At 44.0% G+C, this 105,365-nt stretch overlaps 2 protein-coding genes across 2 annotated transcripts; one reads left to right on the top strand and one right to left on the bottom strand.

Moving 5' to 3' along the window:
- The first annotated feature begins 14,112 nt into the window (after positions 1 to 14,112).
- LRGUK (leucine rich repeats and guanylate kinase domain containing) lies at positions 14,113 to 67,160 on the top strand. Its single transcript, XM_074869314.1, has 21 exons — positions 14,113 to 14,388; positions 15,511 to 15,618; positions 16,271 to 16,352; positions 17,417 to 17,517; positions 18,287 to 18,368; positions 21,618 to 21,742; positions 25,154 to 25,297; positions 28,148 to 28,228; positions 29,739 to 29,825; positions 31,836 to 31,942; positions 36,149 to 36,268; positions 39,016 to 39,112; positions 40,249 to 40,362; positions 46,169 to 46,370; positions 47,407 to 47,520; positions 50,948 to 51,105; positions 53,881 to 53,969; positions 60,292 to 60,426; positions 62,586 to 62,615; positions 65,781 to 65,950; positions 66,358 to 67,160. The coding sequence occupies exons 1-21, from the start codon at positions 14,179 to 14,181 to the stop codon at positions 66,507 to 66,509; spliced, it is 2,508 nt and encodes an 835-aa protein (XP_074725415.1). The 5' UTR covers positions 14,113 to 14,178; the 3' UTR covers positions 66,510 to 67,160.
- An 8,473-nt stretch (positions 67,161 to 75,633) lies between these two features.
- Positions 75,634 to 93,368, bottom strand: SLC35B4 (solute carrier family 35 member B4). The gene is made up of 10 exons (XM_074869673.1): positions 93,169 to 93,368; positions 88,186 to 88,299; positions 87,038 to 87,140; positions 85,855 to 85,904; positions 84,399 to 84,480; positions 82,939 to 82,999; positions 82,076 to 82,185; positions 81,799 to 81,874; positions 79,873 to 79,948; positions 75,634 to 78,989 (listed from the first exon to the last, which is right to left on the bottom strand). The coding sequence occupies exons 1-10, from the start codon at positions 93,243 to 93,245 to the stop codon at positions 78,743 to 78,745; spliced, it is 996 nt and encodes a 331-aa protein (XP_074725774.1). The 5' UTR covers positions 93,246 to 93,368; the 3' UTR covers positions 75,634 to 78,742.
- Positions 93,369 to 105,365: the final 11,997 nt, after the last annotated feature.

The following is a 105,365-nucleotide window of genomic DNA, read 5'->3' as shown; positions in this document are numbered from 1 at the left end:
TCAGTCGTCTCCAGAGCCTCACAAGAGAAGTTAATATTCTCTCTGGGTATTAGAGTGGTCACAGCAAGGGCACAAAGAGAGTGAGGGTTGCCAGAGGGCACAGAGAAGGGCATGAGCAGCATGCGGCATGTAGGAACCCAGACTCTGAGCACCTTATTTCAGCCGCTCATTGACATACACTGCCCAAACTTGTCACAAACTGTTCGTAAACAATAAACTGTTGGTAAAGAGGATGTCTGAAACAACTCGAGTGGGATGTCCTGTGGGGGAGAAGCGCAGCGAGCTCTGTGGAGGTGGGACGTTGGGCCATTTCTCTCCCCATCCCTCCTGTTGTTGCCCAGAGACAGAACTTGCCTCACTGTGTGGGTACAAGCCAGAGAAAATGAGAACCTTCTGGAACAACCCATTGCACATGCGTAAGAAAGACTATATAAAGGCAATGCCCCACGTGTGTCTTTGTCGACCCACCAGAGCTGGCTGCTCTGCGACAATGCAGGATCCAAGGGTGGTGATTGCCCTTTTCCCATCCCCTCCTCATCTCTTTTCTCTTTCCTCTTTTTGCTCTCTCTTTCTTACATACATTCATGTATTTAAGTTTTGTACTAATTGAATTGCAATTGGTTGATCATTGATGGGTTATTAGGAAAATAGTCTCATCTCCAAAGTGCCTTTATTCATTCCCTGGACAGTTATCCGTTGATTGTTGCCAAATTGTCTCCATTCACTCACTAAAGTGATCAGTTAATAGAGTCACCAGCACAATTTTTCCTCTGAGTCACCGTGGTGACTCGGCCCACCCTGCGGCTCTGCTGGCTCTTCCACCGGCACACGGGCTCTCAGGGAATTCAAAAGATTCACCCCCCTCATAACCCACCACGTGGAACGAGACAAAGCTTTCTTGCTGCATCAGAAGAAAATCCTGCCAGAAAGATCCAGCCTTAACAAATCTCTACTGAATATCTTTCCCAGAAACATAGCTTTTTAGAGTGTTTTCTTGCCAACAGGTGTTTCAGAAGTAGAACATACACAATGAAGATTATGATTTTGAAGCACAGAAGTCTCCAGAGAGCTCATGTTTAGGCAAGGCACCTAGTTTTGTGTGTGCATGTGTCGGTTTTAGATCACCCACTTTCCCTGCTGCTTTCCAAGAGAGAGCATTAAATAATCAGCAGGCCCAGGCTCTGCACAGTGCAGTTCAGCTTTGCTAAACCACCTCCCAGTGAGTTTCCCGCTGCATGTGTGTTTCTAGAGAGCAATAATGGCGTGGCAGCAACCCACTTGCTACAAAGCACCAGGACAATATGAGCAATGAGGGGGCTATTTTGGCACCAAGCCTGCCTGGAAAAAAGAGAGTCTCCTTGCAAGGGGTCTGGCTTGTGTGTTGGTGTTTGTTGCAAATCCTCTCAGTAATAGGGAATCAAGTGGGTGGGGGAGAGATCTTTAGGGAACATTTTTTGTTCATTAAGCTGTTATTGCGGTTAGAGTCAAGCTGTTATGTTTAATAGTAAATAACTATTCAGACAACACGCTGGCTTATCCTCTCACAATGTCCACACACACACTGTAAGCACCCATCTGGAGCCACAGTTGGGAGGCCACCCCCAAGGGTGGTTGGAAGAAGAAGGTGGTACTGATGCACCAGCGGCTTCTAAGTAGGTGTTTGGACAGTCCCTCGAGAGCACATGGGCTCACCCAGGCCTCTGTGTAATCCTGTACTCTTCATATAGCAGCCACCACCCTCTTGGGTGTGCTCCGAGTCACACAGTTCCTTACTGATGCTCATATGTGCTCGTGGTCTTGTGCAGATTTGGCAGGCTCTGGCTGTCCTGAATTTAGCAGTTCTTACAGATTCCACAGAAGCACAAGTCTCCTGAGAGTACCAGCCCTTGGGAAACTTTCTGACACTACCTGGCCAGCATTTAGTTTTCCTTTCTTCTGCGTGTTGTTGTCTGGTAACTGTTTCTCCATCCCAACCTGCACAACCCGGTCACACAGACGGAGCATTTATAACACACACACAGTGGAAGATGGTTTCCCAAAGGGAACAAACCACATGAGGGTGTTGCAAACTGTGCAAAGACCCAGGAACCCCCTTTATCTTAGATCTGAGCTATGTCAAGCACAACTTACCCCACTTCTGCCCTGAAGGACAGACCCAATCATCAGTCTGGTACCTTCTTACAAGACAACAGATAACTTCTCCAGTTCTGTTCTCTGCACCAGTTCTTGCCTACATCAGTTTTGAAGTCCTGACATGACCCTGCAGGACACAAAAGTTTATGAACAAGGGCTAGAGATTTTGTTTTGTAATGCAACATGAAATGCTGTCAGCTCCGCCAGCACTTGGAGAGTAATCGCTATACGGATGTGGCCCTTCGGTGCTTAAAGAGACAAGGAAATACTTCTCCAGCCCGCAAAACGAAATATTTTCATGGGGCCTGTAAAAGTTCATGAGGGTTTCACAATTTTCTCTTTACAGCCTCATAATCTTTACTGGGTTTTAATTATCACACTACTTTGAAGCCTGCGCCAGACACAATAGCAGAAGTGGAAGGTAAAGCAAATTCCTCTGGTTCCTTTCACAGTCGCGTATCAGTCACCAGCTCGTCCTCTCCTGAGTGCCTCCTCCCTCGACATCCTCTTGATTAAGGTTGATATAAACCTGTCTGTCAGATACACATACAAATATATTTATGTACCCACACGTGCATAGATAGACAGATAGATAACCACCACCACCCCCCCGCCATGGTGTGGATCCCCTCAACCTCATAATCTGCCACACATGTGATAATCACAGCCATTCAGAGACAGCGCTGGCTGGAAAGGTTTGCTGAGAAGTCGTTCCACTGAGACACTCTTTTTGCCTTTTATTGGCTGCATTTTTGTTTTATTAGCATGAGTCATAATTGCAAATTCCTCTTTGAATGTGGTAGATAGCAATAAAGGGGAGGGCACTCAGACAGGGAGCAGGGGAGAGTTGCCAAGAGGAAATTAGCATTGCAGTAATGTTGATTCTATTGCTCTTAGACAAGTGGGGAGCTTTTTTTGGAGGGGAAAGTCATTTTACTGAGCTGAGAGATGGCGAAGTCACGCAAATGGCCACTTGGACACTGATCCTTAGTCCTGGGAATTAATTCCCATAGTGGAACACACTGTGACACACAAGCCCTGTCCATCACTGCAGACCTTGGCCACAAAGCTGACTGTGCTCCTCTCATTTCAGGAATTTATTACCCAAGGATTCATCCTACCGTGCTTTAAATACCCAGTGACCCACATCAATTATATCACAGTCACAACTTGAGCCTCGGGCAAGGCTGGATGCCCACCGCTGTGTATGCGCATCGCAGGGGATGCTCTGCCCTGAAGAGTTTGCACTCCAAAGAGGCGTGATGGATGATAAACTCAAAAGGAAGCTGAGATGCAAGGAAGTCAAATGTTGCTCTCCAGGCCATGGTCCCTGGTGTACTAGCCCTGCTCTCTCATTACTGGGCAAAGGCCATCTTGTCAATCCGAGCCGGAGCTGCCTGTGCCCTGCAGTTCACGTTTTAGCTTTTGGCATCAAACAGGGAGCGTGCTCAGAAATGAGGCGTTTTATTTTATTTTCTGTTCCTTCCTTTGCTGATTGGATCTAACAACTGAGCCAGGAAAAAAAAAAATTATGTAGCTGCGGCCAGCATATAATCATTAAATTTGCTTTCGGATGACCTGTGTGAAATTCATCAGGAGAGATTTATTGGGAAGTTCATTGCATCGGTGTTCATTATTTACTCTGTTAGGCTTAGGCACAGTGGCAATCAGTGGAGAAAATTGGACTGTTAGGGCCTTGGACTTCAGTGTTTGTAATTTCCTCTACCGAGTTGCAGCATGAAATATATTTGGCACAGACAAATCACTCCCTCCGCTGCTACAGCTCAGTGTGCTCATCCGGTGGCACCCAGCCATCATTGTGGCTCTGACAACTGGAGAGGTGAAAGCGGGTCTGGGGAAAAGAAAAGAGGAATAGAAAGCAGCCTGAATCCCGACCCTGGTGCTGAGCGTTTCCAAAGGCCTGCAGTGACTTAAATGAATATCACGGTTATTTTTCATGCCTCTGCCACGCAGCTGAGGCAAAGCTACTGCTCTCGCTGGTGAAGTGCCCCCTCCATCGCTGGACTCTGACAAGCACAAGTAGGCCAGGCCTGAGCTGAGCAGTACAGGGACTAAAATCCAGGGGATCCACAAGAGACTGATGGAGAACTGGTGACATTTATATTATCCAGATGGAGTTTTCCTGGTCATCAAGGGGAAGATGCAAGAGGAACGAAATACCTCTCCACAGGTCTCTCCTTCCCTCGGTAGCTGTACTGTTTGCTGGCCCTGTTAAAGACACCTTGCAATGACAAGCAGCAGCACACGACACTGCAGTGGTTTCGTGATTCTGAGTATCGCCACCTCCATCAGCTCTGTAATAACCAGACACCAGCTCTCTCGTGGTATCTACAGTGTTTCTCCAGCAGGACTGGCTGTCAGAGTCTGTCCCCCCCATGCTCAGAAACACTCTTCAAGGCATCTCTGATCCTCCACGGTGTCTTGTTTGTCCCCTGGCTGGCGGTGCATCGCAAGGGGCCAGAAGAGAGCAGAGTTTCTGGGATTTGAGGGGTTGGGTGCAGACAGGCTGTTGGACTGAAGTAAGGAAGATCTCATCTCCTGGTTGGGACTGACGTTAGTAGAGGGGGTCTGCTGCCATCTTGCCCTCGTGGGCTAACAAGAGAGAGAAAAGAGAGCCAGGCCTCCCCAAGCCCTTCTGACTCGTCATCCAAGACTTTTAAGACTATTCCTTTGCTCATGCAGGCTGCTGGCAGCTGTCCCCACATGGGGACTTCTCCAAATTCAGAATCATCAAGGTTGGAAAAGACCTTGAAGGTCATCTAGTCCAAAATTCAAGGCAGCCAGCTCTGATGTGACACACTCTCACTTACACGGGGGACAGGGAGGGTATTCCCGAGTGGAAAAGCTCAGGGAGGTGCAGCAAGAAACACATGAGGATCAAGGGGAAATGAGTAAATCCAAGCCACTGGCTGCAGGGAACTGATTTAAGGAGCTTGGCTGTGCTCCCAGCAGGCTGAAGAGCAGTAACGCAGCAGTAGGAATCAGCTGAAGGGAAGGTGTCAAATAGACTCACGCCTCTGCCCCATCACCATGAAAACTAAGACCTGCAAAGCCAGGTTAGGCATGATTTGAGCAGCACACAAGCTGCCTGTTTTACACTTTGCTTCTCTTCCCGCTCAGGAGCACCAAGGCAGCATTTCAGGTTTGCCCTTCCTCCCTACATCCAGCTGGGTCCTTTTTATTGCTCGGTGCCTCTTGGTGAATCACCGAGTGAATTTCCATGGGGCTTTTGCAAGCGCAAAGAGCTATCAGAGTGCGAGGGCTGCCTATAAATCTGCTTTGCATGTGGCATGTATTTGAGAGCTGATTGTTTTTATAATTGAATAGTAAATCAATGTATTTAAGGCCAGCGTTTGCCGTTAACACTTCTGAGTATGAAATGCTCTCTCTGTCAATAGTGGGAAGGTTTTATTAGGATAATAACTGCTGAATTAGAGCTTCAGTTCTGGTTTTCTTGAGGTTTTGTTAATGCTCAGTTCAGTGTTTGCTGTTCCAGAGCCAGGAGAATTTGGGGAACATTTCACACCACAGCCAAGCACCATTCAAAATGCGACATGAGATTGAATGTCTGGGGAAACATCTCTCACCTTCGGTACCACATCAACCCCTTTGGAAATGAGGGAACAGCAGATTAATGAGTTTTCTTTCATTAGCACAGCTGGAGTCACTTCTCACCTACCTGAACTACTCCATCCCCTTTCTTTGAGCTTTCAGCTTGAGGAGCTGAGTGCGGTGAGAGCTCTTTGAGACACATTTTGGGGGCTGAATCTGTTTCAAACCACTGATCTCCACTGGGCCAGGCTGGCTGTGATGTGGGTTGCTCTTTCAATTGCCCTGCTGGCTACCAGACAGCCATTCTCCTTTCCTTGATCCAGCGTTGGCCTAGAAGATTTCTCTCTCCTTGGTGCATCCAGAAATCCCCCTTCTGACATGAAGAGCAGGAATGTATCAGGTGAGGCTGTGAATAACTGAGTCTGTGTACTATGCTGTTGCTCATTAATCACTCCAATGAGAAGCCCAGGCGTTTAGGGGAACTGTAGAAGTCCCTCATCTGCATGATTAGCTCTTTCCCAGCTGGTTACAGAAGGACACTCTTTGAACAGCTCCTGTGTTTTTAATGATTCCTTACACGAGTAGTTACCCCAAAAACCTCTGAGCAACGAGAGATGACCCCTTGTGCCATCCTCCCCACTCCCAGTAGTGGATCAAGAGAGTCCGTGTTACCAAATGCAGAGAGGTTGGATGGGAGGACACCAAGACATCCATGAGCACACAGCCACCGACTCCCACGGAGGGGTCACCCCTGCTGTGTGGAGGACATGGAGGAGGGGAAGGTTGAGTAAGAGTGGTCTGGGCACAGAGATGACAACACGGGACTCTCGGCACTGGTGAGGCCGCACCTGGATTACTGTGTTCAGTTTTGGGCCCCTCACTCCAAAAAGGCCATTGAATGACTCGAGCGTGTCCAGAGAAGGGCAACGGAGCTGGTGCAGGGTCTGGAGCACAGGTCTGATGGGGAGCGGCTGAGGGAACTGGGGGGGTTTAGTCTGGAGAAGAGGAGGCTGAGGGGAGACCTCCTGGCCCTCTGCAACTCCCTGAAAGGAGGGTGCAGAGAGGGGGGATGAGTCTCTTGAGCCAAGGAACCAGCGGCAGGCCAAGAGGGAATGGCCTCAAGCTGGGCCAGGGCAGGGTCAGACTGGCTCTTAGGAAGGATTTCTTTGCAGAAGGGGTTGTTGGGCGCTGGAATGGGCTGCCCAGGGCAGGGGGGGAGTCCCCATCCCTGGAGGGCTTGAAGAGTCGGGTTGACCCAGTGCTGAGGGATCTGGTGGAGTTGGGAATGGTCAGGGTGAGGTTAATGGTTGGACTGGAGGATCTTCAAGGGCTTTTCCAACTGAGATGATTCTGCGATTCTGTGATTCTGTGACTGGAGGGGACGCTTTAGAGGTGGTTGGTCAAATATGGAGACGTGGGACCTGAAAGATCTTCTGCAGTAATACGGGCAGATGCTCCCTCCGCTCCATAGAGCCAGTGGCCACACGGCAGTCAGTACAATGGCCCATTGTGGCCAGAGTGGCTACTCGGGTGAGTAAGGGCTCCCGCTGCTAGGACAGAAGTTGCCACGTTGTGATGTGAAGCCTCCCACCCTGCATGTTCAGAGATGGCTTTTGGGCGTCCATGAAATCACACTGTTCTGGCTTTTCTGTCACATTCTTCCCCCAAGCCATCCCTGCCATCAGAATGGTTCCTTGTGCAGCCGTGCTGCAAATTTGCCTCCCCAAATTTTGACTGAGTGATGCCGTGAGTCAGTTGCAAACAGATGCAGAGGAGCACAGGAGGCTGGTACAAAGGTCTCCAAAACAGGGCAGGCACCAAAAGAATCAGACAGCTTGTAGATAAGCTGCGTGAAGACACAAGCACAGCCCTTTCCCTGGAGGCTGAGACCACCATGTGCTCCAGCACCCACCACCACCCCCTCGTTGCCACGATGAGATGAAGAGCGTGGTCTGGCATGTGCTTGCCCCGCAGTGGTGAAGGCTGCCTGTGCAGCGCACGGGCTCTGGTTGGCTCTAACACCTGCTGCAATGTTAATAAAGAGCAGCTCGTGGGTGGTGTTTGAAGATTATTTACACATACATAATTACTGCTAAACCCCCCACGCCGTTCACCTGACAATTTCAAAGGCACCGGCGCAAAACCAAACCCCACAGTGTTGTGCAGCGTCCCTCAGATTTGGCCTTTCTCCATGAGGGGAGAGGGCAGCTGCCAGTGAATGGCTTCTCCGACGTTCCTGGCCAGCCCTGCTTTCCAGGAGTGGTCAGAGGAGCACAGGAATGAAGCAAACCAGGGGAGCAGGGTAACATTTTGGGAGTGGGAACAGCAAACCCTGCCAGGAAATTGTACCCACCTGAAGTGCTAAGGCTTGGACAACAGGCCCAAGCCAGGGTTGACCTATAGATGAATCCTGTATAGTTTATAACTGATAACCATTGTGCTAGTAGGTATTGTGCTGGGTTATAACAAACCAGCCATGCTGCTGTAAGAAGTGCTAAAGTGTTGAAGTATTGAGGCCTGCACAACAGGCCCCGAGCTGAAGCTGCTAACTTAGCATGTGATCATTAACGAAGTATGTATGCTCACCAGTGAAAGATGCAGCTTAGAATTTAATCAGTAGTGAGGATGAAATTCTAAGAGAATGTATCCAACTCTCCTTGCTCAGCCTTGTTCAAGGCTGAGAACCCAAGTATTTGGCCTTGTTAGAAACCCCCTTCGTTCTCCCCCTGAGCTCTGGCCAGGCTTTGGGTGGAATCCAACAGGAAAATGAAACCAGATATTTTCCGCTCAAAACAAAGGTGCCGGTTATTCTGGGTGGCTGATTTTTGGTATATTAAGGCCGGACCCGCTCGCAGCGACTCTGGCTGCCTCAGCTACGGGTGGACACACCGCGTGGGACCTCCCACTCCCCAGGAAAGGCTCAACAAATCCTCGCTGTAACCGGGGCTGCCCAGCGCCTGCGGGGCTGGGTGATGGGAACGGGTGCAAGTGGGGATGGATCTTCCTTAATCACTGTTCTCTCTCTCATGTAGTAATGATGTGATGCATTACCCTGTATTTTCCTATTTAAGTGCACTATTCCGCCTTTTCTTACTGCGTGTTTTCTGTATTACTCTGTTACAACATTTAGTTATCCCCAGTAAAATACACCTACTCTTTTCACTCTGGTGTCCGAGTTTAACTGGTATCCTTAATCAGCAAAACACCAGCCAGGACCATGGAGAAGCTGGAGCTAAAAAGTGATGGCAGCCACTGGGGACACAGAGGGATGAAGACAAGGAGGAGGGAAGTGAACAGATCGTTGACAAGGCATAAAAACCAACATGGCTCCCCGAGGAAGATGGGTGTCAGCCCTTTGGGATGCCCTTGCTTAGCTTTCAGTGTGCAATTTGCACTATGTGATTTCTGTAGCAAAAAGCTTAATTTTCATCCTTTACGCTAGGGAAGGAGGACATCTCCTCGGTAATCCCCTGGCTGGATGTGCTGTGCTGGACCAGGGATGTGGCACTGGAAGGAGGAGTTCTGGGGTGACATTTCCCACCACCCCAACTATTTTCTGTGTCCACCAAAATTACCATTACCACCTGGGCATTTTGTTTCCCCAAGACTGCTGCTTTTTTTAATGGCCCCATTCAAGAACAATCTGTCTCCAGCCCAAAATACATAAGGCTGATTTCACTCCAGTTGCCATCCCTCGTGGAGAGGGGTCTTAAAGGAGCCGTTTCATCTCGGAGCACATGAGCAGGCAGCCGGTCCCTGCACTGCCAAGCCAAACAGATGGGGTGGGGGGAGACAGGGAGGGAGGACAAGTGTGTTTCTGAGATTTTTAATAATCCCTTCTCCTGTCTGAATCATCACAAATCCCAGTGGAAGGGCGGGCATTTTCCAGATGGTAGGAAATAAACTCTGGGACACTTCCACGCTGAGAACTCATTAGCCCTGCTGGCTCTGCTCCAAGCTTGATGGCAGTCCATGTAAACTGTATTTGGATGTGCCCTTTTTCTATCATCTGTTCCCATGAAATCTCCAGCCCCATCTTACGCAGACAAGCTGCCCAGCTAGCTATTAATTTGATTACGTGTGGCCTTTGCTTCTCGGAGAGCTTGGAGCTCGGGTAAGTATCTTCCTGTAAAAACTACTGCATGCTAATCCGAGCATCTCAGCTGCCTTCACGCCACCCATCTGCTCGCCACTCATTTGATGCTAACCTGCCCGTGTGGAGCCTGGGGAATAGGGAGGTATTTGGCTGGCTGCCAGGTTGCAAAGGCAGAGCACTGGACCAAAAAAAACCCGTGTCTATGTACATGTATGCAAAGGGATTTAAGCCCCACCACAGCTAAATATTACTACTGTGCTTTGCAGGAGCTGCAGGGTATTCTCTGTCCTACTGCACACCCCCTGCACCCCACAAACCAGGGAGGGTTCTGCCAGGCAGTATCTGCACTTTGCTGGGTGGCTGTCACTATCACCCACCACAGATGACAGAGTCTCCAGAGCGATTGTGAGGCTCCAAGTCACCCCCTTCTGCCCCAAATCTCCAAGAGCCGCTGGGTGAGTGACAGGAAAGCCCCATGAGCAGTATCAGGTGCTGGCAGGGCTCTGCTGCTGTAGGTGTTTCTGGCTGCAGTAGCAACCTGGCTCGGTGGGAAGGGTGCTCCTTGTGTGGTTGTAAGATGTCAGACTCAGCCAAACTTGTCATCCAGAATAAAAGGTTTCTGCAGGTTTTGTTTCCTCTCTAAAACTTCATAGCTTTTCCATAGCACAAAGCTTGCCCAGATTGCAGCTAGCTCGAAGCCCTTTAAGTCCTTTGAACAAGCCCCGTCTAAAGATAGATTTTTCCGCAACAAAGTTGGGTGAAAAGTGTCCCACCTCCCATGCGGGTGACCCAATTGCCCTCTGTTTTAAAACATGGGAGGCACAGTAAGAAAACCCCCACGGCAGTTGAAAGAGTCAGCAGGACTGTCCCGTTTCATTGCAGCCATGTTTGACACAGTGGAAGCTGTTTCAAGGAGGCTCGGTGAAGCAGCCGGTGCTGCAGAAGAGAGAATCACAGAATCATCTCGGTTGGAAAAGACCTTGAAGCTCCTCCAGCCCAACCATGAACCTCACCCTGACCGTTCCCAACTCCACCAGATCCCTCAGCGCTGGGTCAACCCGACTCTTCAACCCCTCCAGGGATGGGGACTCCCCCCCTGCCCTGGGCAGCCCATTCCAACGCCCAACAACCCCTTCTGCAAAGAAATCCTTCCTAAGAGCCAGTCTGACCCTGCCCTGGTGCAGCTTGAGGCCATTCCCTCTTGGCCTGCCGCTGGTTCCTTGGCTCAAGAGACTCATCCCCCCTCTCTGCACCCTCCTTTCAGGGAGTTGCAGAGGGTGATGAGGTCTCCCCTCAGCCTCCTCTTCTCCAGACTAAACCCCCCCAGTTCCCTCAGCCACTCCCCATCAGACCTGTGCTCCAGACCCTGCACCAGCTCCGTTGCCCTTCTCTGGACACGCTCGAGTCATTCAATGGCCTTTTTGGAGTGAGGGGCCCAAAACTGAACACAGTAATCCAGGTGCGGCCTCACCAGTGCCAAGCACAGGGGTAAGATCCCTTCCCTGTCCCTGCTGGCCACGCTATTGCTGATACAAGCCAGGATGCCATTGGCCTTCTTGGCCACCTGGGCACACTGCTGGCTCCTGTTCAGCCGGCTGGCAATCACCCCCCCAGGTCCCTCTCTGACTGGCAGCTCTCCAGCCACTCCTCCCCAAGCCTGTAGCACTGCTGGGGGTTGTTGTGGCCCAAGGGCAGAACCCGGCATTTGGCCTTCGTGAAACTCCTCCAGTTGGCCTGAGCCCATCGCTCCAGCCTGTCCAGATCTCTCTGCAGAGCCTCCCTACCCTCGAGCCGATTAAAACTCCCACCCAACTTGGTGAAAGACTGACCGGTCAGGTGGGGTTCAGCCCTCCTGGGCCATTTGCAGCCCAATGTGTGAGTCAACGCTGCAGGTGTGTGGTGGGGACAGGCAGCAGTGGTTTCACCCGTCGTGCGTTATGGCTTTGGGCTGCCAGGAGGGCACGTGGGGGGCTGACAGTCACCTCCTGTGCTCACAGGGAGTCCCAGCACAGGAGGGAAGCAGGTGCTGATAATCTTGCAGTTGGGGAGTGCAGGGCTCACATCAAAAAGTTACTTTCCCTGTTTGCAGAAGGTGATATCTGCAGCTGCAGACTATAAAACAGTTTTGAGAAGGAGCATATCCTAGATATTATGAAAGCTTGAAACAGCTACAGCAGCCCTCTGTCCTCGAGCAGCTCCTGCCTGGCTTTCCAGCTCTGGTGATTCAGAAATTGTTCTCCTAGGTCACAAATCCAAAAGCCTCCTAAAACATATTCCCAGATAGGATTCCTCCTTCCCATTCAGGATTTTCCATCCCTTCCTGAGCTGTCCAGCCCTTGCCTTTGCCGCCCTTACCTGAACACAGTCCTAGACATGCATCATCCAGAGCAGAGCCTTGGCAGGGCAGCCTCTGTGCCCAGAGGGCTGTGGGAGGAGGCACGGGGTGCTTAGTGGAAAAGGAGTAAATCCCATTAAGGGTTTTAACATTTATGGCCAGCGAGATAATGAAGGAAGGTAATTTGGGCTAGCTTTATTGCAGTTATCATAATGTTTCCCTGAAGCACAGAGATAAAAGTCAGTGGATAATGTCCATAAGGAGTTTTTAGATCTTCCTCTTTTATTTTTTTTAAGCAATAGCCATTGCAGTCAAAGACGGGTGTCATTTTACAAAGACAGAGAAGGCAATTATGTGATGTTGAAACCCAGAATTATCAGACTCTCAAGGCTCACCTGGCTGTCGTGACCCATGTTGGAGACCCACTGCAATAACCAGGAATCCCCATCCCCAAAATTAAATTGTTTTACCATGTGGAGCAGTGTTCTCACCATCTTTATCTCACAGGGACCTGTATTTGGAGACGTCCTGGCACATCTTTTCTTCCTCCCCTCCTTTATTTTCTGGCTTTACTTTCTCATTTTGTCCTGTTCTGCAATATAAGAAGAAAAGTGGATGATGTACTGGGAATGGGAGAGGCCTAAAATGAGAGAAAACAAATAACTTTCTTCTTTTTTTTTCCTCTGCAGTAATGAACTTGTGGAACTCGCTGCCACAGGGCACGACTGGAGACAAGAGGTTACTGTCCACAACTCAACAAATCACTAAACATGCTCACACAAAACTCCAGTATCTTTAGTATCTTTACATAAGTTTTGTATTGAGTGGATTGGTATCTGTAAGACATATTTTGTGGCTCAAAACTTATTGTTGCCCACGATTGGGGATTTTTATTTCTTCCCCTGAAACACGGTATGATGAGCTTTCTAGTTCCTCAAACAGGAATGCTAACAGATCAGTCATTTTAACACAGTGAAGCAGTGCTTTGCAGGGCTAAACAAAACCATCATCCCAGAGAGTTCACAGCAGCAGCACCCTCTCCAGCAGCCATCACCCATGGGCGCACTGCGTGCCGGGATGGATCCGCACACCCCACAAGTCCAACCATGGAAGCAGTCAGGCTTTTGTGATGATAAAAAAAGCAGGACAAGAAGCAAGGATATTTCAAAAGCTGTCATTTTACTTTCCTTTGATGTGACAGCCTGATCCCTTATTATTTCCCAAATGTTTTCAGCAAAATTATATAGATTTTTCCACCAGTTTTGAAACTGTATTTTTTTTCTTAAGGAAACTCATTACTTCACCATTTCAAACAGCCCCAGACCCTCACCCCAGCAGATGGCTGAGACTCCCAGTATAAATGATCGATGTCACCCATCCTTGCAGACAAAAAATAGGATAACCTAGACTGGCCTGACTAAAACAGCTGACTGGGAGTCAGGACTGCAAACTCTCTGTGTAGCCTTTATTCTTGGTATGGTGCCGCTGAGGAAAGCTGCCATCTTGCACATTGCCCTGGGGCTTTGTGGCTGGATAACGGTGCCACAAAGATGATTTTTCTGACAGTATTGAGTTTGCATCCTGATCTGGTACACACAAATGGAGGCGAACACACTCTTCCCCCTTGTTGTGGAAAAGTAGGGGGGGGGATGAGAAAAGGAAAGGGGCTGTGTGAGGGAGGGTGTGCTGCCTTCAGCCGCAGAAGCATCTCTGCGAGCCGGATGGCACCGCCCACGGGCCTGCGAGGCGGACTACAACTCCCGATATGCTCTGCGGCCTGGCGGCCCCGGCGGGAGAGCCCGGCGTGGAGAACTACAACTCCCATCCTGCAGCGCTCCACCGACGATTTCCTATTGGCTGGCTGGCGGGATGGCGCGAATCCCCTTTCCCCGTAAGGGGGGGTGTTGCTTCTCCCGTCTCCACAGCAACAGGAGGGCAAACAAGATGGCGGCGGCCTGTTCTGGGGTGTGACCGGGTGACGGTCAAGTGCGAAGCACCGGTAGCGCAGCTCCCTCCGCCTCTTCGCTTCTTATTACAGCTCATGGAGCGGGGTGAGGAGAAGCGGAGAGAGGGTGGCCTCGATGAGCTGCTTCCCCCTTCTCATGGACCTCCGCAGCACCGCTCCCAGGGGATCCCCGGGGAGCTGCCCCAGGACAGGCCCAGCCTGCGGCAGCCACAGCTCAGCCTGTCTCACCAAGAGGACGAGCAGGAGGCCGGTGACAAAGAGGAAGAGGAGTCACAGCGCACAGAGGTTCAGCTCAGTGCCCCCCAGCTATTTGGGGAGGGGTGTGCTCCTGAGGGAAGAGCCCTTTCTCCCCTCATCAGTGTAATTGTGGGGAAAATAACGGGGAGTCGATGAGGGCACCAGTAGTGATTTCTCATTTCTCCAAAGAGGGGAAGGGCTGGTTTGGTCTGTTTCCTCTCATCCCTTATTTCTGCCTTTTTTTAGGGTCCCTCCATCCCTGTGGTGTCCAGGATAGTTTTGGATTTTCCCTTTCTCCTTGCTATATAAAGACTAAGCATTAACTGGTGTATGGATTGCCAAATTAAACTCGTTTCCTGTTTATATGCCCAGCCCTGAGACTCAATACGCCCCTGGACCCAAGTGAATTTGTTCTGCCTGCTCTGCTGGGCTCTAAAGTGTCCGCTGTCACAGCATTACCACTTCATATTTTTACCTAGTGGAAATGCATCTGTAGTCTCCATTGCTATAACATGTAGGTGCTATAATTTAGATGCTTACCATTTGAAACATTATTTATCTTGGTCCCTAGATTGGGAATTGTGTGCCTTCTCCAAGCTCTTAGGAATTTCACAAGCCATTGGCTTATTTTCTCATTAAACCTACGCAGTGGTTCATTAGTGCCATCTGTCAAGTACCCTCTTTGGCAAAGATTGTTCTCTGAAGAGTAGGGCTAGCTGCTCATGCTGAACAAATTTAAAGGGCCTCCAATAATGTGCATATTGGGGTGCAGCACTGGGGTTATGTTAGTGCTGATTTGCTGAGATATCCATAATCAATATGAGCTCAACATCTCTGGAAACAGGTCCTGTTTAGAGCTGTGCATTGAAACCAAAAGGTAAAAAAAAATCCCAACAAAAGCTGTTGAACCTTTTTTAAATGTATAGAGCTAGTGTGTGATATGTTTCTATTTATCTGTTTTGAGGGCTGTATTTGTCATTTTTCCTAATGTTTAGTGCATTAGTAGAGGGACTGAGCACTGAAAGCAGCGTTTGATTGAGGACTTTTATTAAACTCTGTTCCCGGTTGCATCCCAAGCAGGCCCCAAATTCTACCGAGTGTGGAATTTCATTTCATATATCTCCTCTTAATCCATTCCTCCCCCTGCCCTCCCTTTCTGGTATTTTATAGGGTCAGTTTGATGGAGTGTTGGATGAAGACACTGTGGCTGAGGGACTCCACAAGCTGGGACGCTCAGCCCCTGGTATTGAATACGTTTATCTCAATCTGTCACTTTCAGTAAGTATAAGCAGAGAACATCAATGTAAAGTGCTTCTCTGCTCAAAGGTTTCCTGTTTTTAACAGCAAATAGTTGGTCTAGTAAAAAAATTTCAAGACACAGATTTTTGTCTCTACCTGTCAATGCCATTTCATGTACATGGGACTTTTGACAAGACACAGCACAGCTCCTGCTGGCAACTGCCATATCGGTATTGTTTTGTTCACTTAGTAGCAACAGCAGTAAGATTTTTCCTTACCCAATCTTTGAGTGTGAAAATGTGTCTTCCTGCTTCAGTCAGCTGAAGAGAAAAAATAGAGAAACATGCTAAACACCTGAGAATGCTGTGTTCATTCGGAAAGTTAAAGTGGTTGTGTCTTTTTAAAGATTACTTGCTGCCACTCCCTTTTCTATGCAGCCTTGTTTTCCTGGCATTTTTCCTAGCTACAGCTATCTCTCCTGGTTGTGTTTTAAAGTCTTTTGACATTTTCTCCATTCATGGCTGGTCTGCAGGTCTAACATCACTCTTGGTGTATGTCATCCTGTTCTGACACATCCAGCTGGAGGGACCTTGGGGCACCTTTTCAATGTCTGCTGCTGCTGTGTAGCTCTTGGGAGAGCGGCTGAGGTTATACAGATAGTTATTAAAGTCTCTTTGCTTTATTTTTCCAGGGTCGTGAGTTAAGTGACATTAACATTCTCTCCAGATACATTCACCTACAGAAGCTGGAACTTTCATATAATAAAATTAATGGTATGTAGTAAATACACTAGTAAATTCTTGGGTTGTGAAATCATTTAAGATGAGAAATGCACTGTACCATGTAGCTTTAGTATCACAAAGCCTGGTCTACATTTTAATGTGTAACTACTCCAGCTCTATAGAACGAGGTGATGGCTAGATCTTCTTGAGAATGATGTATGGACCATTTAGACAGCTGCACCAGCATATGTTTATCAGTGGAAACATGGAGATTATTGTCCAGTTTATTATCCAAAGATAAAATGCAAGCAAGCATGTCAATATAAGATTAAGGTTAAGATTTTACGTGTGCAGATGTCATAATATTTAAAGTTATGCCTCGTACAGTTTTCCCAGCCTTGGGCTTTCCTTTGTCAGGGTTTCCCATTGGCGACAAAATGTGAAAAATTGTATCCTGGATTTAGAAAGGTAACAACAAATGGAGACTGAGATAAAGTCCATCATCTTCTACTCCTTCCCTCTCCCTCGTATGCCCCAACTCATTTTTTAATTTCACATCAAAAGGAATAAGCTGTGGTGGCAGTCTGTTGCATTATTTCTTTCAAGTTCATTTCACTTGAGGTGCTGGAGTCCTATAATAGCAGCACTTTTGTGAGGCAGCACTTCTCCGTGCTCGTTTTACTGATAGTTTGTCTGTGAAGGCTAGGTCTGCACAGAGCAGAGACTTTTCCATAGCAACTAGTCATTTAGTCTTCAGTAAAGGCCTAAATACTTTTCTCCACTAATTAATTAGTTAGGACAGAGGTAGTCTCTCTGTCATCCTAGAGGTAGCTAGAATATAAAACCATATCCTGACTTGCAGACAAATCAGTTTGCATAATGGAAATTTAATGTAGAACTTAAATATTTATCCTTTGTGGTTTAGAAACCATCTTTTTTTCTAGTAGAAGGTGTTAATATATCTGATTTCTGGATTTTAAACATTGCTTTCTGAATGTGTAACTGCAAATTGATTTTTGATTGCTATTGGACATAATTATCCCATTCTGACATGATGATCTCTGCATTTACCTTTGCATTCACGTACAGGATTTGACATTTTGTTTTGTTACTAGATCTTTCTTGTATCAGTCACATGCCTTACTTACTAGAACTGAATGCTTCCAACAATGAACTGACTACGTATTTTGTTTTTAAACCACCTAAAAATCTCAAGGTAAGTTGCAAAAAATACGTTTTATAGGTTTAAATTCAAAACCATTTTCTAAATTTAATTTAGACATTGTATTTGGACACGTGCAAAAGCAAATTTTTATGCTGCCTTTATTCTTCTTTCTTACCTCATTTGACATTTTAATAGCATTTCCAAATGTTTGGGTATTTTATACTGCATGTTTCAGTCTTTTTTCTTTCACACTCTGAACCCTTGCATGCCATGGGAAGGTGTACCGTACAGCTGACTGTTCTAGCCAGATGTAAAAATAGCCAGAATTTTTTCCTTGCTTGTCAAATTCATCAGACCTTTAGTGGGATCAGTTCCTGCCTTTCAAATTGACTGGTGCCAATCCTCATTGTGAAACACATACTCAACGTGCAGCTGTGTGCTAGTCTTCCCTTCGCCGTTGTTTTCTTGTAGCCCACTTTGGGTTATAAAAAGCAGGAGGTTGTTTTGAAATACAAACTTCATGTATTTCTCTGTTTTCTCTGTTAGTTCTTTTTTTTTTTTTTTAGTATGTATGCATAATTACAGGACCATTAATGAGAATGTTGTGGGAAGAAAGTATAGTTTTGGAAGTTCCCAAAATGTGAAATTTATGTGTCATAAAAAACAGTCTTTGTGTTTATGTCCCAGTATCAATATTAATGATCATCTTATTTCTTCCACAGCCTTGATCGCAAGTTTAGTGTAACAGCTGTTTAGTTTCACAAGACAGCTGTAAGTGCTGAAGGAATAAAACTAAATTTCTGTCTCCTTTTTTCTTTAGGAAGTAGATTTTTCACACAATCAAATACCTAAAATGCAGGATTTGTCAGCATACCAGTCACTTACTAAACTCTTGCTGGATTGTATCCTTTATGGAAACTTGAATGGGAGAAAAGTTGCTTGTTTCTTTCTGAACAGCTGTTGCTTCATACAGATACCTGTTTTCTTTGTATTTTTCCTTCATGCCCGTTTTGTCTTTAGAAACAAGATTAAACACTGATTCTGGTGGTGAAACTGCTCTTAATTTACTTAAGCATGCATAGTGTTAGAAGTGTTTGTGCATACATGTCAGGTATTAGCCTGCTAGAGGAACGCAAAAAACCTCCACTTTGCATCATGTAAAACTGAAAAAGTGCCATGTCATACTGTCTTTGCATGGCAGAGGTAATAAATAATCTCAGTATTTTTATATAGAAAAGGTTAATAGGAAATCAGCTTGGAATACTAAGCACCCTTAAATGAAAAAGGTGCAAGTTGTTTAATCTTAGACGTGGCTAATTACACAGGGACTGTAAGGCTCTGTGGAGGGCAAGGCCGTTTAATGACAGTGAAGAGAATCTTTAAGTGAGAGAAAACTTCCTGGAGTATGCTGAGGGAAGAACACCGAGCGGAGGTGTTCTGCTACCCACCTTCCACACTCTCACTGGTACCATTTGTGGGATTAGAAACACTGTTCTGGCAGAAATCAGATAAACATGAACCTGCAGATTAAGTTTCTTCATTGCTTACTTTTCCAAGGCTGTCCGTAGTACTCTCAGTGTCCCTAAAGATTCTCCTGTGCTTTTTTGAAAGCTCTTCTGGAGTTTCATGTTGACATGCTGCCTGACTTACAATTGCTTCCCGAGGGCTCATGAACCTTTCCTCTTTGGTCCATAAATTGCATCTTGATTTTCTGCTCTCTGAAAAGGAGAAGACAGCAGGCTGTTGCAGTTTTTTCTCTGTCCCTTGTCCTCGAAGTAGCCCATTACCAAACGATATTAATACAATGCCTTTCATGTAGGAGCAGATAAAGCATTTGCAGGGCACCCAGGTTACATTATTCACATGTTTTACAAGGTGTACAGGTGACATGATTCTTGTCAGAAAATGGCATTGAGGCACTCTGCCTTTGCAATTCTAATTTTCTATCGCAGAGCAAAAACCATATGGCAAAATGAAAAGGAAAAGAGATCAGAGATTTGTACTGTGGATCTGAATCACTATTTTTTCATTTGGTTTCAATACGGCAGCGTGCTGTCTTCAATTTCTTTATTTGTCAATGAAGGTGCCACTGAAATGAGGAGAAAAATTGTTTCATGCACACAGTTGCTACAGGACCCTCTGAAATACAGAAAAATTAGCGCAGAATTTAGAAGTGCAGAATTTAGAATAGGAAAGTGGCACTGTTCCTAACCCATGTCAAGCACTCCTCGCTGAAGACATGGCAGACAAAACAAGCTGTTCTTTGTAATCATAAATGAAAATACTATATTAAATATCATGCAGTAGCAGAAACGTGTGCCATTCACTTCTTGTTGACAGTAACTAATCATTTTTTACCATATTTAAGTGAATTATGATGCAGATGGTAAGGTCATTGTAACTTTTTTTCTGACAGGTGCACACACAAGCGTACCTGACAGGTTTATAAATGAGTTTTCAAGGAGGAAACTGCCCAAACCAGAAAGGGAGACAGCTTGGGCAATAACATCTGACAAAAGACTAAAATTGATTGTATTAATTTTTAGTGCTGAGCAATTTTCTACCTCATATTGATACTTATGGCTTAAATATTTTTTTCCTCCCCCAAACTTTTTCTCCTCAGTTGAAAGAGAAGCAGTCCCATTTTGTATGCAAATCAATTAATATCTGTCCAGTATCAGTGCCTGTGAAGGATTTTGGTTTCTTTTCTAAAATGACAGAGACAGCCTACTGTGAGGTCCTATGAAAAGATAAATCTGTGCTTACTATCTCATTTCTCCTCCTCTCCTTCCCCATCTAGGCCTGTCAGTGTAGAACTTGGGTAGCGTACAGTTAAGTCCCTGTGTAGGAGTGCAGTTAGGACAAAACAGAGTTTAGTCACAGCTATTAAAGAGTGTTCTGTTGTCCCTGGCTAAGCTTACAGTTTGGTTACGATATTATTCAGACTGAGAGAAAAAATCCTGATAATTTGTCCACTGCCTGGTAAGACTAGAAATGTGAATGAAAATTTGCCTGCCCTGCTTTGCAGGCAGAGTTTATTCTCTCAAGTCAATTAAAAATGTTTTCTTCTGTGATTGTCTAAAGGCATTTCTCTGTCCTCTGCATGTTCTGCTATTTTTTTTTTTTCCGGTTATATTTCTTGAGCTTTTATGTAACTAGTTCCAGCTTGGACACTTACGAGTGCAATTCCATGCCTCGATCAGTTAGCTGATTTTGGTACAGTGGAGAGATACAGAGTCGGGTGCCTCTGCAGGTCATCCCATTGTAAAAGCAATCTGTGAAGGCTTGTTGTCAAAGGAAATGTGCTTTGTTTAAGGAATCTGGGTAGTTATGTTAATGCTGAAGTTTGCTGAGAGGAATCCTAACTACTTCTACTGCTGCTTTTGATTTTAGTGTTAATTTAAGATACGCTTTCCCCTAGCAGGACAGGTGGCCAGTATAGAACAGGTGTAATTTAGAGTGAAATAGCCCCGTATAGTACTGTTGTCTGTTATGACTTGAATAATTTAAGTATGATGCTTGGAGGTTAAGGTCAGTTTGGAGCCATGTTGGGTTAAGTACTTCATAAACATAAAAAGATCACACACTCCTCCAATGAATCAGGAATGTGCCTGAATTCTACAGCTGACCTAACGTGGGTGGTGCTCAGCTAGAATCAGAGACATAAATAACCCCTATGTTTTAGCCTGCATGTGTGCATCTGATAAGAAGGCCAGAGATTTACAGCATCGTTTTGCAAGATGGTGGCAGACGTAGTTTCTTCACCACACTCCTGTTCCTTCATTTTCACTACTTTCTTGGTTTGCCATCAACCTGGTTATGCCAGCTTGAAGGACTGCACTATACACCAGGTCACAGAAACAATTTTGGAGTTAAAAACTCCACAAAAAAGGAGGGGAGGATATTTCTAGCTGGGTAAGTGTCGCTTGTCCTGCTTCCCTGCAAAAAGTTGTGTCAGTCAAACAAGGAGGCAGTAAGTTCCAGAATAGGGATGGGTGTGAGCAGCTGGGATTTAAAACTCCTTAGCATGAAACATTTGATGTCCAGCTCCCCATAGCATAAAATTCAGCTCCATTGACTAATTTAACTGCTAATTGTTGCTAAGGTTTTCTGTTCAGTTATTTTCCTTAAACGCAAACACTTCTGTATAGTTAATAACATAGAGGAGATAAGAGGACTGGAGAAGTGTCACAGTCTGACTCATCTTAGTTTGTCACACAACAGACTCAGTGCAATCAGTGGCCTTGAGGACTTACCTATCAGGATACTCAATCTGGTAAGGAAGAAGTAATTCTAGTGGTTTTCCTGTCTGCCTTTTATCTATATATTAATGCTTTAATAAATGTGAAGGTAGTTACATAACAAATTTTCTGAGATCTTTGTAATACTGGACACATTTTTTTTCTATTAATACAGGATCATAGAATGATATAGGTTAGAAGGGAGCTGGGAAGATCATCTGATCCATCTCCATCTTCAGTGGAGATTGCTCAGGGCCTTGTCCAGCTGGGTTTTGAATTTCTCCAAGGATATTTTGCTTTTGCTCTGGGTAGGTTTTGTTGTTGCTTATGTGACATGTAAGAAGTTACTGTGCAAGTCCCACAGTACAAACAATGATTTATTTTATTTTTTCTTTAAAGCACATTTCCTCATGAAGTTGTGTTCATGACAGCAGTGAGCTAGGACAGGAGAGGAAGAAGTGAGGACTGAGCAGCCTCCATTTGTTTTAGAAAACGAGTCAAGTTGAGAATGCAAATCTGATATATTATTAAAGGATCTTTGTTTCATTTTTTAAGGGTCTTGTCATGAGATTGGAAGCTTTGTATTGCCAGCTTTGCATCAAGATATCTAGGGTATATTTGTTTAAATACAACGTTTCTAGGTTATATTTCTAGATGCTTTAGTGGGATTTATCTGGCTCCAGATTTCTGCGGTGTAGACAAGTGCGCCTGAGCTAGTTATTTTCTGGTGCCTCGAAGTCAGTGGAGAGAAATGGACACTTGAAAAACTTCATTATTCTGATCCAGCTGCTGATATCTGCATTAATACAAGATACATCAGGCCTTGGAAGTGCCTGTTTCTCTCTGTTGGTTATGAAAACAGCCAGCGATAACTAACCCAGATACCGACCTCTGTCAATGCCTACACTTGTTTGCATGCGTCTGGCTCTTTTACAGGCCTTGGGAAGGCATTTATTTCAGTGTTCCTCCGGTCCATGTTTGTAAAATGTCCTTAATAATATCAACACTTTCTTCTAAATCATTTTGAGATTCTTAATAGGAAGAGCCATCAATATAGAGGTTGCACAGAAACACAAGCAAAAACTATTTTTAATGTTGTTCAATTGCTATAAAATACAACAGTCTATTTTTTAATAAGTTTTACTTTGTAATAAGTTTAAAAATATTTAATGGGATTTTAAAAATGAGTACCAAAAAAGCTATACATAGAAATATGCTCATATTTGCCACATTAGTTTTAAGCACCTACATAAATATTTTAGGCAAAGTGAATGAAACCCTTATCAAGAATAGAAATATTCTTTTCCAATCCTTTTAAAATTTTAAAGATTTCTCTTCAGTTCTGTAGTAACTGATATAGAAAAGAGTAACTAAGGTCTGTACCCATCAGGGCCTGATTGGCCCTTGTACTTATTACTGCTTTGATATTCAGGAAAGGTATTCACATTTAAAAGTGGACAGTAGTATGTTTTGAATACTATATTCCAATGGTGTTCAGTAACGTATTTTTAATATACTTCAGGTATATAATGCCTTCAGTAGCTTTCAGTTATGTCCTTAGTAGCAATAAAACTGAATTTTGTCTCATTTTTAGTGGATAAGATTAACTCAGATTGGCAAAATCGTGTCTAAAAGTTCTGAAATGAACTGTAGGAGTATGACGATCTAAGCTGACAGGAAGAGCTTTCCTCTAAATACTTTCTTCAGGGAGAAATACAGCCGCTCAGCCATTGTATGCACTAATTTCCTCATCTGTTAAAAGGTCTAATAATAATTCTGTTAGTAATGGTTATCTGCTCTATAAAATGTTTTGGAGGTTGTGTTAACAGCTAAGCCTTATTAATATGAACATGTTCTTCAGTTTTGGTTCTTACATGCTGATATGATTATTTATATAACTGCTTGTCTTTTTTAATTAGCAAAGTAGATAGTCATGTGGAAATTATGTAAATAGGCAGATTTTAGCATAGCGTTTTCTTTTACCAATTAGAATAAAATGCAGTTCTTTTTTCGTGGGAGCATTCATCCCCTCTCTTCCCATTGATTCATCTTTCTTTTCCATTTTCCCTTGAGCTTTTTAGGTTGAAAGAGTAGTAAGGTCTGAAGTTTGGAAGAGAGGGCTTCAAAAACTGTAAATACTGCCTAGCTATACCAAAAAGCCTTTATTCTGCTTATGTTTGCAAAAAAATAAGAAGTGAAGCTCTAATGAACTGGACTCTTAGGAATTTTATGCTTTGCAAAAAAGGATCTCTACACAAATCCCTTTAGTTCACAGAATTTTATGTGCACCTCTTGCATAGCACTTTGCAACTAGAGCTCTGAGCTGTACCCTATTAAACAGAGGTCTAACGAAGAACAGGAAGAGAAGAGGGAGCCTCCATGCTATTAATAACCTAATTAAACATTTAAAAGTCAGGAAAAATGTCAAGGACAGACAACTGGATTAACATTAGAGTCAGCAAGCTTATTTATTTCAATAGTTCCTAAATATTTATTAATAGAATATGAGGCTTCTAAGCTTTCAGCACAAGGTGATGCTGATGGGAAAATATAACTTGCAAGGTTATACAGAAAGAATCATGTGGAGAGGCCATCTGGGTACGTGTGGCCACTGGGACAAAGATGAGTACAGAACCTAGCATGTTGTACCTATTTGGAGTTCGTAGCAGAAACGAGTGTGTGATTTGTGAGGCCCTGAGAAATGAAGCCATCTGGTGTCCACTGATAAATCTAGGTCTTCTATCTTGTCCCTTGTTTGGAAGGAATATAAAATAATGATAGCTGGTTATGAGTTCTCAAAAGCTTGGGTCATTTCTTGTGTTAGAGTCTAGATGAACTTACAGTAAGGTGGGTTTTGGTGGTTTGGGGTTTTTTTAACATTTCTGTGCATTCTGTCACTGACAGCAAATAAAGTCTGCCTTCACTTAGTATGCATTAAGATGATCTTGTGTATCCTAGAGATATTTTTATAGGCTGCCCATAGTCCAGAGAAGACAGTTCTACCTTAATATTTTCATTATTTATTCTGTAATCATAAGTGTAAATATAACCATGATTACAGAGGGAAATTATATGTATTTATGTATATATATTCTGTAATTTTATGTGCATATCTATTTCCTAAATTTTGAGTTGGATAGTAACAAGAGTATCCTTTAGCCAGTACCAGCTTTAAAAGGATGTCAGAGCTCTTTTTATTGCTGTTGTCTCTCGCTGCTCTTCAAGGTGAGTTGAAAATAAGTTACTCAGAAGATAGTTGGTTCTTTTTTCCTTGAGCAGTATGGAAAGCTGTAATTTGTCATCTCAAGATGAAGATGGGCTAATGCATAAAAGGCCTATTTGTAATAGGATTCTCAGTAATGAAGTGAACGCTGTTCTTCCTCAGGAATATTGTTTTCCATCTGTAGAACTTTATCAACAGTTTCTATGCTTTCATTTCTTCTTAGAGCTCTAACCAGATTGAGAAAGTAACTGGGTTGAACAGCTTGAAAACTCTACAGAAGCTGGACCTATCTAGCAATAAAATAACTCGTCTAGAAGGCTTGGAGGGACACGATCTACTAGAGATGATTGACCTAGAGGATAACCAGGTAGCATACTTCATATTGATCTCAGTTTTTTCTAAGAATGCTTAATTATAATTTTTTTTTCTAAAATTCAATCCCGTTCAGCTTAATCAAAACATCTCACAACACTGCAAGAAATGAATATTAGAAAAGATGACATTTTTTCCTTTGGTATTTCACTCTAGTGCTGTTTTACATTTTGACTGATGGTGTACTCAGGCCTTATTTAATATCTCTAGGTGGATTTATCTTTATGTAGGTATCACTTCTGTAGTATTTAGTGCTCACATACATATAGAACTAACAGTGCTCCCTTGAGTGGATAAGATAGGGATGAGTATGCAGCTTTTTCAGCTTGACTGTTCTTGAGGATCTTTACTTACATCACAGCTTTTCTACTCCCAGGCCTCAGGAGGGTTTGCTAATATCTCTCTAGCCCAATTTTATGACCATGGATTCTTCTGAGCTCTCAGCTGGAAACTTCCTGTAAGGCAGAACTGCATGTGCTCTATTATAAAGTGGCTTTTGTTATGCAGCAGAATTTTCACTGGAAGTACAATGATACAATCCAACTCATTTGTATTTGAATTTTGAAACCCAAGCCATATATACATAATGCTTTTGCTATTGATCTTCTAGGGTCCTTAACTGAAAAGACCATCAATTTATGAATCATTTTGACATCAAAGACAGATTTGCATGTGAAAAAAAAAAATCTGAGAAAATAAGAAATAAAATTATAAACTAGGAATTGAACATTTTCCATCATTTTTCCCCACCTGCAAGATACATTTACAGGATTTAATTCAAGACGCTATGAATTCTTTTTCTCACACTGTGTTCAGGTTGACATTTAAAGGTACATCAATTGCACAAGACAGGAAACTAATAGTATGGTTGCTATTAGCATTAATAGCACCACTTCCATTGCCTTATATAGTTTCCACTGTTCTTTACGGCATGCAAAAGCTATTAATTTTACCTCATCAAAAGTTGTCTATTTTAATGATGTTATTGAAACTGTTTAATGAGTCACCATTTTTTGAACATTTTCTTCTGAAGAATAATTTAAAGAGAATTTTAATTAATTAACACAGAAAAACCTGAGTTACTTCAGCTCACTGCCACCCAGAATGATCTTAAATGCTTGATTTTTCAAAAATGGGCACAATAGGTTTATCTGCAAACCGTGTCTCTCATGTACATCTGCAGTGATTTTCAAATATTGACGGCTGACATTCTATGATTTATTTAGGAAGTCACAGAATCACTGAATCATTCAGGTTGGAAAAGACCCTTGGGATCATTGAGTCCAACCATCAGCTCTACTCTACAAAGTTCTCCCCTATACCACCTCCCTGGGCAGCCTATTCCACTCATGCCCAGTCTGAACCTCCCCTGTTGCAGTTTAAAGCCGTTCCCTCTTGTTCTGTCACTAATTCCCTGTGAGAAGAGACCAGCACCAACCTCTCTACAACGTCCTTTCAGGAAGCTGTAGAGAGTGATGAGGTCTCCCCTCAGCCTTCTCTTCTTCAAACTAAACAGTCCCAGCTCCTTCAATCTCTCCTCACAGGATTTATTCTCCAGGCCCTTCCCCAGCTTCGTTGCCCTCCTCTGCCCTCGCTCCAGCCCCTCGAGATCTCTCTCGTATTGAGGTGCCCAAAACTGGACACAACACTCCAGGTGTGGCCTCACCAGTGCAGAGCACAGGGGGACTATCACCTCCCTGCTTCTGCTGGTCATGCTATTTCTAAAACAAGCCAGGATGCTGTTGGCTTTCTTGGCCACCTGAGCACACTGCTGGCTCATGTTCAGCTGCTTGTCAATTAGAACCCCCAGATCCTTTTCTTCCAGACAGCTCCAGCCACACCTCCCAAATGTCCACCCAAATGACATTTAATTTGGTCAAAACTGTTCCGCAGTGGGGCTTCTTGTTATCTCAAAATGAATATTGGACAGGCTATGGTTGAGGTTTGTGTTTTTAGACACTTTACATAAGCTGAGTATAAGTTAGGGATAGAATCTGAAATCTTCTAGGTTCAGTCTTTCAGCAGTGGAGGAAAACCAGGTAACTTTACATAGGAATTCATCCCAGCGTACCATGGATCGGGTGAGCTCTGGAACTGACTCTTTCCACCCATTATAAAGTGAGGTTAGCTTGGGCTAACTTAACAGATGGCTAAAATCAGGCGGCATGAATTCTATTTGACCCATTTTGTTTTATTTGAGAGCCTTACAACTGTTCACTCAAGGTCTAGCTCGAGTGCCTCTACCGTGACTTTGCTTTGGATACACAAACTTTGCTTAATCCCAGATAACTTCCAGTGCTTATGTGATGTGCCTGAGTGCCACCAACCTAGGTTTCCCTTGTGGATAGATGAGACCTTAGGTGGAATGCATCACCCTCTGGACACAGACAGCCAAGGACAGCTATGCTGATGCTTTTCAGTCAAGTGCTGCAAGTTAGGTAGGATGAACTTGAGCTCCAGTGAAAAGAAACTCTTCTTAGAAGGATTTTTTTTTTTTTGCTAGTCAACTGAAGTGCAAATATAACTGCAGAATTGCCTCACTTAAGCGCATCCACCACATAAAAGCTAAATGTGTTAGGGCTTGACATTTGAAAGAACTGGAAAAACGCAGGTGGTTTGAAATTGCTGTCTGTATTATACTGCTTCTCCAGCTAACATCCAAGTTGTCTGCTTTTTGTGACTAGAAGTGCCTTATTGAATGCAGTTAACATGTATACCTATTTTGTGAGTATAATTTTTTTTTATGTCCAGATTTTAAGAGCAGTGATTAAAATACATTTTTTCCCCCATAGTTCTCATGGATTCTGTTGCTGCTGATTTGTGCTCTGTTTCTGTCACTAATTAGATCGCTGAGCTGCGTGAACTTGAATGTATTGAAGATCTACCTCTCCTCAGAGTTTTAAATCTTTTAAAAAATCCTGTACAGGTAAGAAAGAACTAAAGAGGAAGCCAAAGATAAGAACCTGGAACTGCTGTTTAGGATCACACCAGAATCCATTTAGCCTCAGCTTCTATCTCCAAGAGTGGCTGGGTCATTTCAGGGAAAAGTACAGGAAATAGGGAGTGATGGTTTCCCTGGCATCGTTACCCACCTTCATCTGGGAACTTTGAACCAAAGCTGTGTGTGAATCATGATGTTTAATCATGAGGTTGAGCAACTTGGTCTAGCGGAAGGTGTCCCTGTCCATGGAAGAGGGACTGGATCTAGATGATCTTTAAGGTCCCTTCCAACTCAAACCATTCTGTGATTCTATATCCACGTAGTAAATCCATGAATTTTATTAATTCCATTTGCAAATCCATTTATACATTTGTACCCACAGTACGCCAAGATTTTTGTTTGCTTTGAAAGTCTGTATTTGGTTGTTGCTAGGAAAAGCTCAAAGGAATTCAGTAGTAACCCTCTTAAAATCATGTGTCTCTGGAATCTGTGTCTTCTTTAGTTCTCATTTATGGCTCCCATAATATTCCTCAACTAATGAATTAAACATCCATTTTATCAACAACAATGACATTTGCAAAATATCAGAAATTCTGACTTTGACTCTGCATTTGTAATTTGTCCTGAGTGATCAAAGATGATTCTATCCCAACTCTTGTGATTTCCAAATTCTGCGTGAATTTTGTAGTGATTTCCAATGTCATAATGAAGAAAAATGTTAAAGGTTTAACTTCTTCTTGTAATTGCCAGTTTTGTATTGTCTTTCATGAGAATGGTCGGTTGTGGCGCACAATGAAATTAGCATGAAAAAATACCCAAAATAGGCTGCCCCTGGTCCTCTGTAATCTGAAAGTCTTTTTCTGTTTAGATGTTCTTTCTCCAAGCAAAGTATGATCCTATTCCTTTCAATTACTATTTTAATAACTTATACATGCAACAATCATCTTAAGACAGCTGTGTGCTGTTTTAACAAGACCTTACTGTTTTTTAGAACTAAGAAGCTTCATGAACTTGTCAGTGTCAGCTTTCTAATTTGATTTTTAATTGTTCTTTTTTATTGTCTCAGTCTTGAAGGCCTATATGATGACAAATTTATAATGCAAATTATAATTAATTAAATTATAATTAATTATAATGCAAAAGTTGCTATAGTACTACTACGGTTACAAGTATTAATCATAGTTTGTTACATAATCCCAGTGTAGATAATGCTTTTAGTTCTCCAGCAGCCTTTCTTGGTGTTCTAGTGGGTGTGGTGGGGATTTTTAAATTCCCATCTTGACCGATGTAGTTGCAGACTTTTGAACAATGAATAGCTTTTGCTGCAGAAGCTAAGTTTATGGTGGGAGGTCAATTTGTACAGTGTATTGACATCCTTCAGGGTAAAAAGCTTTTTATGCTGCAATGTATTAAGGCCAATTTAATTTCAACTGATTGAAATGAAATATTAGATCGATGAAGCAGTTTATGTCAAAGAGGAAACTTTGTCCTTCAGGAGCAAACAGATTATTGGCTCTTCGTGATTTTCATGTTGCTCCAACTAACAGAACTGGATCTCAAGAAGGTTTCAGTGGAAGAAAAGGTATGTAAGCATCATATCATTCTGGAATTTTTCTAAATAAAATACAAAAGACTGTGCATGCAAATGTAGCTATGTAGTCATTTGGGTGTAACAGATCTCCCATGGTTCATCCCCCAAGATAGGCTACAAATTGAGAGACTTTTGCTTTTAAATCCAGATATATATCTACAGAATTTCTGGAGCAGTTGTGGTATATAAAAATGCAAAGCTTACCTAAAAGCTTTGTTCAGTGAAGAAATTTACTTAGCAGCCATTGTTACTCAGCTAGTGAACCTAAACAGGCGACTACATTCCTGAAATACTCTGAAGTGATAACCACTATGTTACCTCTAAAATACCATTGCTGGGTTTTTTTAGTGTCATGTACAGCAAAGTGAACTCTGAAAGTTATAATGATGCTTACTTCCCATTCTACTCCATACAGCTTTCACTGCAAAATCTTCTCCCCCAAAAAAACTACTCAGACTGCTTCCAGTAACTTTCTGTTGTAATAGAAACCTTTCCCTCTTGTGCGGCTTTTACTGTAATTTGGTTGTGGCGTGTAGTATTTGGGCCCAAGTCATGCTAAAACTGTTAGGATTAACAGCTGCCAATTGGGGTTGGATTTCAGGGAATTACCCTTTAAAAATGATTCTTACAAGAAATTCATCACTCCTAACTTTAGCTGCATAAATATTAGGGTTCTTGTTTAATGTCAGGTGCTTTCTATCATGAACACAGAGAAGGCATGATACCAGGGTGTAATTTACCCCGCTTACCCAAAATGTTGATCTTACTCTTTGTCTTATGTGGCAATCTGTTTTCCTTCCAATAACATTTTGAATATATTAAAGAAATTTTTCCTTCTCTACAGACTGTAAAAATAAGCCTGAATGACTGGTTTAGACTAGCACTTCTGGATGATTAAAGTTATTTATTTCAGAAAATCCTCTCCTCAGGTTATTTGAGAACTCTAGCCTCATACACTCTCTTATCAAACTGAATTTGGAGGCAGCAGCTCTTCTGTCTCACTAACACACAAAATGGATGTACAGAAATGTTGTAGTTTAGATCAGAAGTGTAGTTTTGAAGTGAAACTCCCAGTTGCCCAACTTGCCATGCTTGATTCTCATCGCAGAATAGTCTTGCAACACAAGAACTAGACTTCTTCTGGATTAACCTCAACTAGATGATGTGCACCAGGATGCACCTGATGTCCTGCTAGCCACTAATTCAGACCAAAGGATCAAACTAGAGTGAAATGAGCATCTAAAATAGTGTGGAAACTGGGTCCATATTTTGCTTTAAAGAGCCACTGCTATTGCACCACACTACTTGCTAATATAGGCATGGCTGTCATCGGAGCTTACGGCAGCATTTTGCAGCAGTGTCAGCTTGTTGATATTTGATAGTTTACACGAAATGACTATTCAGTAGTTCTTAACCTGTTTCTGAGTGGGTAGCATTAATAATACCAAAAAATATACAACTCATTAGCAGTCAGCACCCTCAACAGAGATTTCAGCAGAATGGATGGAGGGAATCCTTGGAGTTTGAGTGCTCCTCCCCCCAGGAAAGACGAAATGCATTGTCAGGAGAAAATTGCAGTGTGCTTACTTTGTTAATGCCCATTCTGTTCCTCTTCTGACGAATAAATGGATGGCTTCAGTCCCTAAGGATTTTAGTTCGGTATCTTCCACCAGCTCTGAGAGGATGCAAATTAATGGATAATTAAAACCTAAGCAAAATTACTTTGCATCTTATGTGGCATCCTGTTTTCTTTCCAGAAAAAAGGTTGAATATATTAAAGATGGTGAGCTACCTCTGGCTGCCTTCCATCCATCTATCAAATTGTGCTTAAATCTCCTGAAAAGATTTATGTGGCCGAGTGCTCACAGACAAGCCAAATACAAAGACTGACCCTCATAAATATGAAGCCATCATTATCCATAGTGATCTGCAAAGCATATTGCAGCTGGAAACAATTACATCACTGCTCTTCTTTCTTATGCCCCTAAACTGTGGAAACAGGTTGGTGCTGTGAATAAATACGATCCCCCTCCAGAAGTTGTTGCTGCTAAGGACCATATGACTCACATTATGTATAGCATGCTGCAGCCCCAGAGAATCTTTGACAGGTAAGCTTACCTCCACTTCACGTCTGCTCCTGAGGGTGGCACTCGAGTAAAGCAGAATATGTTGTCATATTTAGAGGGACATTTTTCTGTCCCTCTCCCACCTCTAAATTAAACTAGCAAAGAGGAGAAGTTCTGTAGTACTCTGTTAGCAGTCTGGAAATCAGGCAAATCTTATTTGGTTGAAATTGATTATGAAATGAAGTCAGTCAGTCACCTCTAAAGTCTGAGACAGATTGTCCACAGCTCCATTTCTTTTAAACAATCTGCTGAAACAGATGGCCATTTGCACCATAAATGAAAGATGCAAAATTTCTATCAATACCCAAAGGCAATTTAAAAATCTCTAGAGGGAGAAGGGAGCTGTAAAACATATCTTCTTCCTATTCTGCTTGTTCCTTCTCTTTACACTATTGGCATCCCATTGTGAGCAAAATGGCTTTATTTTGTGGCTTTGGGGCACATTTTATATTCATAAGGTGAAATTTTCTAGTTTGTACTTAGGGAAGCCCAACTACTTCTGCCTTTGGGAGGAGATGATGCTGACTGCCACTTAAAGCACAGAAGGGAGAGGCAAATCAACGTTCTTTTTCCAACGTTGCTGTTGCCGTGCCAGGTGACTTCTCTCAGTCTCATTTCTCATCTAGAAGATGGAAATCACCACACTTTGCTGCTGCTGTGTTGTGATATTTGCTTGATGAATGCTTGGAAAATGCTTTGATATACTCTGATGGAAGATACTATAAAATGTATCTGGTTTCTTTTCATATTGGCTACAGTGGGCACTGAGATCAACTTTTGTGCCCCACACCCTGTTTTAGCACCATTTTGGACATCTTAATTCATAATGAGTAACCTGACTTAAGATCCAACTCAGAAATTTCTATTTTTAGAATATCTTTATTGCGCATGTTGTGTTTTCTGGGGTTGTCAATGAAAGACAGGAACCATCCCAGTGGTGATGATAGCTCTGAGTATTCTTAACAGCCTTTAAAAAAAACCCAAACTGTTTTTCAGGGTTGGAGATTTGTTAAAACAAAACCAAAAAAAAGCACAATAGTTTTACCTAAAGGCATGGATTTCTTCCAATGCAGACATAGACTCTGTTTAAATATTTGTTTACTGGATTGTGTATGTGTATCTTCATTGCTGGAAAGAAACAATTCTGTCTTCTGTCAGAGGTATTGCATACACAAACATATGAACATGCAGACCAGCATTTATGGAACTGACCGAAATTGTTAATGATGCTTTGAATGTTTGCCCATGCTCAGCTGGAAAGCACACAACACAGTCATTAATGAAATCTTCCTAATGATGCGTTACAGTCTTCTACACTATAAAATGCATATTGGAACCAGATTGGTATAGTTCATTTGCATCTATATTTTTAGAAGAAATTATAATTAATTCTCTTTTAGTAATATCTCTATTAAAAATAAAACCAGAAAACAAAGCAAAAAGTTACACTGCTGCATACTCCGCAGTCAGAAAACATTAGCATTAAGTTTCTTATGCCATTCCCTCTCTCTGTGTGCCTTGTGATTCTATCTTTAATTACATGGTGACACACCGCTGAACAATATTATGTGTGTTTTTTCCCTACTATAAATGCATGTGACGTTTAAAAAGGTAGCTTGATCATAGCTATAACTGCTACATGGGGAGCAGAAATTTAATAAGAGAGGGCTCTTCAGTCTATTGGGCAAGTACATGATGAGATTTGGTATCTGGCTATGGAGGATAAATTCATTCAGAGAAGAAATAGAGCATGATTATTTTTAACAATGAAGGTAATTAACCATTGGAACAATCTACCAAGGGTACCAAGAATTCTCCACAACTGGAACGTTTTTAATTAAAATATGCTGTAACGGAACCTCAGGTATCGTTCTTGTTTCAAGCCTTAACTCAGGGAAATCCTGTTGCCAGTGAGATGAGGGGAGTCTGAGTAGATGATCCCAGTAGTCCCTTCTGGCCTTGAAATCTATTAATCTTGCACAGCAGTGTATTACTGTGCTCGCCAAAGACAAAGAGAGTTGAAAGATGAACATTAAATGAGCCAAGAACTCTACAAGACACTGATTTTCCTACAACTTGTAAGCAAAACTTTGAGTTTATCTTTTGAGAGCCAGTAAGTGGTGATGTAATGAAAGCTAGTTGTCCACGTTCTTCTGATGAAATAACAAATCCAAGGAATTTCAGGATATGAGGAATTTGAGAAATGGAAATTTATTTAAGGGAATTTGAATTCCAAGCATAATCATGTCAAGTAATGATATATTGTATTGTTACTGGATATAACACTTTCTTGTAAAAGCAAAGATTACAGAGGAATTCTGCAATTTGCAAGCATGTAACAGGTTCTGTGCATGGAGAAGGAATTTATTAAAACTATGTTAAAGATAAGGGTTCTGTCTTCACAGGCCTGCCTTGACATCTTTATTCACAAAGGGCATGGCCTTGAGCAAGAATAAGAACCTTTCTGCTATGTCGTGATAAATTGTGAATCTCTAGTCACTAAGCACGTTTCCTGGAACTCCCATCTTCAAAACAGTTCATTTATAATAATGCACTTGCAGTAACTACAACTGTCACTAATACCTCCTGGGATCATGTTGGCTTAAACTGGTCTTTCCTTACCACAAATGTCTGCAAAGGGAAAGACAGTCTGAACAGCTCAAATAATCAAGAGAGGAGGAAGGTTTTTTCATGAATTGAACAGGATGTCACAACCTAACAGATTCAAATAAGGGTTTTTAAAATGTATTTTTACTTTCTCCAGTATTTTTAATGTATTGTGCTAATAAGCTTATTGTGCTAGTGTTGTGTAATGTTTTGTAAATGTCACCAGTCAGCACAGTAAGTAAAAAATCCTTAAATCTCCCAAAGGTTTTGCTACTATCTTGCTTTAAAATAGTCTAGTGGATGGAACGCTGAACCAGGATCTGGGTTCATTTCACAGTTTAGTAACAGCACATATGTACAGAGTTGAGCCAGCCTCTTAATTTATTAGATGTACCTGCTATTTCTTCTGGGAGGATAGTACTCCACAGGAGAATTAGGAGACTGAATTACATTATTATCTTAGTGCTTCTGAAGCATCAAGTCCCATTATATACATATTGTGTGGTAGATAATAGACCTGGTTTGCTGAACCTAAAATAGGAGTAAAGCTATTACTTAGAAATCTTTTTCCTCCATGCTTGTGTTGAATTGTTATTACTTCTTATAGAGTTAGTTACTTGTAAGAGAAGAGGTAAAAGAAATATACTCTGTTTTCAGGTATTTGTGTTTACCTGTTTTAAAACACATTAAATGGAAGCTAGATGCACATAGGTAGTTTTCTTCCACTTTTAAATTCAAATTTAAAGCTATTTATTAGTGAAAAATAAGTGGGTTTCAGATTATTTCAACCATTTCTGACATACCATCAAGTGGCATAATCTTAAAATCCAGCTGAGACTTAAAAATGAGGGTCCGAAGTTGCGTTCCATTTTTAGCTGTCTAAATAAATTGCTGGACACTCAAAAGTGCAGAAATACTATTCATTCCACTTCAGCTGGAAGTGGAAATTTGAGGATCTAACCATCTGCTCAGCATGGAGAAAATGGAGGGCTTTGTATTTTTGCAGCACTTCGGGTTCTTTTATTGTAGTGTTATTTGTGTTCAGTGGAGTTTAAGGTTCTTAGTGTTTTTCATTGTGTTGAATTGAAGAGTTCTTTACAAATTGTCACCTTCATCTGGCAAGGCCATGGAAGTCAGCAAGATTGCATGCAGGAGTGTGTAAAGGTTTGTAGGATTGAGTCCAGGTTCATGCTAGGCTTGTTATCCTGATCATTAAAATATTATCATCTCTGCAATAGACTCGGAAAACTCTTAAACAAATCCCAGCAACACTGTAACTGCAGAGGGAGCCTTAGAAAAGGCTATAAATCAGAAAAGATTATAGTAGACATAACATTATTCCTTTTGCAAAAGAGACCCAGGGGTCTTTAATGCAGTATTTTGTGCTATTTTTATGTTTAGAGCATAGCAAACTGAGCACACACTTCTGATTTTTGTCTACACTGTGAACAATGTGAATAGTGTGATAGATAGATGAGATTAGTTGAAGTGATGATAAAGTCTCTGCAGAAGCTTTATACAAAGTTGCTGAAGACTTCATCTGTAGGTAATATAATGGCTCCTTGTTTTCCTTTCTTGTAGCACTTTACCTAGTCTTGATGCTCCCTACCCCATGCTGGTATTAGTTGGCCCGCTAGCCTGTGGTAAGAGAGAGCTTATGCATAAGATCTGCAGACAGTTCAACAATTACTTCAGATATGGGTAAGTTTGCTCCATAAATTTAAAAGAACACGAAGCGATCAAAGCTAGAATTGCTGCTGGTTTGTTTTTTGTTGCTGTTTTTTTTTTTTTTAAAGAAGTTAAAGTTAAAGACAACCAATAAGTGTTCATTGCTATGCATTTTATCTCTTCCCAGGGCTTGATTGCCTGAAGTCATCAAATACTTCCTTAAAAGAAAAGCTATTTAAATTATCATGTTCTTTTCAAAGGTGAACAGCAAACAAACAAAGAAAAATCTGTCATTTAGTGCTCCTTTTATTGATCTGTTCTGTCTATGCTCACTAATGCCCCTCAACCTAAGCATCTGTTTAGATATGTATGCATTTCTCTTAATTTTTATAATGTACCTGCATATAAACACATTAGCATGCATGTGCAGACTGCATCCAGAAGCTAGGGAAGGAAGCAAGTGCCATTGCTGGACTTGTTTATTATCCTGTGAGTAGTGTTATCAAAGCAAATGGCACCTTTCAGACCTCACCACCTGCTGGGAGGACTAATTCTCCCTAGCTGAAAGGCCTGAATTATGATCCTTACTGCCTTGGGCTCCCTGTGTATTTAGTGGAGAGAAACTATCTCTTTCCAAGGGAGATTCAGCCTTTGTGAATCACTTCCCTGAGGTACCTACCTATTTTCAGAGCACAGTAGATAGGAAGCCTGGCTAAGTTAGATCACCACTACCTGTTGCCTAAAATGAGGTGGTACAAGCTGTTTCACCCATTCCATCCTTCGCAGCACCTCACTTTCACAGGTCCTATAGCACACGCTATTTGCCACTGCTCTGTATTCCTCTATTTTCTCAGAGTTTTTATTACACAAATTTATCTGTCCATTTTTAACCAGACTTGGGCCGTAGTTTCACATGTAAAGCATTTGCCACAATAGGACCTGGGTCTGTATTTGTGCCTTTTTAGGTACTGAAGTGGTAAGTTGTAAGAAAGGGACCGTGGGCACATGCATACAGGAGAATCATTCCTCAGAGGTCTTAGCACCACAGGACCATGCTCTGCATGTCAGTGTGATGTCTGGTAGTAGCCACCTTCTCTAACGTAATACACCATGGTGAAGGAGCCTACATGTATTGCTGTCTGCTCTGTACTCAGATTATAGCCACTTGCTGGATTAGATTAAACTGGCAGGTTGAAAGGACATTTTAAGAAAAGATATGTGAAGGTTATGTGACTGGAAAAATTCCTTTTTGCCTTTCTTTAAAGCAACCACTATATTTTGAAAGACTAGATTGGAAATGACAAACTAATTGAACGCCAGTTGAAATTTTCTAAGCAGTATGTGGTTTTTTTTAAGAGCATTGTTTTTATACTGTGTATTTTATTTCCTAAAAGTTTTATGCATGAGGGAAAAAAAAAGGGGGGGGAGAGAGACAGAATCTTAACAGAGCAGAAAATTGCAACCATAAAGCAAAGTTGTATTTTAATTATTCAGTGGAGATTCAAGCAATTTTATGGCTTACACTTTTAAATTTCAAACATTCCACTCATTAAAAATGTATTTCATGCAAGATACCCTGGCAGTTTGAATGTAAACATGGCCTTGCAATTAAAAAGGGTTGTAATGTTTAAAAGTGTTTCAAAAAATAAAGTGAAATTGGACCCTCAAACCATCTGGCTAGTGCTCAGGAATGACCTTTAAAGCTGGATGCGTTCATAATATCTTAAAGAAAATCAGACCTTTGAAGTGAAATTTTACAGACTCCATGTGTAGCACACTGTTCTCATTTGCCACAGCTTGGTGATAAAAAAAAGTGGCACCCTCTAATGCTGTGATAGTTAAGATCCATCAAGCTCCACGTTATAGACTAAACTTCTTAATGGTTTATAACTCAGCTGCCTTGAGTAAATGAACAGAAACGGCCTGGTAGGTGCTATACCAGTAGGTGGTATATGTTTTGCCATATTTTCCAGGACAATGCAGCAGAAGTCAAAGAGTTAAAATGATGTCGGTGTGAATCGATGCCAAAGCTCCACATTACACTTTTGTTCCTGTTATCCTACGGTGTAAAAATTAAAAACAAAACCAGGGCAGAAATAGGTAGCACAATATAATTTCCTAAGGTAGAACATGAGCCCCTGCATACTTTAGTCTAAAATTGCTACATGCATTGATTTAGCTGGGGTTTTTTGGTTTTGTTTGGGTTGGCTTTTTTAGTGTTTCACCCTGGTAGTAAGCTCACGTATCTGAGGTTTATCCTGTTCTTATGTGGTGTCAGGCAATTACTTTTCCTGCCTTGTATCCCACTTATCTCCCTAGTTTCAGGATTGTTTCTCCCCTTACTATTAGGGGTCTATTTAAAGATTGGTCTTTATATCTCTTTCTTAACCTCACAGTTCAGCCTAACTCCTAGTCTCCTCTTCCATATTTAGGATTCTAACTTTATATCATCCACAAGCTGACATAACTGGGAAAAAAATGGTTTCATCATTTCTCTATTACAGGGTGCTGTGACAGCTTCAGTTCAGGCTATCCTGGGTCGGGGGGGATTTATAGCCAAAATGTAATGTTACATTTAAACTTTTTTTTTGTATTTATGGGTTAATCTTTCAAATATGTGGCATTAGTGGTATGATTTGCACCTCTTTATATTTCTCATATTTCTTATCTTCTTAAAAATAAAATGATTTGTATTATTCTCCCTTTCCCCCCCTCCTATTCTGTAGCTGCTTCTATGATTGAAAACAGGTTATTTCTTTATTATATCATATATCTTCCAGTCCCTGTCACACTACCAGGGCAGCTTACTTTGGTGAAGAAAACAGACTTGATTACTATTTCATTTCTCAAGAAGCATTTGACAAAATGGTGAACACAGTAAGTACCCGACTAGTATCCTAGTAAGCCTATTTCCTACATCCAGAGTGAACTCAACTTTTCTGTCCAGGTCTGACTTTTTTTTTTTTTTACATTAAGTTTGTGTCTGTGTGCACATGCTTATTCACCCACAGTTATGTGACTTAAGTTCACAGACACAAACCACAAATTCGTTGTATATTTATGCTGTCTTTTCATCTGTATGAATGTATAGAAACCATTAGTGGTCAGTAGGAATCTTTAAACAGTAATATAATGTAGAAATAAACTTATTTCTGGATGCAGATATCTAGTGTGTGTGCAGGAAAGAAAAACTCTTGAAATAGCTGTCATCTTTTTTTTATCTTTTTTTTTTTCCTTTTTTCAAAAGCTTCCAGCAACCCTGCAGGGAATGCAGTCTTTTAAAGTTTAGCAAATTCACCCTAAAGGCACTGTGTTTCTCTCCGAAGACAGTGTGCCTCCAGCTACTCTTTCTGATGCCTTTTGCTGCCTGCAATAAAACTTTGGCTTGAAAACCCACAACAGAGCTCATTATTTGAACATATACAAATGGGAGAGCCAACACAGTCTTAAGCAACTGATCTGGTCCTTAATGATAACTCTTAGTTATCAAGTAGTCTAATTTTAAAAGAATATAATCTGTTTACATCTCTCTAGACATCCTACTGGGAACCAAAAGTTTCAGTTGTCAGGTTTTAACTTTGAAATTTCTTGGCCAATTATACATTCTCCTTGCAGATTTGTTTCTGTCCTCTCTTTTCTTTGGCATCTTCTATTTTACATGGCACGGCCATATGGTTTGATGTAATGTCAAAAGAAGGATGCCCCTAGCTTTAGATCTTGCTTTCTTTACAGTGTGAATGAATAACCAGTGAAAGCTGTAATCTGTCAGCAGCTTGTTTTCAAGATGCTGGTGTTTTATTGTCCATGAACAATGTACAAGCCTGTACCCTGCAGGACTGACTAGTGCTCTCTGCAAATTTTGTGCTCCCATTGGACTCATTATCACTGATGATTTAGGGAGAAACTTTGTAGGGAGAGAAAACAACAAAGTCCAGAGTGATTATGCTTCTTTAAGGAAGTTGTTTCCCTTAAAATATTTCCTTTGTCATTATACTTGCTGTTTTGAATTTCAGGGGAAGTTCATAGCAACCTATAAATACAGTGGCTATTACTATGGACTTGGAAGAAACACTGTAGAATCAATTGCCAGAGAGGGTCTTGCAACCTGTGTTCACTTTGAAATAGAGGTAAGGATTACTTATTGCCTAACCATTTTTGAATGAATCATTCTGTGAGAACTGTCCTGGGGACGAATTCCTGCAGTTTGGCTAAGGTTTGTTTCAGCTGCCTAGACATAGCCACTTAGTGACACAAGAGACATCCTACAACCTTCTGCCCCACCTACAGCTGCTGCTGGTCCATTTGAACCAGTTGTGTGGGCTGCATTACAGTCACTGGAGACACAGTTTGGTCAGATGAACTGCATTTTTAACTCCACTGCTTGTATCAAGTAGCTCTCCACTGTCCATATGTAAACCACGCCACTCCCTTTATAGGCAACCAGATTTAGTCAGATGAATCCTTCTCCTGGCTTCTTAACATTTCCAGGCCTATTTTCAGTCTTCAGCAGGCTCATCTCCCCATCACATCACCAGTACTTTCCATTATAGTACCCTCAGCTTTTCAACCATGTGCTTTCCACCCATCTACAGCTTATAGTGGGACTGGTCTAGAGCTGCACACCTACCGATCACCCCTAAAATCATGCCATGTTTCTCCTCTGCTGATGAAGCAATGGACAATGCATGCAGGCCTGAGGCAATATTTTGGGCAGAACTATTAAAAGATGCAATCTCTTTGAGGAATTACTTTACCCTCTCTGAGATTTGTCAGGTGCACAAGCACAGATGGCAGAATCTCAGAAGTCATGCTGCGTTAGGAAAGTAGGTCACAAACAAAGAGTCAAAACCTATCTATTGGAATCCCAAAAGAGTAGCTTTTAAGATAATTTTCTAATTATGTACTCCTCATTATCTTAGATCAAGATTTACTAGCTAGGGGTTGAGGTGACAAAAAGAAAAGGCGTGCTACATCTCCTCCCAAATTCTTTCTACAAAATAAGCTCCATCTATATGAGCTTCCAAAATGAGAGACTCTACAGAGTGCCTGGAATGTGATACTGAGTGTTGCTGGGTTTCACTGTGTTTGTAGGGCTCAGCTCTACCTCTGGGGGATTACTACAAGTTAACAGAAACTACTACATTCCATGATAGATGGGGAAAAAAAATAAAGATAAAAAAGAAATATAGGAGACTGCAGTGCTAATATAGGATCCTAAGTTGTAGATCCAGAGTTAGGGGAATGACTAGGGAGACTGGAGCAAAAATTGATACTAAATTTAATTAATTTTAGAATTATTATTTTGTTTGTGAGGCTGATGATTGAAAAACTAGTTTTCTGTTAAGAACCTTAGTGTTCATAAGAAGTTTTAGTCCTCTTTGGCCCAAATAAATCTGTACGCATTTACTGGCTTGCATATAAATGTACAAATAACAGAGTAACAGCATGTCGGTGCTAAAAAATAAGTAGCTCCTTGCTCAAATGGTCAACAATTTAATGCTGCAATCCTGCTCTTAAGTGCTTGTTACTTGGCTGATATTAAACAGCAAATTAATAACTTAATCTCTGCGTAGTTCTGTTTCCTCTTTTTCCTCAGTCTTGTAAGAACTGTGAATCACCCTCAGTCTCCCCTGATTGCAATAGGCATTCAGTGTGTTTGTTGTCTTGCCAGACAGACCCTAAATTTACAAGGGAAGAAAAATAGGATAAGATTAAATATAATGGAAAGGGGTACCTTTTAAAGCTGTCAATTCTTCAAAAAAGTAGATGTGTTATCAAATAATTTAGGAGAAATAATGTCATGTTTATTCATAAGGAGGTTAACCCAGCAACGTAGGCAGTGACCATAACTTTTACTGGGTATTACCGAAGCTACTGTCACGGACAGACAGCAAAGAAACTCCTTTGTCACTGAAGTTGCAAGATCACATAGTAATTATGCATGGTCTTGTATCACTATAGGCTCTGCAAGCAGATGAGAAACAATAACGGTGAGTTATGTATCTGAATAGAAGTTATCGAAGTCCATTATCTTCTGCGAGGCTCATAACAAAAGTGATTTAGCACTATTAAAAGAAATTTTAATTATGGTCTGTGGGCTGAGACTAAAAATTTAGAGCTGTTCATTCCCTTTAATCGAGAGTATATCTTTCACTGATAAAGGAGACTGACACAAATTTTAAAAGTTAAATCTTGCCGAGTCTGCACTTCCAGTTAGTGAAGTCGCTGCGATTCTGACACACGGTTATGTGTTGGAGTAAGCACTTCTGCAGTGCTTTCCACTTGGTAGTGTAGCCACCAACACCTGCAGAGCAACGGAAGGAGCTGCACATTCCGTCCGAGAGTGGAGTGCCGGAGTGGCTAATGTGTGTCATTATGCTTCCAGAAATATAATACACCTTGTCTCCTGCCAAAGACCACTCCCTATTGCGCTTGTTGCTGGTTATCCAGTTGTTCAGGCTGGGGAGTCAAAGGGAGTGGGATATAATATTAGTCACATCTTTTCTGTAACCCCATGCTATTAACTGAAAAAATTGAGGTGGTTTAGTCATGTTAAATAAATGGATGTCTTAAACTCAGGTAGTCCTTTGATCTTTCTTGACCTCATATGCAAATTCAGGAAACTCAAATGTTACTCCTTTTTTTATTTTCCAAATATCTCTTTGGTTTCAAGCTGTCAACTCCTGTATTCTCCCATTCTTTATTTTAAGGTCACTTTCCTTATATGCAAAGACACTCATCATAGTGAGCGTCATATTTGAGATCCACTCAACCATGTTGTCTCTCTGCAACAAATTTATTGGGCATACCAGAAGCCTTCTGTATTCCTTTTTTCATCCTCCCTGCTCATCCCAGACTATTGATGGGCTGCCTTCCTATTCCTACGTAGTTCTGGAACAAACGAATCCCTAGTTATGTCATTTCTTGATCAGAGACCTATTCACGGTGCAACTTCAGATGAGGAAGGTCTTACTAGGCTGGAATGTGGGTCTGCTTTCTGCTGGTTTTCCAATCTCTGAATAATTAGCTAGTTATAATTTACTATAATTAGCTAGAATAATTTACTAGCTGAAAGTAGGTGGTCAAATAGCCAGATGCAAAGATTTCTGTGCCCCAAATTCTTCCCTTTAGTTTTCACCAAAATGAAAAGGATTTTCCCCAGAATCACTCCCTGAAATTTTTAGAATGGGTCAAAGTACTGTTCCATACTTAGAATGCTGCAACCAAGAAAAAAAAAAATCCAATGAGCCTTCAGCCTACTATTGGTTTTTGCATGATTTTGCTTGTGTTTTAGATGCTTGTATATATATATATATATATATATGATTATATATAAAAGTAAAGCCAAGAATTTATTGTTAGTGTGATGGAATTTTTAACTGTCTAATTTAAGAATCATCATTAGCCTACATCTAATTATTACAGAAAAAGAATAATAATGCATTTAGAGTACTTATATACTGAAAAAGTCCCAATAACAACAACAATAATAATAGTAATAATACTACAACAATTAAAATTGTAATACATGTTTCTTGGTTTCTATCTGTTTTGCTGGTGTTATGCTTACCCTTTCACTGCTCCTTTCAGGTCTAAGGTCAGTGGTTTCCCTCTGGTGTTGTCATTGGAAGGGCAGGATGTTACAGCAAGTTATCAACATCTGAGCCCTTTGCTGGGAGGATATTCATGTTGATAGTTTCTTCTTTCTCCTTCCAGGATACTCTTGGGGTCATTTGTATATGTTTACTAACACATGTTTACACCTTTCTCTTTCTTTGTTAGTCTGCAGCTCCAGGTTACATATGAATTCATAGAATCATAGAATAATTTAGGTTGGAAAAGACCTTTAAGATCATCAAGTCCAATCATAAACCTCACATTGCCAAGTCCACCACTAACCCATGTCCTGAGGTGCCACATCTACCCGTCTTTTAAATACCTCCAGGGATGTGACTCCACCACTTCCCTGGGCAGCTTGTTCCAATGTTTGACAACCCTTTTGGAGAAGAAATTGCTCCTAATATCCTATCTAAACCTCCCCTGGTGCAACTTTTACTCTTGTGCTATTGCTTGTTAATTGGGAGAAGAGCCTGACCCCCACCTGGCTACAACCTCCTTTCAGGTACTTGTAGAGGGCGATGAGGTGACCCCTGAGCCTCCTTTTCTCCAGGCTAAACCACCCCAGTTCCCTCAACCTCACTTAATAAGACTTGTGCTCTCGACCTTTCACCAGCTCCATTGCTCTTTTCTGGACATGCTCCAGCACCTCAATGTCTTTCTTGTACTGAGGAGCCCAAAATTTAACCTGGTATTTGAGGTGTGGCCTCACCAGTGCCAAGTACAGGGGGATGATCACTGCCCTAGTCCTGCTGGCCACGCTATTTCTGATACAAGAATTCATTATATATGGTGCCCTTTAGGTGTGTTACACACTATTTCTTCTTGTTGCCTCTAAAACCAGTTTGTCCAGCTCCAGGCCTTCATTTTTTAACTGACCATTATTGAGATGTTTATAGTTGTGAGGTGTCCAATGTCAAGACTGTGACCCATCTCTTACCATCCCATGCCTGCAGTCCTCTACATTGTGTCCTGTGTTTCCACTTCCTGAGGTCTTTGCTATCATGCCAGGCCTGTATTTATCTACACTGTGTTATTCCGTTGAGTCATAAACATCATAAACATCTCATTCTACCTGGAACAACTGCTAGCTACTGCTATCCCTATAAAACTGGTTGTACCACACAAAGATAAGCAAAAATAAAACAATTAGATGTAGACACCTGGTCAACAAGAGAAATTGCTGTCACAGCTGAACCAAGTAAAACAAAGTTGCAGCTAAGTCAAGAAAAGTTCAGAGCAAGCAGGACAAGCCTCAGTCCTCAGGTCTGGAAAACTTAATACAAACCTTATGGCAATGGCAGTACCATATTGCAGGACTACGTGGTTGCAATATTCTGGTTTATATGTAGACAGAGTAGGAGGGAGAGACAAAAGGTTCTTCAAAGTATGGGTTGGTGCAAAGGAGAGCTATCAGAAATTCAGGATTGGTACCATTACCTGCATCATTTAATAAGACTTTGTCTTTAAGTCTTTGCATGCAGATGGGTCTCCTTTTTCAGATCTAGCCAAAATGATTATGTGTTTGCAGCCCTCAGCTGTCAACAAGTGCCAGCCAGAGCCATTGTCCTTACAGCAGAGTTGATGCAAGGCACGTGGAAAGATTTCCTAGTCTGCTGTACTATTCAAGATAGTTTATTGCTGATAAAAATGGTTCAAGTTAAGATGTCTGACTACAGTGTAACAGATGGACAATATGCACATTGCATCTCTGCTGTGGAGCTGTGGTTATACCCAGTTTTGGGAGGGGATAACATTGCAAGCTGCTCCAGCAAAATAAATATGCTTGTATCTTGATGAAGGTGCACACTTTCACTTAAAAAAATATACCAGCTGAGGAGAAAATTCTCAGTTTGTTCATAGTGGAAAGCTAAGGGCCAAGGTGGTGATGCAGGTGAGTTCTGTGTGTCAGTACAATAGTGTGAGTCAGTGATACACACATTGAGAATAACTAGGTCCTGATGGAATAGAAAGGATGGGAAAGAAGGAAAAGCCATTAGCTGGTGGGTATAAGAAGTATGATGCTTTAAATCACTGTGGAATTTGACTAAAAGGATTCTTTCAAAAGTGTGTTTAGAATAAAGCTATACTGTTCTTGTAACGCTTTTCACATGTTGCTTTAGGGCACTTCACCTTGAACTTGCCTGTTATGTAAAGTCGGATGCTAGATCTTGAGACCTGTAGATTGGACACGTTTCCAGTATCGCTTTCACAGTAATTTGTGATAAATACAGAGTTGTCCTAAACTCAGCTACAAGTTCAATAGGCACTCAGTTTCAGGAACAAAACATTGTGTTTCTCTGCTTCATTTTAAAGGGTATGCATAGCTTGAAAAATACCTACTTTAAACCCAGATATATCCTGTTAGTACCAACGAACAAAGAAAAATACGAGGGCCATCTAAGGAGGAAAGGATTATTCAGCAGGCCAGAGATTGAAGAGGCAGTCTCCAGAGTGGACATGTACATCAAAATAAATCAGGATATTCCAGGATACTTTGATGCAGTAGTCAACACAGGTAAGTTAATCTCTTTCATACTATAAATCTGACTTCTAATGTCACACCAATAGATGGACTGAAACTGCCATGCAAACAAAGCCATGTTATTAAACTAAGGATGACAAATGGTTTAATGTTCAGCCTAACAGTTTAAACTATTTTAATTGATTTTCCCAGTTAATTCTTGTCCCAGGAATCCAAAAGCTCTGGAGATCTGTCAGGACTGAATGACTCTGCTATGTCTAAGTTGTGCTTTAAGCCCATCTAGAAAGCAAACCAACTATTAAACTCAGCAGCACACTTGTGAAGTGTTGTCTCCTGTGAGAGTATTAAACTGATCTGTGCTAATTGTCTGTTGGTTTCTGGGCAGAGTTCAGAGGTGCTTTTGATCTAACAGACCTAATTATCTCTGGGCAGGATAGGCTTTTCTCAAGTGTTGAAATGACAGCTGATGTGCAGTCTGGCAACATCTCCCTGTAAAGAAGAGGCTGCTGCAAAGCTTTTCCTTGTAGGACTCTTCTGCTTAGTAACTTGCTCAAGAGCCCCAGCCTGAAACAAGGAATGTGAGGGTGGTAGCAATTTCATTAAAACAAGTGTTTGCTTCTTGATATTTAGGAATTGAGGAGGTGGTAGAGAAGAATCCTTTTCTAGTTTGTTCTGTGCCTGCCCTTTTTTGGAGGTGATTTTTGTGGTTCACCACAGTGACGGTTGAATATATCGTGGTGGTATGAAATACTGTATTTGTAGTTATTGTCAAGGGCATACGAAGCTTGAAATTTAAATATAGCATTAAAGAAATAAAACACACTAAACCAAATTGCAGAAGGAGAATATTTAGGTGAGTACAGAAACTGAGATGAATTCCAGATTACTTTCTCGAATGTGTTATTTACAAAGATGAAGATTTTTCTCCCAAAGAGATGAGCTGGATGAGTTAAGAATGCATTTCTGTGTCAAACTTCTGTGATTTGTAACTTCATACTGATGAAAGCTTCGTTTTTTCATTATGTATCCTTCCCCCCCCCATGAAATGCATATCCATCCCTTTCTGCAGATGACTTGGATGAGGCATTCACAGAGCTGAGTTCCCTCGTAAAGGCATACCTGGGTTTGGAGCCACCTGCAGTTTTTGATAGCATTCAGGTCTTGAGGAGCAGAGCAGGAGCAGGTACTGTGTCTGGGCACATGCTACTACTGGTTTTATCAGTAGAGTATTTCTACTTATTTGTTAGAATAATTGAAATCTGTGAATGATGCAACCTGTGAGACTCCTTGTATCTGAAAACTCTGCGTGCTTCTTTAATGGGTCTCCTGGGCTGGTTCCTTCCTGGGATCGGAATTTTTAATGGAGATCTTTCCAGGTACTTTACATCACTGTGTGCCCTGAGGCAATAATATGCAGAAAGTGAATTGCCTGACTGTTCTGAGGATGCTTTTGGGCTGAGGATCTCCCATTCATCCCAGAGGAATCACAAGCAAGATACGCGTCCGTGGCCGAGAGCTTTGTGCCTATCAAACTGTTGAGCAACAAGAAAATGGCATGGCACTGAGCCCTTACTTCACCCTCTTCCCCAGGATAGCCAGCAGCATGAAGAGGTATATGAAAACCAGAATAGTAAGAGGAGGGAAGGCAACTTATAAATTCACTCCAAGTGCTTTTGGGGCTACCCACTGCAGGGTAAACCCAACTTATTGGTAGTGTGTTTAAGAGAAGCCTTTTAGCACCTGAATGACTGAGGCTGGACCCTCATGATCACTTCCAGCTAATCCAAGTGCGTGCTGCTGCAAAAAGTGGTCATGCCCAATTTATCTCTCCTGCCTATGCATTTCTACTTTCCCCCTTATTCTCATTTCTCTGTGCAGTCATGTGTAATCTGGATCAGGGAATGGTTCCATCCAAAAACTAACCTAGAAAAAAAAAAAACAAACAGCTTTCAGACAGATTGATTCCTTGATCAAACTCATCATGCAGCTGTAGAATTGGCTCAAGGAGGGAAGGGTGCGGGAGAAGAGCTTCATGGCTGCCCATGGAGGAAGAAGGGAGGTCTACTCTTGACAGAGGCAGTATAACTAAGATTAGCTTAACATATTGGAGAACCTGTAACCCTTGAATTTATTCTAGACAGAGCAGGTTACCAGCTGGGATGAAAGCAGAATATGATCTCAAAAATACTGGAGAAAAAGAAATAAGAAACAGACATTATGGTAGTTATATGTTGCACAGCACAGACTAACAAAAAACTCATTTATGTGAACTCTTCCTTCTAACTCCAAGAGCCTCCGTGGTTTATGGCTGTCTTGGTTAGATGCATTACAACAGGAGGGTTAATGAGTTTCCTAAGTTACACAGAGCCAATATTCATGACCTTGTGTGTGGCTCAGAAGGCTGCAAATAAAAGTCGCTGAAGGGAGAGCAAAAATATCTGAAAATGTTAATGAAGAATAGTGTAAAATTCATCAGTTCATCATTTCAAGTAATTTTGTATCCTGAAAGGATTAATAAATACTGATTTCCCAGTGGACAAGAAAAAAGCTTCTACACGCATTGTGGCATCTCAGTGCTACAGCAGTGAGGACCTTTCTGAAGAATCTTGTTTAATCTTAAACTATGTAGATTTTATTTTCATTTGCAGAGCTTCCATGTTTGTTTGAAGCGAGAAAGAAGACTTCCTTGCCTTTTTTACTATTATATTGTTGCTTATTTGTCTTAAAACCACTGAAGACATTTTGACCTGAGAGGCAACAAAATCCATCAAACCCTAACTAGATTATCAGGAAAGAAGAAAAGGGGAGAGGATTAAAGATAAAAGATTTTTATATAATCATGGTATTTGTGAAGATATATACGTATGTATCTGAAGTTCCTTTAAAGGACTTTGTTTGTATTCCTCAGCAGTTCTGAGTTCTTTCAGTGAGCGGCTTGTCACTAGTTACAGAAAACTTCATTAATAGTACTAGATTTTGGTAATTCTGCTGTCCATAAAGTAACTTTTAAATTTACTGTGCACCATTAAATTCATTTAGAGCTTCATTTATAGGTGTTTAAATAAATTTAACTATCCTATTTCTAGAGATCATCTCTTCTTATGGACTGTGTGAAATAATTTATTTTAAAAAACTTGCCCCAAGGTTGTCTTTAATATGGACATTTTTAGTAAGATAGTAGCAGGGGGAAGATTGGTTGTGTGAGATTATGATAGGTTGTTAATTCTTTTTTTAATGAACTGCTGTGCAAGATCTTTTGCTCATATATAGAGTAAAAATACTCGGAGAAAATAGATAAGTTCTTCTTTTAAAAAACTTTTTATAGCAGAAGTACAATACATTTCAGAGCTGATAACACTTTGTACTTGCATTAGCAGCTTTCATCCACAGAACTCAGTATTTTACAGCTATTAATTATATCTCACAGCAGTCCTGTGGAGTATGTGTTAGTATTTGTATTTTACAAATGAGGAAAGGGACATTTATGTCAAAGACTTATAATTTGTGATGGTGGGCACCAGAAATCCTACTGAAGTTTTGGCAGTGTGAAGCTCTGCACCTCTGAAGGTTAGGCTCTACTACTTAGTGTTGAAGTGAGTAGTTTACTGTGCCAGAAACAGAACCCACCAATCTCAAGTCTCATCTCCTCTGTTCTTAACATCAGATCCTCTGGCAGCTACAAACCAGCAGTATATAAAGGCTGTGCTGAAAGTCATCTGATGACTGTTGAAACTTTTTTATAAAGGCATATACTAATGCCTTTATAACATGTATATCCATATTTAGTATATGAATATGCATATGGATGAGATGTCTCTGCCTTTCATCCACCTCCTTTGTATGTGACTTCTTAGGCTGTGAGCTCTCGTGCTTTGATATAGCACACAATGCAATTAAACCTTTCTTATGATGGGATTTCTGCAGACTCATGTACCAATTTTTATAAGAATTTTTCTGTACCTTAATTTAATATTTAGTTACCATTTTATAGACAGGATAAATCCCAGCTTACAGATTTTTTTCAAATTTGATTTTTAGGGTTTTTTAAAAAGTGAGTTAGTTGTGTCTTCAGTTTTCTGACTCATGTCCATGTGTGATTCCTTGCAATACAGCAGTGGTGCAAGTCTTCGGATTTCTGTTCACAGAAATTCAGATAAATAACAGAAGGAAAGGTGCCCCATCACACTCTAAGAGCTCTGAGAAGGTTAAAGCTTCTAAGTAGGTAGACTGTAATTAGTTTAGCAGTCATAACAGTGGTGCAATATCAGAACATCCATAACAAAATGAGCTCATTTACACAGAGTTAAGCACCTCTTCCTAGTCCATTAATGTAGGGGTGGGTTTTTTTTTTTTATTTTTCATAACTTTCATTTGCCTAACTATTCAGGGGGGATAAATTTGTTATATCTGTGAAGTACTTGGAAGGTTTACAAGCTTTTGGGGAACTGCGTAGCTTATGTCCTTTACAACTCCCACAGTTATCTTTTGTGAATCCAGAATTGTGCCAAAAGCCAAAAGATGGTTGTTGCAAATGACTAGTTTCTTTCTGCTTGCTGTAAGCAAAGTGGTGTTCAGAGTATTTTTGTTGAGAAGTGTCTTTTCTGTACTAGGTTCCAGAACACAGCTCTTACAAGAGCAAAGATTGTCACCTGGTGGAGTAATTACTGGAACTACTCGGTCTTCATCTGTCAATGAGTTCTGGGACTCTTCTGCTAAAAACTATCCAGGAAGCTTCTCGGACAAAGTTGCTGCACAACTGGGCTCTGTGGTAAGCAGCATCTACTCTAACCTTAGACAGAAATGATAAGTTGTATGCCAAAAATACATGTTAGTCAGACCTTTCTTCCTCCAAAGAAAATTAACACCTGTTCTCTGGCCATCTTTCAAGAATATTTACTAGTTCTCCAGAGTTAAAAGCAGATTGATGAGAATGAGACAAGTAAACTCAGATGAGAGGACAAGCTGTCATTTCTGCTCAATTTTACACCAGAATAAATCTGTTGATCCTAATTGATTTCATCCATTTGTGTAATGGTGTAAGGAAGCTGAATCTCATCTCTCAGTTCTACAACAAGATATGAAACTAGCCTATTCAGTGGAAATAGATAGCTGCAATTAATAGGACAATGAAGATTACTTATGAACGCCATCCTGTGGTGGTAGAAAAAGCTCATTCAGCCGAGCCTTTCAGAGTGTATGCTAGTGATAACTGCCAGAGATCAAATTTAAGCACATTTTTCACCTGCTTTTACTTTTTCAATCAACAGATTCAACAATGTGCTTGGATTTCAAATAACCTCTTGCAACTTCAGCTTCATCTCTCTTTCTTTTTTTACTTCTCCTTAATAGTCCTTACCCTAAAGGCATTCATTCTCCTTGCAGGCAGTGGGGGAGTTGGGGCTATGAAGCAGATGTGTCTAATTCTCTTTTTATACGACAATGACAGGAGAAAGAGAAAAAGAAAAATGAAAGCTTTAAACTTTGTTCCATTCCAGGGTTATGATGTCATTATGATGAATGATGGCTTGGCAGGCATGACTTGCTGTACAATTTTGCCACTATCGCTGTATTTATAACTACCTCTGATGTTTAGAATTACTGCTGCAGATGGAGAAAAGTAACAGACCCCCCTGCCCCCGTTTCCCAGGCTTTAAAAAATGCTCTCTTAGGTGTGGAAAAAGGTAGATTTGTAAAATGGCTGGCATAAATAGGGAACCTCCCATCTTTCAGTTTTCTGAAATGAATTACCTTTTTACAAGCCATGCAGAATACAAAAAGTCACAAGTGTTGTTCGATTACATGTTTCTTTCATCCAAAGGTTTGTTAGTCTAATGTGAGAGAGAAGCCAGAATATTTCTTACCTTGGTGGCACCCTGTCATCGCTCCTACCCCAGTAATTTATTTTTCTCTTTTTTTATTTCATCCTTTTTATTTTTACTTTGAAAGTTTACATTTTGTCAAGTCAGGGAGAAGTGGTTTCTGATGAAGGAGACTATAATTTACCTTGAGTTTAACTAACTTAGTGGCCACAAGGCTCTCTTTCTTAATAGTCTCCTTGTTCAGTGCTGGTAATACCTTTTCGTTATTTACTGCACTAAGTTTCCAATATATTTTTTACATTCAGGAGAAGCTTTACAGCATCAGCTGAAGTGTCAACATTGTAAAACGTTCAAGGTGAAACACAGGTGCCTCTTAGACCATATTTAATGAGAAGAATATAAATATGTCCGTGGCCTTAAAGTAAAATTTTGTCTAAACTGTTACATTTGGGACTGCAAATGGTTTTTGTGCTTTTGGCATCCAAATAATGGGTTGTCACTGCAGTAACCACATTCCACTCCCATCATGTAGAACTGGAAAATATGGAAAATAAAAAACATGAAGAAATTGATGTGAATTATCCACAAGCAAAATAAGAAGCGGGGTCTGCTGCTCAGGGGAAGACAGTAGATCTGATTCCTTGCAGCCTTATCCCTTGTGAGCATGCCAACCCTGCACTAATTTTGTATGGCTTTAATTAACTGTACAAGGTATGAACAGAAAGGTATCTATACCAGTAATCCACACAGAAAAAAAGGCCATGATTATATCTTTACCAAAAGACAGTAAAACAAAACACAAGCTCAGCCAGCTTCTAAGAGGAGCCTTACTTAGCATAAATAGTCAATGAATTCACAATAATCATAATGCCAGCATTCAGCAGATTTAACTATATTCTCTTTCATCGCTCATACCATGTCAAAACACCTCTGTTACAGACATGTGATTTAGCTATTAAATTGATAACTATCAATGGCTAACAGTTGATAACAAAGCAGGATTTAGTAACTTTGTGATTTACTTTTTTTTTTTTTAAGCACACTGTAGTGCTGCGTTTGTCTGACCTGAGAAATTACATTGTCCTACAGCACATGTTAATTAACACGCCCTTAAAACTCAGGACCACATTTTCCAGTCCACTGAGATCATAATGTGTTCATTCTACAAAGTCATTTTAACTAACTGAAATTTGCAAAAGGTAATTCTTTCTTTAAGAGGGGAATATTAGTTGATATAGAGTTGGTAAGGCAGGTTTTCTGCATTGCTGGAGCAAGGAGACAGTGGATTTAAGATGTAGCAGAGGCAAATTCTCTATATTCAGCCCCTTGCTGGTGAAAAGAAACTTAAGACAACAGCACAGCTAGAATTATCCCTGCTCTAACATATTTGGGAGGTCGGGATCCATCAAAAGTGGTTCCTTGCAGATATTCCTTCCTGCTACATCCTGGCATATTTGACTACTATGAAGAAATGGAGCTTCACTGGAGATGAAGGTCTTCATTTTTCAAAGCCAGTAAGATTTCAGACTAAAATTTGGTTTGTGCAGATCGGTGAATCAAATTTAGCACCTTGTTATAAGTTATCATACAGCTCTGCTATTTTCCCAGAATACAGAAATGCATACCCTCTAGAGGTTTAGCAAAAGAGAGGAATATCACAGCCAATTAAGTTACCATATATACTTTTAAGTTGCTGCATAAAGTTGGTCATATTTCTTTATCAGGAAGAAGCTTCTCTCCAAAGGCGTCGTTCTGCAGTGCGCCAGGCTCTGTCGGGGAAGGCACCTAGTGCATATGTCCAGCTTTTTCAAAGGTAATACAGAGTGGTTTCAGCCAAGTCCTTTGCAATAAAGTGAAAAATGCCTGTTTAACATTTCTTCTCCAGTGCCTTTAAGATGAATGATTAGAAACTGTCAGTGATTGCAAATCTCATAGACAACTCTCCTTTCTGTTACTTTTAAATCTAGCCCTACAAATATATCACACACCGCCTGTCTTTTGACTTGGGAGTGCAGCAGTCCTGAAATGTATACCGAAAATGTATGAGGCAGAGCCATCCACAAGTAACTTGTCTAAAACTATGAAATTATTATATGTGTCTTCTCTGAGAGAGCAGAAAAGGATCATTTTTCTGGCAGCTCACAGTCTCCGACGTGTTTTTAACTAGTAATTAGTGTTGGAAAGTCACAGCCGTGCTCAGTGCAAGGTTGTTTGCTGCAGTACCTCTTCTGTGGTATCTCTGTTTAAAGTAGAATTTCTGAAAGCTGATTCAACTTCCTAATTTTATTTTTTAAATTATTTTTTTAGAAAATGGATCCTATCTCGTCTGACTCTCTCCCTTCTTCCTCATGGTCACAGCCCTGCAAAAATGGTGTTAAAAGTCTATGAATCTCAATGTACCTTCTTTGATTGATCTTTTGTGGCACTCCTGCCTTCCCCTGGTATAAGTATTCCTAATCTGAATTCTTCTTTTCTTGCTTTTCCTACCTGCCATGAAAAGGCTCACAGTGTTGACAAAGGATCACACAGGCCTCTAAATCAGCAATCATCAGAAGGAATAGAAAAGTTCACACCTTTCAGCTCATCTCAGGCCTGTACAAATGCAGTCACCAATTGTACATACCAGATGTGTTGATGAAAATCATTCCAATGACAAGATCTGGAGATTGACTGCTTAAGAAAAAAAAAGAAGAAAAAAAAAAACACCAACCCTAGTGCATTAAACTGTCTCTAGAAACCAATGGCAGAAGCTTACTGGCAGAGATGCATAATTATGATGCATCTTCCAAATCTTTATTTAGAGAAAAAGGGGTTTTTTTTAAGTAGCTGATAGATTCATTTTAAATCATGCTGAAATGAGAAGAAAAATGGAAATCAGTGTTTTCTTTTGCTAAATGTTTTGGGTTTGATTTAGTGTTGCAGTGTAAACTGTTCATCTGAGCCTGCCATAGTTTGTTGCTCTTGCTCCCTTTATTCCACGATACTCCTTTGCTGGAAGCTGATTTTAGAGTTAAGTACCAGACTGCTTTGGCAGAGCTGTCAGCCACGTGAGAGAAAATCCTGTCACCCCCAGTCAGCATTTGCAGTTACCAGGCTTCAAGGGATAGAACGCGCTCAGCAGAGTTGGAGACAAGAGTAGACAACACTCCATTCCACTCAAGAGGTTAAGTCAAGAGGTGCCATAAATATGAATGCCATAAAATGGGTGAAATTCTGAGAGAGAATCTGAATCCTGGAATGTAGCAATTAGGTAGCAGAGAACCCGGTAGGTCATGTAGTCCAGTCCAGCAGCAAATTTATGGTGGTTCTGTTGAGCATCTTTGTTTACACAGAATTGAATCAAGTCTTAAATACCCATAAGAGAGGGGCTTTCACCTTGGAAAAGCACACCTAGGGTTTGATGGATCTTTCTTTCAGTATATAAACATGGACCTGGGTCATGAGGAGCTTAAAAGGTTGTTGCATGTCATCTCAGCTGTGGTAACCATCTTTGTGCACGCTCCTAGCCCATAGGAAATGTAAGGTGATGTGGATCTTCGTAGCTTTTATCAAGAGCCAAGCAAGGAATTTGTACACAGATTGTGCGGCTCAGCTGACACATGGTAATTCATTATTTCATTATTCGTAGCAATATTAGCAGCAGCGTCCAAATAATTTTGAGGTAGTTAGACTATTATCTTGTTTTATGCCTTTCCATGGTTCTTATTTACATTTTGTAATGTCTTTTCATCTTTCTCTGTAAATCTGTGCTTAGTAAATTCAGTAGATCTTTATTAAATTATTTAGTAAATTACGGTAAATTACTATTTAGTAAAATAATTTAGTAAATTACTATAAATTCTAATTTGTAACTCTCAAAATTGACCAATCCAGAGTATTTCAGGTGTCCCTACAACAAGTGCTGACAAAGAAGACACTATCGCCTGCATCTGAGGCACAATACTCATTGTCTCCACATAAGTTGCTCAAAAATTGCACTAATCTTGTCATGCAGCCATCTTGCATTAGAAATCCAGGTTAGACATCTCATCTCGTTGTTATGACTAGATCCAGCTCAGCTTTAGTGCTTCCCAGATTTCTCTCTCCTATGGAATACCCATGTTTTATTTTCTTTCATGCTGTATTTCATTTGGAGGGGTTTAATTCTCTTTTTACATGGCTACATAAATAGGATAGGTCATGCCTGTTTAGAATCTGGTTTTAAAAAAACCTCTTGCTGCCTATTATTTAATCTTATCAGCTTTGTTCTGATGAATTTTTATTTAGAACACGATACGCCTTTTCTTTATTTTCATTGTCAGCAGCAGTGCGTAAATGTACTTTGTCCACTTAGTCTGCTGTTTATGAAAAAATTTTATTTTTTTTCACTGGTAACACATCAGGCCTTATACAGGGTTTCAGCTGATGAATCTTGATGTAGTAAGCTTGCTGCTATAGCACTCCTCGCTGAGGAATACTGCTCCTCTAGAGGAGCAAAGAGAAAAGAATATGTGCCCTTGCTACAGTTACTCCAGTGTAAAACCTCATTTTTACCCTGAACATCCACTGGAGTTAGAATTGACTGAACAAGGTACGGACTTGTGACTGGGAGAAGCAAGCATGCATTTTGTTGTGCCCCTGGGGAGATGACATCGTGGACCAAAGTGGGGCAGATAGAGGGAAGGAAGTTCATTAAAGCAGATTAATTTCAAATTGTATTGGGATATTCAAGAGGAAAGTCCATGCTTGCCATGCTCGATGGAGTTGTTATAGAATGAAATTTTGTTCTGAGGGCATTGCAGGTAACCTGAAGCAAAATAAGACAAGTACTTTAAAAAGCAGGTGATTATAATTTAAAAAGAACAAATTTGTGAAGTATGCAGTAACTGATTATGTATATTTTTAGCACATAGAAATACCAATATGATTAGCTAGAAGTTTCTACAATGTCTGGCTTGAATTGAAGATTATTTTTTTTTTAGCTGTCAGACTAGATTTTAATGGTATAAACTATATGAGTAGCTCCATTAAAGCAGTGTTTTATTTGAGGATTTCTATCCTGATTTCTGGGGTTGAAAAGGGGCATCAATGCAAAGTAGACTTTTTTGTGTCGAGCCATTTTTTGTCATGCAACAAGGAAGAATTCAGTAACTTTAGTGTTTCTTTAGTGGCAGTGCTGGCTCATACACACCCACCCCTTCCTTTTCTTCCACTGCCCACTCTGTGCTGCCACTGGCTCCAATGTCATACAGCTTAGTGATGAGTTGGATAAAGGTACAGATCAGGTTTTGCCAAACAAAAAGATTGTTTTTTTCAGCCACATAAATTTCCCCCACTCTCTGAAGAACCACTTGAGCTGGCATCATGCTGAGAGAGGACTGAGAGTGTAAATAGGTGGCTGTAGACCAGAAATGGCAGAGGGCAGAGGCAGCTCAGCTTGCTTTTGAGCAGCACAGCTGCAGAGAACCCTACTTCAGGTCGGAGTGGATCTAAATTCTATCAAATATATGAAACTGATGCCAAAAATGCAAAAAAGTTCCTAAGGTACTACTAGCTGTTTTGAATTTCTTGTGTATCTGTAAATATTAAAAGATTCTTTAATGCTTAATCTCATCATTACACACTTTAATCCAAACTGAAATCTATTGCTCAATTTTCCCGAGTATGCGTTCGAAAATTTTAAAAGTGGTGTCACACAAGAATCTAACCTATTTTATTTATTGCAGCCCCGCAGGGTTATCTACATAAATTTAGATTCTTAAATCCAAATTACTGAAAACCTGGCCTCTTTATTTTTTGCCTATGGCTGTGTGCAGGTATAATTAAAGTCATTTTGATGTCTCATTGCCTAATATAATGTACAAGCAACGTTTGGTCGTTTGCTCTGCATAATTTCACTAGTTGTCTGTGTGTTTGAGGGTAATAAATAAGGGGTTGGGTTGAAGTCTCATACAGATCAGGCCTTTAGCTAATGATTAACTTCTTGGTTTCGTCTAAATGTTGCTGAAAGAACTGGAGTAAGCAAGAGCAGGCATCACTGAGAGGAGAATTTATAACATGCAGTTTTGCTTTTCTGAGTTGAAAGAAATTCGTACACTTTAGAGTTTCACTGGAGCTCCTTGCCAGAACTGGGAAGAGAGAAGGTCCGTGGTCTCCCTCTGGTTGAGACACTCTCTTCAGGTTGGATTTGCTTGCTGTGAGCATAGGATTTGCATGCATGTGGTTGCGTTCATGTCTTGCAGACCCTCTTGTCTAGTCAACCTCTGACTTCAATGTAATTTTGCTTTTCAGTTTTAATTCTGTGCCCCTCTCAATGACAAAACTAGGACATTGTTCTGAACTACATGGATATGCCTTTTCACAGGGTGCTATTTAACTTCTTCAGCCTGTTTTGCTTCTCTTTGATTTTGAGCTGAGGCATCCTGGTGCAATTTGAATTACACTCCGAGCCTAAACACCTATAATGACAGTACAAAACCAAAACTTGAGAGACGATGTAAAGGAGACATCTAGTGAGACAGAAGGTGAAAAGACATCCCTATAACACCTTTAACTATGCATAGTTCTTCTTAGCTGTCAGGCAACTTGGTTTACTTATCAACTGAGATGTAGCTTCTGAGACTAGGTCGAAGGTTCTGAATCCAAACCTTTGCTCCAGGAAGTAGAGTTCATTTTCCTGTGGTGACCCAGAACTTAGAGGGGTGCCCTTGAATCCTGTCTTCACATTTCTGCTTTGACTCTTATAACCTCCATTGCCAGACTGTGTATTTCTGTGCTATATATTGAGCAGAGTTCTTTGGTGAGAAATTTTCTTTTATGCTTTTTTTTTTTTTTATTTCCATGATGTGGATTTTACAAGAAATTATTTCTAAAAGCACTCAGCTCTGGGGGCCATTAATGGAATCAGGCCCTTTCTCCTGTGTAATTGGTTCAGATTTTGATCTGAGCTGATAACGAACAAACACCATTACCAGCCAGCAGTTGCTTGACAGAGAAACAGCTTGAGGCCTTACACTAGGGAAGCTTTATTTATAGGTATTAATAAGAAGAGACTAAACAAAGGGAAATTTAAAGATGAAGAATAGAAAAACCTTGCTTGCAATGCAGTGTCTTGGGCTAGGGACTGATTTCTGAGGAGGAGTGAGGAAAGCCTCATCACTGAAGCACCAGAAGACCCACAGCAGGGCAGAGTCCTGCTTTGGCAAGATGAGGAGGCATGAAAAGACAGTTTGAGATTCCAGCCTCTCTGTTTCCTGTGCGAAAATGGCAGTGGTGTACTTGTTGCCTTAATGGCCTATGGGCATGATGGAGAGCTTGGTGAAGAACTCAACAGTTTGGGTTTTTTTCCAAACATCTTCAGAAAAGATATTAACCCTCCTTAAAAGGCTAGCTTCTCCCATGGAGCAAGCATTCAGCAGTTGCAAATGTTTAACTGCAAATTCTGCAGTTAAAAATGTTCTTGAGAAGCTTCCTAGGGAAACTAGAAAATGGCACACGCAAAAGTTACGGAGGCTCATTGCCCTTAAACAGATTCCTTCAGAGTTCAGTTGAGGTGTGTTAGTGGGATCGCTCTGGTACAGGGAGCGGATGTATGGAATCTTCCAAGTGTTGTAATTTTAAGTTCAGCATTTCTTTAAGGACCTCTCATGTTTGGCAGTCTTCAATGCTGCATCTCTTTGGTTTTAGCTCTCTGGTTTGAGTCTATAAATGCAGTGGTGCCAATATTGCAGTTACCAGGAATGCTTTTTTTTAGCTGTTATGCACGGCAGTGAAGATGAAACTTCACACCTTGTGAGTTAGTCACAAGGGGTGGGATTAATATCACCCAATTTTGGGTGTCTTTAATAAAAATGTCTTTATCTGAACAAGTTGCCCTACATTGCTCTGTTTTACTGGAGAGTGATTCATCCAGCCTGCTTTAGACATCTACTTAAGCTTGAGTTTATTCATGCTGTAGCTGTGACTGTTCATCTCTATTGGCTATAAACAGAGCCTGGATTACTACCCCCAACTACTCACTGCTGCTTCTCTCCCATTGGGGATAACGCTTCCCTCCATCTGAACAGGTCTTGTGAACTCACTACGCACTCATTATTGCTATCACAGTACACAAATGTGTGTAACAAGCACTTTCTTTTCTTTTTGTATCATTTTAGGGGCCTGGCAGTCACTCCTGAACCGAGCAGCTCCCGTCAACAATTCCTGGAACCAACAATACATTCTTCTCTGCTCCCAGATGGAAGAAATATCACCCAGGACCAGAGCTTTGCCCTGACTAACCCAGAGAGCCGGTGAGTTCAGTTTCTGAGACAGCAGATCATCGCTGGGTGGAATGAAGGTCAGTGCTGCCATGTGCAAGATCTAAAACCATTTCCCAAGCTAATGCAGTTGTCTCATCTGTGACATCAACAGCCTTATTAAACATGTGTCGCTGCAGCATAAAACAAAGTCTTGTCATTCACGGGAATGGTTTCATTTAGGCACCATAATTCATATACAGAGAAAGGGAATTTCAAGAGCTTTCTGTCAAGAGGATGTTTGAAGGGAAAAAGGTGCTGAAAGAAACTGGGTCCAGGTATAGAAATATAGAGCTTGAGTAATAAATATGTTTTTAAACAAAATTACCAGATATTGCTATCAGAATTGTTTCTCATTCTCTCTTTAGAGGGTTACTATAGTTACTGTTGAATACCATTTGGGAGGCTCTGGGTGATATCATGATCTTCAAACTCTTATCCGTGATAAAAGCAGACCCCATCAGGATACTGAGCTCTGTAGTACCTTTACCTTCTCTTACTACCTCAGCCATTGCTGCAATGCTTCACACCTTGTCCAGCATCTCTGCTCCTGAGTGATGAACACTTTCATTTATTTGCACCACAGTTAAACAGCCTGTGAGGTATGGCAAGGAGACAACTCCTATCTCATTTAAAGCTTGTAGAGAGGTGAGGATAGAATAAAATTTGAAGAGGCTACACCTTTGATGTCTTTTAGGCCTTCAGCTATGAAGCAGGCTGTATTTTTCTGACTTGCTCTGTGGATCCACAATGCCTTTTACAGGATGGCTGTTACTTACTCTGATGGTCTTGTTTCATAAGTACATCTGAGCTCTGGCTGCCAACAAGCCTGTCTGCTGTTGTGGCGAGTGACATTGCGGTCTTTCTCTGCAGTATCCTGGATAAACTTTTTTTTTTCCTCTCTTCTGGCCATCTGTTGTAATCTCATGCCCAGATGGGATACACAGAAGCAGCCGGATGCCACGCAGCATGGCCTAGTGAAGTGGAACACACCAGCTCCCCCATCCACTCTAGGAAATAGGTGTGTGCTTGTAGCCATGCTCTGCTCACTCTTTGGAACCTACCACAAAGCTCATCTGAGAGCTGTAACTTAAAGTGAGCTGATGTCCGTGCTGTCTGGCTCTTGGTAAACTTGAATTTGATTGTGGGTTCAATCCCATGTCTGATACCTTGTTCTCATTCCATACAAACCAAGGTACCTTTCCTGCTATATTTAAACCATACCATGTATTTTTCACCTACGTGTTTTCACATCTCTTAAAAAAAATCACTGTTAAATAACCTCTTAAACATACATGAGGCAGCTTTTCACATTAAGCCAGACCGATGAGAAATGCTGAGCATCTTTATAAGATTTCAACCCCTTCACTTTATTCCTCATCTGTGAAGCAGAATTCTTAGCTAAACTTGCTATTGAAAAAAATCTCAGTGTTCCTTTTATATCCTAGAGAGACTGCCAGTTCCCTCTATGTGATGTACTACCTGCCACTGTAATTACAAGTAGTTAATTAGCATGCTGTAAAAAGGTTGAAACCATAGGCCTCTGCAGATTCATTTGTCCTGAGTATTTGTGCCACGGTGGAGTGTGCTGAAGGGGAACAGAGTGAGTGTATGATAGAAACTGAGTGCATAATAGGTTGCTGAGGGATTATGCATCATCTGTCCTTACCAGCGAGAGGCAAGACCTATAACTCAAATGACTGTGAAGCTATGATGAGTTGTAAAGGTCTTACCCTTCGCATATGGGAATAAATATGTCTTTCCACTCCACCACATTTTGGTGTTTTGACTTTAGCAGTGTTTTCATTTAGCACTGTTAATAACACAGTGGCAAAACAACTGTGAGGAGAGAAAAAGCAAACTGCTAATCTGATTCATTTTCTGTGCATGCGCCATAGCCTACAGCAAAATTGTATAGAGTCATGTCAAATCCTTTTGCAAGGGAAATATGGAAAGTTTGGAAGAAATTTGCTTCTAAGCGTGATTGATGGAAATGCTGTTGTATAGATGCATTTGAAGTATTGGTGAAAAAAATCCCATGTTTCTGAAGTATTGCAGTAAAACCTGTAGTGATTTTGTTTGAATATTGAGGTGGTTTAATATTTTCTTTTTCTTTCTCTCCAATTTTATGCTTTCAACCTTTGGAATGGAAGAAAGAGTAAAGTAAAAAAAACCATCAAGGGGTAAGAGCATGAATGGATTAACCTCCAGGCACAGCTAATGAAGGAAATCTTGTTTTCTAAGATCAGGGACAGCAGATTAGTCTGATATCTCACTGGGCAATACTGTGTTCAGGTCCCAGATTTTTTGCATTATTTCTCAAATCTGGCAGTTTTTATTTAAGCTTGAGCTGTGGTGGAACCAGCATCATTATTACAGAATCACAGAATTGTCTAGGTTGGAAAAGACCTTGAAGATCATCCAGTCCAACCATTATTCTTTACATCACTAACACTTGTTGGAGTCAAATCCTGCAGTTCTGTTACTTCTGCTCTACAAGTGAAATAGATGATCCTGCTTGCATTTACTCAGGAGTGAAAATTAAAAGTTTTGTTTGGACATCTGCCCACTGAGCTGCAGTTTTCAGCAGGACAGTTTCTAATTACATCCATGGCTTCTTTCCATTGCTAAGACCATAGCTATGGTCTCCTCCTTAGAAATAACCTATGATGACCTAGTCTTTCCTGACTTCACAAAAGAAAATACCGTGCCAGTTTCCAGAGATTTTTGAAGTCCTCTGCTGGAGGCTGAACTCTCCCGCACATGAAAGTGTGGATTTTTTTGGCCTAAGGTTCCATTTGTTTTCACTCATAGGCTTAAGCAATTTATCATTGCCTTTGGTGAGTAGCGGTCCTTTAGGGCAATATATCTTACAACTGCTTTAAAGGACTGCTACTCACCACAGGCAATGATAAATTCTTTGGGTCCCTGTCTGCTGTATTTCATTACTCACTTTCACCAGTAGAGGTGTTTGTAAGGATATCGAAATGATCTGCTTACAGCATAACAAGGAGAGGAGAAGAGAGGAGAGGCAAAATATAATGAGTTGGAGAGTAGAAACTTCACTTCTTAATCTGTCACTATACTTTCATTATTTGCAAGTTTGAGGGTGGAGTCAGAATCTCACCTACCATTGACCAGTTCCAACAAGGAACTGTCTCAAATATTTAATTGCACGTCCCCATTCCTGCCAAACACAATCAAATGAAAAACATCCATCACCTGAAATATTATGACATTATGTGCAATGACAGACATTACGGTTTGACAGTCCAGTGCAACCATAATCAAAACAGAATCTATAGCAGTCCACTGCTTTACTCCTCAACTCATTACTCACATATTTTGTATTTAGTGCACACAGAATCCATTTCTCTCATAATTCCATGGGGTTATACTGGATTTTTTTAAGCTTCCTGTTTTTCATTTCTTTTCCATTTAGCTGACTGGGAAATTTTACTAGAGGAAAAACTTTCAAGTCAGGACACATGCCTGCTTCACCTATAAGTTCTCTTTTCTGTGCCGAGGGAAGGACTAAAGACAGGTTACCCAAACTCATTTACAGGTCACCTGGCAAAAGCACAAAGCAGAGGTAGGTTCTCACCTCCTCGGCCTCACCCCTCCCGGATACCTTGGACATCTAGATGGTGGAGACCTCATAAACTCTAGTTTTCCCACTTATTTTTGATGTTATTCTCATTGAGTTGTTTTACAAGAAACCTTCATTAAATTAAATGTTTCCTATCACACTTGTACTAGAAAAGCCTGGGTACCTACCTTCCCTTTACACCCTGACAAGTGGTAGGTAAATTATTTCCCACAGTTCGCCTTGTCTTCTGCCCTTTAAGAAAGGGACAGCTGGGGAGAAAGGCAATGAAGATTTTTGTTGAACACCTTAGGATGCTGGATTTTAACACACACATTCATGTAGTTGCGGCTAGAGATCCACAGGGGGTTAATTCTAACTATATATCTATTTTTAGCCTTTATTTGTAGGCAAATGTGTGGCTCTGTTCTCTGAAGCAAAAGCAGAAGCTGTCAGCCTTTTAGAAATTGGAATAGATGTTGTTGAAGAGTCCAAGCTGCTGTTTATACTGAGCCTGGATTTACTACTCCTAGTAATTTCTTATCCCTACCACAGTTGCACCTGGTGTCTCTTATAAGCAGCTAAAATGAGATTACAACCAGGGTTAAGCACTTGTCTAGAGCATTCTGTGTTTGATGAGTATCCTTGGACGCAGTGGGCCTCAGAGGAGGACTCAAGCTCTCTGTACATTACAAGATACAATATTCCTTTTCCTTGAAGGCAATGGCAAAATTCTCACAGACTTCCACAGTACATCTAGTGACAAGATAATTGCCTGTTTCTTACGGGAGTACCACACTGTTTTATCTCATTAGTCATGATCCTTTCTTATTATTGTACGGATTTATTAAAATACCACTGAAATACTTACTTTCTTTGCCCCAGAACACTGTAATCACAGTATTCTCACAAACTAAAAGCTCCTTGCAAGAATTACAGGATGAAATTCCTTTGACCTGCACCATGGATAAGGTCAGGGTGGATAATCTTTGAACTTCCTCCCAGATTCATAAATCTATGAATCAGTTTCTCTCACCTAGACCAGAACAGTCCTTTCTGTACAAAGAGAGACATTATGAAATGTCTTAAGCATTGCATAAATATATTACAGTTTTGCATTAAACAGGTAGTTATTGATCTCTTCATATCAATCAAGGCCTTTTCCTTACTTTTCTTTAAGTATATAGTATATAGATGGCAATGGGAAGCCTTTATCAGAACAAGCTACAACATGGTGGTTATGACCACTTAGGCTTTGACTAGATTTTCTCCAAGAGACCTAACAGGTCAGGGGTGCCTTGGCTACTACTCACTGGTAAATGGCTACTCATGGTCTGTGTTGTCACTGGAGTACTACAGAAACACTTCTTTTCAAGGCAATTCCTATTTTCTTTTACTCACCAAGAGGGAACATTGTCTGCAGCGTTGAACCACAGCTTTGGAAACAAGATGCTCTGAGTTCTGATCTCAGATCTGAAGCTGATTCACTGTGTGGCGTGAACTTCTTTATTGCACCTGTCTGTGTGATTGATTAATTAAATCAATAAATTAAAAACAAGAGAGGCAGTAGTTGTGTTTGCTAGCACGAGAAGTTTCAGGAGAATTGTAATGTGTGAAAAAGCTTTGTGTAACTGATAAGTGCTGGGATTTATTTCTGACTTTTGACTGAGTTGTGTGACTGCAATATCAGTAGTACTGTCAGACTTGGTGCATATACTTTTTTTATTGCTATTTTAAAGCATGAATCGTTTTCCCCTCTCAGCTCCAGAGAATCTGGTCCTGCTAGTGGACGATTCCTAATCTCAGCTGGTGCACCTGCTGCTGAAGGCCTGCCCGTTTGGACCCCTGTTCCCCATTCTCACCTCACTGAAGATGCCAAAGCTGAGCATCAAGACCCAAGAGGAGCTGAAAATGGAGTGGATAGACTGAAAGGTTTGAACCAAAGTAACAATTTTGCTCAGGTTGTGCATCTTACTGTAATGCTGATAGCTTCATTTGGGTGACGGGGGCAGCCTCTTCATGCTTCTGGTAATGACACTCTTACGAGCAGCGATGTTACGATGTGGCAGAATCATCACAGTGTGAATGCAACATACTCAATGAAGCAGCTTTCTCTCAATGAACCTTTGGAGAAATTAAAAATAGTGACTGCTTGGGCATAAAGTTACTCTTCCATCTATATGAGGTAAAGCAGTCACTAGACTACCTACAGATATTACTCTTCCTCACTCCCCAAAACACTGGGTTTTCAGCTGGAGTTATGTTTTGTGGGAAATTGTGACTTTTCATTGAAACAAACACCCTCTTAGTGCTTCTTCATTTATTTGTAATTTCTGCAGAGACTGAAATCCCTAGTGACAATCTTCAGAGAAAATACAGCAAGTCCAAGGCTGGTTCTTCTCATGTGCCTCAGCTCATCACCTGGCCAGGATCCCACTCCAAACCTGTCCTACCTCCAATCCCATCTGGGCGGAAGAGGACCAACCCTTGATGGCCACTACTAGTCAAGTCTTTGTCATGATTGCACTGAATCTTTCTGTTGAACAGGAACACTGATTTTGATATATTTCTCTTCAACAAAGCAAAGTCTATCAAATATTATTTCTAAATCCATTTCTGATTAACTCTCCCAAAGAAGTTATTTATTTTTAACTTTATTAAAAAGTAATTTCTGTATTTCCCAAAGCTAGAAATTATTTCCCCAGGCACTCTCAGCTGGGAAATGGCGTAGATTTTTTCCTAACAGCCACATGACCATATCTTCCATTAATTTCTCTCTTTCCTTCCCCTCCTATATTATAGATTTAATTGAGGTCTGGAAGCATCAGGGCCTCTGATAATATTGTCTATATTGTAGGACTAGTGAATTATTTTGAAGAGGGATTTTGTGAAATGTTCAGAGTTAAGTTGGGAGTGAAAACTAGTTCCAAGTCTTTTTTTTTTTTTTTAATAAAATGTATTTGTTTTAAGAGGTGAGACATAATTCTTTGATTTGCAAGTGTATCTAAACAACCTAGTAAGGAGTCATCAGAAAAAATTTGTACAATTATTGAGAACTAGCTGAAGCTGTAAGTAGTGCGTGAAGATTTGTTTTTCTGTATGTGGAGCAGAGCTCTGACTAGTAAATAAAACTGTCAAGTTAACATTTGTCCTGATTAATTTTCATTACCATCTAATTACAGAACAGATAGTGGGGCCCCTTTGCCTGAGCAACTTCCCCCGAGGAGGGGCGTCTGCCGTTCATATTACAGCATGGGTCCTCGGAGGTCTCTGCGTGCACAGAAGACGACGTGACTCGTTGCCACAGCATGGAGTCACATCCGTGGAAGAGCTCTGGTTTACCTCACCGTGCATGTTCACAATGTGGCCAAGGGGTTTTTGTTGATTAAATAGGATGAACTGAACGAAGCAACGCAGCTCATGGTAAGTAACGGATAAATTTAGATAGCCTGACCTTAAATTCCAGTGAAGCCTGTAAAACAGCTCAGGTCTTTATTAAATAGTTTCCTTTCCGTATAGCAGCTGGCTGTATCCTCAAGCTGAAGAACAACAGTTCTTCCGAGGCACCAGTTTTTTATCATTGATTTTGGCAGAACAAAAAGCAAGGCTGCTCCGTGGCCTGGGTTCAGAAAGAGTTCAGGCAACCGAAGCTGCAGTTTCAACCTTAATGGGTTTTTCACCAAGGCAGTTCAGCGAGGGGGGTACCTGACTGCCACCGAATAACTACCCAACCTCCACAGTTTCTTCAGCAAATCCCACCAGGCTCTTCATGGCCGCTTTGCCTCTATAAATACCTTTGCAGAAGCTGGCCTGGCTGTTACAGCTGGCTGCACAGTTAATTGACGTGGATGCTGATGAGTGTATCAGTTTTTGCTGTTTTACAGGTGACAGTGTCACGGTTAATGAATACGTACAAGGTACCTCATGGTTCATAGACAGCAGAGCCAGGGGTGATCACACCTCCTCGTTTAAATGAGGAAGGTAGTACAGTCAGTGCAGATAAATCAGTTTTCTCCTGGACACTAATGCAGGAACCCTTGTACCTAGATTGCTCCGCACGGCAGCCTGGGTACGTACGTGTGTCTGGAAAATAAGGGCGGTGGGTGGTGGGTGATACCTCAGCCATGTCAGCATCTCGTTCCTTTTGCTGCCATCTCTGCACAGTTCTTCCCCCATCAGCCCCAGCCCTCCACTCTTCCCATGGAGCAGTTACTCCCTTCTGTGTAGAACAGAACAAAACATGACAAGTTATCCCCGAATTGTGCTGAATTTCCTCTGCTTGAAGGGTGTGCTCCTGCAAAAGCCTTGTACGTCCGCAGCGAGCGAGCGCAGCGATTCAAACTACTCATATTTACAGGAACAGTCTTAAATGTTAAACTCTCTGGCACAGGAATTGTATCTCTATTTTGATTATATAGAGCTGAGCATACAGGAGGGGTATAAATATGTTACTCTTATTTCCCAGTTGTAAAAAGAAATCATTTGTTCTTCTGTGACCAGGGTATTGGTTAGCTTACTGGAGTTTGTATCAGACAATGAAGATTGCAGAGAATCTCCCGTTTTGCAATCAGTCCCTTGGGCCCTGAGCTTTCAAATGCTTCCAAATGTGGCACGTTCAGTGGGGTTACACATGCAGACCAGGGGATAAGGACCTTGCACGGAAGTAGGACGTGGGATTTTTAAAATACCGGCGAGAAGCTGAATTTGCTGAAGTCAATTCAGCAAAATATTAAGTTTCTTGCCTTCCCTCCCTAAACTTTTACAGCCATACACTCTCACTTGCTCTCTTCCCAGTCCCCAGCAGACCACAGATCGAATTGCTAACCCAATTTAGGAGGTTTCCAAAACCAACTGCATTAGGCTGACCTGTCCTTTGTCTACTGCACCCTGAAGCATGAAACATCTGGCCGAGTTTGAAGGCAGAAGTGCTATTGGATTGCCGATACGTAATATTTACATCTCATTTAGCAGATTGTGAAGCTTTGCAGTTCGTCGTTTTTAGTTTAGAGTGTTTATTTTTGGCTGAAAGTACAGAACTTGTAACTTGGTGCCTATATATTTATAGACTGGCAGATAAAAGCGGGGCTGTTTCAGGGAACTCTGTTTTTATTGGCAGGAAGCGTGTTTGGATTACAGCAGAGTAACACCTTAAGTTAGTCATAGTCAAACAAGTCTCTGAATCTTGAATTTTACAGAGGGGAGTATAACAAGCTGTTTAATTTCCCTTTTTTAAATTAAACATTCAACATTCAATAAAATCAGTAACTGTGGTTGCTGCCTTGTGACTGCAAATGGCTTTCCCAGCCGGAGGATGTAGCTGCGCGCTTATCACACGGGCTGTGTCGGAGCCCTGTGTTACACACCAGTAAATCAAGGCAGAAATTCCAATGATTTGTGTTATCTCATGAGATTTTTTTTCCGGGATTCGGGTCAGAACCCAGGAGTCCTGCATCTCTGCTTGAACGCTGGGTCTTTGAGGTGAAGCTGAGAAGACTTTGCTTATGCGTGTGTTTTGGGAAGTCAAGGGCAGCTTTTTTATCCTGATTCCTCCCCCAGGCCAGTAGCAACATGGAAGGAGTTACAACACAGATGCTGCAGGACAAGGAGCTGCTGAATTAAGAAATGCCGGGCTCGTTAGACATAAGGGGATGGTGTTTTAATACAGACCTGTGCCTGAGAGAGAGGCTATGAAGTTTGCTAGCTAAAAGTTTGATGCGCAGCTCAGTGAAGATTTCCAGGGGCTGCAGAATAGGCCCATAAATAGCTGCTCCTGCGAATCTGCGGAGCATATCGCGTGCTGGAGGCAGAGATGCTACATGGATGATCACAGAGTGCACAGGCAGTCAGGGCAACCTGCTGCCGCCTTGGTAGAAGGTGAGAGAAGGAGATACGTAGTGCCTTGGATTCTCCAGTACCTGCTCCCCAAATTAATAGCTGCATTTTTAGAAAAAAGGGTGCAAAGTGGTTTGGTTTGGTTTGGTTTGGTACTCTGACCATCTCCCTGCCTCCCTCCACCACTAAACCCATTGCTATGAACTCTAGAAACCCCAGAAGCTAGAAACCACTGGTAGAGGCTTGACTTGCTGGTGAGACCACTGCAAATCCAGCAGCTGCACCTTTTTATTTTTTTAAGCATGTTCTGGAAGCAGATGGGGAATAGTTGCCGGTATTGACCAAAGGGCTGTTTATTTCTCTGCAGAGCACGCACATCCATTTCTAGAAGTACCTTCCTGCAGCACCACGTCATGTCCCAGCAGCGTCTGGCTGCCCCACTACCTCTGCCTGCTCCCTCGGGAGCTTGTCTAATTGAATATGCTGCATAATATGCTGCTAATTTGGCAGCTGTCAAAACCAATTATAATTTTTTTTAACAGTACCACGGTGGGGGTGAGGACAGTTGCCGCTCGGTGTGATTACACCAACTGCCCATGATTCTCTTTGCATCCTTGACTCAAGGGAGACCCAGTGAAGGGTTTGAAGGAGACCCAGTGGGTCTTTCCCTGGTCTCACCCCGCACTTCTACACCATAGCTTCAATAATTCCAGCCCTAAAAACTCCTTTGGGTCCCCCATGCATTTACCAGTTGTTACTTCCATCGCCAGTTGCGTTTGCAGTCGCATACCCTCTCCCCGTGGTCTGTGGGGTCGGAGCTCAAGCAGGAGCGCCTTGGTACAGAGTCAGCCCTGCAGCCCCAGTGCTCAGCCCCTGGGGTGCTCAGTACTGCAGACCCTGCCTAAGCTCTGCACTAAATCTTGCTTCTTGGCTGTACCCTTTCGGTAACCCTCACAAAATATTTCAAGCTTCTGAGATATTTTTTTCTGCCTCCTGTAAGGTGGAGGGAGAGGAACCGTTGTAGCTGAGGCTGAATTTCATTTTCCTGCAGGGAGGAGGAGGCGGCTCCGACATTTTTATCATTCATGCTTTTCCCCGCTCATACCTCAGAGCAAGTAGAAGCATGAAGGGGTAAATCAATGATGTCCATCACGGATGCATGAAGGCTCCACAGTGAAAAATCCCCCATGCTGAGGGTCCTTCCAGAGAAGAGATCTTCTCTTGAGACCCACATCTCAACATGTCATATGAGGAGCAGCTGAGGGAACTGGGGGGGGTTTATCTGGAGGAGGCTGAGGGGGACCTCATGGCCCTCTACAACTCCCTGAAAGGAGGGTGCAGAGAGGGGGGATGAGTCTCTTGAGCCAAGGAACCAGCGCCAGGACAAGAGGGAATGGCCTCAAGCTGCGCCAGGGCAGGGTCAGACTGGCTCTTAGGAAGGATTTCTTTGCAGAAGGGGTTGTTGGGCGTTGGAATGGGCTGCCCAGGGCAGGGGGGGTGTCCCCATCCCTGGAGGGGTTGAAGAGTCGGGTTGACCCAGCGCTGAGGGATCTGGTGGAGTTGGGAATGGTCAGGGTGAGGTTAATGGTTGGACTGGAGGATCTTCAAAGGCTTTTCCAACCGAGATGATTCTGTGATCTCCAGTGCTTTCCTGGCTGGTAACAGCACAGTGGCTCACAGCAGTTAGCCCCTGCCCGGAGTAGAGGTGGAGTGACATCCTAAATCCTCCTGCAGAAGGATGGTTTCCCAGCTGTTGGAGACTTCGTGGGGTTCAAAAGCAGCCAGGAGTGGTATTCCTTGCATTAATCCCACGCTTGGCCTTCCGTTAGTCAGCTGTGGGGACTATGAAGAACCACAGTCCTCTCCTCCTCTTCTCTCACTTGATTTTTGGTTGACTCCGAGTGTTGCACTCCACCTTCCTCCAAGGCAAGGCACAACGCAGCGCTCCCCACCCCCAGTGCCTGCGTTCTGTGAGATCACACCCAGCTGGTGGGATCTCAGGCCCTCTGAAACATGGCCAGGGCGTGACTGCACACCCTCCCGACTGACTGGACTCGAGGAGCCACGGTGTCTTCCAGGCTCTCGGAATGGAGATCTACCAACAAGCCAACAGTCTTGTTGGTAGACAGAGCAGGTTGGGGTATTTCTTCCTCTTCTCAAGAGTTGAAGCAGCCACCAGCACAGCAGGAATGATGCTCTCGGGACTGCTTCCTCCCCTCCTGTCCTGATAGAAGACATCTCTGCTTTTTTTAGGTCCCTTTGCAATGCTGACTTTCTCTGCAGCAGTTCATGTGTCACCAGGTGTCACAACTGTGTGACAGAATCTACTTTTTGCCCTCTGAAGAGGGGACCAAGCTACCAGCCCAGGGGCTGTTTCCACCCAGGCAATTTTTACCACCCAGGGTCTTTCTGGTGGCCCAAAGCAGCTGAACATGAACCAGCAGTGTGCTCAGGTGGCCAAGAAAGCCAACGGCATCCTGGCTTGTATTAGAAATAGCGTGACCAGCAGAAGCAGGGAGGTGATAGTCCCCCTGTGCTCTGCACTGGTGAGGCCACACCTGGAGTGTTGTGTCCAGTTTTGGGCACCTCAATACGAGAGAGATCTCGAGGGCCTGGAGCGAGGGCAGAGGAGGGCAACGAGCTGGGGAAGGGCCTGGAGAATAAATCCTGTGAGGAGAGATTGAAGGAGCTGGGACTGTTCAGTGTGAGGAGGAGAAGGCTGAGGGGAGACCTCATCACTCTCTACAGCTCCCTGAAAGGACATTGTAGAGAGGTTGGTGCTGGTCTCTTCTCCCAGGGAATTAGTGACAGAACAAGAGGGAACGGCTTTAAACTGCAACAGGGGAGGTTCAGACTGGGCATGAGGAAAAAATGTTTCCCAGAAAGAGTGGTCAGACAGTGGAATAGGCTGCCCAGGGAGGTAGTGTAGGGGAGAACTTTGTAGAGTCGGGCTGATGGTTGGACTCGATGATCCCAAGGGTCTTTTCCAACCTGAATGATTCTGGGATACTGTGATTAACCCCTCGTCTTGGTGTGCACGACCACAGGCATCTTCCCAGCAGAGACAATGTCACCTGCCTCTCCCCTGGCCTCTCCCCAGCACCTCCTACATGTGAAATGGGGCCGTGATGCTCCTGCTTTGCCTCCTCCCTCTCAGCCTGGAAAGGTGTAAATTAACTGTCCCCTTGCCCTGTGCTGAGGTCCTTTGGTCAATGCAGGGTCAGTGCATCCATCTTCCAGCTGCTCAGGGAGAGAGGGGGAGCGAAGGGTGAAAGCCAGCTGGTTATAACTGTAGGGAAGTGGAAAAGTAATAATAAATAGTAAAAATTTCCAGCAAACTTTGGAGAGCTTTCAAAGAAGGAAGGGTGCCATCAGAGATCTGTTAGCCTCGGCTACGCTTGAGGGAAAAAAAAAAAAGGTTCTGTATCCTCTGAGCTCTTCCCCTCCCAGATTTCCCCCATCAATAAATCCCACCTTCTTGCCCTCTTGGGCTCCAACTGCTGATTTACGATTGTTATAATGAAAGATGCTGAACAGAAATGAACTCTGTGGCTCCAAGTGATTTACAGAGACATCTTTATCCCTCTATTGCCCCGCTCATTTAATTTAGTAGCAGGAGCAAGTTTTTTACACCTTGGAAGTGACAGGGATTTCATCGTGTTTCCCAAAGGAGTTCAAGGCTTTTGCTCTCGCTTTAATAAAAAAAAAATATCCCTTGTTTCTCTCTGACCCACCATGGTGAGCCAGGCTGCGATGTGCTGAGGAAAGATTGAAAGCGTTCATAGAATCAGAGAGTAATTTGGGTTGGAAGAGGCCTTTAAAGATTATCCAGTTCCACCCCCGCCCCCCTGCCACAGGCAGGGACACCTTCCACTAGCCCAGGTTGCCCAAAGCCCCGTCCAACCTGGCCTTGAACCCTTCCAGGGAGGGGGCAGCCACAGCTTCTCTGGGTAACCTGTGCCAGGGCCTCACCACCCTCACAGGGAACAATTTCTTCCTTAGATCTCATCTAAATCTCCCCTCTGTCAGTTTAAAACCGTTCCCCCTTGTCCTATCCCTCCCCCCTGATGACGAGTCCCTCCCCCCTTTCCTGTAGCCCCTTTCAGTCCTGGGAGGCCGCTCTAAGGTCTCCCTGGAGCCTTCTCTTCTCCAGCTGAACCCCCCAACTCTCTCAGCCTGTCCTCACAGGGGGGTGCTCCAGCCCCCCGAGCATCTTCGTGGCCTCCTCTGGCCCCACTCGAGCAGGTCCATGTCCTTCTGCTGTTGGTGCCCCCAGAGCTGGACCCAGCACTGCAGGGGGGTCTCATGAGAGCGGAGCAGAGGGGGAGAATCCCCCCCCCTCGCCCTGCTGCCCACACTGCTCTGGGTGCAGCCCAGCACACGGGTGGCTTTCTGCGCTGCCAGCACACATTGCTGGCTCAAAGGCAGTTTTCCATCCACCACCCCCCCCAAGTCCTTCTCTGCAGGGCTGAAGATATTAGATTGCTGAAGATATTAAACAGTGCTGGTCCCAGTATGGACCCCCGAGGGACACCACTCATCACTGATCTCCATCTGGCCATTGAGCTGTTGACCACTACCTTCTGGATTAGACCATCCAACTAATTCCTCATCCACCAAACAGTCCACCCATGAAATCTCCAATTTAGAGAGAAGGATGTTGTAGCGAACAGTGTCAAGTCCTTACAGAATTCCACATAGACGACACCCATAGATCTTGCCTTGTCCATTGACGTTGTCATTCCATCATAGAAGGCCACAAGGTTGGTCAGGAAGGATTTGCCCTTGGTGCAGCCACACTGGCTGTCTTGAATCCCCTCCCTGCCCTCCATGTGCCTTAGCACAGCTTCTAGGAGCATCTGTTCCATGAGCTTCCCAGGCACAGAGGTGAGGCTGACAGGTTGGTCGTTCCCAGGGCCCTCCTTTCTACCCTTTTTAAAAATGGGTGCAATGTTTCCCTTTTTCCAGTCACCAGGAACTTCCCCTGACTGCCAGAACTTTTCAGATCACAGAATCCTCTAGGTTGGAAAAGCCCTTGAAGATCCTCCAGTCCAACCATGAACCTCACCCTGACCATTCCCAACTCCACCAGATCCCTCAGCGCTGGGTCAACCCGACTCTTCAACCCCTCCAGGGATGGGGACTCCCCCCCTGCCCTGGGCAGCCCATTCCAACGCCCAACAACCCCTTCTGCAAAGAAATCCTTCCTAAGAGCCAGTCTGACCCTGCCCTGGCGCAGCTTGAGGCCATTCCCTCTTGGCCTGGCGCTTGTTACTTCATTAAGGAGACTCATCCCCATCTCTCTCTTCACTGGTTTAGTTGCATTTGCTTTGTGCATTCACTGTCAGCCACTGTGACCCAGGAGAAGGAGAGGGGCAGGTGGGATTTGAGAAAAGCAACTTCTCACCTCGTGGCCACAGCCAGAGGGTAATGTCAGGCTGGATCAGAGCAGACGGGGACGTGCTTTCTGGGTAGGAGAGCCTGGCTTTGCCGGGCAGTGTTGACAAGCCCTGGAGGGCATGTCTGGGGAGCTGTGGGTCCAGCCCTCCATGGGTCCAACCCCCTGTGGGTCCAGGATTGGGGGTGTGGGACTCTCCAGTGCAGTGGAGGCAGGGAAAAGAGGTGGTTGGGTCTTTCCCTCAAACCCCAGCAAGGCCAAGTCTTTCCTACCTTCTCTCATACTAAAGCAGGAGAAATTGTGTGATTTCAGAGCCTCATTCACTTTCCAGTCACCAGCAGCTGATTACCAGTAGCAAAGCATGAAAGAAAAAACAAGGCCAACATACTCTGAAGAGGACACACATTTATTTTGTTTTTAAAAAAAAACAACAACAAAAATACCACCCTAAATCCAACCAGCCAACCCAAAAGCTCTGCAGATCCAGAACACTGCTCAAAAAGTATTTTGGCTCACCCACTTTTCCAACCTCTGTGCTAAAAAGTATGTGCTACTATCTCAACAGCAAACATTAAAACCAAACAAATCAGTAGCCCCATTTTTTTGGGGGGGAGCCCTGGATTCAAATACTAGTTTTGGCTAACGGGGCCTTTCTGCTTGGACCTTTCCTCCAGCTCACAACTGGGCAAGCTCACCCGCTCTCCTACAGCCGGAAGGGAATCGCTGCCACTTCTGCGACGCTCTAACAGTTATAAATATTGAGAAACACAGAGATCACACTGTAAAGTTAAAAAAAAAATACCCCTGACAACAACAAATAATAACCCATCATTGACACCTGATTCCAGCGAAGGACCGAGTACAGCACATGGTTAAAAAAAAGAGGAACCCCGACATCCCCAGACCTACCAGCATCACACAGGAATGGGAGACAACATGCAATTTCCTCACTACCAAGAGCAAGTGGGCTATGTACAGTATGTTACACGCACTCAGGCACCTGCTCAGCTATTGCTTTGCTCAATCCCCACCCCAGGCCGCAGCCGCCGCGGCCACCCGACAGCAGTTACAGCTCCCGCTGCCCAGCCGGGCTCCTGCCCTCAGCCTAGGGTTACACCCGTGAGTTTGAAGCTTCGATGAACCCCACCAGTTCATCCCTGATGCTTCCGCGCTGATATTTGTGTTGCCTACCTCCCTGTCTCAGCTGAAGCTCCAAGTATCTTTGAAGATCCAGATGAGGGATAAAGGTTTTGCCTCTCTCTGGGTCCTTCCTGGAGCCTGTGCAAACAGCTGGAAGTGAGAGCTGACCTGCATTAGGAAACAGTCTCTCCATCTACAAAATCCTTGGAAATATCCCACGTCTGACACTCAAAATACAAGAGGGTTTTTTTTCAGGCTCAGGGAAAATCAAAACCAGAAGGGAAAACTCTGCAGCATCCCAGGCAGGAGCGAGCTGCAGGTCCCATCAGCATCATACTGGCTCTGCTTGGGTTGGAATTAACTTCTTCCATAGTGGCCCCTATGGTGCTGGGCTTTGGATTTGTGGCTAAAAGAGCGTTGGCAACACCAGTTGGACACACCAGTGTTTCAGCGTGTGCACAGCCTCAAGGTGTTTCCTTTTATCCCACTTCGGCCCCCACTGATGATTAGGCCATGGGTGGGCAAGAAGCTGGGAAGGGGCACAGCTGGGACAACTGATGCAGATAAAAATCAGCAATAAAAAGGGATGGAAAGGTGTTTTTTGGGAAGGTGGCCATTGCTCAGGGACTGGCTGGGCACGGAGGGTGGGTGGCTGCATCACTTGGGGGTCTTTTCCCCTTCCTCTTTCCTTTGCTGTGAAACCACCTTTATCTCTACTCTAAACCATCTTTATTCACCCATTTTCTTGGCTTTGCTCTTATTCCCCGCTCCCCGGTTGCACTGTGGAGGTCAGTGAGCGAGCAGCCATGAGCCGGCCGGGGTTAACCCACCACAAGGCCAGGTTTAATGTTGGAGGGGTTGTAAACACTGAGGCTGGAAGCCATCGGGATGTTGGGTGGAGGAATAACGGAGATCATCCTTGGCTAAGCTTGATGTGAATCAGGTTGATGTTGCTGGATACCCCAATTATCACAGCTGAGCGGGAACAGTATCAGGATGACAAAAACAAGGTGCTCCAGGAAAAACGAGGCAGCACAAAACATCTCCCTGCGGCACTGAGACCGAGCCAAGGCTGCACGCTAACCCTGGCTCTGCCCAACACTGAGCTGTTCCTAGAAGAGCTGCAGCTGCTGCTCCTCACCTTGCTGGGAGACACACGCATGGGGACACCCCCTCAGAGCTCCCAAAGGCCGCTCCTGCCCCCGGTGACAGGTGACGCTAAGGGACACCGGCCCTGCGCCAGGTGGATGCTGCTACGATGCACAGAAATGCCACGAGAGAAGCTGATGCCCAAGGGGTGGGAGAAGGGGAAAAGTGAAGGGAGAGGAAGCGCAGACCCTCCCTCAGCAGCAGAAATAAGCTCAGCTCTAGTGGCCCTTCTTAAGCTTCTTGGCAACACCTGACCCCTGAGGTTGGGCTGGATCTGTGGCACCACAGGCGCGTTGGGGCTCAGCACAGTTCGCTGCAGCTGGAAGCCCACTGAACACGCTTGTCACGAGGGAAGAAGTGGGAAGCAACTGAAAAGTGCCCTGCACCGAGGGCCTAAGGAAAGCAGGAGGAACCCACAATACCCTCCGCCTCCTGAAGTATCAGGGCAATGTCTGAGGACTCAGCGAAGCCTCAACAGCACTTCAGCATCTCCCTGAGAAGGCTGCGAAGGTGACACAGTGGCACCCGTAGCATCACCCCTTTTTGGTTTCCTCAGGCTCCCACCTAGGCCCTGCTACTACTGATGGGGGCTTGGTGACTTGGGAATCAGCCCCCTGAGCCATTCCCCAGTGGAGGATCTACTGGGCAGACTGGAGGGCTCCTGCTACAGGTGTATCTGACACCACTCCAGCACAGGTGGTAGGATCAGGCAACAGGGACTCAGGTTAACAGCCAGGCCCGGCATTTCCAGTGTAACTAACTGCACAAACAGCAGTTCCCCGGGGCTCAGCCACCTTCCACAGCCACCTGGACATTAAAGGACGGCACCAAAGAGGCTCAGGGTACAGTTCATCAAAGCCGGGAGGAGTGGACAACAGCACCACACCAAGGTTGGGCTCCTAAGAGAACTGGGTCAGCTTTTACATGACTTAAAAAGGGTTATTCAAAAAAAAAAAAAACAAAACAGGGGGAGAAGTTGGAAGCAAAAGGGATTGCATAAAAAAAAATGCAACCTTGCAAAAATAACCGTATCGCCTCTCCGTGATCCGTTTCAGGTCGGTTCCCAGCAGTGGCTCCACGTTTCCCAGGAGCTTGGCACAGCCAGCACCTCCCCTGTGTTATAAAAACAACCCCCCTCTGGGGGATTCCCTGCTGCTCTGCTCTATAAAACAATTAAAAAGGTCCCTGCAGAGAGTCCCTGGCTGTTATTCCTCCTTCGGCCTCTTCCTCCAGCGGGCCAGGAAGGGCCCGAGGCTGTTCCACACCTCCGTGTACATGAGAGTCCCCACAAAGACGAAGGCGGTTCCCAGCCAGTGCCAGGCCGTGAAGGGATTACGAAAGTAGAGGATGGAGAAGATGAGGCTGACGAACTTGCGCAGCGTCACCACCAGCGTGACGGTGAGGGAGGTGCATTCCGTGGTGAGGATGAAGACGCCTCGGATGCAGACGTATCTGGGGGGGAGTGGAGGTAAGGGGACATTGGGGCCGGAGAGGGAGGACACCTGGGCAGGCCTTTGGGAATGCAAAAGGGAGCCCCAGTTTGGTTACAGAGGGAATAAAATTCCCTTCTCCTCACATCGGCATTTCTCCAGCTATGAACAGCTTCACTACAAACGCTAGGGACACCCCAAATCTTCCAGACTTCCCCCAAGCTCGCTCTGGGGCTGGTGTATTGTCAAAAGGTTAATGGGGTGCAGCGTTTACAGTCCCTGCCATGGAGCCAAGGGAAGCTAAAATCAGACTTCTTCGATTATACCCACCAGAATTTCCCTGTCCCTCCCAAGGGGGCACAGGAAAGGCAGATTAAAAGAGGGGGGTTTCATGGAGGAGCATGAGCAGCTGCAGAGCACAGCGCTCTCCAACACTGAGAGGAAAAAGGCAGGAGGGCCTTGGACTGAAGGGTCTCTTTCTTGAGGGGCTTCTTTAGACTTTCAGAGCTGTCCTCACTGCCTGGAAGATGCCACACACTGATACATTACAAATAGCTCCTCATCTGTCCCTTCTACTGAGAACTGGCTACCAAAACCATCATGAGTTTACACCAACCAGCCTGCCCCTGGGGAGGTGGTGGCAGATTTCAGCCACCCTGGAAATAACATAAGCCCCAGCTTAAATTCCACTCTATATTTTCCAAGAGGTGGTGGCCAGGTGGTTCAGCCACCCTGGAAAATAAATTTTAAGTCCCAGGTTAAATTTCAATTTTCCAAGAGTTCCATGAACATCAACTCCCAAACGCAGGGAAGGCTCCAAGGACATGGCACCCCCACCCCAGTCCTCCTGTCCCACCCCGCTGCCATCTCCGCGGCGTGTCTCAAGCTGAATTTTTAAAGGATACTGAGTGATGACGTTCATGAGGAGGTAGAACCACATGATTGGCAGGGTCAGCCCGATCACTGGGATCTGGAACGGCTCTGCGGGGAGAAAGAACGGAGTGAGGTCACTGCCCTGCTGAGGCTTAAAGAAGATGCAAGGAGGGGTGTCTCTCTCCCGTCCTGGACTGACACTGCAGCTTTGGGAGGCAAATGCTGCACAAGGCAGACTGAGGTGTGGGCACATTTCGCTTTTCACAGAATCCTCTAGTTTGGAAAAGCCCTTGAAGCTCCTTCAGTCCAACCATGAACCTCACACTGACCGTTCCCAACTCCACCAGATCCCTCAGCGCTGGGTCAACCTGACTCTTCAACCCCTCCAGGGATGGGGACTCCCCCCCTGCCCTGGGCAGCCCATTCCAACGCCCAACAACCCCTTCTGCAAAGAAATCCTTCCGAAGAGCCAGTCTGACCCTGCCCTGGCGCAGCTTGAGGCCATTCCCTCTTGGCCTGCCGCTGGTTCCTTGGCTCAAGAGACTCATCCCCCGTCTCTGCACCCTCCTTCCAGGGAGTTGCAGAGGGCCATGAGGTCTCCCCTCAGCCTCCTCTTCTCCACACTAAACCCCCCCAGGTCCCTCAGCCGCTCCCCATCAGACCTGTGCTCCAGACCCTGCACCAGCTCCGTTGCCCTTCTCTGGACACGCTCGAGTCATTCAATGGCCTTTTTGGAGTGAGGGGCCCAAAACTGAACCCACTCATCGAGGGGCAGCCTCACCAGTGCCGAGCACAGGGGTCAGATCCCTTCCCTGTCCCTGCTGACCACGCTATTGGTGATACAAGCCAGGATGCCATTGGCCTTCTTGGCCACCTGGGCACACTGCTGGCTCATTATCAATCCCCCCCAGGTCCCTCTCTGACTGGCAGCTCTCCAGCCACTCCTCCCCAAGCCTGTAGCGCTGCTGGGGGTTGTTGTGGCCAAAGTGCAGAAAACATTTACTGTGGTAAATGACAAATACAAGAAAGTCTGCACGTGTTTCTGCTTGGACTTCCGTAGGGAAGAAAGAAAGACAGAAGAAGTAGGAGAAGGAAAAAAAAAAGACACTAAAAGAAAAGCTCTGTCTTGCTTTCTCCTATCAGGGCTGTCCTACCGTTAAAACTGGATTAACCAACTGCACGGCTCCGAGAGGCTGACAGCACAAGCAAGGCAAAGCCTGCGTAGCACCAGCAGAACAAAAGCCAACAGGTCAGTGTTTACACCTGTGGTTGAGTATTTGGCCCTGTTATTCCCATTTTTGAACTCTCACATTCCTTTCCCCAGGGATCACCTCACTCTTTCCTTGGGAGAGGTGCAGCGCGCTAGAAATATTTTGTAATGATATTAATGAACCGGTTAAAGTGATCCATGCATGCAAACAATCCCCCTACTCAGAGGGGATTAGAGAACCAGCAAACCTATTCAGCAAAGGTCCCTGCAGTTTCACAAGATCGGGGATATAGGAAGCCTGGTGAATTTTACTACTAAACTTAAGGAGATGTATAGCTCAAGGTGGATGGATGAGCAATCTTGCTGGGCCCAATAAAGTGTAGGCAGGTGCATTTAATGAGAAACTTGGGCTTGAACCACATTGATCCAAACAGTAACTCAGGGCTCAGCTTTGCCAGCTGCTGTGGCACCAGCTGAACGCTCAGCGGCACACGGCCAGGCCCTCAGCAATCACCACTCGTCCCAGCACGCTGGCGTCTGGCCCAGTGGCAGGTAAAGGCTGGACAATGTCCTCAAGACAGCGTGGGGTTTTTTTTTTTTGGCTTTCTATCAAATCTGAAAGTTCAAAGGGCTTGAATATCCCAAGACAGCAGCCTGACACACACAACTGCTGGACTGAAAGCTTCTGACAGCGTTTTCCAGAGTACAGAAAGGTACGAGGGCAAGGATGGGTCTGTGCAACACTTACCAGACTGGCTGAAGAGGACAGCATGGTGGTAGATGTTGGGGGCAAGGAGGAGAAAGCCAGGGAGTGGTAACGCGTGCTGGAGAGAAAAGTAAAGACAGATGTTAAACAGCTGACGTACTTCTCATCCTGGGAAAGCAGCCTCACTGGCTGAGAGCACACTCCTCACTGCTCCAGCCTTGCAGCGTGGGATCCTTTGAGTACAGGGTGGGAGGGGAAGCGACTCTCTAAGCAGCTCTATCTACCCAGTAAAAGCCACAGAAAAGCCACGGTGACTTACATTGTAAAAAAGAGCCTCTTTGGAGTGTTTTCCAAACTGCTTGTACAGCGTCTCCTGGAAAATCCCCATCCTGGCAGACATGAGGAGGGCGAAGGTGAGTGCAGCAATACCTGGAACAGAAGCACAGCCTTGCAACACTGCTCAAGCGGGGCAGAGCTCGAGTCAACCGGCTTGAAGACTCCCACAATTTGGCTTTCAGTGAAGAAAGTCAAAACGTACAGACTTGATAAGAAAACTGATAATGGTCTTGGGGACACAGGTATCTTGTTACGATGGCTGAGATGCCAAGAGACATCTGAACACCTCTTAAAAAGAGACTCAGCGCTGGCACGCGGAGTTGGTGGGATACCAGGGATGCAGCCATTTGCCACTACTGACACGACATCAATCCCAGGTTCCAGGAAAAGCCACCAACAGATCTAGGCTGGAGGTATAAAAATAGACTCAAGACTTGAAATACTGTGCTGAATGAACACTTGAACCAGCTACAGCTCCTCTCCCTCTCTGCAGCATATCCCACAGCATCAGGTAGGGCTGCTTTTGCAAACAGAAATCCAGAAGATTATCTGCAAACATGCAGGACTGTGGTCTCATTCTGTCACTAAGCCGCTGCCTCACAGAAACCCCTCAGGTGCCGTATTTAACCTGTTGGCCAAAGGAAGAGCATCTCCTTGCGCAAAGCTGCTAATGAGCGCCACAAAACCCCGTTCTTTGCAAATCAACGTCCACCAGATGTTCAGCAAAACTTAACCTCAGCGCAGGGGCTCCCACCACAGTCTGCTCTGCACAACCCACACGGCCAAGGCCATCAGAGAGCTGCATCTTGCCGGTATCCCAGCAAGGCCAGGATGGCACTCACATACCCAGCAGCCACCACAAGAAAACCTGGAGTCCGTCCTCTTCATTTAAGCTGGAGTCAGATGCCTGGTGGAGGGAGACACAACACAGTCACCATGAGCTACCACATCCCTGCAGCTCATTCGCACCTGCCTGTACCTCACTCCTGGGTTGTGTGTTGTGTTCTAAGCAAGCCCATAAAGCAAAGACTGCCCAAGGTCTCACATTCTCCAGAGTTGCTTCCCTGACTGAACAGAGATGGTAGCAACTACAACACGCTTTGCTTTCCACTCTGCTTCAGGGAACGCACCAGCTTCCAGCAAAAATTGTGAATGTCTGATCAAGAAAGTAGCTTTTTGGAAAGAAATGCCCTAGCTTGGCGAGAGATCGAACTCTTCGAGCAGAAAAATAATCAGTACTACTTAGAAAACTCCCACAGACAGCCCATTGGCAGGCACCTCCATCCCCATCTCAGACGGGGAAGTGTGCAGGAAAGAACAAGGGCTCTGGTCAAGCCCCAGTCAGGTACTAAAACCAGGGCTCTGGCTCACGGTCAAGAAATGGAGGAAACCAAGCCTGTAGATGCTGTTAGCTGAGGGGAAAACTCTAAGTAGCATGAGTTGGCTCAGCTCTTTTTTGCTGTGGTTTAGGGCAAATTAGATTACTGACCTCTGCCACAACTATCCATACTATACCAAAACCCCATGCCTGCTGAGAGTTTATCTGGATTAATACAGAGCAAGGCTACATAGCACAGACCTTCCTCAGACATTCAGAGAGTATCAAAAGCAATTAAATGATGGGGGACTTGGAGGTTTGACAGCCCTGTTTCATCTCCAATCTCTCAGAGTTGGATTAAGTGCAACCAATTTTTACTTGACCACCACTTTATGCCATTTTTCTGTCTTCAGTTGACAAGATCAGGCTGTGGGTGCTGACCCAAGAAAAGCTCAAATCAGTGTTACACATGGATTTTCTTCACTCCCTCTGTTCTCCAAATATATGCACTTTTATTTCAAGGGTCATAGAAAGTCACATTGGATGACAACAGGTCTGGAAAAATGTAGCCTGAAAGCCGACAATCTCTTCTGGGATAAAAAGAGCAAAGACTTAAGATGGCTGAGTTTTGTTTAAGATTCACCTGCTCCTAACTGCAACACATCACAGTAAGGGCATAGTAAGGGCTTCTAGCTGTTATCTCTGCAGCAAAAAAATAATGGTTTATTCTCAGCAAAAAGCAACCTGAACATGTTAAAAGGCATCTGTAATTAAGTTAAACCACACAAGTGTGTGTGCATCCCTTCCCTCCAAACGAAGGAAAAATGAGACCAGAACAAGGGCTTTCAGGGAGGAGGTTTAGAGCTAGGAGACATCTTGTCCCTCCATTAACAGTCAGGCAAAGGGAATTTCTGATGAAGGTGCTGACAGCAGCTCCTCCTGTCAATAAGGTTCACAGCTATGACCTCAGGCCCTTTCCAAGCCTTACCACTTGCTTTGCAGACATGAAAGTGCAGGTAAAGATCCCCACGGACACCAGGGCTATGGACGTGTATTTAGATACGCTGTATCTGCACAGGGGAGAAGAGAGATGTCAGTGACCTGGCCCAGCCTCACGTTGTTCATATACTGCTCCCTTGCATTGAATTTTGCTCCATTACACCAGTGTGAACTTGGGGTGATGGGCACGTACCCACTACCTAACGCTGGACGTTGGTGGGAGGGAAGGCCAACTTCTTCCAACTGCAAAAAAACAGAAGCATTTGGACCAAGATCTCCTTGCCCATGGCAAAAGATCCCTCTCAGGCCAAAGCCAGCGTGGATCTCTGCATAGCAATGGATGGGGATGGGCCCACACTGGTCCAACAGCCAGACCCCAAGCAGCTGGGAGGACCCTCCTGTCCTTGATGTCTTTGCCCACTGCGGTGGGTCGACCCCAGCCAGCAGCCAAGCACCTGCACAGCCGCTCACTCATTCCCCCAACCTCACAGAATCCCAGAATCATCTCGGTTGGAAAAGACCTTGAAGATCCTCCAGTCCAACCATGAACCTCACCCTGACCGTTCCCAACTCCACCAGATCCCTCAGCGCTGGGTCAACCCGACTCTTCAACCCCTCCAGGGATGGGGACTCCCCCCATGCCCTGGGCAGCCCATTCCAATGCCCAACAACCCCTTCTGCAAAGAAATCCTTCCTTAGCCAGTCTAAACAGAGAAAACTCGTGGGTTGAGCTAAAGGGTTTAATAGGTGAGGGGGGAAAAAAACTAACAAAAATAATGCAAAGGCAATCACTCACCACCTCCCACAAGCACAGCCATCTTGGAGACCAACTCTCCCCTACCCCCTTCCTCCTCTAACCTGGTTTCTACTGCACGACGTCATCTGGTGTAGAAAACCCCTTTGGCCATTTTGGGTCAGTTGTCCCAACTGTGGCCCCTCTCAGCTTCTTGTCCACCCCCAGCCTACTGACTGGGGGGCAGAGGGGGAAAAACAGAGAGCCCTGACACTGCGTAAGCACTGTTCAGCAACAGCCGAAACATCAGTGTGCTATCAACGCTGTTTTAGTCACAAATCCCAAACACACCACCATGAGAATAGTTAAAGGAGAAAGTTAACTCCATCCCAGGCAGACCCAGTACACCCACCATCAGGAGCAGTGCCAGCCTCACAGAAGTAAGAGAAAAGAAAAGAGCTAACACAGAAGGCTGCAGTCATGTGTAAAATCTCTCTTTTCAGTCCATGCTTGCCTTGAATGAAGGAATGAGGGGTGGTGGAAATGCAGAAAAGGGAACTATTCCAGCCTCTAGTCCAGGCACAACCTCTGTGCCCCAGTTTCCCCATCAGTAAAACAAGAATACTTAACAGGAAAGGGGAAGGCACTAAACACCAGTCAGGATTAAGTCAATGGCAAAGCATTCTCTGATGATATGAGGCTTGTGATTTACCTTTTCTTCAAAATGATGATACCTAGAGCCATGCTTGCTATGAGAGAGCCCTGGGAAAGAGGAGAGAGGAGGAGAAAAAGAAAACAGAAGGTCAGTATGACAAAATTCCCTGGACTGGGACGCCTGCCCCAGAGAAACACCACGAACTCAATACAACTGATGCCAAAACACCAACAGAAATACCAGAACAGGATCAGGGAGATTGACAGGGTGGGGAAAGTCCACTTCAGCTAGGAGGAGGGGAGAAGTTGAGCTGGGTGGGTTGGGAACAAAGATACTCGGACAAACAGGGTACGAAGATCTCCTGGCCAGTGGGCCTCCCCTTTTTTTGGCCCACCCATGACACTGAGTGCATGCTACAGACCAGAACGTGGCCAAATCACTGTGTTTTTTTAATTTGGAACAGGAGTACGGCCCATAGATTGACTGCAGGGCTGCAATACAAGAACCATCCCTCACGGTTAGTGCGGGACAGAGCTCTTAGACTGTTGCCTAGTCTTCTTCTTTTTAACTTCTCCTGACTTGAGGTATCTCAACCCCATGATGTGTTGTGGGAGAACAGCCCCCGCTCAGCAGATCTGCCCAGCAGATTTTGTTATTCCCAACAACTGGGGCTCCATTTTCTTTGGTTTTAACAGATGTTTTAGCCTGACACTCATCTACACTTAAGTGTAGATGCATTTTAATAGCACTTTCCAAAGCAAAGACCTATGCTGTAACAGTGCAGGTGGAACTAGGCCAAATCCATGCTCTCTGAGCTGCGGAGTTTAACCAAGACACCTACACTAGGACATGAACCACTTGGTGTAGCTGTGTGGTGGAAGGGAAAGCTGGGACGCTCTGGCCAGCAATTCAGCTTATCCAGGGCCGACAGCCAGAGTGTGGGCTTGGTTTTGTCACTGTTACTTCCCCAACCACCTCTGGAAATAGGAAGCCTGTTCGAGCCTCAGTTTTCCCATCTGTTCATTCAGTTGAACTTTAATAATCAACACCGTGAAAGTGAGAATTGAAGCTGAGCCTTCAGAGCAAGGTTGCTCTCCTCACAAGTTTAATATTTGCACAGGGTTTTGGTACCCATAGGGAAAGAGAGGGTGGCAGAACACATGCACCAGGGACAGCGCTTGCAGAGGTGATGGGAAGAGATGGCACATGAGGAGGAAAAGGATGGTATGACAGTACTCACTGATCTGAAGATCATGTGCAGCGGCATGGCAATATTTAAGTTCAGGGCATAGTTATTCACCACACTGACAGTGAAAAACATAGCCACCATGATGAAGTAGTACCTGAAACACAAACACACACACCAAAAAAAGCTGACAGCTGTGCATGAACCGCCCTGGGATGATGGGAGACACCTTGGGAACAGATTACGGGTTGCAAGGAAAGGTCTGGGGCTGAGCAGGAGCCCACCCAGCTCTTGGGTCTGTGCCAAGGACTAACAAGGAGATCAATTCACTTTGGATGTAGCAGGGAAGTCCTTCGAACAGGAAACAGGCTGACCTGCACTGGCTCAGCCTGTGCTAATCCCAGAAGCAAAGGGGAACTGAGGATACCCCAGTGGGAATCTTTTAGCATGGACTTCCTCCAGACCCCTCTTTCCTATGGACAGTGGCATAAGACAAGGCTTGATTTGAGGGGATTCATTTTCTGCCAGCAGGTATCGCTACCCTGAGTGGAAGGAGAAAACATTCAAATCCAGGCTTAACACCTCCACGGTTCTACACCGAAGCTAGAGAGCCTCCCACAAATTGAAGTTCCTCGCTGTGACGCAGCCATGAATGGCACTAAACTTGCCCTCAACTTTCTGTCATGAGGATCTCTGTCCCGAGCACTCAGCACAGCACTCTGTTTTGCCACGGGCTAGGCAGTCTGCTAAGGAACCTCACAAAACCTCCTCACTTCGCTACAGCCACTGAGGGCCAGGAAGGAGAGCATGAACATGTCAGGCCATTGCCAGGACAAGACCAGCCCTGATGGAGAAATGCAAAAGTGAATTTGGCCAGGTTTCCAGTAAATTTGTCCCTCCCACGCCCATTGTATCAAGCTCCAGAGAGACAGCAAGCTTTTCAAACACAGCAAACTCTTAACTGTGTAAAACATTGCCCTGTTTCTTGGACAGGAAAGTATCTGATGGCAATTTCCTATTAAGAATTCTCAATAAACAAGGAGCTTGTATTTTATCAGGCATGACAGGTTCTCAATGTGGCTTCGCAAATTCTGCAGGATGGATGGGATTTAGACAGGATAAATGGATAAGCCATTTTATTAAACACTTCTTGAGATAATAGATCAATTTGTGCCTAGCAAAAGCGTTCAGATCAACTGTACCTTATTGGTATGGCTGGCCTCTTCCTCCCAAAGTTGGCTTCGAAGATAAAGCCTTCCACAGCGATAAATAGGAACTGGGAGAATGTCACTATGTTCCCACATCCTGGAAACTGCCTGCAGGCAGGGAGAAGAAAGACTAAGCATAAGAACAATGCCATGGAGAACAAACACTGCACTGGGCTCCAAGAAAAAGAGCCTCATCATCCCAGAGTGAGCATCAACCTGGAGGGGCTTTATCGCTTTATCTGTCCAGGTTCTCACGCTGCCTTTGTTAAACACTTCCCTGCAAGTATTTACTCACCTGTACTTGTAGATACTTGTGCAGCAATCCCTTCCTCAAACATTTCCAAAGAAGAAATGAGCAGCCACCCTGTCATGGGGCACATGGTGAATGGGATCAGGAAATGAAAGAGGAAATTGGTCGCATCTCACAGGTCTGTATAACATCCCACCGGGGTATAGGATCTGAATGAGCAACATCAAGCACTGACATAACCAAACTGAAGCTGGATCTCCCTCTTTCTCATGGGGAAGTGATTTTGACAGGGCTCTCTCCCTACCTACAAGCTGCTGTGTTTGCTAGAGGTCAGGTGAAACGATGAGTCCACCCAGGAGGAAGGCAGCAGCATTTCCAACAGCCCTTAGTTCCACCGCATGAGGGAAGGGCCGAGGTCAGGTCCGTGTCTGCAGAGCAAGGCGTAGCGTCCGTGGTCCTGCTTGTACCCCATCCCCAGAGCATGTGAACATGAGCTCAGACCTGCTTTCAGTTTACTCAGCAAGCTTTAGCTCTCTGCCCTCCTGCGTTTGCCGGATGCCAAGAGGTTGGCTGTAGGTTCAAGAAGGAACCTACAACAGCTCATCATGGGAGCCCAAAAAGGTGGTGGCATTAAATGCCACGTGACAGGCAAGCCAGGGAGCTTGCTAACACGGCACATGCTTTGCACTGAAGTTTTCAAACTCCACAAGTTATCGAAAGCCACAAAAGTCAGACCTTGAAAATGAGCTCCTCTTAGCTGAGCATCTTTGTCCTCCCAGACAGACCCAGGCACTGCAGTTATCGCTACCTTTGTAGCGGAAATGACACCACCTTTGAGCAAACCCACCTTGTGTGATTATTCTGAGGGAAGAGGAATTGCACACAAGGGCAAGACAGCCCGTAACAGCCTGACATTAAACAAACACTCCCTGCACACTGCTCACCCATTCCTAGCAGACATGTCTGCTGCAGACACTGCCTCCTTCCTAAGAAGCTTACAGGGAGCAGGAGAGGATTTCCTGGGAGGCACAGAGTCAGGTGCAGGCTCAGAGGAGGCCGTGACATATCAGATAATCGGAAAGCTCGCTGTTATTTGCAGTGGGAGACAGAAAATTTGAGCAAGTACTTCCCCTTTCTCTGGTGCAAAACAGAAACCGAGGCCAAGGACTTGATGGAGAAGCTGCAGGCCACCGAGTCCTGATCCCCACCCTGCTACACAAGCACGCAGCTTGCTCACACAACACGCCGTCACAAGTAGGTAGAGACTGGGCTGACACAGTTTTGCAGCATGCAAGCTGAGAGATGCACTGGAGAACAGGAATAACCAAGCTGTCTCCCTGGTAGCAGAGCCAAAGGCCCAGTCTCCTCCAAAAAAACCTCCTCTGTCACCGCTGCAGCAGTGCTCTGGTTAATGCAGAGCTGGCACGTGGTTGCCACCAAACAGGACCTGGAAAGGCCACCTTCTACCTGCATTTTTCACCGGGTAGGCACTAGCCTGAGCTCCTCCCCTCTACCCACCTGCCAGTATTCACATTTTTCAGAGCTTAATTGTCTGTGAGACTTCAACCCCTGCTGTGCAATGAGGTTAAGAGGTTCAAAAGTTAATTGGGGGAAGAGAAGAGAAACTGATTCGGTGACAGAGGCCAGGCTCCAGGACTGTAAACGTTATCTCTGTAGGGGAATACAAAGCAAGTGGAAACTTGGAATAAACCAAAACTGTTTCCATGCACTAGACTTTGTTTCCTCCCAGTTCACAGACCCTTGCATTCAGTCACTTGCTGTACATATGACCTCACATTATCAGTAAAGTGTTGACACAGGTTATGTGTTGACTGGTAATAAAAAGACAAACAAACAAACAAAACCCTCCAAGGCTGCATCTGCCCATGCCTTTGACTCACAAACCTAACATACTGATAGACCTAAAAGAAGCGACAAGAAGGCTGGATATATCAACCAAAGATCTGCTTTAGCTGTAGGCAACTGATAGACAGTCCTCCAGAAGCAATGCAGAAACACTACGATGAAAGTGTCACCCTGCCTCCTAGGATGGAATTGCCTGGGCTGTTAAGTGTCTAGCAGCCCTAGCAGATGGTGGGATGAAACAGCCCGAGCGGGGCTCTGTCATGTCAGCAGAACACAAACAGGCCAGCCCAATTTCTGCACATCAGTTTGGGGCACTCAGACCGAGTTCAGTGCATCCAAATCACTTCTCCAAGGAAAATTTCCGCGCATCACTGCAGAAGACTCCACATTTCATAAGGAATGGCTTCAACGGCCCGTGCAGAAGAGCAACCTCCCCACTGGCACCATACAGCGAAGAAACCCCGTTGAGATCTACTACACAGAGCCTCAACTGTTTTTACAGGGAAGGCACCTCACAAGGACACAGCTTCAGAAGGCGAAGAGCAGATGATGGGCTTTCTAACCAGGCCTGTATGTACACTGCACACAGAGCTTTGGCATCACAGCTCAAAGACAGACCTCCCCAGGTCAACTAGGAAGGGACACCAGCAGAACAGGTCGGGTTGCTCCAAACATGGGTAGATGGGATGAACTTGATGGCGTTTCCTGCCCTGTCCAGGCCTCCTTCTGTTATTCAGACAGGAGTTTCTTTAACTTGCTCTTGAAAACATCCAACGAGGAGCTTCCCTGCTCTCTCTCTTACAAATCTACTTCACTACATTGAGGGAGCAAACCTGGGTTTTTTTGGCCTGCTTTACATCCCTTTCATAGCATTTTAAGCCCCTTATTTCTTGTTCTGCCTCCAGAGCCCAGCAGAAGTATTTATCTCTTCTTCTCCGCAGCTGTTCTCCACACATTTAAAGTCTTTTGTCTGTCCTCAGGCATCTCTAGACTAAACAGCTCTCATTCCTTTACTCTGTCCTCATAAATCCTGAGCAAATTTCTTCCAATCACCTTTGTTATTCCTCACTGGACTATCAATCTGGTCACTGCCTTTTCCTGTGATCCTGTTCCAGGACTTTGCTTGTTATGGGAAGATTCATCTTCAGGAGGGACTTTTCCCTTCAGGTAACACCAAGGCACAAAGAAATAACCAGTGTTGCGCCGATTTAGGGACCAAAGGTGGAGGGCAAGTGAGGGGACAGGAACTGAGCTGTTAAGAACAGGGGAATTTCTAAAGTGGATGAGCAGCAATGCTTAAGAGAAGCTTGTGTGTGAAAAGCAGCTTTTCCTTGATGTCTGCAATTGGACTTCTTGGGATTTGCTGCTCAAAATTCTTTCTGGGGCTTAGACACCTAATTTAGTCTTTGAACAGGGCCAAATGGCTCAGTTTTGTTTTAAGGTCTGGCTGGAGGAGACACAAGCCAAGTGGCAAATGCAAGAAGCCAGATCCAAAGCTCTCCACCTCGAAGGGACCCATTTCTCCATCCTCACCAATGCTGCAGCACAAGCCAGGCAGGAAACACAGAGGTTAGAGTAATCCCCAAGACAACTCGCTAGGCAAGGTCTCTGCCTCCAGTAACTGCTTCTTGATTTATCCAGGGATTGCTGAGTGATTGTGCAACCCTGTGTTAAGTACCTGCCTCCTGATCTCCCACTTCAAAGCAAATATCCCCACCGCTGGCTTACAGAGTCAGGCTCTCTTCTACACTCCCTTTTTCTCTTAAGAATCTGGGATGATAACGGGTGGGGAGGAAGTAAGGGCAGGTTTTAACTACCTGTTTCAAAAGCCTGGGCATGATTGAAGATAGTACTGAATGGTCAGGGGATGCAGCTCCACACCAACTTAGTATGATTGTAGACACAGAACCAGTTCAGTCATGTTCTCCCAGTCAGGTCTAGCTCTTTTGCCTTCACAGCTTGCTGACCAGCCCTGAAAACAAATCCAACAGACCACCACCTTTTCCAAGCCACACCAGCCTTCCTCCATAAGGGTGAGGAAGATGACGCAGTGCTCAGATATACCCCAAATGTCAGCCCTCCTCTCTCTGCAACCTGGCAATTCCCCTTCGCTCCAAGTGCCACAAAGGACTCTTTGCCCTCATCCCGTTGGCTTTGCAGCCGCGTGACACTGCCAAAGATCACATTTCCAGAAGGATGATGTTCCCTCGGCCCTGCCTGCTGTCCCTGGGAACCCTTAGCCAGCTCCTGCATGTCTTCTCCATGGGATTTCAGCTGTTACTTGTACGAGGCGCTGGGATCAGTGGTGGGGATGCTTTAGGGCCAGACTGATGCAGTGGTCCCTGTGCGAGCAGAGAGATTCCCAGTGTCTGGGCAGGATACCGAAGCAACCCATGATAGGACCAGACTGGGCCCAAGCCAAGGGGGACAGCCCCAAAAAAACCCACAAACCCATCAGACGGTGCCACAACAAGGCCAGGGCCTGGCGATCCACACTCGGGCTCCTCCTGGCACCTTGATGAGGAGCCCCGGGGCCTGAGGCTGCCCCTCAAGCTGTGAGGGGGGGCCCGTCCACCCCGCCGGGGCTGCAGACCCCCTCAGAGCCGGCCCTAGGCTGGGTGCCAGCCCTGGGTCCCCCCTCGGCAGCCCCCCCATCACTCCAAATCCCCACACACCACCTCCCCTCCTCCAATCTCCTGGAGACCCCCTGGGCGCCGCTGCCGCTTCCTCCCCTCACAAGTCCTGAAGCCGGCGGGGGAGACCCTGTGGCCCCCAGCCCCGGGGCCCCTCACCCGACCCCCGATCCCATTCCTGCCCTCAACCCCTCCTTCTGCCCCCAAAGCCTCTCCCCGGCTCCGCACCTGGCCAGCAGCTCCAGGAACACCACGTTGCTACAGCAGCCGCCGAACACCAACCCCACAGCCACGGCCGGGTGCATGGCGTCGCCCCAAGCAGCCAGGCGGCCTCCCGGGCCGCCACCGCATCCCGCTCCCGGGCCCCGACCCCGCTCCCAGCCCCGGCCCTGCCACCCCCGCTTCCTCCCGGGCGCCGGTAGTTCGCTCCCCGCCCGCCGCCCGTTCACCGATACCGCCGCAGCTCCAAGGACGGGACTACAACTCCCGGCGGCCCCCGCGCCGCTTCACCGCAGTCCCCTCAGGCAGTGCCGTCCCGCGGGGCATGATGGGAGTTGTAGTTCCGCGGGGGGGCGTAATGGCGGCGCGGGGCCTTGGCGCTGAGGTGGCGCGAGGAGAAGGCGGGGGGGGGGGCGGGGGGAACGCCCCTCAAACGCCGCTTTCCCGCTGAGAAACAGCCGCTAATTGCCTTTTTGGGTTTAGATAATGAAATTATGGCTCTGATGTGAAATCGAGCTTGACTGAGGCCTGTGGTAGAGCCTCCTGGGAGGTTCTCCCATGCTCTCCGGGCTACAGGCAAGCCCCACTGCAACCCCTGTCAATGGCACCGTGATGGTGTCAGAAACGGATACCTAGGCAGCAAAACTGGGTCTGAAAAGCAATTGTGTGCTCGGAAGGAGATGAGGGCAACAAGGAGGGCCTGGGAAGGAGAAAAGGGAGGAAAAGGTGCACAAATGGTGGCATTGGGGTGGCTTGGGGACCGTGTGGGTTCGACAGCACCAGCAGCCGCCCGCCGCTTCACAGGGGGAGATGGAGGAAAAAATAACCAGTTCAGAGCGATGGACGAGGTGGTATTTCTGGCCATAAGCCTGCACACGTCGAGGTGGGAGAGAAGGGCCCTGCGGTGCTGGAGATTGGGTGAGAGGGTTATTGGTGTGGGGACAAACTGCAGCCAGAGGTGCTGCGCCAACACCGTCTGCAATGGTGTATTTATTAATTTGCCTTCCTGAGTGGGTACTTTGGCTTCTCTTGTCAGGATGAAGACAGTGTCATGTCAGTCACGCTAAAAACATGAATTAAAGCAGCACAACCACTCCAAGGATGCAGCCCTGACATGTGGACTCTTCAGACTGGTGTGGCCTTACGGTAGGGCTTAATGCAGTGTCTATGGCATCTTCAGTTTTATTTTGTTCCTATTAGATTATGTTGGTGTCTTGTTACTCCTTATCCCTGTGTCCTAGAGTGGTTTTTTGCATTCTTGCAGTTCGAGCAATTCATATTTTCTGCTGTTAACGTATCAGACAGAGGTAAAGCATCTTCTTTTCTAAAGTTATGTGGTGTGCCTTGATAAGTGTCTGTCAGTGCTGTCTTTCTGTCCCAGCATCTGTCCGTAATCAATAGAAGCCATATTGATAAAAAAGTGGGATTTTCATGCTGTGGATATTTCATTTTGGTTTTAATAAAGTTTTGATCTGAATCAGACCCAAATCTTTCTCTCTTTTTTTTTCTCTTTAAATACCACAAGTGTGAAATCCCATGAGCACATTGCAAAGAACTGTGGTGAGTCCAAAAATGAAGCACTTCTCTTTATGATTTCCAGCTCTTCAGGGAATGTGACAGCCTTGGCAGCTTCTCTGTTGCTAAAAGCAGCTAATGATAGGGGCGAAACTGCCAGGATTGCCCATTTCTTTTGCTCACTGCGAGAGTTTCTAGGCTTTTTGACTCCAAGCTGGGGATCCCACAGTTCCAGACTCCTTACCTGGGGGCTGGAAACCCAAGGTGGTTGGAGCTATGGCTGAAAACCTGGAAATGATAGCAATGACACCTGGGAATCCTTGGGTACCTTGTGGGCTTTGCCTACAGATAGAAACCCCACCGTTTCTTGATAAAAACATCACAGACCCAAGGGATTTGGGGCCTCCCTTGTGATGTTTCCAGGAGTTTCAGCTTAGGATATACCCTCTAGGAGATTGGTCAGCCAGAAAATTATGCTTTGGGGGTATCAACATCTGGGAGACCCTCTGGAAACCCCAGCAGTTTTGCTGAGATCTGTAGTTTGCAGAAGTTCATTGTTCCCCCATTTCACAAAACATTTCAGTGTTTTCTGACCTCACTCTAGGTAGAAGCATTTCAACTGACTTCCTTGGTCTTCCCATCAGGTCCTTTTAAATGGTTTATGTATTATTAAAAAGCACCATGGCTCATTAGCAACAAACAAAGACGATTGCTCAGGCTTGCTGGCACTTTGTAACGTCTCCAGGGTTTCCTGCTTCCACATCCTCAGCTGCTGAACAGGTCAGAATGATCGATTTTTTCTGTTGCCTTCACTAATAAGCTTTTGCTACCTTGGGTGCTCACTTCTTCGCCTTTCATTCGCTTTCTTTGTGCTTCAAAGGGAGCAGGGGGCTGAGGTTGTTTTTCTGCCACAATAAATGTGCCGCACCTTGGTTCCTAAATGCATTAAGCCACAGAACAAATAGCTTCTTTTGAACTGCTCCAGTGTAACAGTAAAACCAAAATGTCAGCTCATAAAGCATTTTTGAGCTGTTCATTGTAGCCTGGCACCTCTGGGAGGGCAGTTTTGTCTGGGCTAGTGAGTACTTAACATCCTTTCTGATGTTATAACTGTGAGGTAGGTTGTGGGATGAATTGTCTGGCTGAGGAAAGTTCTCAGTCTGTCTCAGTCTCATGGTCTAATTCTTAGGGGATGAGGGCTCATAACACTGCAAAAACTTCCAGGTCACCTCAGTATGAGGCTAGAGATGTAGTTCCTGGACTTGCCTTTTTTCTTTTGTGTGAAGTGAGATTGGTTCATCCCAGCTGTGATGCTGGACCAACATGGCGAGCTCCTTGTTTGCAGGTTGGTGTATTCTTCACAAGCGATCCCGATCACAGATCTAAGATCTAAGAGTATAATTCACTCCCATTAAAATAAAAATAAAATCCATTCAAAATTCAGTTCACATCAATTCTATGATACTGAACTGAATGACAAAATAATGTCAGAAAATAGGAAAAAAATATACTAATATTCAAAAAATACCATTTCAAAAGTAATTTAGAAATCAGTTCCCCTTCAGTGTATCGAAGGCTGGACACCCAGTGATGTCAGTGTAAGCATCCAATGAGCAAAAGCGATTTCTCAGCTCTGTCCCTCTACCAGGAGCAAGTACTAACACTTGGCAATGTAGCCAAGTTGTCTTGCATGCTGTGAATGGACAGCAATGCTCTTGAGGCCATGTTCTTGCAGTCAGGATGGTCTAAGGACACAGACAAGATGATGTAGGTTGAAATAATATAGCTGGAAAATTAAATAAGCTTTCAGCTATAAGGACAAAAGCTTTTCTTTACTGCCCAGGGCTTATCTGTTTTTTCCAACAACAGCAGATGCTCTAATAAAAGATATTACTTCTACCTACGAACATCATCTTGCTTCTTCCAGTGTTATTTTGACTTTCTTCGGAGATGGCTGAAATAAAACAAAACATGTTTTCACATCATGGAAACACTAGGGAGTCTGTTTCTGCACGAAAAGTAGTCTGGGGGCCGGGGCTGTCTTCTCAGTACAAATCTGTAGCACTTCAAGGTTTGAATAAGCCCTGGCAGCATTTTGAGTTCTTGACTTCTGAAATGCAGTTTAAAACAAAATTGTGGATTCTCGGTATGCTGGGTGAAGGGATTTGTGTTGACTTACTGAATGCATCAGAAATCCTTCTGTCAGCTCTGCCCCAGAACCGCGTTGTGAGCGATCTTCCACGTGCCAGCAAGAAAACAAGAACAGGGAATTTAGGAAGCCAGTTTTGTTTAGTAGTTTGCCACCTGTCCCAGCCCCAATATGCAGACAGTCAGGCCTTGATTCCCCAGAGGATCTTAGATTTTTGGTCTTTGCTTGGGGAACAAATACAATGATGGGGCAAACCAGACAGAGCTGCAAGCTCCTGCATGAAAAGTTCTCTTGTTTCATTTACAGAAAAACATTTTTTGAGCCTGTTAGGTGTGGCAAAGTCTGACAAAACACCAGGGACTTTGACATTCTGACACAGGCAAAATCTCATTTCTCAAAGTTGAGCTTTCTTGGAAAGACTTTCTTGCTCTCTTGTTTTCTAAAGCGTGGCTTTTTCTGAGAAGTAAACGAATCGTGTTCTTAATGCATGGGAAGCAAATCAATCAAACCGATCTTGCCTGTTTTCATAATCAATACGTATGCGACGCATGCCAGGGAAAGGCAGGGAGCTCCAACATAAACGCTGCTGTGCAGAGGCTATCGGGCTTCTGCTGTGCCTGGTCCACAGAGGATGTGAATCTGTCACAGAGTCGTTATTGACCTTTGGCTCAGCTCGAAACTGCTTGTCCTTTCAGTGCTGCAAATGCCTATTCAAACCGCAGGGTATCAGTGGTGGCAGAGCTGTCACACAGGTATTGTGTGACTATCTCTGAAGTGGATCTGCCAAGGTAGCATGTTTAATTTAAGCATCTCTGAAACGGTGAATTCTGCAGTCCTGGCAGATTTTGAAAGATGCAAACAGAGCAAGCTAATGAAATGCCTGATTCCTAACTACATAAACTACGACTTATAAATAAATCATTATTTCACCTTAGATTTCACCTTTGGCTTCACCTTAGACTACTTCACCTCTGACTTTGTGGTCAGATGGAGATGCTGCTGGTAAAAAGAAGCCATTTATTAGACTGAATTACTGCAAGTGGAGACATTAACAAGTTTTAATACATTTAAGCTCCACCCTGGCCTTCCTTTGTTTACCAGCAGCTTTGGTCTGTCTGCATATTACACTGTTCATTCAAACCTCTCCTCTCCCTACCAGTAATGGTGTCTCTGCTGAAATGGAGTGGGATATGTCGTCTCCAATAACAATGTCGTTATGACAATGATAACAATATTTTTCATGGTGGATGTTCCAGAGAAGGGATTTAGAACTGACAAACTGGACTCTCTCCAAACCACAGTGACTCGTGTTTCCATGTTTAGGGCATTTCCAAAGAATGAGAAAACTGGTAAAGTGACAGACTGTTGAGAGGTGAGTGGTGGTGGTGGACTCACTGCTTTTTAAGTGGCATCTGACATGACCTGGACTTTACTATTTTCTCTCTGCAGTTTTCTTAAGAGACGAGATAAGATGACTCCTGATGATTTATAGGTTTTGAGCACATTGAAGATCCACAGCGTGGGAGGAAGGTGCCAGGTTTAGGGTTTTGGTTGTAGTGTGGTTGAATAACTCAATAAGTAGCAGTTAAAAAAGACACTCAGACACGTACAAATTATTTCCTTGACCCAGCAAAGTGTCTTCTGAGGTGAGATACCTCATCTGGCTCCTCTCCTTTCCATTTGTGACCCTGCTCATGTCTGAATCGAATCCTGCTGCTTCTCCTACTGAAAGGTGAAGAACTCCTGTGGTATTTGACTGCGCAGACAAGACTGGACTTGTTTTCTCTTCCAGGCAATTGTTCCCCATAACTGAATTCCCTGCAAGATAAAGAAGAGATTTTGAACCAATGACAGTTCTGACAAGTTGAGAAGGGATATGCAGAGAGTGAACTCTTGGGTTTATTTCCAGTCTTTCATCACAAGCCTGTTCTGTGAAATAGTGTGTGGGCAAAAGAGGAAGTAGCACACTGGGTCTTAGTGGGATAGCAACCAGTTGTGAGACTTGAAGTACAGGCTTTTACTGTTAGGGAAATTATCACCCTCACTTCTTCAGCACCCGTGATCAAATATTGTCATCCCATGACCAAAATACCGTTACTGAGCCCCTCCCAAAGTGCAGACCCTTGTATCTTAACCTGCCATAGGTGAGGTTTAGCTGGATCCCCGCTGATACGAACTGGAAGCATTCGGACTGTGGTGGTGAAAACATGCAGCTGAAGATGGCACTTCTCATCTGCCCCGGATTTTCCAACATGAACTCCTCATTCACAGTCCTCAGGCCTGACAGCACTTTTCCTCAACAGATTATCACTATTAATCTTATTTTATATTGGGGACAGTTAAACTGCAGACACAGACAGAGACTAGGTCACATCAGTCAGGGCAAAGGAAGGGAACAGATCCTGGGATTTGGATTTCCCTCCTCCAATATTATGTATCACCCCAGTAGGTGGTGGGAGAGCAGTGATAAGGAATAGGTCCCTTTTGTATGCCTGAAACCTAAACTCATCTAACCCAGGTGTCAACAAGTACTGTTGGGAGAGACAACTCATGTCCTAAAACAGTCTGCGCTGCCAGCAGCCGTCTTGTTGCTGTGCAGCTCTCCAAAACTTTCTATATCAACTCCTTCACCTTTGTTTTGGGAATGGGCAGTAATAGAAATTCAAGAAGTGCTACTCCACTTTCACCAGCTTTGTTTGAAATGCCCCCAATCCCTGGACTTTTACAGCTTTGGCCAGGGGAGGAGTCTTTTGCTTTTCTGTTGGGAAGCTTTTTGTGGTAGCCAGCTTTAAGTTTCCATTTCTTTTATGGTATCATGTCATTTTAAAAATAACTAAAATAAATCACTGATGTATTTTTAGGTGCGTTAGAAGGGGTAAGTCTCTCTACTCTCCTTAAATTGTCACATTCTTGGGATTATGTGTTCCATCAAAAACTTTCAGGTCCCCCAGATATCCCTCCCACTCCTTCCTCGGTAGATATTTTCCCAGCAATTTCAGTTATTTGCTAAATGCATCGCATTTTAGCACCTTGCACATTCTCAGCTTAGCATTTCAGAAATGCTCACTGTTTCTCTGGATGAAGCAGGAGACATCCCTGCTGTCTCAAACGTTTCATTTTCTGTGAGGTACGTGAGCTGGTTTTCTCACTCATGGATGTTTCTCTGACATGCTCAGAGCCTGTCCCTTGCTAGTGTAAAGCAGCAGGGCTCCTGTGAGAAAGAGGAGATGCAAGAAACTGCTCTGCTGAGGATCTGGCCTCCTTTCTCCTCTATGTCACTTTTTAAACTCCCCCTTTTTTGTTTCCCTTTATTTTTCTCTGCCAAGTTTTACTTGGGTGATTTCCAAAGCAGAACTCCTTGATCAAGTAGTACTGGTGCTAGAACTGCCTGTGTGTGTTGCTACTTGTCAAAAATGGTAAAGGCTAAAAACTCCAGGCATATTTTAGGGGGAGATGGGGGGGAAATTGGAAATAGAAATAGCTGCTTTTTATTTTTTTTTTTAGCTCTCTCCCCCTTCCTCCTTCTCATTCCTTAAGATTGTTAAACTTGACATCTCTTTAAACGAGCTGGAAGAACTTCAACCTGAAGTGCTTTTCCCTTTTAAGAGTCTCCCTGCACTGGATATGTCTCTCCATGCTTTAGGCGAGTGAGCATGACTTTCCACAGGTGATTGATGGGTTCTCATAGAAATGTTCTTTCAATTAAAATAACCTAAACGCGCAGAGACGAGGAAAAGAGAGATTTTTTTTTTTTCTTTTTACTGTTTTTACTCTTGTCCAGAAAGTGAAGCAGAGTTATCTGTATCAAAACGTGGGCATGTTTTCTTCTCCTTTGGAGCCTAACATTTAACTAGCTTCCCTCGGTACCCTCCGTCCTGATCCACCTTGCCCCTGGAAAGCGACACTCCAGTGAGCTCAGCTTGTCCTCCCCGCTAAGCTGTGCCAAAACTCCCTCCTTTCAAATCTTTTCATATTTGCTATGATTTAAGACTGGGTTTGGCCCCCCTTGTGCCTTCAGATGAAGAACTAATTCACTATACCCTCAAGGCATCAGAGAATCGTTATCATTAAACATCTAAACTATGCATTCACCCCAGGTAGAGCTTGTTGCTTTAAAAACCTTTGGTGACAAGGAAATTGAAATGGAATACATCTTCAGGTATTAAAGAGTTTTGCAAGCCGCAGCAATGCAGACCGCCTCCCAGACCTTCCTTTGTTCAGTACTGGGATTTTGATTCAGTGTGTTGTAAATTTTGGACCCAAATTCACTTTTCCTTCAGCGAAAGCCAGGAGAACCATCACTAATATGTTTTTATCTAAGTCTTGTGTCCATTTTTAATGTTTCTCCAACCTGTGCTGCTTCTGGCTCCCACATCATGGGAATTAGAGTTCTTCCCGACCTCAGGCTTTGGTTTCAGTGCAGCGCAGGACATGTGGGATTTTGAAAATTGGACCTACCTGTCTATTTGGAAGAGCTGTCATGGTCCAAGACCTTTGAAACCACAGCACACCCTGAGTAACATGACATGACTTCACGTGGGCTCCAACAAGGTTTCGGGAAGTTGTTCCAAGATCCCTTCTGAGAGGGCTAGAAACTTTCTGCTACCCTAAACTGTCTTTTCCCACATGAAATATACCCATGTCTTCTTCTCATCCATCTTTTCCTGTTCAATGCTCTTTCTTCCACTTCTTTGCTTCTACTGTCTCCACAAGTGTGTTCAGAGAACAGACCTTAGTTATTGCTCCACCCGTGACTTTTGTTCACTGCTGCTATGGAGATCGATGACGTATCATGTCACAGGATTGGGGCTCCTAGATTAGTGGATGGAAAATTTGTTCCCCTGTTAGCACAGTCCCTGGCACGGCTTTACCCCAAGCAAACGTTCACACTCCCAAATAATGCACAGGTCCAGTCTGGGGCGAGCATGGGCAAAGGACCAGATAGTGTGGATATGACTCTGTTTTGGTGATGGAGGTATAAAGATAATTTAGGTCTGTGGACAGAAACTCTATTCTATATGTTGGCCGTGGAGCTAGAAGACATTTCCTTGGTCCACTTATTCTGTAGCATTGGCCATGGCATAAGAACCTTCTTTAGTTGGCCAGGTCATCAATAATCTCATGTCCTCCTTGTCTCTGTGGGGATCCCACTGGCTTATGGTGGGGTCAGATGTCCTGCACTCCAGGGAGCTCTCTGCAGCAGACCCAGCACATGGGTCTGGAGCCGTAATAGCTCAGCAAGGCTGCTGCAGTGAGGGCAGGTTTCCTAGTGTTGCCATGACCTAAAGTCAAGAGGCCTTGGAGGCAGTAGATTACTGCAAACTTCATGAATCAGGGTAGAAAAATGAAATGTTCTCTGGACCCTCATTGATGAAACGATGTCGATGTCTCAGCTGTTATTAGACCCAAGAGAATCTGTGCCCGAGAGAAAGGGCTGTGGAAGACCTGACTCTGCTCTGAGAAAATTCAATTTATTCTCTTGCTGCTCTATTGCCTGGAATTTTTCCGTGCCTGGATCCTGGGTTCACTTGTGTGGGTGGGCATAATAAAAAGGGGCCATAGGCAGTCTAGACAGAGGTGGCCTCCTGAAGGCAATCAATCTTCATTAAACAGGCCAGAGCCCAGCAGCTGGGAGATGAGCTAGGAGAGGAGCTATCTCCGTGTAGCACCACATTTAACCCTACAGCCAGCAGTACAGCAACCCCCTTGTACCTTCTTTTACTGAAATGAACAATTTGAGGTTTTTTTCCTCTTTTTTACTGGGCAGTTATGGTGGGCTTTTGCACTGGTGACGGTGGATGGATTATGGATGATCCTTGTTTGCCTCAAGATGAGGGGTAGAAAATTAGGAGAATAGTTTGAAGACAGTGGGAAAGCTGCTGGGGTTTTCTCAGCAGGGCTGTGCTTGTTCCTAGCACAGGGCACTTAGTCTGCTCTCCCATTGTACATGAATTACAGTCTGCCCCTTGTCTCCTTGACTAATGGTTCAACCCCAAGGGAAACCTATTTGCTGACCACCTGAAGGCTCAAGCCCTAGCCATCATCTCTGACCCATATGGGAGGGAGCTAAGCTCAGCTCTCTTGTGGACTTCTCTTAGCTGCAAAAGTCTCTGAGAAGGAGCTGATGCCAGGCAGACGCTGGAGATTTCTCTAAGTATTTGCATCTATTTCTGGGACAACATTACATTTGCATATATTGCTGGGCCAAGGTCTGGGTTGAATGAAGCTGCCCTTTGTATTGCTCGTGTAGATCTTTAGGCTCCTTCAGTCTCTCCATCAGCACAGGCTCTTCAGTATTATCCAGGTTGTACTGTTGGTGCCTAAATGTTATTTCTGATCTTGTTGTTGATGTACAAATGAATGTTCCCAAGCCTTAGAAATGGCAGCAGTGATCCAGAGAAACAGGCAACATTTCTCCCAGATATAAAAAACTTTAATGTTTCTTCTTGCACAATAATTGAGTGGCAACAAATGAGACAAGCAGGATCGAGGTTGAAAACAAATGAAAGGACATAACATTTTCATGCAGCATGTGGTAAACCTGTGGAACTCATTGCCACAGGACATTGGGAGTGCTAGAAGTTCAAATGGTTTCCAAAGTAAGAAGATTCATAGAAGAAAAGTTCATGCAGGGTATTGAAGTTAAATCCAGTTGGTGACTGGTCATGAGTGGTGTCCCCAAGGGCTGGGTTTTGGGGCCACTCCTGTTTAACATCATTATTGATGATCTAGACGAGGGGATCGAGTGCACCCTCAGTAAGTTTGCAGGTGACACCCAGTTGGGTGGGAGTGTTGGTCTGCTCGAGGGTAGGGAGGCTCTGCAGAGAGACCTGGCCAGGCTGGAGCGATGGGCTGAGGCCAACTGGGGGAGTTTCACGAAGGCCAAATGCCGGGTTCTGCCCTTGGGCCACAACAACCCCCAGCAGCACTACAGGCTTGGGGAGGAGTGGCTGGAGAGCTGCCAGTCAGAGAGGGACCTGGGGGGGATTGATAATGAGCCAGCAGTGTGCCCAGGTGGCCAAGAAGGCCAATGGTGTCCTGGCTTGTATCAGCAATAGCATGGGCAGCAGGGACAGGGAAGGGATCTGACCCCTGTGCTCGGCACTGGTGAGGCTGCCCCTCGATGAGTGGGTTCAGTTTTGGGCCCCTCACTCCAAAAAGGCCACTGAATGACTCGAGCGTGTCCAGAGAAGGGCAACAGAGCTGGTGCAGGGTCTGGAGCACAGGTGTGATGGGGAGCGGCTGAGGGAACTGGGAGGGTTTAGTCTGGAGAAGAGGAGGCTGAGGGGAGACCTCATGGCCCTCTCCAACTCCCTGGAAGGAGGGTGCAGAGAGGGGGGATGAGTCTCTTGAGCCAAGGAACCAGCGGCAGGCCAAGAGGGAATGGCCTCAAGCTGTGCCAGGGCAGGGTCAGACTGGCTCTTAGGAAGTATTTCTTTGCAGAAGGGGTTGTTGGGCGTTGGAATGGGCTGCCCAGGGCAGGGGGGGAGTCCCCATCCCTGGAGGGGTTGAAGAGTCGGGTTGACCCAGCGCTGAGGGATCTGGTGGAGTTGGGAACGGTCAGGGTGAGGTTCATGGTTGGACTGGAGGATCTTCAAGGTTTTTTCCAACCTAGATGATTCTGTGATTCTGTGAATGCAAAGATATTTCCAAGATGCAGTCTGTGCCTGAGAAAGTCCCTAAGCTATAGGTCACTGGAGACTGGAAAGATGGAAGTCTCCATGTGCTCGTCCTGCTCTTACACTCTTGTTAATCATCTGATGTTGGCCATTGTAGGAAGCAAACACTGCGCTGGATGCCCCAACCTAATACTGCAGCTCTCATGCCTTTCTTCATACTTTGCTCACAACATCTGCTGCCTTTGCATAAATATTTCACTGGCACCAGCTGCAGCTCTCTGGCAGAACGAGAGTCAGCAGGGTTGACTCTCAGCTATCTTAGTTTTCCCAGAGTCTGCAGGATTTTCAGTGTGTCCTCCAGAGAGGCTGGAGTTTTCATCTTCCCTTTTCAAGCTCCATCTCAGTCTTTGGTGAGGCTTCAGAGGAGGAAGCAGTCTGAAATGCATTACAGGTGCGTGGGTTGCCGAATTTCAGATGCTCCCCTTTCATTTTTTCTCTTATGGACAAGGTAAGTGAAAATGGAAGAGCTATATTGTAGTCACTGTGGGTCACAGTCCAAAGTGAGGAGATGAGATAATGTGACTCTTATTTTGATTCAGACTACTGCAAAAAATATTGCAAAGGGGGAAAGTGATGGCTATTCTGTATCTTGTTATTGTCTGTGCTGGAGTCTTATACTGTGACCTTCTAATGAATTTTCATTTTGTAAATCCTACTTTTAGCTAAACATATTTGGAAAAGGGTGAAAAAGAGATCTGTGAGGTCCCGTAAGTGTTCTTTGGGACGCTTGTATTCAGGAGATGTGTGATGGGTATGATGCACATGTAGGGATAATTTTATCCCCTGGCTCCCCCCCGCATTAGATCTAATCCTGCACCCTAATATTTACAGGATAGATAAAATCTGAAGCAGAGGCTTAAAAT

Source organism: Strix uralensis, chromosome 5 (assembly GCF_047716275.1).
Source record: "Strix uralensis isolate ZFMK-TIS-50842 chromosome 5, bStrUra1, whole genome shotgun sequence".
NCBI classification, from domain to species: Eukaryota; Metazoa; Chordata; class Aves; order Strigiformes; family Strigidae; genus Strix; species Strix uralensis.
This window is presented reverse-complemented; position numbering and strand designations above follow the sequence as displayed.

What these genes read in the sequence shown, in the direction of transcription:
- LRGUK (XM_074869314.1), top strand. Translation starts at nt 14,179, where the DNA reads ATGGAGCGGGGTGAGGAGAAGCGGAGAGAGGGTGGCCTCGATGAGCTG. An exon ending in TTGACCTAGAGGATAACCAG is followed by an intron (nt 25,298 to 28,147) that starts GTAGCATACTTC and finishes GTCACTAATTAG; the next exon opens with ATCGCTGAGCTGCGTGAACT. An exon ending in GTAAAAAAAACCATCAAGGG is followed by an intron (nt 62,616 to 65,780) that starts GTAAGAGCATGA and finishes TTCCCCTCTCAG; the next exon opens with CTCCAGAGAATCTGGTCCTG.
- SLC35B4 (XM_074869673.1), bottom strand. Translation starts at nt 93,245, where the DNA reads ATGCACCCGGCCGTGGCTGTGGGGTTGGTGTTCGGCGGCTGCTGTAGC. An exon ending in TTTCTTGTGGTGGCTGCTGG is followed by an intron (nt 82,186 to 82,938) that starts GTATGTGAGTGC and finishes CTTCTGTTCCAG; the next exon opens with GTATTGCTGCACTCACCTTC. An exon ending in TGTCCTCTTCAGCCAGTCTG is followed by an intron (nt 79,949 to 81,798) that starts GTAAGTGTTGCA and finishes TTCTCCCCGCAG; the next exon opens with AGCCGTTCCAGATCCCAGTG.